The 134,915-nt window shown below is 42.9% G+C and overlaps 1 protein-coding gene across 8 annotated transcripts; it reads left to right on the plus strand.

The window, feature by feature from the left end:
- The first annotated feature begins 1,736 nt into the window (after positions 1-1,736).
- Positions 1,737-109,284, plus strand: LOC111601805 (homeobox protein homothorax). Of its 8 annotated transcripts, none has more exons than XM_023318592.2 (14): positions 1,739-2,334; positions 10,777-11,054; positions 13,311-13,452; positions 23,079-23,129; positions 25,233-25,283; positions 31,202-31,387; positions 57,842-57,965; positions 71,225-71,272; positions 86,200-86,295; positions 90,416-90,439; positions 99,299-99,447; positions 105,602-105,678; positions 108,355-108,413; positions 108,598-109,284. In XM_023318592.2, exons 1-14 carry the CDS (start codon positions 2,320-2,322, stop codon positions 108,756-108,758), a joined length of 1,461 nt encoding a protein of 486 aa, XP_023174360.1. In that variant the 5' UTR covers positions 1,739-2,319; the 3' UTR covers positions 108,759-109,284. The 8 variants fall into 8 exon arrangements, with proteins under 8 accessions (XP_023174366.1, XP_023174360.1, XP_023174361.1 ...); XM_023318593.2 differs by having other exon boundaries at positions 108,616-109,284; XM_023318595.2 differs by lacking the exon at positions 71,225-71,272 and adding an exon at positions 69,349-69,351 and having other exon boundaries at positions 1,740-2,334.
- Positions 109,285-134,915: the final 25,631 nt, after the last annotated feature.

Genomic DNA, 134,915 nt, shown 5'->3' on the forward strand with positions numbered 1-134,915 from the left:
GCGGCCAAAACCTATAAGCCGTCTCCTTTTGGCCAAAGCCAAATAAATTTCAAACGAATGAACGAACGATGAGCGAGCGCCAACGACGACGTCGTCGTTGCGCAAAAAGAGTCGAAAAACAAATGGCAAAACAAAAACAAAAGCAAAAAAAATATATATATATATAGCAAAACTGAGCGCAGTAGAGTAGCGCAGCCCAGGCAAAGCATAGCCAGATTGTGACAAGTGTGTGTATGACAGAAAAGGCGTACTAACAAATCAGTCATCATCCTTTGCGCTCTGCCTTTGGGCCCCATTTTGTAGTGCGCTCACAAGAGCGCGCCTGCGCTCTCGCTGAGCAATTCGCCGCAATTACAGCAACAAAGCAGTCAGCAAGCGCACACATAAATACACACACACGCACGCACCACAATTCGCCGGAGTCAAATGTGTTTGTATAGCCATCGCACTCGCACTGCTGGTAAATTTATGAGTCTCCGCGTTGTACAACCTTTTTTAATGGCACAATTGTTGCGTCGCCTCCGTCTTTGCAACTGTGTGTGTGCGTGTGTGTGAGTGTACGATCGGGCAGACAGTGGCGTGCAAGCGTGCATGAGCATGATTGACAGTGTGTATTTGCCTTCGAACCGCGTACGACGTGCTTGTGCTTGTGCTGTCTGTGTTGTGTGCGAAGCGAGAAGCGAAGCCGAAAACGCCGAAGCCGTCGCCAACGTCGCAGCCGTTGAGAAAAATTATTATTATTACTATTATTATTGCTATTACATAGCATTATTATTGTTATTGCCGCACAACAACAGCAACCAACAACAACAACAACTGAATCAAGAATAATAATAATAATCATAACTGAACATATTTTGGACGCCGCCAAAAATTTTTCTCGTCGCGATCTCCACAGTTAGCCAAAAAACTTAATAACAAATTTCAAATAAGCAAAAAGCGCGCGCGTCTCGTTGCGCGACGTTTCGATCGGTCGTTACGTTACGTTACGCGTTACGCAGCAACGTTAACGGACTTTCGTCGTGTTGCCGCTGCTGTCGCCGTCTCCGTCGACGCCGTCGCGTTACCGTCGCTAAAACCACATTTTGCAACATTTGTCCACTGCACGTTCCGTTAGGAGCAGATTGAAAAGTAAAGTGCACTAAATGCAACTGCAAACTACAAACTGTAAACAGTTAGTTGACCTTTGATTGGCTGCCGATTTGACAAGCTTTTGGTTTTTCATAGTATATTATAGTATGTAGAAGCAGCTGTGATAAATAGTGCGCATATTATACGAAGCAAGAAGTATACGACATACAAACAAAATCAAATACAAAATAACAGCAACAAGAGCAACAACAACTTCAAGGCAATCCAAGAGGAACAGTTAGAAGTAAACGTTGAACGCAAAGACGAAGAACTAGAAGAAGAAGAAGCAGCTGCAAAAGGCCCGAGCAATGGATTTATGACAACAACAATAACCCACGAGCAGAGCTAAAAGGCAACAGCAACTGCAAACTATGTTGCCTGGCCCACACAAGCAGCAACTACAACTACAACAACAACGCAGCAGTATACTAAAAAGAAGAAGAACAACAATAATAATAACAACAACAACTACTACTACAACGGCAAACCCAATATGAAAACAAATTGTATACGATTTTTATAAACCGCAAAACAAAAAGCTAAAAAGAAAAAATTATATATAACTACAAAAAATTATATGTAAATATTATATAAACATTTATATATATATAAATATATGTATACAAAATACAAAACAAAAAAGATCTCCCGCTAATAACATAAACGCGCGCGTAACTACAACAACAACAACAACAAAGTATACCAGAAACAACAACAAATTAAATACATAAATCTAAGCAAAGAATGTAAAAAATCTAAAGCAAAGATTTTAACAAATGTGCCTGTGTTAAAACCGAAAATATAAAAAAAAATAAAAGTAAAAAGAAGAAGAAGCAGAAGAAGCGAGTAGTAGAAGCATAAAGTGCAAAGCAGCTAAGAACAACGTAGAAGAGGAAAAGAGAGAGGGAGAGATAGAAATTCTAATAATATTTTTGTGAGTGTCAAGCATAAAGTAAAAAAAACACAACTCGAGCGCAGCAAGCGTAGCAGGAGGCCCCAACACGTATAGCCAGAGTCACACAGATCCAGAGATCAGCCGAGATCTACGTCTGTGAGGACGACGAGGCCGAGGACGAGGACGAGGACGCAAGGGACGCGGACCCCTCGTTTTGTGTTGAGCCGCCAACTGTCGTCTGTACACCACTAAAAGTGGCACAAATCGGGTTAGACGTCGCTCCCAGAGCATTAATGGCTCAGCCTAGGGTAAGTACTATCACTAACTTGTCTATAAACCAAGTGTTATGTCTCAGCGTCGAGCAATTAGTGAGAAATTCGATATTAGAAAATGTTCGACTTGGCGACGGCATTTCGTAGGCGACGGCTTTTCAGCTAGGAAAAACATTTTTCCTTTCTCACAGATTTTCCACTCAGCTCTATCTAGATTTCATCAGTCTAAACCTGAGTTGCTCGTACTATAGTTTCTCCAAATTAATGTCAATTATTTGACAATTCACTAACAGCTATTCGTATAATTAGTTCTGAATGTTCCCGACTTCCAGACAAGTGAAGATTTGCCTAATTATAGTGTTGAAAAGTTCGGTTTTATTTCGCCGTCGGGATTCGGCTTCGGCATTTGACTCTATATATATTTTTATTAAGCAGTTGATTGTGGCGTGACAAGATTTTTATAGATACAGCAAGCTATAAAAATTATAATTGCAACAATTTTATCAACTTGATAATCTCAGGACGTGTACAGTTTATAAGTATACGAGTTATTATCAAATCAAGTCTGCAAATTGTTTCATTTTTTAGAGTATTTTAGAAACTGGAAACAAAGTGAACAAAATTATTCTTAGATAAAAACATTTGTTAGAAGAAATATTTATAGTAGAAGCAAAGATTTTTTAGTTACTATTAGCAGTTTTTAAGATGTAATATATATGTGAATTAAATATTATATAAATATTTAAAATATAAATAAAAGCGAAGATTTGTTAGCTAATAATATTGATACAATTTTTTATTTCAACTTAAAATTATAATTTAAATTTAAATAAATATTAAGATTTGAAGTTTTTAATGTCTCGAATATATAGAATATAGAAGTCCGGTAGATTATAGAAATATATCAGAAATATTATTTAGATTTCAATTAAAATTGAGACAAACATGTTGAAGCTTAACTAAATAAAAGTGAGATTTATGTTTGCTAAAAAAATTCTCAACTTTTTTTATATATATTATTTTTATTATCATAATTTGCCGCGTAGAGATCAATAAATTATTTATCAGCTGACTGACCAACATACTTAACGCTCTTTTCCTCGTTTTTGTTTTGTATTTTATTTATTTTTTATTTACCTACTTTAACTTTATGAACTGATTAACATATGTGTGTGAAACGAACTTGATATTTCTATGGATCGTTAAATCGTTAGGAAATGTATAACAAAACGAGAGCAAATCAAACTCAGCTGGGTGTGTGTGTGTGTGTATAGTTCATAATTAGTATGTTACATATGTGTGCGTGTGTGTGACACTGTCGTACATGGCTAAGGCCCAGCCAGCTCTACTTCTCCTTCTCCTCCAGCTCAGAAGACTTGAAAAATGGCTAGATTTAAATATTTAAATGCGCTGAATGCGGTTCGGTTTGGATCGGTTCGGTTCAATGTGATGCGGTTCGCTGGCAGAAGCTGTGAGCTGCTGCTCTGGCAGTCACATAAATTTACACTTGTGGTTTAATACGCCAAATTCTCTGGCTCTCACTCTGCGAGTCTCTGATTGCAATTCCAGCCAAAAGGCCATTGGTTGTGCGGCATGTGTGTGCGAGTGTGAGTGTGTGTGTGTGTTTGATGTGATGCATATAATTTTATTGCACAGCATAGGCAGCGCCGGGCAGGGCAGCACGGCTGGTTGTCCGGCATTCGGCGAGGGCAACTCGCTGTGGTTTTATTATTTACAATTGCAATTTCATTGCATTTCTTTTCGTTACGAATTTGTTATTGCTTTTTATGCCTTTTTTATTTTTAAAAATGTTCACTTAAAGCACAAAAGGTTGCTAGCAATTGTTGTACATATTTAATTTGATTATTTTATGCCTCGCAGTTAATGAAAAGTCGAAAAGAAAAAAGATTACAATTTGCAATTTGTGCAGCTGCCACACACACACACAAGCAGGCCTCTGCGGCGCTGCAACATTCAACATTCAACACAAAAATTGTTTTGGTGTTATTTTAATTTAAAGGTTAACCGCAGCGTAATTTGTGGCATAAAATATAATTCGTCTAGTGTGCGCTGCTCGCGCGCTACAAAATGAAAAATCAAGTAAAAATAAAAACACAAATGAAAATGAAAATGAAAATAAAAATAAAAATAATAAAAATCAAATAAAAGTGCACTGAAAGCAAATGGCATTCGCGTTCGGCATTCGCCTCTCGCAGTTGCAGTTTGCCGTTCGCCGTTCGCCATTTGTTTGGCTCTGCGGCTGCGTTTTCGATTTGGCCTTAAATTGTTTTACGTTTTACGTTTTTTCTGTCTTTTCGGTTTTGTGGGTTTTATAGTGCACAATTTTCACATTTCTCATGAGTTTTCCCTTTTGGCAGCTCAACAGTTTGTAGGCATTGAAGGAAATTCAATAAAAAAAATATATAAAAAATATTAAAAGCAAATCCAAATTATTTGTTTATGTAAGAGGCTTTTAGTTGTGAAACAGATAGATATTTTCGAAATTTATAAATAAAACTCCAGAAAATATAAAACATAATAGAGTAAAATTTTTAAATATAAAAAACTTTATTTAACAGCAAATAAATTCGATATTCGATATTTAGAGAACTTGAATTTCTCAACAAATTTGTTGTATCTCACTATATAAATAGGTAAATGTAATTCAAGTACAACAAATCTTATAAATAAATAAAATAGATTTAATTGAATTTATAGAGATAATGTTAAGCTCACACTTAACTTGCAAAAGTATCTACAGTTATAAGACGCAAAGGCAGCTGAGAGTTCTTTGATGTTGATTCTCGTTAGATTCAACTCGAGTGATTCATAGAATCTGGAAGAGAAAGACAAGTAACTGGGCAGACCAAGAAGCACGCAGTCTTTAGTGAGTCATGAGTTGGAACTTGGAAGTTGAGTGGAAGCTGAGCAAGGCTTACCCTCTGCCAGTGCAAACTTGTTCCTCGGGACCTGTACGGCCGCAAATTTAGTATAAACAAATTATACAATTTATGTATGTGTCGTTATATATGCATATTTTTACCATATTCATAACAGAACAGCGGCTGCATAGGAATTGCTGCGCTGCAGGCCGCACGGTGCCCACAACGGAACCTCCGACAGTCTCCCGGTGTTGTTGGGCTGCTCTCGGCTCTGGGGCTCCTCCACTCGATAACTTCTCCTGTGGCAGTGTTTGGGGTTTTTCGTGTGCTAAAGAGCTTCATGTTTAATGATCAAATTGCGTGCCTCGTTTGGTGCCTGGTGCGTTGTTGCTGTTAGTTGTTGTTGTTGCCAAGAGGCCATTGGAAGTGTTTTCATTAGTTTCATTTCTTTTTACATTTGCGCTCAAATCGTCTTAAATTTTCGTTCGCTTACAAATATTTCGCACAATGTAATTTCCCCCAACATTAGCGCTAAGCGAGCGTTAATTTTCGGCAAGTTAAGTGAATTCCATTACATCTCTTTGACTTACGCTCTAGCCAAAAGAAAGATACGTACTATAAACCAACTGATACAAGCTGTTGGCGCTGAGGTTGCCGTTGGGGGCACAACAACGAAAAGACGTGGAAAATCATTTAGACAAGTTGCACGCCGCTCATTAAATTAAATGAGCCATCAGCACGCAATTTATTTTAGTATTTTTTGTTGTTTTTTTTTGAGTAACTTTTGCCATGCCAGACGCAGACGCAGCCGCAGCCGCAGCTACTTCACAGTTTGCCATAGCTTCACTACACGTCGCTGCTCCGCTCTGTTCTGCTCCTCATTTGTTTCTTTAGTTCTTTCAAGCCAATTTAATTAAATAGACGCCGCGTGCTGCTTAAAAAATTTGATAGAAAATGTGAGATAGTATTAAAAGTTGTTTTTAAATTTCTATATGTGTATATATATAGAAATTAATACAATGTATAGATACCCAGAGATACTAAAGTGCCTTGAAAACGTGTCTGAAAGCGGCAAATGTTTAATGATATTCCAAATATTCAAATTCGTATGAGATTCGTCGGCTTGTATTTGGTTCATTTCATATGTATTTATGCATAAATTAGTTAAAGGCAAAATGACTAATCTAATTTGTAAATTTTTCGTATATTTAACATTTATTTCTATCAACAATTTTTATGATATTAAATATTTTTGCTATTACCTATGAATTAAGGCAAACTATCAACGGAATTCGCTTCCCAGGATTACTGCGATATTCGAAACTTTCATTCTTAGAATTTCAATTAACTTTGATTTTGTGACAGGTTCGAAAATTGTGCTAGCTATTATATTATAATTCTTGAAAGTATTTTTGGCATTGCTTTTAATTTAATAAATGCTTGCACTGACGTCATTTGATGTTCTTTCTTTCTTTCTTTTTTAATTTTATTTTTTATTTTTTTTTTATTTCGGACAAATATTAAAACAAGCTAAATGTTTGCTTGCTGTCGCCTTGTTATTTGCGTAGTCGTTGCTTTAAATTTAGCTGCCGATCGTGTGATATATAGTATAACTATTATATACACTCGAAGCAGTTCTTTTCCAACATTAAATTAAGCCTTAAAAATAAATTAGCGATTGGCAGAAAATCAAATAAATTTTTCCATAAGACTAGAGTCTTGTCGCAACGCATATTGTTATTTGTTATTTTTATTCTTATTATTTTTAATGTTTATTTTTTTATTATTATAATTATTTTCTAAAATTAAGAATTTGTTATTATTTTTATTTTTATTGTTATAATTATTTTTTTTATTTTATTTTTCAAAATAATTTTTTTATTATTATTTTTATTATTATTATTAGTAGTAATAAAAGCGAGCGTGTTCGATTTGACTGTGGCTGCAACTGTAAATTAAAACAACGCCGAAACACGCAACAAAAATTAATTGTCTAACACCAAATAAACTATACAAAACATCGACGACGACTCAAAAACAAAAACAAAACGGCAAAAAAAGGGAAAGAGAAAGAAATAATAAAACTGGGCGTGTGCCCAGCTTAATGAAATGCTCTTGCCTTAGAGGGGGTGGGGAGGTGTGCGGGTGCTTGGGACTCTATGGCTTACTCCTAACTTTTGGGCGACTCTCTGACACACCTACAACACCAATCGACAGCCAATTCGAATTCTAGAGGCAATGGCACTAGCATATCTCAGGGTCACTCGGTTCTGCGGTTCGTCTGCTAATTAAGCAAGCAAGCTAAAAAAAAGAACAAAAAAATTAAATTAGAAAAGAAAACGAAACAAATTCAAATACAACATGATAAACAATTAATTTTGATTAGGCGGCCAACGTCGCACAATTAAGAATGTGAAAGAATGAAAAGCAAAAGTGTTGTCCGAATAAGAAATCAATAACACTGTCCAACACATTTGTGCACCAGCTCCAATCGAGCACATTTATGTATATGGAGCACACACCCACACACGTGCCGTAGCTTTAAGGGCTTGCTAAAATGGCGGCCATTGTCACCGCACACACACACACACACACACACAGGCAGACAGTCGCACCTATAATTCTTGCAGTCTGGCGCTGGTCAGTTTTAGGCGCCGTTAGATAAACTCCCCAACAGCAACAAAAACATTGCCATTGCCGCCTAAACTGGACACCTAACGCTCCACTATTTCTCTATCTATCGCACTCGCACTGCATCTGTGTGGCGCTGCATTTGGCTACAGTTTTTGGTTTCAAGTTCAGGCCAAAAATGTTTGCGCAAATGTTTTGGTCAGTTTTTGCCTGCCGCCCACTTTTTTGGCTGCCCGTTGGGTTGACACATGCGTGTGTGCGTGTGTGTTTACAACTATAACAACAAGCACAGCAACTGCCTAATGCAAGCTTAAAGTGCTGCACAAACTCTTGTAGGCCTTAAAGCCAACAATTGAGTCGAGTGAGTTGTTGCTGTCGTTGTAGTTGCTGTTGGCTCGATGACTTAATGTCGCGCAATCACGACAAAAGCACACACACACACACTCACACACACACACATGTATATGTATAGATAACACACACAACAAGGACAACAACAGCAACTCAGCAACGTGGTTGAAACTCAGCTAGCTGTGCGTCGTCTCGTTGTCCCGTTGTCCCGTTGTCCCGCTGGCCATGTGACTGCTGCGCCTGTCACTGACAGCTAGCGACCCGCCTCTCACCTCCCGCCTGCCTTCTCCCACTGTCATTGTATGTGTGGGCCGCAAATACATAAATTTTTGAAGGATTTCGGCGCTGAACTTGTCAAAATCAGACGACAACACCAACAGAGTCATGTTTATACGGAGTTCCCGTTCGCGTCCACTGATTGTTGGCTGTGGGTTATTGATTCACCAGCTGAAAAAGAGAGGAGTGTAGTGTCCATATGTACGTACATATATGCAGGCACACACATACACACAGTGCGAGAGTAGAGCTTGCGACGCGTTCAACAAGGTCATTGGCTCGGGTTCGCTGGAGCCCGCAGATGATCATCAATCAAATGGGGAAAGCCTTAAGTCTTCGGTGCCAGGTCTTAAGTGTGTTTGCCTGTTCGATTTTTGGCGCGTTCGGTTACAAAAGTAACAAAAGTCCGCTCATTTGGGCACTGCCAATGGGATTGGGAATGGGAATGGCAATGGCAATGGAGATGGAGATGGGGAACGGAGGAATACGCCGCTCAATTCCCACATTACTTATGTACAAGTACAAATTGTGGTAATTTTCAGAGATCTCTTTGTTGGCGATTTTATTTGTGCTTTGCTTTGTTTTCTTAGCTGCTTGGCTGTGGCTGTGGCTGTGGCTACGGCTGTGGCTGTTTGCTGCTCCACAATTTCCTCATTTCTAAAAGCAACGTTGCCTGCGAGCTGCTTTGTATATTCGCTCATTCGCTGGCTCTGCCACCAACACTAAAATTAGCATAACAACTTTATAGTTTAACTGCTCGACTGCCTGGGTCTGGCCCCGACCCGGCCTGCTCTGGGCTCGCTCGCTGGTCTGCAACTGATCCGGTCTGGCTGTATCTATAAGTTTGTATCTTGCATGCACTGCATACACAGGGACGCCAACACTAAGAATGAGTGACAAAAAGGCAAAAAAACAAAACTCGATTTGTGCTTGCGGCTCAAAAGCTGCACAGTAACTAATCTGTTGTGTGTATCTAAAGGATTGCAGAAAGCCAAAATGACAAAAGGTCTTGGTACTTTCTGCAGGTGGTAGTCGCACACACAAGCTGCCAACAGCAGCTGCTGCGCATAACAAACTACAGCAATGGGTGGGGCGAGAGGCTAGGCTAACACAGTCAGCCATTGATAGACCCATTTCCAAACAAACACACGCACACACAGAGAGAGAGAGAGACGCTGTCAGGTGCAAATCCTGGCTGAATGCTGAATGCCCCAAGTCAAGAGCCACTTGCCTCAAAGCGAACCCAATGCCAATCCCAAGCCGCCAAGCGTCACTCAGTCAATTGCTCATTTAGTGTCAAAGATTTTTCCAAGACGATAACAATACACACACACACACACACAGACACACAGACACATGAACTGCGAGGGAAAACTTTGCCAGCAAAAAGTGCCATCATTTCTTGTCGCTGCACAAAAATCTTGTCAACTGGCTGCGCCTCGGCCTCAGCTCCTCTCAGCTCCAAAATTATGCAGTGTGAAGCGGTGACGACGACGCCACTTGAGTATAAAAATGATAAAAATCTTACACAAAAACAACAACAACAACAACAACAACAAGCAATCACAATCACAAAAGGCCGTAATCACAGAAGGCGGAGAGCAGAGCCGCGTTGAACTTTAAAAAAATATATATTTTCTTGCTGTTGTTGCTGTTGCCATTGCCGTTGCTGCTGCGGCTGCTTGTAGTTGTTGCCGTTGTTGCATACGTGAAACCAGTTTGCAATTGCGAGCGAGACGCAGCTAGCTGCGCGAAGATACTCGCGCTCGCTCACACAGACTGAAACAGATTAACTGATAACATTAAAAATTACTTTTTTTTGTTTTACTTTTTTGGTTTTTTGCTTTTTTGCTCTCTGTTAACTGTTTTGCTGCTGCTGATTTTGGCGCTTAATTAATATGCAAAAAACGTCGAAAGAAAAGAAGCGACAACAACAACAACAACAGCAGCAACAGCAGCAATCAGCTAAATATACTTATATCTGAATATATATACACATAGATATCTATATATAATGCCGCAGCCAAAGTAATCACAAGGTCAAACACAATGCGAACCGTTTTGTTATTTCTTTTCCCCCTCTGCTGTTATTTTTTGGGGGCTTCAATTTTTGTTGACGTGCTTGGAAATAATATATATGAATGTTGGCAGACCTATTCACAGATATAGATAAATAGATATAGTGTAGATACATAGCGCGATTTGAGCAGGTAGAATCTCCAGCTGACGCTGAGCAACATTTCTGATTCCGATTGATTCAAATAAACATATAGCCAATAAGTCGAAAGTATAAACTCTCATATTCATTCTCTCTCTTTCTCTCTTGTTATGTTTACAGTATGACGATGGCCTGCATGGCTACGGCATGGACTCTGGCGCCGCAGCCGCGGCGATGTATGATCCACATGTCGGCCATCGGCCGCCGGGACTGCAAGGCCTCCCCTCGCACCACTCACCGCACATGACGCACGCCGCGGCAGCGGCCACAGTTGGGATGCACGGCTACCATTCGGGGGCCGGAGCGCATGGTACACCTAGTCATGTATCACCGGTTGCTAATCACCTAATGGGCGCAATACCCGAGGTACACAAACGTGATAAGGATGCGATTTATGAGTAAGTAAAACCCAAATTGTTCTTACCAAACCCTTTTCAATTGCCACTGAGAGTGAATGAACCAGTTCCCTGATAAGCGCAGATCATAAACTGTTTAACTGCTCGCTCATTCATGAATTGAATAAGAGTCGATCGAGCAGTGCAAAGTGATTAGCGATCACGTGATCGACTTGATGGGATTCGATCTATATAAAGATCTAATCGTGATCATAAAATCAGGCCACATTCCAGCTCATATCATGATCTGCATGTTTCGGAATATTGATCTATCATTCCGATCCGCACCTGGCCTTGATCATTGTGCACTTCTCAGTCGACGAATGACAAATTCCACTTTCGGCCAATTAATTTATTTAATTTACCTCCTGCCAAGATGCTCATCAATTTTTGGACCTTTGATCAGCGAAACTCACATATTGAATACCAATTTGTTGCGATCGAACCCTGGGCAGCGCCGCCACCTGTTGCCGCCTGTTCGCACCTCTGCGATATGCGGCTTCGAGGCGAGGGAGTAACACAATTTAACACACACGCGACCTAATGCCCACGATCCTGCTGCAAAGCAAACAAGAATTGAAAGAGGATCACCATCTTTTTCTCTTGGCTGGCAGAGCTGGGCGTGACCTTCTGTGTTTTGCACAAAATACAAAATTATGGGTTTCCTTTTGGCAACAAAATTTCTTTTTTAATTTGTGAGCTCCGGCTGCGGTTGCTGCTGCAGATCGTGGGGTGTGGCTCGTGTTTAGTGACGGACACGGCACAGGATCGTGCTTAGGCATTAGGGAGCAGCAGCAGGTTGTTGTGCCTGGTGTTAAGTTGCCAAAATGCGGTTTCGACTTTTTTCTAACTTGATCAGGAGCGGAGGACACGCTGCTCGTGTCATTCCCAGCTCTGCAGATGCGTGTCCTGCCAACTGGCAATTTTCATGTGCTGCAACTGGCGATGCCAGACACTGGGACAGCTGCTTGAACCTTGTTTGTCTTTGGCTCTCTCTGCGTTTCAGTTTTTGTATTCGCATTTAAATAAGCAAATATTTGGTTTTTTGTTTGCTTTGTGCGGCAATTTTATGAATGAGTTAACTTTGAGCTGCCATCAATCAGCTGTTGGTCGCTGGCTGTTTGATGAGTCTCCGCTTCGTCCTCGTCCGCTGCTGAGTCTCAAGTGGGTGAGCAAACATGGCGCATGACTTCATTAGCACACTTTTTGGCTTGGACTTTGGCTGTGCCACCTGCAACAGCCACTGCCATGGCCACTGCCACTGCCACTGCCCCTACCAATGGTAAATAAAAACTCGAAAATGCGCTTCTTATTTGTACAATTGACACCTTGAAAGCGGCAGCCGGACACAAAAATAATAATAACAATAAGAAATGGACGCAATGAAAAAGCAGCCGCTACAATAAAATGAACATGCGCAGAACTCTCTTAACACCTTCTCGAGTGGAGTGCAACAACAACAACAGCAGCAACAGCAACAACTTCAGCTGCCTGTCACAAATGCCAAGTCATGGCAAATGAGTGCACAGTTTTTTGTTGCCTGGGTCGATCCTGGCCAGAGGCAATGGGCATGGAAATGGAATTGAAAGTTGGAATGGGAAATGGGAATGGAAACTCTACTGCTGCTGCTGCTGCTGCTGCTGCTGCGCACTCGACTGTAAAAAGCGCACGGGCAGTTGCTGCAGAGTTCAGGGGTTTCGGGCCATGGTCCGCTTATTAATAGTTGTTAAGCGCACGGCTACACCCTCACCTCGCCAATGGCCAATGGTCAGTTGTGCCATCTAATGACCAAATGAAGTGCCTGGACCGGGCCAAGGAACAGCCCCGTCGTTCGAGGAGAGGGTTCGCTCGCTCTCCGCCTAATTTTGTTCAGGTGCAATTTGTGCTTGGAGCGTGAAGAGCAGTTAACAACAACAGTAAAAAAAGAGACGGAAGAAGCCGAAAATAGAAAACAAAAAATGGTCAAATCATGCATAGTTGCTGAACTAATCCGTCAAAATGTAGGGCCAGGTCACAATCGGAGGGATTATATGTAGATGTGGACGTATTTCGTTTTTCTCTGTTGTTTTCTGTTCTCTTCGTCTTCATGCTGATACTGAACAGCTGCTGTTCATTTGCATGGCAGGAAATAGTTAAAAACAGCTGGCAATGCGCTGGGCGGGCGGGCGATAATGTTTCCAACTCATGAATATCTGGCATACATATATCTCTCGGTATCGACATTAACTTAAACCTAACTCCATTCTCTTTCTATTGCAGACATCCGCTATTCCCGCTCTTAGCGCTCATATTCGAGAAATGCGAATTGGCCACATGTACGCCGCGAGAGCCTGGCGTGCAAGGTGGCGATGTTTGTTCGTCGGAATCGTTTAACGAGGATATTGCAATGTTCAGTAAACAGGTAAGCAATGGGAAAGATGTGGAAGAGGCCAACAGGCTTCTATAGCCAGCTCTGTCCGTTCTTTTTGGGGGTAATTGGAGCTTTGCCACATGTGCCACATGCGGCACACGAGTCTAACAAAGCAAGCCGTTAAATGATCGGATTTCGAGGCACTCTGTCGATCTGTTGCTCTGTCGTTCTCTCAAGTGGCTGCAGCTAATTGCATCTGCCTGTGACTTGCCATATGTTGCAAATATGTGTTGTTGCCACAATTGAGAGTTCCCAAAAAAAGAAGCTTAAAGCAGTGACATTTCAATAATTTACGATGTTTTAACACACAAATTATAATGTTGCAAGTTGTAAGCACATCCTGGCCCAGCCTCTCTCTCTGCCTCCCTCTCTCACTTTGCTGGCTTCTATTTATATAAACGAGATCACATTAAAGACGCTCACTCAGAGGGCGAGCACAACTTATGGCTCCATCTGAAGAGATTTTCATGTCGAGATGCGACATTTTTGGCGCGTCAGGAAAAAAAACATTTGAAAATAAAAATGAAATGAGAATTGAAACAAGAAGAGGCTCGCTTTTGTTGCTGTTGGCCAGCTGAGTTTGATTCGCAACAGCACAAAAAAATGATGTTTTTATTTATGGTCCATTTGGAATTTTGACAGGCCTGCCAAGGGTAATAAAAGCAACAACAACAGCCACATTTATCAAGATACATTTTTGGTCCTTTGGTGGCGAGATTTTGATGAACTTTTGTCAAATTGACAATGAAATGCCAAATGAAGTTAACAAATTTCACAATGCCTGCCACTCGAAGGCACACTTGAGACTTTCATTTAATTACTCATTTAGTTTTTAATTTTAATTGGATTTTTGTCCTCGCTGGCTGCTGCTTAGCTCATAATTCATCATTTCTAAGGCAGCATTTCGGCTGTCAGTCGCAACGGCCTCAACATTACTTCACACTTTGCTCTGTGCATGATGCACAAATGTCATAAGATGCACAGCTAAAGATATAGACAGCATCAACAACTAAGTTGTCGCTTGCATTTCAGTTGATTCGATTTGAATTCATTTGGGTCTTTTTTTTAGTTGGCCACTAAATTGATGCTGCTTCGGGGTCGTTGTTGTCTGCTGCCGTCTTCGGCTGACAAAAATAACTCAAAAATGTCATTCGCCCATCGAATTTTAACAAACGAGCAGAGCTGAGCAGAGTCACCCAGTCGACTCGACTGCCAACATGGGCGCTAAAAATATGTGGCGATGCTTTTTTAGCTGCCCCACTGTCGATGCTTTTTTTATAGATAGTTTGCATCTGCATGCATATAAGATATATATATATACATATGTACATATATATATATATATAGATATATATATGTCACTTCGTTTTGAGTAAGCAACTGCGTAAAATGCGCCAACGCCAACGCCACAGATCGACAACGTGAACGAGAGCAGCAGATCGAGATCTCAACAATCTGAAAAGTCGGCGCACTCGGCGTATCGTTTGGCATATACTTAGTTAGGCGACTTTTGGTGTTGGCGCTGCTAATGATGCAGCTAAGGAAACGCTTTATAATTTCTCTTTAAAAGCAGCTGAGGAAAAAACAACATTGTACATATAAATATATAAATATGTATATATATATATATATATATATATATATATATATATATATTTATTTATTTATATATGCATATGTGTACTTTATAAATAAGCAACAAAAGCTGAAGATGTTGTTGCTCCCAAAGCGACGCGTCGCCCATGTCTGTCTCTCTGTCTGCTGTTTTTGTTGCTGTTGCTGTTGTTATTGTTGTTGATGATTTCTCCCCTTACGAAAATTTGCTTAATGTGCTGCACAGCCTTTGTCTCCAAAGACAAAGAACCCCTTGAGTGAGCCCCATGCTGATTGCCCAAATAATTTTTATGATTTCATTTTAAGTAATTTTTAATGAAAATCAGTCGTCAGAGTAACTTTTGCCTGGCTGCCTGACAGTCGGCTTGTTGTAGTGACAACCTTTTGGCGTTTTGGCTAATAGTTTCTACATGCGACGAGTTGATATTTTGGCGTTGACAACGCAACTCCATTGTCTGATCCTCGCGATGTTGCTGCCGTTGTTATTGCAGATTGCAGCCATGCGTGCAGCAGCAGCAGCAGCAGCCTGCCTTTGCTTCTAAGTAGTCGTCTCACACACATACTATGTTGGGGGCTGTCTGTTTTGGCATGATGATTAATGAAGTGCGGGTAAAATGATGATGATGCTGCTGCTGCTGCCGCCGCTGATGTTGATGATATTTTGAATTTGTATGGCAAGCCTGTGCGTCTTTGTTGCTGCTTTCCATATGAGCAACACGAAGTTGTTGCGACTGTCCTTGACATTATAGTTGTGGCAAAGTCTGTAGCTACATCTGTCACAACATTGACACTGCCCACCCGAACTGAGCAACTTTCTAGACACTAACTGAAATTCGAAAAAGAAGCTGGAGAAGAAACGCCTTTGGGCATGGTTCAGCCTGTGGATTAGCTGCAGCGCAGGTAGCTCGCTGCTTGCAAAAGATATACGAAGAGAAACCCGAACAGGTTAAGCGTTAATACCAATCAATGGCTTGGCCTATGGCCGGGCAACGTTTGTACAAAAGCAATTTAATGTGTGCCCCGTACCCGGAGACTCGCTTTTCCCAGCATTCTGTTTTTGTTTTCGTAAATTGCATTTTCTGATTTCGAATGAAACGAAACGAAACGAAACGAAAAGAAAGACACAGATTTCTATAGTGAGCCCATAATCAGGTATGAAAGGTTACGCTTGCGCAGTTGTGTATTGTCAGAGAGCGAGCAGGCAGGACGGCAGGCAAGAAGGCAGCCAGCCAGCTAGCAGCAGGCAGCAGGCAGCAGGCAGCTTGGAATGCTCACTTGGAACTGTGTGTGCCTGCATCTCTACGCATTTGCGTGTGTCTCGTTTGCTGAAAGGAACTTAATCTCCTTTGTGCAATATTCTTCCCTTCAGCCTCGCTACCAATCGAAGTCGCAGTCGCAGTCGGAGTCGACGTTGGCTCTGCTTGTTTTTTCTCTTTTAATGATAAAAAATACAGCAACCTTTGCCTTTTTATTTGGAATTTGGTATTGGTACCTTTTTAATCTCAGCAGCTGGGCGAGTGAGCGAGAGAGGCCGAGTGCGCGCTCTCCCTCTTTGTCTCTGAGCTATGCGCAGTTATATTATTAAAGCATTGTTCTTTTATTTGCTCGCTCAACCCTTAGAGCCAGCGGGTTCTTGGTTTTGAATTTCTCGGCGAACAAAGGCGCAACTACACACAATCAGGCCCAACTTGTTAGCCAAAAAAAAAAGAGAAGAAAAATACTGCGAAAAGAGCAGCTACGTTGTCCCGCCTGGAATAGGGATTGCGCAGCCGCAACTGTTGCTAGTTTGCGGCAACGCTGAACCACCAAACGAAGAGTACGTCGCATTCGCACCACCCACCCGCGGGCAGCGTCTTATTTACTTTGACTTACTTCACTTTACAGCTGCAAACGCTTTTCTTTTGATTACATTTGAATTCTTTTCAATTTGCGTTGGCAGCTTTTCAGTTTTTCGTTTTTCCAATTGCTAGAATTTCGAATTTTCTACGTTCTATTCAAATATTTGTTTATGAAACCACTTGGCGCCTTTTAAATGTTATTATTTAGTTTGCTGCTGCGAGTGCGTGGCTGTGTGTGTGTCTATGTGTGTGTGTTTAGATTGAGCGCGCATTTGGTCGGGGTCGTTAGACGCATCGTCTGCATAGCTGATGACTTTCAATATTTGTACAGTAGTTTGACCCTTCCTAACAGCTCTATATACACGATATGAAATGGTGCATGCTGCATTTCGTAGATACATTATCGCTGTGTGAGTGCCGCATTACTTAGTCCCTAATACGTTCATCAAATAGAGGCCATAGCCCATTAGATTGGCCCTCTTAGCTGGCACTGGAATGCAGGCGAACAGCAGAGTTATTTATGTAGATATATATATATATGTATATATATATATGTAGTTATATATATATATATATATTATAGTCGACTATTTGAGCAGTCGCAGGAAAGTTCTATTTATTTCGTATGTCAGAAGCCAGCGGCAACATTTTATTAGTCAGGTGGCCATTATCATTTAGTTGTGTAAGCATCTCAAGTATTTCATTCTGATCCAAAGTCTTTCGCTGCGCCTTTATTTATGTGCCGTTACTTATGAGGCCCATGATTTATGTACCGCTCTCGCGGCCTAGACGTGTGCTAAACGCTTTCAATTAAAAGCGAAAGAAGCGTCGAGCTGCCTGCCTTGACAAATTGGGCAATGAGTGTTGACAATCGATGGCAGCCATACCCTGTAAGCTGATGCTGAATGGGGTATGCATTCACATAGTAAAAGAGCAGATTATTTTGTTAGCATTTGGAACAATTGAAGACTCTGTGTATATACCCGTCTAGCCATCTGTGAGTCGGCATTCGACATTCGACATTCGGTTGTCTCTGTCAGACGCATCTACAGCATATTTACTTTGCATTTTCGTGCTGTTATCAGTCAACGAACGCCGGATGTTTGTCCGGGCCGCGGAGCAGACGCCTTTGGCACGATGAGAGCGATCTATGAGGCACAGGTACCATTGATATGCGCCACAAGTAGTCAACGAAAGCGGCACACAAATTGCTGCTGCTGCTGCTGCTGCTGTAACATTCCAATGCAAATATTGACATTCAGAATGTTGCTAATGTTTACGCGCTTCTATGCCAGATTGTTAAAAGGTATCCGAGCCGGGAGTGGCAGCTACCTCAGTCTTGGGTCGTAAAAGATGGCCAAGTGTGTGCGGCCCATAGACACACTTATAGATACAGCTACAGCAACGGCTAGAGCTACAGATACATATACAAGTGCGTTCATGAGGGTATCATAAAAAGTAAATCAGTCGAGACGCGCCGCATGTGGAACTGTCCCATTATGGAACTACGCGTATGTAGCTTTTGCTCTGGCAGTCGCACTCGAATTGTCACCTCAATTGTCGCATTTTGTTGTAGTTTTTTCTCTGCTTGTTGCTTTTTACTACTGATATTGTGTGCCCATTATAAAGATAAAAACGATGGCTCTGCCAGATCGGGCGCGTTACACATTTCTCGCTTGGGTTCGGGCTAGGGTTTATGTTTATGTTTGTGTTTTGTTTTGTTTTGTTTTGGTTTGGTTTGGCTTGGTTTCTTGCTGGTAATGACGGTTAAAGGTAATCAGCGACATTAAACAAGCACTACAACAGCATTATCATTATAATCGTCATTATCATTGACGCGATTATCAACATCAGCAGCAATGCCAACACGTAGCGTCATCAGCTAAGCAAATATCATTTTTTGGTATTGCATTACAACAAAATTATTGTTCAACATTTTGTTCCCCCGCCTTTTTGCTTGTTGTGGGCGAACGCGTTGGGATGGGAACTGCAACTCGAACTGGAGCTGGGAATATCCAAAGGGATGGATGGCGGCATTGTGCAAGCTTTTAGGTACTTAACTGTGGCTATTTGTTGTTGCTGCTGCTGCTGCTTGTAACGGCTGTTGTAGGTGTGAGAAATTTGATAGGCTTTCTTGAGTCTTCGGTTACCTCTGCTTGAGGTAACTGCAATTTTCAAGTGAATGATTTTGGAAGCAGACGTTATGGACTTCTGCCAAACAGACAAACTTTGACAGCTCTATAAACTCGTTCGAAAGCCGCTAGCTGCGAGAACACTTCAGCATTGATTGTTTATAATAATTAGTAATTATTTGTAGATGCTCTGAAAACCAGTTTAATGAAAACTTGCACTAAATTACATAGTTATCCACAGCACGGGCGTTTCAAATTGTTACCTGTTGAGAAGTTAAATTTACTTTTTTTTGTTTTGTGTTCTATGCCCAGAGCTAGAGATAAAAAACTCGATAACATTTCGACAGCCTCTCTCAGCGCAGGCAGTGCAAACGTTGTATAGTTGCTGTTTGTTGTTACAGTTGTTGCTGCTGCTGCTGCTGCGGCTGCTGCTGGGCTAATTCGTTTTTCTTGCGTTTGTTTATGATATAGGCAAAGCCCGCATGCGGCTGTGCGGGGCAGAGAGCTAGGGCCAAGTCCGGCGCCGTGGCACGCAGCGAAATACAAAAGTAATAATGAAAATTAGTGTAGCTACGTGCAGCAATTTAGGCGCCACACAGCCGAACTGCACACACACAGACACAGGCTCATAGAGAGCGAGCAGCCATTAGCTTAGATAAACTAATAAGAGAAACGTGCGCTGAGCTGTCAGTGCATATGAACCAGCTCCAGTTCCAGTTTCAGTTCATGAGCGATGACGTTGCGTCTGCAACTGTGTTATCACTGCAGTTTCTCAAGTGCTTTGGGGTTTGGGGGGCTTTGCGCTTGCGATCGCCCGTTGTCCGGCTCTTTGGCTACTGTGCGCGCTGATTCCAAAAGTCGACATGGCAGGGTGCATAAATTGCTTTATGGCCGTTTGCTGGGCGCGCTTTATGGCCATTACTCAAGTGCTCAAGACTTCACTACACCACTACACCACTACACCACTGCACCACTACACCACTACGCCAGCTCACCGACGTGCGCTGCCCCTTGCGCCTCTGCGCGCACAGGTTTATGGCCAACACAATGCCAGGGCTATAAACGCGGGCGGACCCGGACGAACGGCTCCTAGCTATTGGCATAATAAAAACGTAGCAAAAACAAACGCTGTCCCTCCTCACCCGCAAGCAAGCACACAACAGCATTTGAGGCGTTTTATAGACTTGAGCTCTTTTGTGGATTGCGTTTCGATTTTTATTTCGGTTTTTAGTGGCTCAAATTTCTATAAATTTATCATGTGAGAAATTAAAAGCAGTTCTGATTGAATCATAATTCTATATATATAGATATGTATATATGTGTGTTGGGTTTTACTTTGGCTTTTATGGCCCGATTGTTGCTGCTTGTGGCTGATAGCACGTGGCCAGGTTGATGAAACGAATTTGATTTGAAAATTCCATTGAATTTATGGCAGCCAAACGTCAGCAGTGCGCCGATCTTGCAACTGAGTTTGTAGTATCTTTTGCGAGACAATCTATAACAACGGCACCGGAACACAAAGCCCAAAACCCAAACCCAAACCCGAACCCGAACCCAGCCCCGAGAACGAACCTTCGATTGTGGCACTGGCCGTTGTCGCTGGCGGTTGTATAATTGCATATATTGGGGGCCATCATAAAAACGCTTGAAGAGCAGTATCTAAACAGTAGTGATTTTATTTTGTCGCCGTGCTGCTTGCGAAATTTATGAGCTGCCCATGTGAAACTGATTAGAATGTGCGCTGGGGCACAAGTCAAGAAGGAACTCGGACGGCCCATGGGCGACATGACACGCAATTTTCTATTTGATTTTTATTTTTAAAGTGCGTGTGTGTTGGGGCGTTCGGGGCGCTTGGGGCTCTGGTGGGGTTTCCGCATTGGACACTACTTGGAAATTGAAAATGTGCCTCTCTTCGTTTGGCTATAAATATGAAATTGTCAGCTGCAGACGCCCACGCGGCTATGTTGACAAAATGTTCGTTTGACTGGGCGCAGTGTATAGAATTTTCCTTATGCTTTTCATTTTCATTTTCTTTTTCATTTCCATTTTCATTTTGATTTTCATTTCATGATGTTGATGTTATTTTCACGCCCGCCGCTGACTCGACGTTCCGGCATGTCCCGGCTTATTTATAGACTTGTCTCATGCTGTGTATTCGCTTGTTGGCAATGATTTATACATTTTTAAAAACCGCATCGCAGACAACAGCATTTCATTTGCCCATTGGGCTAGCGCTTATCAGTGGCCCTCGGCTTGTAATTACCGCCGAGAGCAGCCTGAGAGAGCCTCTCCGAGCAGAGCTGGCAGCCATTTTGATTTGGAGAATGAAAAGTGCGTGTGTGCAATATGCCCAGTTCCCCCATGTCTTTCTCTCTCTCTCCCACTACTCTGCCTCTCTCTCTCTCTCCCTCTGCATAAAGAAACCGCGACCCTCGTGCTTTTCATATCAGCTAAAGCAAAAGCGCGACCTGGTCGCCAGTCAGCCATCCAAACGGAGAGTTATCATGCAAACCAGTTTGACAACTTTGACTCTATGTGTGTGTTTAAGTGTGTATGTGTGTGTGTGCAACGCCAGCGACCAACCAGCATTTGAAAATGCAACATTAAAGCCAACTGGCAACAACTTTGGCACAAAACTCTCCACACGCAACTTCAGCCTCTGCTCAATGGCTGTGCCTTGTATCAGTTATTCTTCTTGTTGTTGTTGTTGTTGTTGTTGTTGTTGTTGTTGTTGCTGTTGTAGTTGTAATTGTTGCTCTGCTTGCCGCACAATGGGGCGTTTTTCTCATGCTTCAATGTGGCCCGGTGCCCACATATTTGCAGATGTCCGACTTGGGACTTAAACTCCTTACCGATCCGAACTGCTGCTCGCAATATAATTATTAGTCGTCTATGGCTCAGTGGATTCTAATTGCCGTTGCGATACTCAAGTGTCCCATATGGAGTGAGAGATGTGCCCCAGCCCAAGGCAAGCAAGTGTGAATCATTAGACGCTTGTTAAAACGCTAGAAATGGATAGATCGACTTCAGTCTGTAGACTTCATAGTTTATAGGCCATGAGACTTATCTTCTGCAGATCATTGCATCTACTATGCATCCAGACCGCCTGCAGTGCAGCCTGCCGCATATTTGCATTGGGTGGTCGGTCTATGGCCAAGGTAAATAGAAAAGACACAAATGAACGCAAGCACAAGGTCGAGTCGAGATCTGCGTTGGTATAAAATTTCGCAGCGGGTGTAGCTCTTTTTTTTAATGTGTTTTTGCCGTTTATCTACATATATCTAGCTATCTATTGAAGAACGACCCAAGCTGGTCTCACAGAGCTCGCCGATGAGTTCCGTGAGAGCCAGCAGAGCAGCAATCTTCGCTAATGGCAACAGCAACAATAATAAAATCAACAAATAATTCGCAGCATTTATTTGACCTTCTGTCGCATTTCGGTCGGTCGCGGTCTGTGTGGCCATTTTTTTATCTAGCCACATATTGCTTTTGTGATTTTTATCTAAGTGTGGGGTTTATTTCTGTTGCCTTTTGCAATAAAAATAAAATAACAAAACACAGAAAGACAAAAAAAAAACCAAAAATAAAAACGAGAATCGCTTTTATGGTCACAGCGAGTCACCTCTGGTCTGATGAGCAACAACAGCAAAAGCAAATTTTACGCAAATGTTGCGTTTCCCATGCTGTGTTTTGGTAACCATCTCCTGTTGTCGTTGTTGCTGTTGCTGTTGCCTGGTTTATATGTAGTATTTTGCTTATCGCTTGGACTGTGAGCTGGCATCATAAAACTACGGCGACACAGACAGGCAGACGGACAGCGGGAAAACATTGGCGACCTAGTCACGGAGTTGCTCCGAGCTGCAGTTACCACCTGCCTGCGTTCGTCAAGAATCAGCACAGCAGCACCAGCAGCACCAGCGACAACAGCTGCCACTGCTTATGCATATTTGCAACGATTTGAAACTAGTATACATAATGTTTTTCTTTTATACTGATGCCATCTCTCTCTCTCGCGCTCTGTCTCTCATTTCAGATAAGATCACAGAAACCCTACTATACCGCAGATCCCGAAGTCGATTCACTGGTAAGTAAACAAAGCGCGCGGCGCCCGGCAACAATGTTGCTGCAACATGTTGTATGTGTGTCTGTGTGTGTGTGTGTGTGTGTGCGCATGTGTCTCCGCGATCACCTTGACCCAAAACAATGACAACAATTGAATAATTTTCTTTTATTTAGAATAAATCACGGCAAATTTAGCTGCAGCCCAAGCAATTTATGAGCATTTGTTTGCTCACTTGCAGCTACGTCCAAGTCCAAGTCCAAGTCTGTCCGCATCCACAGTCACAGCGACATCCAAGTCGACATCCACTGGCCAGAGCGGACTAAGTTGTTTAGTCATTTTATTGGACAGCGTTGCCATACTTTTCTCTCACACGCATTTTGATTTTGCATGTTGCTGCTGCAGAATGGGCACGGGCATCGAAATGGGGGCACAGGCAAAGTGGGGCAGGGGATCTGACAACCAAACGACCAACGAGCAACGACCGATGCTCAACGCGACTACAATATGAAGCAGAACGATTTAATGATGCATATGACATTTTTGCACTCTCTAAATGGGCAGCCTTTGGGTGTGCAAAAGACGACGGCAACAACAGCAACAGCAACAGCAACAGCAACAACAACAATAAAGCCATCGTCGTGCTCGTGGGTTAGTTAAATGCATTCAGATCTGGGCAGTCAGAGTCATAGCCCCAAGGCAAAGGCAAATGCCATCAAGACAACCTTGACGGCGATCATGGCATGATCAGCGTCATCATCAGCATCAGCAGCTTGTTGGGCTGGGGCAACAAGTGCATAAAGACTTCGAGCTATGCCAATCTCTAGATCAAGTAAATGTAGAAAAGCATATAGCTTTTCCAAAGATCGTCCCATGGCAACACATGAGTCAGAGTGTACGTAGCTGCTGTCTGTCCGTCTGTCGCTCAGCTTGAGTTCAGCGAATTCCAAGAGATTTTTTGGAGAACGTGTAAATCAAGACGGAAATGCTGCGTGCAAAAAGTGCAAAACGATCCATGCAATTGGGCTGTGCAAATCGCGTCAACAGTTGCTGCTGCTGCTGCTGCTGCTGCTACATATAAAGAGATTAAGGGGCAAAACTAATTTTAATTGCGGCTGCCTTCGTACCACACGACAGAGGCCTCTGCTCAGTCGTAAATGTGTCACTCACTCACGCAGTGCAGCAGAGCTGCTGCATTTAATGTCGCTGGTTTTATGGCGTATTAGCCGCCAGCAAGAGCAGCAACTGCATAGAAATCTCTGGCGGTGGCCCTAATTTTATGCACTTGCAGATTAGTTTATTAGTTGTAGTACAAACTCACTGAATGCCAGCTCCTCGACTGCGGCATAGAGGCAAATGGGGCACCCGGACCTGGGTTGGCTGTTGGACAACTCTGATCGGCTTTGGCTCTGGCTCTGGCCATGGCCGTGTGCGCCTGCGTACTTTGGCCATAAATCATTTTGGCATGCCACCACTCAGTGGTGCTGGTGGTGCTGCTGCCGCTGCACTGCGTTTCTCCCCCTGCCAGCTGTGGAGAGTTCATGTTTGAACATTTAAAAGTGCATTTAGTAACACTTACTTAAACAAAAATACTCTTGGCTTTGGATACATCAGACACTCATATACATATAGACAAAGCACACTCTTCTGCTGTGGCTGTGCTATAAAAATGTTTATAGCATGTTTTCTCTATGTTATTATTTTACTATGCGGTTCAGTTGGCCGCGGCGTGGCATTAAATGAAATTCTTTAAAGTTTTTGCCGGCCGCAGCAGCTGCTGTTGGCGCAGCCAGAGCAACATGATCGGCAACAGCAGCAAGCAGCAAGCAACAAGCAACAGTCAACAGTGGCGGCTACAGCAGCAGCCACACCAGTTAGCAGCATCGTAAAAATGTCAAATGTCAAACTGACGTTTTAATTAGCATCTGGTCACCCTAACAGTTGGCGCTCTTGCGATTCATATATGTGTGTGTGTGTGTTTGTGTGTGTAGTGTGTAGTGTGTGGTTCCGGGGCGTCAAACGATTTGTTTGAAAGCCCTCTTTTATGGCAATGAATTTTATTATCTCTTGTGATATGCATAACTCATATTGAATCTCTTCCGTCTCTTTCTTACGCTCTCTTTGCAGATGGTGCAGGCAATACAAGTGCTTCGGTTTCACCTTTTAGAGTTAGAAAAAGTAAGTAAACCTTAATGCTCTCTATTCTATATCAACTTTTCCTACTGCCTAAGTTACTATTTAGAGGCAAAAGCAATACGTTTTCAAAGAATTTATTTCAAAACCCATAATTGACTTATTTAAAAGCGCTTGAGCATTAGTTGGTAATTAAATTGTACCCGGCAAATGTTGACTTGCCTCGTGGTCAGTTAACTTAAACACTTTTATGGCTCACTACTGGGCTGCAGATCATCAGCTCAGCAGCAGCAGCAGCACCGGCAGTCATGCAATTAACTGCTGGCCAGCATTGCTGCTGCCAACATTTATCACCGACCCCAACGACCACCCATAAAACCCATAAATCAATTGCAAAAAATTAAGTCCCAAAGCTCTTGCTAATACTGGGAGATACCCTGCAGTAAAATATAGGAAATTAACTCAATGTATTTACGATTGCATGCGAGCAGGAGTCTTGGCATTTTACAATTATTAATATGAATAGCAAAATGAAGCTAGGTTGGACGATTGAGTTGATCTTCAATGAATGAGTTTCTATAGGGTATAGCTAGACTTAGTTACCCACGGGCGCACATTTCGTATTGCCAACATTTGTGTTGACATTTTATTGAGCTTGTAGGCAGGCTCCAGTTATACACACACACGGAGAGAGAGAGATGGAGACACCTGGGCTCAGCATGCGGTCATATCTCTTTGCAAATGTCTAAATTAAAGCACAACGACAACGGCAGCAGTGACAACGACAGCAACAACTGGCTAGCTGCAGTTGGCCATGCAGCTGGCCGTGGCCGAAACTGCATTAATTGCCAATCAAAATTGTAACATGAAAACCGCTTGCATAGCTTTAGATAGAGATAAGTACAGCAATGCGGACCGACAGGATGTGACATAGCGTTTACAAAGCAAGATATGAGCCAGCGGAGGACAAATATTTGTTGCGCTCTGCGCTGTGGACAGGTGTGTTTGCCCAAGATACTGTCAGCCACACAAATTTTGGCTGTGTCGGAATCTACGATATTTGCATTAAGCGCCGCACAACACAATGAATGCATTCATACGCGGCTCTGCTTTGTTGTTAATTCATGAGGTGTGGACTTAGACCCGCCGCCCTTCCTCCCCTCGATGGCTAGCCAAGCCTAGACACACATAAATAATTTTGGGAATGCAGCAACAAGCAACACCTACTTTATTATTGGACACTTTATAGTCTAAATGAAAAAATTACAGGTTGCCTAATTTGTTTTAATTTCAAATAATATGCAAGAGCTTGACTAGACTGGGTGCGTGTGCGTGCGACTGTGTCAGTGTGTGTGTGTGTGGCGGCTGTCTTAATGGAAGTTGTTCCTCAACGTGGTCGTAATTAATGCCTGCACCCTACCTCTCCCCTACTCACTGTCCACTGGTGCTGCTGCTGCTGCTGTGCCAAGAAAATTAATTAGGCAAATGCGCAGCGAACCGTGGAGCGTCGAGAGTCGAGCGTTGGGTCGGGAACCGAAACTGAAGCCAGTCGAAGTTGGGGCTGAGCCGGGCTTTGAGCTAAGCCCGTCATCAGAGTCTCGTTTTTTTCTTCTTTCGTTTTTCAATTAACTCTTAAGTAAGAAATTATGCAAAACATTATATAAAAGACGAAAAACAACAATAAGAACGCATGGCAGACGTTATAGGAATACGAAGCTGGGCCATTTGGGCAGAGAAACGTCTGTGTAGGCCCCACGGTAGTCATTTACAGTTATTGGGACCCTCTGGCACATAGCTAATGACACAATGACAAATACGAACAACGAAAGTCAATCAATGTGCAATTAGTGTTGGCCAATCTTAATTACCAACTGCAGCCAGCGCGCTTTCTATTGAAAGTAGTGCAGTAAGCCAAGTCAGTCAGCCAGCGAGACAGCCGGACAGAGGGACAGTCAGATCAGTCTGCCATTCAGCCAGCTGCAATTTGTTGCAAGCGGCACCCTGTATAACAAACAGAGGAGTAGTGAAGCGAACGAGGTCTTTATCATCATCACACAGCACAGAGCACCGAGCACAGAGCACAGAGCACAGAGCACAGCGAGCACAGCCCACGACAGGTTTTTGTTTTGTCATTTGTCACTCACACAGCTTGCGACACACACGAACCACGACACAGCCAACCAACAAGCAACAGCCAACAATCGGCACAAAGAACTGTAGCAACTTGTACAACAACAACAAAAATACAATTCATTTATATGCAGCCAACAAAATGCAGCGGGCGATTTTGGTGTATAAAATAAATAAAAACACAAAAAATAAAAAATAAAATAAGAAAAAATATAAAATACTTAAATAAAATGTGCGGGCTGACTGGCAAAAAGCTTCAATATATGCCTGTGTCTGTCTGTGTGTATTGTATCTGTATCTGTGCATATTTGTTGCTGCTGCTAAAAACAACACACAGAATCAGTTAAAAAGACGCTTCAAGACTTGTGTCTGTCAAAACTGGTTTGCCAGCCCCATTTGCCCAGTCCTCAGTTCCCATCCAGCACGGACAATTCTCGTCACAGAGTCACATGCAAAAAATACGAAAAAAAAAACACTCAACGACGACGGCGCATTGCAATTGACAAACAGACAGTGGGACAGTGGGACCGAGAGCCGGACGGACAGACAACACACGTTGGGTCAGTTGCACACACCCCGGCAGGGGGTAAGCAGTCGCAGCTTGGCGGCTGTACCGGTACTGGCACCGGCATGGGGGCTCTACTACGACTGCCACCAATACCTCTACGTACACGCCGAATTGGGGGCCTTGTTTTGATGGCTCGGCCAGTTTGGTGCTACAACACCAAACGACAAGCAACAGCTGTATTTTATTTTATTTTGTTTTTATTTTGGTGTGTTTTGTTTTTGTTTTTGGCTAAGCGAGACTTGAGATGCAAGCTGGACTTGAGATTTGATGGGGCAACACAAAAAAGAAAAAAATAAAATTAAATGTGTGGGTTCCATTTATTGGCATTTACACTAACTTAGCAAGACTAAAAGAATTTCGAATTTAACAGATGATATAATAACAAAAGGCCAAAGTGGCAAACATTGTTTATATATTGAAATGTTAGTTTGCATTCCTCTTTGAAGCACATTCGTAAACCTAACGTTTCTTCTTAGTTTTTGTATTGCTCTTTCAAGCACATTCGTAAGCGTTGCTTAGCTGAGTTTTCTGCGCTTAACGTAGCGTGCCTCTTGCATTCCTCTTTCAATCACATTCGTAAACGTTGCTGTCAGCTTATGCTAAAAGTAAAGTCTAGTAAGTCAATCTCCTGCAAAGCCTCAGCTCTCTGGCAGTTTTTATTTACTCTTTACGTGCTGTTCCTTAAGCGTGATTCACAGATAGATTTTCTAAACCTTCTATTGTTGACTTTTGCATTTATAAAACAGTTGATATTAATTCATGTTGGCAGAGCATTCGCAGTTCGCTGCATTTTTTTTTCAAAGTCAAATAACATTTCTATCTATTTACTTATTATTTTTTTTTCTGAATTAAAATATTTATTTTTGCCAGCCGCTTAGATTCAGTCTGTACTGTTTTGTTGCCAGTCGCCGCTATTGTTGTTGTTGCTGTTGCTTTTTTAATTACATTTCATTTAAATGTCAGCAGTGTTGTACATTTTTTGCCGCACGCTTGTTAAACAAAATGCAAAAAATAAAGACAGAGAGAGAGAAGAAAAAAAAACAAAATTAAACTTGTTGCTTGACTGGGACTGGGACTGGGGCAGAGACTGCCGGCTGGCATCGAGACTGGAGGCTGTGTCAGTTGGTCGGTTTCGTGTGAATCTCAGTCGGAGCTGGTCTAGTCGTCATCTCCGTATAGAACATTTAACGCTATCTATGAGCGGAAATCGAAAATTACCACTGCGCAGATTGGAGCGATTTACATTAGATTAGAGCGAAGCGAATGCAGGCAAAGTGCAATAGTTGTATGAGAGGGACAGAGGGGGTGGGGGCATGGTATGGAATGGTAAACAAAACTATACGCCCGGACGCATTGCGATCGTATCTCTGATAGAGGAAGCTGTAAAATGTAGCGAGGACGGGACTGTGAAAAGTTTTGCTTAACAGGATGTACAAATGACTGCAGCATTTACAATGCTTGCAACAAGCAACGCCCCCAGTGTGCTGCTGCTGTTGCTGCTGTTGCTGTGGGTCCCAGTTGTGAGTTGCTGCTGCTGTGCCCACCCAATGTGCAACAGCAGCAGCCAGTCAGAGCAACAGCAGCCGTCATAAATATCGCAATGAGCTGTTTAAATGTCACACACAACGCTGACAAATTAATCAAAAATTATCAGCGTCCAAGCATCGGCTGCAGCAGCAACAACATGCCACAAAGGGCTACGTCCCGGCCCAGGCCAGAGACAGGCAACTGAGCAACTGAGCAACTGAGCATAAAGCCGCATAAACATATCAATTTAGTAAGTATTTATGCCTTGTTGTTGCTGCTGCTGCTGCTGTTGCGCGCTGGCAACATGTTGCTGGCGTGCTAATTGCGCGCTTTATGTGCATTGTTATGGCAACTTTGACAGCTATACACATATGCAGCAACAAGATGTTGCTGCTGCAGTTGCTGTTACTGTTATCAGCAAGCAGTAACGACAAATTTGAGTCCTGTCATAAACCAGTTGCTGCTGCCAGTTTTTATCAGCGTCATATTTTTGGTGACAATAACATTGAACACAGCCGGCAGCAGCAGCATCTACAGCAGCCTGGAAACAAGTTTGGCAAGTTTTGGCAATGGGCAACAAGTTAATAGCCAGCCAGCCAGCCAGCCAGCCAGCTCGCCCGCCCGCCAGCAACTGTTAAAAAGAAAAAACAAAACGAGAGCCGCAGCAACAGCAGCGTTGCAAGAACACAGCAACAAGCAATTTGCATAAGCAACGCGCACTTTTTCGTAAATTAAATGCCTGCCCGTTTAAATGGAGCACCCTGTTGGTTGTTGCTGCTGCTGCTGCTGCTGCTACTCTGTCTGCTCGAGCCCAGCGCAATTAATTTCTTTTTAGCCGTGTCGGCGGCTGCATTCCTCTTTGGTGCACAGCCTTTTTGCATATTTGCATATGTGCTCCGCCTGACTCACACTCACTTTGGCCTTATCGCATTTGTTTTATCATACACACACACACATACACACAGTTTTTGGATGCAGCCAACAAATACAACAACAGCCGGGTTTTAAAAACGCATTTTGTTGGCCGTTTGCTGCTGCTGTTGCTGTTGCTGTTGCTGTTGCTGCTGACGCCAGCCAATGGTCTGTGTGTGTTGCACGTGCTGCTTGCTTAAAAGTGTGCCCTGCGGCTAAACCTGGCTGGCCAGCACTTCCTTTCTGACTCCAATGCTTTTGGCCAGCCAGCGCTCTATGCATATTTATGTGGCCGGGCTCGCATTTTTATCGCCTGCAAGCGCGTACACCTTCTAAGCTTAGCGGTGGCTGTTGCTGACGTTGTCTACGCCATTTTTGAGTGCCATCATCAACCATTTGCGTGGCCCGGCCCGAGTCCAGACCAGAGCCGGGCCTTGGATAACGCATAAAAAGCAATTTGCATGCCATTTGCAGCGGGAGAAAAGCAGGTTTTTGCCATATTGTTGTTGTTGGATGTTGCTGTTGGCATAAAGAATGCAATGGCGCTAAGTGTTTGCAGCTGTCTCTGTCGCTCAAGTCGAATGCTTTATAAACTAACTGAATGCCTAATGAAGTCCCGATTGTGGAATATGAAAACGTATTGCTAAGTCCGATTAGATTAAGTATTATATTTATGCATATTATCTTTATATAACTGTCAACTATACTATAACTATATATATGTATATGTATATGTATTTGTATTCACATTCGTCTTGGCATCGCACTTCTCACACAACAATCTCTTTCTCTCTCTCACTCACTTTTTGCGGGTTTCTCTTTGCAGGTGCATGAACTATGCGATAATTTCTGTCATCGATATATCTCATGCTTAAAGGGTAAAATGCCAATAGATTTAGTGATTGACGAACGGGACACCACCAAACCACCAGAATTAGGTTCAGCAAATGGTGAAGGAAGAAGTAATGCCGATTCAACATCGCACACCGATGGAGCTAGTACACCAGACGTTGTGAGTACCCCCTTCGCGGGAGCACATGGTCCTATATTGGCGAGCTACAATGCGGTGGTGCACCCATGTTCGTAGTACGATAACGACCTTCTTGCAAAAACGAAGCGGGTGCTCACAATGCCCTGGGATTAAATGAATCAATAATAATAACCAAAAATAAGAATGTTGCGAAACTGCATAAGAAATTAAGTAAAATTAATTAACTTTGCAAAACTACAACAAAAGTCCACAATAATCTCAATTGATTATTTGATGATCATAATAACAATAATATAAATATTGATGAATAAATCCAATCAAAAAACGCAGAAGAAGTTGTACGTAATTATGAACAAGAACAAGAACACACACACATTGTAAATTAGTCAAGTGAATTAAACAACAACAACTACTACAACAAAAAAAACAGTACAAGAGAGCAAATAATAAAATGAGAAAAGAACTAAGCAAATTTCTAACGAGAGCAATTGCAGCAATATCAGCAACGACAACGACAACGTCAAAGTCAACAACAACAACGACAACTTTAGCAATAGCAACAACGGCAATGGCCACGCAACAGCAACAACAACAACAATTGCAAGGAAATAACGTTAGCGGCCAAAACAACGACGATGACAACAATGACGACAACAATACCGACCACAACAACAACAACAACACGTTGACAACATACCACACCACGACTCAATGAACAACAATAACTACAAACGAGCTTCCAAGCGGCCGCTAAGCGAGGATCTTCGCCCATCCCTATACAATGACAGCTGATGCTGCTGCTGCTGCTGCTGTTGTTGCTGCTGTTGCTGCTGTGCATTGCTGTTGGCCGTTGACTGTTGGCAACTGTCGCCGCTGCTGCTGCTACTGCTGCTGCTGCTGATGCTTTGGCCGTTAGAGTTTGTCTGTTTTTGTACAGTAAAATGAGAGCCATAAATTTAAGTTTAAAAACAAAAACAAAAACAAAACAAGCAAAAAGTAAAAACAAAGAGTAATGCAAAACATAAGTCATGTTATTTATTTTTGTGCTCTCCTCGCAGAGGCAAAAATAGAATACATTCAACTTGTAAATTACTTAAAACGAAAAAGAAGAAGAAGAAGATACAGCAACTGAGCAACAATAATTAGCGCAAAAAACCATTTGCTTAATTTGTAAAAAGTACCAACAACTAAAGAAAAACTATGCAAAAGAGAGAAAAAAGAAAAGAGAAAAATAAGTAAAAGTTCCAGTCCTTCGTTTTTGCAAGAGGCCCATATAGCTCGCCAATATATTATTAATTATTATTAAAAACATTTAACAACTTTTTATTATTTTCACTACTTAACAACACAAAAAATTAAACTACAAAACAAAAAAAAAAAAACTAAAAATTATTATATTACAAGAAAGTTTACTAACCCAAAACTAACCAATTTTAACAATTTACATATGCACATAACTCTATATATAGACATATATATAGAAACTATATACGTATAAATGCATATATATGTATGTATATATATATATATGTATATATTATATATAAATATGATATAAAAGCTAGCCTAATATGCATAGCCCTGACTATGCGGGGCAGCGTTTGCCCGGGTTCAGTCAGTCGGCAGCCGCGGCTGCGTCGATAACTTCCGATAGACGTGTTATCGTTTTGAGTTCGTAAACTTGTAAATATCGCCTTCGAACCCCTCCACAAACCAAACACAGACAGACATACATACTTAGTTACAGTAACAGATGCACACAATATCAACTATATTTGATCTACTATTATATCTAAAGCCCATTTCTCTATATTACAACTCTGGTGCCAAATTTCTATTTTGGAACCTTAACACAGCCCCACACCCAAGACTTTGCGCCGCTGGAAGAAACCTATGCCAGTTATCGCATCAAGCACGAAGCGGACTTTTAATTCGCTAAGCGTGTCTCTGTGTGTGCGTGTGTGTGTGCGTGTGCGTGTGCGAGTGCGTGTGTGTGCGTGCAGGCGTGCGCGCGTGTATAAGAGTGTGCGTGTGTGTCTGGGTGGGTGTCGCAACAGAGAGCCCAAGGAATACCTTACGTTATTTGGTCAACTCAGAAAGCATAACCCTAGCTACGAGCAAACTTAAGAAACTAAACTATAATAAATTATAACTTAAGCATGTAGTTGTACGAAAGCCTAGGCTGCTTACAAGTCAAAAACAAAAACAAACACAGAAAAAAAAAACAAAATATTCATAATGAAAGAAAAGTTTATTCCCCTTTTGTTTGGCTTTTCACTATTATTTACTTCAGCAACGAGTATACGATTTTTCAATACGTCCTTTTTCGAGGTGTTTTACAACACTGGAAGAACTTGCCAAAAAAAAAAAAAAAAAAAACAGACAAAATGAAAAGAAAAGAAATTTATAATCTTTATTTTTGTTAGATTTGTTTTTAATTTCTGTTTCATTTATAAGTCTTATTTCAATGCGTTCTTAATGAGAATGGAGAACCAAGTGCAACTCATATACGTAAACAAAAAGATGAAGAAACAACATGAAATCAACCTGAGTTCAAATGCAAAGTATACGAATAAAACATAAAGTAAAACATATGTTTTCCTATTGTTTAAAAAGTTTAACAAAACAAATACCAGATTAATGTTAATTTAATTAATTGAGAATTGAAACGCGCATATACGATGACATTATAAATGAGCTAGAAACCGTGCGAACTAAATATACGTAATGAACGGGATACTGTTTAGGTTATAATTCAAGATCAGTAAAAAGAGAAGAGAAAAGAAAACAAAAATGAAGAACTTTAAGCATTTACTAAGCGAAATTTTTAACTATACAAGTAAATACGTAAATGCTAAACGCGATACTATTATATAAAAGTAAATGTAATTATTAATTAATATGGAAAATATGGCATACGTCAGTCGGGACGTAGCCACGTATATAGCGACAGTGCAGCTTCTGGTGCTCAAAATCACAGCAGTTAAGAGATGGAATAAGATAATCCCATTGTACTACTATCCCAATCATACTTGCAACTATGTTAGACTATGCCTAATCCCCATAGGCGTTCAGCAACTGCATTGGCGTCCTATCTACCCCTACCCCTCTCTACCCTTCCCCCATCAACTCTATGTATACTATAGCGGTTTAACTTAATGTACGTTATATAGTTCTTAGTGTCCGTAACGGAAGGCTACGTATTATTAGGTATGCTAAGCTAAACTAAAACTAAAGCTAAACTCTACGTTTACCCTAAAACTAATTTCCAAATGAACTCTTCCCAGCTCTAGGCACTTTCTCTATCGCTATATTCTCCTACCTTTTGAGTTAATGCATACTAAAAATAAATCTACCAAACATTGTACTTAATGGAACTGCACCCGGTTGCAGTCCAGCTATATGGGCAGTCATTTGTATACTTACACTTTACGAGTAGACTATAAACCAACTGGTTTATTAGCGAAAGAAACAAACCAACAAATAAAACAAAAAAAAAACTGAGAATATGTCAAAGCTTTTGTACTATTTTTTCAACTTAAGAATAAACAAAAAAAATAAAATCTTGCAATAATAAATTTGCAAGTCAAAAAAGAAAAAAAAAATACAAAAAAAATCCAACACAATATAATAATTAATAAATAAAAATAGTTGTTGTACTTTGTCTCTTAAAACTTAAAGAAAAAATAACAAAAACAAATAAAAACAAAAACCATACGAAGTGAATACAAGCTGTAATTATAATATAATTTTAGCATAAATCTGTGGCCAAGCGATCTTAGTTGCTTTTTAGTTGAAAGAAAACAAAAAATAATAATTAATATACAAACAAAAATATATACTATATATATTTATAAATATATATAAACTGTTGCAAGAGTGGCTGCAACAAATTGTTTCCTATGATTTTTGCGGGCTTTTGCATTTTGTTGAACACTTTGTTTAATGCTTTTGTTCTTACAATTAGTTTTTTGAGTATTGAACGTTTTGCAAACAAAGCGAACATTTTTTATTGTTGTCATGTAAAAAATAAAAACAAAAAAAAAAAAACAAACAAAATACAAAACTGAAACTGAAATACGTAATTGCTTTAGGTGATATTTTATAAAAATATAACACAAGTAAATATAAAATATGAATGATAAAAACAAATTAACGCAAACAAACATATACGTAAATATATATATTTTAAAAATAATTGAGATGCTTTTTGCTTTTATTTTTGAAATATATGTATATAAATATACATAACATTAGTTTTTTTTTTGTGTGTGTCTAATTGCATAAATTCTTATTATTGTTTTACGAAACAAATTTTATTTAGTTTTTAGCAAAATTGTAAAATGAGAAACACGATACGAAAACTTATGGTAATGATCTAGCAGAGAAGAAAACGCAATCAAAAACTAAACGAAAACAAAAACTTATATATGAAAAAAAAACAAACAAGCAGCAACTTCTATACGATATACGAATACATTTTAATGTAATATTTTTAATTATTTATATGTATACTAATAATATAATTAAAAGAAAAACAAAAATTAAAACTGAAAAATGAAAAAGAATTAAGAAACAACAACTACAGAGTAACGTTTAAAGAGTTAGCCAATAAATATATGAAAAAAGTATATTTGAAAAGTAAACACAATGTTTTTTTTCACTTACGAAGCGAGGCTAGTTTGTAAGACAACGACATTTAGCTGGCCCATGAACTGGATATCGCAGAGCCCACAGATACGATCAACTGGAGCAGCCGGCACTACCTCCACTTATGGCAATGGACAGACACTTGAGAGATGCTTTAACAGTTGATATTTTTTACTTTCAGCAACAGCGCTCTCTCGTTTCGTTCTCTATATGCATAATCTTTGGGTCAACAGCTCAATCATAGCTTTAAGCGTAACTCTTAAGTGCGTCAAGTGTGTAAAACGTTCGCGAATTTTGTGACTTTCAACGCAGGACTCGCAGGAAACTTATCCTGCTATCAGTGCATGTAAATCGAGAAGCCCTCTCGTATTTTTATTAATAAGCATTTGTCCCCCCTCCAAACACATAAAGTTTATTGAGCCAATGGCCGCTGGCACGTGTAAGCCGCTTAGGGCAGACGTCGCTTTAGCGTCGACGCCCCCGCCTCAGCTCAAGTGTCAACTGCAGTGCACAGCAGTTGCAGTTAAAGATCTGCGAACTGCCCCTGGCTCGGGTGCCTGTGCCCTGCATGTGTCGCCTGATCTGCGGCGGTTGGGCTTTGTGCGTGTGCTGCGCCTGAAACTTGAGCGTCGACCTGGCCCCGATCGAATTGCCTGGCAGCTGTGCGAGCCTGAAACTGAGCAACGACAACGGCAACGTCAACGGCCACAGCAACGGCAACGGGACTGGGTCTGAGCTCGGGCTCGGGCTCGGGCTCGTGTACGACTTGTGGAAAACACCTTAAATGACTTTTTTTTGTTGCTGTGCTGCAGCCCCGGCCAGCTTGGAGGCTCTGCGTGTTAGATGATTTCGTTCTGTTAATGGTAGCTACATGTAATTTGGCATTTTGCGTGATTGCCAGGGGCGTGTTGGCTGTTAGACATCGTTTCTTTTTTTCTTCTCTTTTTATTTTTTTGAATACTTATTTGTTGGGCATTTTCCACTTAAGCGAGAGGCAAGGCAAAAGAAAATGCTTTGTGCTGGCTGCATTTGTATTAATTTCTACAGCAACGCCCCATACAATTTTCCAGTTGGTTTCGAAAGACCTATAATTTTATAGGCATTAAGTCAAAAAGTCGAACTGGTTTTGGGTGTCTGTTTGTCTGGCCTGGTTGGATGGTCGAATGGTCGGATGGCCGTCGAGGCAAACAAAGAAAAAAAGGATGCTTGCCAGGCTCATTAGCCGCGCTCTCACCTGAGTAATACGAATACGAGTTAGCTGCTTGGATCTCCACTTTTTTGTGGCTTTGTGCTGCTTGGCCAAGCGTCATACTGTCTGTGACTCTAACCGCAGGCGACTGTCCGAAATTTGTGCATTCATTTGTGAATAAAACGCAGCCGATGTTCGACTCCAAGTCCAAGTCCAAGCCAAGTCCACGTCCAAGGCTAAGGCTACAATTAATAAGCCAACAAAGCCCTACAAATGCCGCCGTGATGGCTCAACAAAGACGTTGCCCAAAACTCAAAACTCACAGCTGAAAACCCAAACTCAAACCCCAGCCCAAAGCAGCGTTTGCATCAATGCTTAAGCCTCGGCTCGGCTCAATGTGCAGCGGATCGAGTGTGTGACAAGGCGACTTGTGACGAGCGGCGATCCACTTTTATTATGTATGAAGTGTCGCGTCTTCAGGAATTTCTGCCAACCAGCAAAAAGCCCAAAAACCCAACCAGCCAAAAAGCTAAGGCTTAAAAGCCAACGGCCCAAAACAAAGCGGCATCACATGAATCGCTGACCCAGACGCAGGCGCAGACCGAGCAGACAGGGCGTGGGGAGTGTGCAGAGCAACCGCAAAAATGTCATCACTGTTAATGTTTCAATGCAGTTGCCAATGTGCTCGACAAGTTTTTAGCTTCGGCTCATCTTGTTTTGTTTCATTTTCTTTCATTTCATATATATATATATATGTTTTTTGTTGGCTTGCTCTGCTTCTGCTGTTGGGTTTCAGGTCGCGTTCAATACAAAACTTTCAGCAATTTTTGTCGCACTGACGATTTTCGATTGCCCAGGGAATTGTCCAAAGTCCAAAAGCGTTGAATGCGATACCTTCAGCCACTGGCGTGAACAGACATGCCAAAGTGACGATGACGACGGTTCCATTCATTGATCAGTGGGCAAGGAAATTCGGATTAGATGACTCCCTCACTCTCTCACTCTAGACTAGCAGGCATTCATACTAAAAAGCCCTTCTTTAAGTCAAAATGTACCTAACATGTGATTTTCCCTTTAGTTTTAGCTTAATCTCTGCAAAATGTTTCATTCATAGATGCTTCGTACACGTACTTAATAACCCAGACCCGCATGCTTTCGCTTTCCTGGAATTCTATCCATAAAATTCAATCAGTAACAGCAAAACGAAAAAGGCACAAAAAATGCTTGGCAAATAATGAAATCTTAATGAATTTTTTGTTGCTGCCATTTCGTGTATACATGAATGTTTTTCCTGTTTTATTTTTGTTTTCTGATCTGTCTATGGCTCAGTCAAGTGTTGCTTCAAACGGCAGCCGCCGCTTCGAAAGCTCGCAATCTCAACGCTAAGTTTTTGTTGTTATATTGAGTGCCCGTCTATATATATAAATAAGTGTGTGTGTGTGTGTATTTATCGATACATCTACCTGATTGTGTCAACCTTTTGGCTTAGCCACAAAAGTATCATTGCGCATCGTCTTTAGTTTTTTTAAAAGTATTTTTAATATATAGAAACATTTTTTTCCAATTTGCCAGCGCAAATTCAATGGAAATTTATGCCGTAAAACTGCCGCAAAAAGCGCGAAGATACCCAAAATAGCTGAGCCGGTCTCAGAGTCTGAATTGGCTCTCGTGTCTTTGTGTTGGGCTTGAAAACATTTTTTCCACTGAAAGACCCAGTTTTTGGTTTTATTTTGCGAAATATTTTTTCTGCTGTGCTCGGCAAAGCTGCAAATCGGTTTAAAAGCTTACAAATTATACAAAGTCCGATGCGTCGCTTACGCTTGGGTCATTAGGCAAATGCAGGCGGGCGCTTAGCGCACATTAGCCGATGAGGCTTTGCCCTGCACAATGTGCTCCACGCTGTTGCCCGATGGGAAGCCGTACTGCGGGGCGTTGGCCAAGCCGAGTGAATGCGCCTGGGCTGTGCCTGTGCCTGCACAATTACCGTTAATTACCTGAGCTGTAGCTGCACTTTGCACCGCAAAAGCAATTGAAGTCAACTCAAATATCAAAAGGACGATTTACGCTTGTTTCAAACTCGATTAGCCAGCCAAGCGACCCGCGCACCACACAGCGCCTTTGACCATTTGAAGTGCCTTTCAATTATCATCGATGCACGGGCACGCAAGTGGATTTGTGTGGCACGAGAGTTGGGTCCGTGCTGGGTCGCGACCACAAGGGAAGGGTTTGGTCATCGGCAACGGCTACAGCTTAAGGTTCAGCACTTAAGCCCGCTTAGCTTGTATTGGCCACTTGTAAATTGTAATTTAATCCGCCTAAACGGGAACTTAACTATCCCGCACAGGCGAAACTAAAAGCGTTTCCTCAATAGGGTTAAATATCAAAGGGCCCTAACCCTTCGCTGACCGTTGGTAATTGAATTTCTCATGTATCTTCTGCATTTTCAATATTTAATGCGGCGCTCATTCGGCATTCGACAATTGACATTCCGACTTTTGATTGATTTTGCTTGTGGCCAGAGTCCGTTGCCAGTTGCCAGTTGCCAGTTGCCATTTGCCATTTGCGATTTGCGATTTGGCGCATACTTTGCTTGCTCGCATTTATGTCTACATCAGCTAATTTTCTGACACACACAGCCATATATGTATATATATATATACTTAGTCACACAATCCCCCCATCATAGAGCACATAAATCACTTGCACTTAAATCCGCTGCTGGCGACGTCTCAGTGTCTGTCTGCTGGCCATTAGGGCTGCCAAAGAGATCTTGTGCCCCCACCTAGCCCAGTTGAATCCTTGTATGCGGGGTTGCTTTGTTTGTTGTGCTGGCATTTCTATTGGCCCGGAAGCAGTGCGGCCAACATCTACAAAATAGTCAGCCAAAAGTTTGCCCACTCTGCTGCCCGCATTCCGCTTAAGACTCGGCCTCTTAGTCAGCCTCGACAGCCTGCTGCCTGGCAATTTTTATTGCCTTTTTGTGCTTTATTTCCTGCGCACTATTTGCCGCTTATGGGCCTCGGATTGCAGATTGGGTTTTAGTGGCGTGTGGGAGAATGGGGAGTGGGGGCGGCGCTTGCTCATTGGGGGCTTTATGCCTCAATGGCGCGCCGAGCATTAGATAATGGTGTTCCTGCTTATTGCTTACACTGACTTTTCTCCCTCTAACGCATTGTGTGTCCCTCGCTGGGATTTTCTATAATTTGCAGGCAGCTTAGCAAAAATGCCAACGAAAAAACTGGCTAAAATAATTTATTGCATATTTAATAGCGCACGTGCCGGTGTCCGAGCCAAACATGGAGCAAAGGACACGGCTTTCAAAGCCAAACAACATGTCGACCTAGTTACGAAATTATATGATCGATAATAAGAGGAAATATTCAATTTAATCTAATTGATTCCAAATTGAAATGAACCTTCAAAACTTTTTTATTCAATATTGAAAACTTTCAGTACGTTTGACAATTCGTATTAGATTTTGAAATTAATTAAGACAATATTCCCCCAATTTGTGAGTAACTTTCTGTCAGCTGTTGTTTCTGTTGAGCTAGCACGAAAGAGTTTTGTATCTAGAGAGCCGCAAGACTCGTTATGAGTGCTGCCATTAGACCTGCCCATATTGACACATTTTGGCAATTCCCCCGGCCAAAAGGCAGAAATTCTATTAGGCAAACGCCCGCCAAATGCCGCATAAATCTCTAAGCTACTTTTCTTTGACGCACTTTACTCTTAGCTCCGGCTTCCAGCACAGGCAATTCCCATTTGGGCGTCTTCATATGCCCTGCATATGCCCTGCATTATGGGCATAAATAAAAATGCTTGTCGAACTGCCGCCACCGCCACCGCCGACGCCGTCTGCTAATAAATGAAATATGACGCTGAGGCATGGGCATGGGTATGGGCATGGGGATGGTGATGGGCTACCCTCGTTTACCTTCAACTTGGCTCTGGTTCTCGCATTGTCGTAGCTCCTGTTTATTGCGCTTGGCCTCCTTCCGACTGCCAGCCATTACAATTTGAAGTATTCCATAGGATCGTATTGTCGCAGCCGATGCTACTTCCGTCGGGGCGACACAATTTTCTATTTTTGGCAAATTATTTTTCTGTGTCGTATTGGATTTCCGAGCTGAGCTCAGTTCGGCTCAGCCTTGGGTGGGCTTGGGGTTCCGGTTTTGGTATGCGCGGTGCGAAAACAAAATTGACGTCAATTACGCAATGCACACAGGGCGGGCGCGCGAGCAGCAAAGTTACCCGCAGACACCCAAGCCGGAGCTCAGAGCCCAGCCCAACCCACGGAGCCAACCAGTTGCCACCAGGCCAGAGACCGCACCCCAGTACGTACTTGCATGCCAATGCTTCACTAATCCGCTTCGGGGATTTTGGGAATACGCGTAGCATACTTTTTGGGGTTTTAAGCGCGACGCGTCAGATGCTCTCAAGTTCGGCTGTTGTTGTAAGCTTGCTGCTGCCGTTGTTGTTGTTGTTGTTAAAGTTGTTGTTGTTATTATTTCTGTATTCGCACCCCAACCAACTCTCAGCTGCTGCTGCTGCTGCTGCGTGGTGCTAATTAACGCATTAAATCATATTAATGTCGCCAAATGTTTCAAAGTCAGTCGCCATAGCAACATTTCCCTTTTCCTCCCCCTCTCTCTCTCTCCCTCTCTCTCTCTTTCTCTCTCTCCGTCTGCTGCTTTGCATACTTATTGGCTGCTCAGATGCTGAGGCCTGTCAATAAGCCGGCATAAATTGCGACTAATGCTGATGCAGCTGTTGATGCCGCTGCTGCTGATGCAGAAAAATCACAAATTAATTAAAGAGCTGCTGGCTACGTTTGACTGGTTAATAAAACTTATATAATAATTGTTAATAAACTGAACAATTTTATGGGTTTTCAAATTAGTTTGTCATGCCTTCTGCAAGTCGCAGTCGTAGAGGCAGTCGCTGTCTGGCTCTCATATGTTGTTGTTGCATGTTGCTTGTTGCATGCAACATGAACGCAGCAGCAGCAGCAGCAGCGCATCACTGACTGGCTGCCATGCCATGCCGTGTTGTCAACTATTTCTTCGGTTCATAAAAATTGTTATTAATTGGCACTTAAATGCTCAAACGCAAAAGTTGAGAGACGTCGTCCGAGACGGCGTCGCACTTTTTTGCCGTTGATGCTGTGCCTCTTGTTGCTGCATGTTGCTGTTGTTGCTGGTGCAGTGGTTCTTGTTGTTGCTGTTGTTGTCGAGCGTGTTGTGAAATTTAAGCTTTTTAGCAGTTGTTGCTGTTGCCGTTCGTTGCATGTTAACCTTTGCCTCGCTTGTAATGAATGCAACTGCAGACGTCGACTGGAGGAGAGCCGAAAGCAGGGTGTTTGACAGGAAACGGCAACGGCAACAACAACAGCAGCAGATGGAGACTTACTTTAAGCTTTCATATAAATTTCTTTACTTCATGGCACTTGTTTAAAGTCCATTTGGGCACTGCGTGAGTGTTTATTGAATGTATCTTTCGGTGTTGGCGTGAAAGTTGCAAGCACAAGCAGGAGGCGAGAGCTGTAAAAGAAAAGATCGCATACACAACTTGAAGCATTCTGACAGAGACAAAGATCTAGCACTGCACTAACTGCCGCACTGATTGCTGCCTACATAGCGAGTCTGTCTTAATAGGATATTACAATCAACTGAAATAACTTGTATTAATACTCCGATAACGTAAGCTAAAGACTGAAGCATAACTGAGTAAAATGGGAAAATAACAGGGGAACTTAAAGCAATAACAATTCAAAGTTAATATTAAACCCATTGCAAGTGGCCCATCAGGGCTTAATGGGTTTGTGAAGATGTATTTAACAGGCAGAAGCAGCCGTGGCAGAGTCCATAAAGTATATTTATTCTCGATCAAGATGACGAGCTGAGGGTATCTAACCAGAAAACTGATGAGGTTAGTGAAGTTTGAAATGTATAATCGAACCTCGTTATCATGCTCTGAAAATTTGATTAATAGAGTCCATCTCGTAGAAAAGTTACTCAACAATAAAATTCCCATACGCAGTAAGGCGGAGGGCGTGCTAATGCGTGAGTGTGTATGTGGGTGTGCATGTGGCCTCTGCGCAGGTTTCAGGGTAACTGCTAGTCGAACAGTCTCGACTAGAATAATTGAACTTGTTATTTTATACTATTTAACTGCGAGCTATTGACTGAATCACACAACTGTGCTTCTACTCAACCTTTAATAAATAATTGTTAATAATTTTAAGCTATATTCCATTCTCTCTTAAAATAATAAATATATAAATATAATATATATTAAAATATTATATATGTATTATAAGAACAAATCTCATCTGCTTTACATCTAACGAATCATTATTCTTACATTTAAAGATGAAGTTTATTTTGAGTTGATATTCTCTGGTACGATTATAATATATAGTAAATCTTTTCATATTAAATACAAAATTATTATTGTTATTCAATATATTATATATTATATATTATATATTATATATTATATATTATATATTATATATTATATATTATATATTATATATTATATATTATATATTATATATTATATATTATATATATCTTAATATATGTTTACTAATCTTAAGACTTAAACGGTTTTAAATTAATGTATCGATATACTATAGAAATATTTCAGTTGACGTGTTTCAGGCTTCATCTTAAATTTACCTTAACATATGAGAACCCAGGTTATTTCTCTGAGTGTATTGAGATTCTTTTGTACATTGTAGTTAAGCTCGTAGCCTGGTCAATTTATGACTGCTAAAGTTGCGGCTCAGAGTTAAGAAGCATTTAGTTCGCTTTGCGGCAATCAGTCGACACGAGCTAAAGTGCCTTATCATTGCCACACACATGTATTCCGTTTTATTTTAAATTCGACTCGCCAGGCACTCGCTCCCCCGCACAGCCTTAGGCTAACTGGTTAACTGGCTGTCGTTGCTGCTGCTGCTGCTGCTGCTGCTGCAGCCATTAAAGAAATTAATAAAACGCCATAAAACGACAATAAAATACAGCTTCATACATATGAAATCAAGCAAAGCGAAAAGCTTATTAACTTTTGTTAAACATTTATTATGATTTTTTCTTACTTTTTTTTATCATTCAGCTGTGCTGCGAATGCGAATTGCAATTTTAAGCAGCAGCAATAATAACAGCAGCAACGGCAAAAGCAACGGCAACGACGTTAATTAAAATTAAAAAAAATGTGCAAAAGAACACCTTGAAAATATAATTTTGTTATTTGCGCGCCACACAGCGGCAGCCGCCGCCCCCAAAGGCCCCGCCACAGCCGCCCCACAAGCATTCGTATTCATAAATACAACAAAGAGCCAAAGAGCCAAAGAGCTGGACGCTGGAAGCTGAACGCTGAACGCTGGACACAGTTGCTGGTCCGTTGCCATTTTTGGATGACCGACCGCTGTGCACGGGCTGAGAGTCCGCGCCCCAGTCAGAGTGTAAATGATATATGTGGGCAGGCGGGCGATCAGCGCGGCGGGGCGGGGCGGGGCTGTATTGAAGTTGCACTCGCAATCGCCGTCGCAGTCGCAGTCGCAGTTGTTGTCTTGTCTGTCATTTGGAGGCATACAAGCCACACCACATGCACGGCCAGCAGAGCCAGGCCCAGGCTGAGCCCAGCTCGGACTCAGGCCAAGTGCAAATGACTTATAAGAATTTAATATTTAACAACACAAATCAATTCAAAAATCATCAGAGACCGGGGCACAAAAACTCATTTGGTGCAGTCGCTGTTTGGGATTCCGGGGTTTTGGGACCGATGCGAGCACCTGGAACCCATGCCGGTGCCCCGACCAGACAAAGTCTCATTTCATTTCGATGTTATTCGCTTTTCGGTATCACTGCGCAAAGGTAACGAAAATGAAACTTTTACGTTAAGGAAACGATGCCGAGCAGACAATGTAGAGATGACGATGACCGGGACCAGAGGCTGTGGCTCTGGCTGTGGCAGCGACCAGGCCCAAAGTCGTTAACATGAAGCGTTTCGTGGTGGTCGGTGTTGCTGCTGCTGCTGCAGCTGCTGTTGTTGTTGTTGTTGCAGCCTTTTTGTGGTCAGAGCAAAAATTATGAAAATCAAAAAGTTTTTGGCCCTGGGTCTTTGTATGATTTCTCAGAGCCTCTTTCACTCATTCACTCAAAGCTTTACTTGTATTTCGCCTCTTCTTCCTTTCCTTTTTTTTATATTTTTTGATTACTTTTATTTATATTTATTTTTAGTGCGCCCAAAAACTTCGGCTCCTTGTCGTTGCTGTTGCTGTTGCTGTTGCTGTTGCGCACAAGGTTATATGAAACATACAACAGACATAAAATTAAATCTGAAAAACCCAGAGACAGCTAGAGAGCGGGAGGGCGAGGGGGAGAGTGAGTGAGCGAGAGAAGTAACAAAAGATGCATTCTGCATTCAGCATCTCCCGCTGTGCCGTAAAGCCATTTCGATGTCGAGCCTATAGCAGAGACAATGCAATTCGGTCAAAAAATCACGAGAAATAAATGTGTATATAAATATATATACATTTAATGTATATATAGAGATAAATGTATGTGGCGCACGAAAATTATTGAGCATTTAACACCGACAGTCGACAGATCGAGAGCTCAAGATCTTTCAAATTCAAGATATTGCTGGCAACGCTATGTTGCATGCACACTGCCATAGGGGCGAGGGGGCTTGGCTTGTTTTTGTGGCAAAAGGGGGCTCGGGCAGGCAATACAAACACTTTGCACTCAACACCCATTTAGCTAGCTAGCTCGCTGGCTGCTGCTGATCATCATCAGTTACTGATGGTGATGATGATGATGATGATGATGATGTTGATGTTGATGATGTGGCCGCCAGCCGCCAGCCAAATTGTTTACAATCAAGAAAAAAAATTTGCGATCGATTGCAGCGACGGTGGCAAGGAAAAGTGTGAGCAACCGCAAAGGCAATGCCACAGCAGCAACTGCAGCAACAACACAACTGTAAACTATTTACAGCGTGGCAGGCTCGTTGATTGTTTTTGCTGCAGTTTTGTTGTTGTTGTTGTTGCTGCTGCTGTTGCTATTGCTGCGCTTTATACAATAAAATTTATTTGATTTTTTTACGCTGCTTTCATGCCTCAGTATTTTTCTTCAATTTTCCTGCACTTTTAAACTTGATCGTTGTTCTTGTTGCCCGCGTGAAAAGCGGGAAAATGAAAATGCGGCGTCGATGCTGGCGGCGGCCGCTTCGCTTCGCTTTTATAAAAATAAATTGTTCGCAGACGTAATGATGCGAAAGCAATTGAGAATTCTATATATGCATTTGTCTATATGCCTACGTGTATGTGTGTGCGTGTGTGTGCGTATGTGTGTGTATTTGTTTGTTGTTTGTCGGAATGCGTAAAATTTCAATTGACTGTGGCAAAGCATACAGAGATCCGTCGATCTCTATCTCAGACTCAGTCTCAGTCGCTATGCCTGTCTCTATCGTTAACTTTGTCTCTGGCTAGTTACGTAATGGAGGGCAAATAGAGAGATGATTGGCAGGGCCTCAAGACTCAATGGAACTGATGCAGCAATCCTTAGTCGCAATCTTGGCTGATCCTCAGCTTGGCCTCGCGTTATCAGTGCGATAATCGATGGCTGTTTGGACGTGCCACTGACAGTTGCAACTATTGCGCAACAGCGCGTGATCACGCAGTGTTGGTAAACGTTTGGCCATGGAGCGGGCAAGCGAACGATCACTAACCCAACGGGCGGTGCTCGTCGATTGCTCGTTTCGGGTTTGCCTTTTTGTCCATGCCACTGCCACGGCCACGGCCACGCCCACTGCTAGATTGCAAACGAAAAGAGAGTGGCAGAAAAGGCAAAACAAAAAAATAAGCAAACGAACGAACAAAAGTTAATTGTTAGCGCTTACCCCCCTGGACCCAGACCAAGGACCAAGAGCCTTTGTGCGCCTGCGTGAATCTCGACTCCGGGTGGTACAGTCTGCGAGTTAATCCGATTTGTTGCGCCCCTGCGCCCAGCCAGAGTGCACAACGCGACGACTACAGCAGCTCAGCAGTCTCCGTATACAGGGGTGGGTTATGCGACGCTGTGATTGATTGCCTGAATATTTGGACCAGGGTTGTTTCTCTGCCCTGCTCGAGTCGAGTTCCTGTTTCTGTCCGCATGTGCTGCTGACTGCCGACTTCTGTCTCCCTCCCTCTCGCTCTAAGTCTTTCGCTGCTAAATGTTGAACGTGACTCAGTTGCTTTCTGAGGTGAAAATTTGATTAAGCAGCTCAAAGTACAGAGCAATGCAACAAAAAACGAACAGAAACCGAAATGAAAAGTGAACAACTGCGGGCAACATTTTAATTATTGCAATTACAAATTGCATTGCAGAAATTGCAAAAATCACGCATTTTATTGATTTTTAATTGCAGCTCGTTGCATACCAAAGCTGCTGCTCGGCCCGGCTCAATCAAGCCGGGAACAGAGCCTGGCCAAGAGCCAGACATGCGCATTTGTGCCTTTAATTATGTTGTTGATTGTGGCTGTCCGTCCGTTGTCCATCTGTCGCCGCCTGTCAGCCGGCCAGCTGTCTGTCCGTCTGTCCGTCTGTCTGTCAGCCCATTTAGGTGCGAACAACTGCGAACTGTTGGCTGACTTGTAGGGAACAGCCAGCTCGAGAGTGCCCCACACCAGTTAGTCAAGTTGAGTTGTCATAATTTTCTGTCGTTCGACAAAGGCAACAACAGCAACAACACCTGCCCAAGTGCCGCTGCTTGCGGCCTGGCCAAGTCACAGCGCGCCAAATGCCGCAAATAACTCAGTTAATATAATTAAGTTTTGCACGAAATGTGCAGCAGAAATATGCGAAAAATGCCACGCAATCAGCGCCAAGCAGCAAAAAAAACTAAACACAAAAAAAGTAACGCAAACACCTCAAACTCGCAATCAAAGCAGCAAAGCCAACGGCTCCAAAAACTTAAACTTTAGTTTATGAACTTGTCCTGGCGTCAACACGTGTAAATAGCTTCGGCCGACAGGCACACATGTGGTGCCACAACGCATGTAAATTACGTAATGGCCAAGTGGCAAGCCGACTGAATTTATGAACTCGCTCGATTCTCTGTCGTAGCCTCTAACAGTTTGCAATTAACTGACATTCCGCTGCGAATATCTTAAGCGTTAACTTTGTTACGTCACAACGTTACGTTATTGTCAATCTGTTGATCATCTCTACTGCAATACGTAAGCAATTTCGTAATATTTCTGATTAGACGAATTGCTGACCTTAAGCATTCAGAACTTTGCTGAAGATCTCTATAAATGATAACCCTTTGTGTTCGAGGTATGCTGATTCTAGTCAGAGACCCTTTGTTTAAATTTAATTAAATTTAATTAAATTAATATTTTGATTCACCTTTTAACGCCAGAATTTTATGTAAGCTCTCAATACTTGTTGACGTCAGAGAATATAGTAATTCCATAAGCATTTCGTACCTCATTTATCTAGTTTGTTATGAGAATCTAATCATTGTCGAATTTTATTTAAATAGAGCTTACCATAAACATTATTTATAACTATAAAAAATAATTATTTATAACAGTAAAATATATATATTAAATATAGATGAGCAACGCTTGTAGTATGTAGAAAATTTAGTTGCACGTAGCGCCATAGAAAAGTCTTTATGAGCGCTTCAAGCATTGATCTAACTTTCCGTATATAAAATACATTGTTTATTGCATATTTCCTTATAATACCTTATAAGTGTCTGACTGACATTTTTATAGTAAAATATTCATATTCTGCACGCTGGTTTATTAAATTTCTACAGCATAATTTGATTAAGTTATTTAATTGGCTTATGGCGCTGCTTTTAGCTCTTGGTCAAATAAACAACTCCTTCCAGTGTTTGAAAAATCAAATTTCATACATTTTCCGTTCAGCCCCCGCCCAGTCGCGCCCACTGCGGCATTTGCATACAAATCACGCCGACGCGACGATGCTGCCACCATTTGCAACCCTTCAAATGCGCCACAGACAACAAAAACAAAAGCAATTTTCAAAAAGAATAAAAAGACAACTGCAAAAGCAAAAGCAAAAAAATACCGAAAAGCGCTTCTAATGTTATTTTGATGTTGTCTCGATGGGTCTTCAATGGGCGCTACCGATTCACATGAACATTTACATTTTCATTCCCGTTCACATCCACATTCACAGCTCTGGCTCTGGCTCTGGCTCGGGCTCGGGCACTGGCTGTAGCCGTTGGAAACCCGCAAAATGCGTGTTTTAAATCCAATTTAGACATTATCTAATTTAGGGCATCTCTGCACCACTCACCGGTGACAGACTCGAGCCGAGCCGAGTCGAGTTGAGTTTCGATGCCTTTTTATGCAAATCTATGGAAATTTCATTACGAATCCGCTGCACACCCCTTTAGCAGAGCCAAAGCCAGTGCCCAGACCCTGGAAGTATTTTTTGGCTAAATGCTGTAAACTGCGAAACGCCAAAAGACGTAATAAACTCATTTAAACGCCGCTACCGATGCCCTTTGGTTTGGGTAATGAAATTTTTGTAAAGCATCTTGCCACGGCCGCACGATAATATGCAAATGGCCCTGGTCCGGGTGTTGGGCTTGGGCACGGGGGCCCAGTGGGACGTCCCGAATGGACGAGTGAATCTCTGCGCATCGTCGTGTGGCAATAATCAAATTTTCTAATTTTTATGGCTCTCTCTGGGCCAAAAGCCGGAGCCTCACGACCAGGTCTAATTGATTTTGCACTGGCCAACGTGATTTTTCGACTGATTTACGAGTGCGCCAGTAAGAGAGTTGCCTTTTAAATGGAAACACTCTTCGAGAACGCGATTTCTGTTTCTTTTTCTTTCTCTGCTTCTTTAACATTTTTTTACCAATTTTTTCTGCCAGTCATCGCAATGACGATGGCGACGTCGTCTTCTAGTCTACTGCGCCCGGGCCGCAATGATGCGACAGTTTCGGCATTCAGCTTTCAGTTTCTGGTGCGGCGCGGGCCAGGGCTTTTAGAGACAAGCCGCCCCTTTTTAGAGGCCTTTTAAGACAATACGCGGCGTGCTGAACTTCGCAGCAAGCGTGACATGGCAAAATGCTATAGCATGGGCGATCCAAGCTGGAATCGGGGCGTTGTTTAACTGAAGTGTATTTTCGGCTTTTACTCAGCTTGCAGCTAGACCTGGGGTCGCAGTGGAGCTGGAGGTGAGGCGGCCGTAACAATAAGAAAAGTCTATATGGCTGCGAATCTGTTTGATCTACTTTGGAGCTGCTGCTGCCAGAGCTATTTATCAGTGAATTATATCAATAATACGAGTAGTATATGAATCTCACATTATGTGACTCGACAATTCCGGGCTGCAGCGGGCAGCGACAAATCCTTGTAATGCCTTGTCTATGGCCATGTATCCGCTGGCTGGCTAATTTCAAATGTCGGCTTATCTGGCTAACAAGATGTGTGCCGGTCGATAGCCGGAGTGTCCGACACCTTTTGGCCGTGCTTATCGCATGCAAAGATTGAGATTTTGGCACGTCAGCGCTGACATTGCATATGTCATGCAGGCCCGAATACTCGTTCGAGGAATGCAAATCTATAAAATCTCACTGGCTAAACGAAATGAAAATGTCTGCTTAAGCAGTTGTCGCAGTCGCGGGCGCTGACAACGGGCCGTCCACGTAATTTGCAAATGAGCGTTCGAGTCAGGCAATGGGCGAACGGGCAACGGGCGAACAGGCAACTGGCATGTCGGCCTGATCCCTGACCACGATGTGGCTAATCTCCACGCCAGGCGCTGTCGTCTCTATCTACCTGCGGAATCTATTTGACACTGTCTCTCTGTCGGCCAGCCTGTTTGCTTGTCTCCTGTTTGTATGTAGTTTGATTTTAGTCTTTGGCACGCCATGTTACAAGAATTGAGAAACTCCTTGGTCTTGGCTGGGTCCCATGTGGCGGGATCCCGGTCCCAGTTCCGTATTTCGGTCCCGGGGCGGGTGTGACACTTTACATGAAATTACTTTGCATACACATGCATCAAATTAATTACACGATTAATGTTCTCACATGCAACGAACAGCTCTGAGACTGAACCTCGCTCTCTCTCTTCCTCTCTCTCTCGCTCTGTCAGCTTATGCAAATCTATTTCGCGCGATCATTGCAGCATTTGCATGTCGCTATCTTGATATCTTTGCCGGCAAGAAAATGATTCCATTGCCTTTCGTGATACGTCTCCTCAGCCCCATCGCCAGCCCCTCCGGGCAGCTTTCTTCGTTTGAACTGGTCTGGGTCTGGACTTGGAAGAATGTGTGTTGGAATTGTGTGAAACATGCCATTTGAATAATTATCTTATTTGCATTGCAGCCGCAACAAACAACTGCAGTCAGTTGCAAATTAAAAAGTGCAAAGTCCATTCGGCTCCGACTCGTCTCTAGCTCAGGCTCGCGCTCTCGCTCACATGTTAATCTCTTTTGGCTGGGCTTTGCGAAAAGTTCAAATTGATAGCCAAGATTTGCGTCGCAGATAAACCCCTGACACACTGTGTGAACAATGCCCATGGCGAATCGCGTGCAGCTCCAGCAACGGCTCGAGCCGTGCTCCATTTCCGTCTGCAGCCACAGCCCAATTCCAATCCCAATCCGAATCCAAATCCGAATCCCAATTCCAATTCCAAAACCAATCTAGTTTTGCTTCGTGCTGCCTTCTGGCCAGTCTGCCAGTGCCAGTGCCAGTGGCAGTGGCAGTGGCAGTCTCTGGCTCTGCCTCAGTTACTTTTCCACTGTTTGTGTAACATAATAACAAAGTCAAACAAATGATAAGTGATAGAGCCACAATTGCGCGCCACTCTGCTTATCTATTTAATATTTTTTCTTCATTCCTTTCTTCTATTTTGTTGTGTATTTCAGGTAGCTTCTGAATTTTTATTATCAAAATACTAATTTCTTTGTTTGCACAAGATTTCCGAAAAAACGCAGTACTTGGACGGCAGCACCTACGGTACCTGCTTCAATTTGTTATCAGCTTATAAATATTTAATCACAGACTTGTACTTGGGCGTGCTTTTTTCGATTGCGATAGCAGTCCAAGATTGCCTGTGCCCCAGAGCGAGACAAACGCCGTAGCTGAGCGGGACAGGTCACGCTGTGCCACGCTGCGTATGAGTAACGACGCCCATCTGATCAACATTATATCTGAAGCATAGATACGCACAGTACTCGCACAATTATGTCAAGTGCTTCTACACGAAATTAACATGTAGCTACTCGAGTGCTTCCGTTGGTCAGTCCAACTAGCTGCACACAAATCTCTTCTGCTATAGATAAAGAAAAAAGCAAAACTATCAAAATTTTACCAACTGATTAGTGAGACACAAAACTTTATTTCGTTGCTCAATGAGTTAGTTCATGAGTTCTAATCACAGTATTAGAGCGAGGGAGAGAGCTGAAAGAGTTACAAAGGTTAGGTTTATATATAATATAAAACATAATTATAATAATATTAATTCTTATGCAAAGCCAAGACAAGTTCTTAGAAATATATGCTTGGGCTGTATTAACTTTACTTGCGATCACATTTTCCAAATCATGTTCTGTTTTAAGTGAAAATTAAACTAAACTTTAAACGGAATTTAAATTGAAGCATATAACTTAGACAAAACAAGCTGCCACTCATGTATGTAGCTGTCTCTGTCTAGAGCCACCTGTGCATGTGCTTGTGTGTGTGTGTGTGTGGTATAATTGTGTGTAATTAACTTGCAATTTGATTGAAATTATAGCCTGTACTCACTGGCACTTGCTGGCATACACACACTCATGTGTGTGTGTGTGGAAAATCTGCTTGGAGTGTAGCAATTTGCGTGTCGACTGTTAGCGTCGAGGGCAACCCCAAAAGGCAGCCATATTGTGAATTGGCAGACCCGACCCCTGGCTGTCTGATTGGTCTTGCAAGGAGCAATGCTCCTACGATGCCAGCCACTTTAATTAAAAATTCAACCCTTAAACAAAATGGCACAGCTCGGTACAGCGCACACATGAAGAGACTCACACGAAAACGCATTTCATTTCATTCAGCGAACATTTTACAACTCGAACAAATTTGAAAAACAATTAAATGCCATGCGCGCAATTAAGTACAGAGAAGGTGGCAACAACAACAGCGGCAAGTCGAACGTGTGGAGTAACTGCTGAAGTGGCACACTGGCTGGTGGTGCGGGCATATACCGTTAATTAAGCAGAAGCAGCTGAAAGACTGCCTGACAATGGGGCTGCGGCATGGGAGCCTTAGAATTGAGTTTGGGCTGCGGCTAAGCGCTGCTCCGGGGCGCTAAAACCACAAGAACAGAAACAACCAACACGACACAAACAGACAAACACAAGCTTTTGTGTGCCCCGGCAATGCCAATGCCAAACAACAAATCCATCAAAACAAACAGCCGTCGGGGTTTATACGGATTGCTATTTGGGGTTCTCTGCTGTTCGCCCCGAACCGCATCAGAAACATAAACCAAGCGAAAAACTTTCAGCCTGTGCGGCCATGTAAAAAGGATTTAATTATTTGTTCTAAGGATATGGATGCGAATGTCTGCGTGTGCGTGTGTGTGTACGTGTGTGTGTGTGGTTCTTAGTCAATCTGCTGCTGTCGCTTTGTGAGTGTTTGTACACAAACAGAAAAATATGTTTCACGTCCACTTTCGAGGCTGAACAAATAGTGCTTCAAGGCCCACAGGCAAAGGGGCAACTGAGGCAGGACAATGATTATTGGGTCTGGTCCAAATGCTAAGCTGCAGTTTTTAATTGTGAAAACGAGCATAGCCTAATCCTCGTTGCCCTTAGGCAGCAACAGCGGCAGATATCTCAGCTGTAAATACCAGTCCAATTTAAATAGCATTCCTCTTACGATTTCCCATTTCCCTTTCCCAGGGCCGAAATGTCAAATGCACGCGGCAAATGCTGCAGGGCAATTACTGTTCAGAGTCCTGAGCTCTGGTGCCGTGTCGCATCAGCAAATGAGTAACAATCATAACAACAGCAACGAGATGGCACACGCGCTGCCACGCCCACTCTCGCAAGTCGAAAGGAAAATGCGACTTCCCACGCGCTCAAAAAGTTCTGCTCCCATTCACCATAATTTGATTGTTTTGTTTGTAGTGTGTGGCGAGTCGGGGTGAGCGCCGAGCACTGAGGGCTCGGGCTCTACTAACTGTTGATTGTAGTGATTAACGGCCGCATGGAAGCACTGTGATTGCCAGCTAGTAAATTATATAGCCGAATCTCTAGCGAAAATTGCATGTTTTGACTCCTGAATTTCCTTGCGCGGCTTTCCTCCTTTTTTTCGGCTGGGCGGATACGGCACGCGGCGCTGACTTGGGCGAGGAGCAATTATGCGGCAGCTGAGCCGACTTAGCCAAGTCACTTGGAAAGCTGACCAGAGTCGTAGAAAGCAGCGCGAGAGAGGGAGGTGGCCAGAAGAGCGGAAGATACGCCACATAATGAAGTGTTTGGGCAATCAAACAAAACAAAAGTTTGGCAACAGCAATTGACCAAGTGGTTGTTGTTGTTGTTGTTGCTTAGCTGTTTGTTGTTCATTTTGGGGCGATTACATTTTATGCGAGAGCACAACTTTGCGGTTGTTTAATGTGCGGCACGTTTAAATTTTTAAACAACACGATTGTCATGTCTGGCAGCAGTCGAGCGGTGTGGCATCATCAAAAATTTAAAGAGCTGGCAACGCCATTTTGCTTATTGACGCTGCGTTTTAGCTGATAAATAAATAATTTGGCTGGCAGGCGGCTGTCAGGTCCCCAAACCCCCAAGTAGATGGCGAACGTCCCCAAACCCCTCAGCGCCAAAAAGGTAAACGAAAATTGTTTCTTGATCATTTTAATGCACCCAAAGGGACGCAAAGTGAAAAAGTTTTGTTTTTTGGGAAAGGGGGGGCAACAGCAACATTACGTGATGCGAAGTGACATGGCATGCTGGCGAGTGTCGTGCCCGAGTGTGGCCAGGAGGGAGCGAGCTGCCTCAGCTCAATTTCATTAATAGTGAAAGCGTCAGTTCGGCCCTCATCATTTAAATAAAAACCAATATTTGATAATAATTGTCGCAGGACATGCAATGCGATAAGCAGCAGCAAAACAGCAAAACAGCGACAGCCATTCGAGTCGTGCCAATGGCAATTCGATAGCTTAATTTCCATGCCGCTTGTTAATTGAAAATGTAATTAATGCACGCATCGATAAGCTCTGTTACCCAGCACCGGGTCCAGTGCGTCCGCTGCTGTCCTGTGCCTATCCTTTCAAGGAGCGCGACTGGCATTTAGCACGACGCATGCCGCCTGCCGCAGGCCGCATGCGGCTATCTGCAACACTCGCCGTGTTCAGGTAACTCGATACAATTTCAATAGCTCGAAGACCGACCAGAAGAACCTTCAACTCTAAAGTGTGTGCGGCAAGTGTGAAAGATTCGAAAAGCTGACCGACTCGACTCGACTCGACTCGAACTCTCTGAAAGGCCGACAGCCCTATCAAATTTCGGCCAACATGCCACTCATAAAAGGAAAGTTTTGGTTGGGAAAATGCAGCCCTTTGTTTCACTTTGATTCTGATTTCTGCTCTCCGTTTTTTATCTTTTAATGCAGCTAATTAAATAGTTTCATTTGCTCGCTTTAATGAGCCACAAATTAGGCTGCGGTTGCCCCGCTTTTTATAGCCCATAAAGCTAGCAACGAGAATGGAGAAGAAAAGCAAAACGACAATTGCTGTGAAGCTTCGGGCCTATCGACTAGCCAGTCGTATCCGTTTAGGTTGCAAATTGTTTATGCGTCTATCAAGAGACACCTCATAGCTCAAACGGACAGAGAGAGCGAGAGAGAGAGAGAGAGACAACTTGCATTCGAAATGAAAGAAAAAGAAAAGTGCCACAATTCAATGCTTTCAAATGCAGACAGCGTAGCCAATAATTAATACATTGATTGCCAAATTAGCAATTTTTCGAACCAGGAATTAAACGACAACTCAGACAAATTGGCAACAAGCCAACGCGCCTTCATAGCCATAAAAATAATAATTTGAATAAATTGTATAAATTATGTGACTGAAGAGAACGGACAATTGTTAGCTCTGAGACGATAAGTCTGATAGGAAACTTCTCTATATGCGAGGCTATAAATTCTCTAATATTTATATATATTAAAAACTTTTATTTTATATTTCTCCCCCACTTTAGTTGGTCCTCGAAAATCAAACCAATTTTGTATTTGCTTTTGTATGCAACAATCATAAAAACTGCAATATGATTATAACTTTGTTCAATCGCCCTCCAGCTGCGCGCTTAGAGAGACATACAGACCCACACCCACACCCAGACCCACGCCCACGCCCACTCGCACAGTCATAATATTTGGATTGTCTATAGCGGGGCGCTATTAATATGCGATTTAACAAATATTTAGCGAAAACACATGCGATGCGCTCTGCATGCCAAATGAATCAAAAATTGCCGTACGCACACTCAAAATTCAATGTATTCGAAAGTCAAGAATTTTTACGAGCTTGGGAAAATAATAATTTAATGGTTAAAAATTGTGAGCGATGGACTTTTGTGAGCTGGCTGAGGTAGGGTCAGTACATGCACACACATACATTACTGCTACAGTTGTGTGTATTTGTGTACACGTGCATGAAATTAATGTTTGTTGACTTCTTCGAGCGACAACAAATTTCGTCGTTATTAGCAGAATTTAAATTGCTGTTACCGATCGATTTCGAGCAGGGCTTTCAGAGGCAACGACGTGCTGGCTAAAAATATGGCTATAGCTCTGGCTATATGGCTACATGGCTATGTGGCTATGAGTGCTCTGGCCAGCCTGGACATTGACATTTTTGGTATCTGCAGTCCGCGCTTAATATGCCGCCATCGTTCACGACGCGACGTCGCAAAGCTAAAGATGACGAGGCTGTTGTGCCTCTACTCCTAGTTAGAAGACGCACAGGCAAAGTCAAAGGCAGAGCCAAAGCAGAGCCAGTTGCTGCATATTAATTTGATAACTTATAAATACATATGTATATATATACTATATATATATATATATATATATATATTTGCACACGATGTTGTTGTTGGTCTAGGCCTAGGCCACGATCGTTGTTTGGGCATTTGTTAGGCCATAATATGGCCAAGCCATGGCAGTTTTGACAACTTGACAGTCGTGCAGACGAAGACTCAGACTCAGACTGAGACTCAGACTCAAGCTTAGACTCAGGCTGTAAAACTCAGAGTCGGACTGGAACAGACCTGACGGAGTCAGCGACACGAACAGCAACAGACAACAGACATTGACTCGCTGCTATCTTGGTTGTCTGCGACTTTATATTGATTGTATGTCCAGTTTTATGTGGCCCATTTTATGGTTGGTGTGTCAATTTAAAGCGACATTTATAAGCAATTTGTAACTAATTCTAACAAACACCTAACGCATGCCTTGCCAACTTGATCAATGTGTAGCTTGTGTATATAAATATGTATGTGCCTCGAGTTGTATATATCTATTAGTATACTACAGTCGCGTCTTGATCGATCCAATAATATAAACTCACTCTCTCTCTTTCTTTCTCTCTCTTTCTATGTTACAGCGGCCGCCCAGCTCATCGCTGTCCTATGGGGGCGCAATGAACGATGATGCTCGCTCGCCGGGCGCTGGTAGTACACCTGGTCCATTATCACAGCAGCCACCTGTCTTAGATACATCAGACCCTGGTAAGTGTTCAACCTTTGATTATTTTACACATATTTAGGCATTCCAGCTGCAAATTGTAGTTAGACTTCACATGAATATAAAACAGTTGAGTTCTGGTAAATAATTCAGTGAAATGTATCGTTCACGTCTAACTGAGCAATATTGTTCACTGGCCATTGAGTAAGCTGAGTAGTTGATTTTGACATTTGGAGTCAAATAAATATATAATGTATATGCAGGTATTCTTTGAGCTATGCGCAGAGTGTATGCTCTTTACACCTTTGGCATGATTTGTCGCTTTGCCGGCTGTTTGATTATGTTGTTTGCTTCAGCTTGAAGTGTTGCTGCGGCAGTTTGTAGCTAAAGTTATGGGCGAACAACTACTTCAGTAAACAGTAACGCGGCTCAAAGCTTAAGCACACACACACACACAGACATACACACACACGTATAAGTACAAGCAGCAAGTGCGACTGAGAGATACTTAGGGACATCCCTAAGCCGCGACTCGTAGACTGCCTGTCTTTTGCATGTTGCAGAGTCTTCACTTCAAAAGTTGTGGCAACCGAGAGATTTTTCAATATTTTGAGTGCGTGCAGCAGCAACAACAACAACAACAACAGCAGCAGCAGCAGCAATAATAACAACCACAACAACAACTTCGCACTTGGCGCTTCTTTTTGAAGATTTTTATGTTCGTAGCTCGTAGACTGGTCTACGGTGCTCGATGCTCGGCATCGTCACTTGGACTTGGACTCCACGTTGAATTATTTATGGTGATAGGCAAAATATTTTTATGTGTTTTTCTGTTGCCGGCAAGAAAACAAAAGCGCGTTCGGCGCAAACACCACTCGAAAGAGACACTCTCCGGGCCACTCGTCGTCTTGGCTGGTGTTGCCTCGAGTGGTCCATGGTGATAATGCACTTTTCAGTTTTTCAGTTTTCAGTTTTCAGTTTTAAGTTTTAAGTTTTTAGTTTTCGAAGACGGTAATACTTTTCGGCCATAGACCAAATGACGCGCTCTCAAGCCCAGCGATGATTTTTACTGGCAGAAGGAGGCGCTCACTGCTGCTCACACAGCCAAACAGCCCAACAGCCGATTCGCTGGACTTGACGCCAAAAGCAAAAAGCAAAAACAAAAACTTTAAAGTGAGCCGACTACTACAATAACAACAAAATATTTGCCACAAAAATATTCTAGCCGACTTTTGTGGCGCGTTTTACGAGATGTCTTCTTTTTTTGTTTCCTTTTGTTTTTGAAGCATTTTGATTGATTTATCTACATGTCGAGTTACTTTGTAGACAAATGAAATTTTGGCACAGTCGAGGCAGTTGAAGCTGCACTTCAATGGGCGTCTGAGAGAGGCTGCATCTGTGCGAATGAAAATTATCTACAGTTGAATAAGTTTTGCGGGCAGCGAGCAAATTTTAATGTTCATTTGAGTTTTTGCCATGGTGATAAGAAATTTTCGCGTTGCTCGTCGAGTTCACATCATTTCCCTTAGCCGAGCAATTGTGCTGCGCGTATTTCGGGCGTAGCAAATAGATATTTTCTACATTTTAAGTAGACACGCAGACAAGCGGACAGACCAGAGGCAGTCAGGCAGGCAGCAGTCCAGGAATGTGGTTACCAAAGAAATTCACTGCTGCTGCACAAATTCCAGTGCACACGCAAGAGCTGGCAGAGGAATCTGGTTGGGGTAGCAACCGCCGTCGAGGGTTGCCGTAATTTTATGCACGAATTCGTAAAATGTTATTCAAATGGAAAATGTGATTTTTATCAATTTTGACAGGAATTTTTCGCAGAAAGCATAAAGAAAACGTAGCACAAGGATGTGTCCTCTGGCTGACGCAAGTTTAACTTGTGTGCAAATGTTCAAGTTGCTCTAATTTATGAGGTCAGGCAATTGCCTAAAGATGAAGAAAATGACAAAACAAATCAAGTATTTAAGGTCCCTAAATTATGAGCGACAAAATACTTTGCTTTAATAAATGACTTAAAGTTCGCTCGGGAAAACAGCAGAAAGGAAATTGATGCTCAGAAAGCAGGAGCTGAAGTCAGTACAAAGACAATTAGAGTTCCTAATTGATGCACCATGTTGAGTAGAAGAGTGTCATTCTATGCTTAGGACCGTATTGAGTGGAGGTTGGCTAGCGTGAAACGGCTGGTCTCTGGCTCTGTCTTTTTCTTTGCTCCGCTTAATTGCTGGAATCGTCGTAATCGAAATTGTTAGGGGCGTCAACGCGACGACTTTTGCCTAGATAGATTTCCATAAATAAATAATCCCAGCAATTAGTTGCTGGAAAGGCACAAGTCAGTATCAGTCGAGCCGGGCAGACAGTTTCGTGTCAGTCTCGATTCAGTTTTGAGAGTTAGTCTTTGGGTCTATATAATTATAGGGCACCCTCATCAACGTCCAACGTTCACGTCGCGCGTACCAGCGTTGCATTCAATTAAAAAATATTTGTATATCTCTTTGTGTTCGTGTGCTCTGTGACCTGCCCAAAATGCTGATGGCGATGATGACGGATCTCAACGTCTGTATTTTTCATTTCATTTTCCGTTTTTGTTTTTTTTTTTTTTTTTGCTTTTGGCGCAACAGTTAATGCGCAATTAAAGAGCCAAACCAGGCGATAAATGTCAGCGTTGTCAGCTATGAAAATATGTTTAAGGTCTGTGTGCATATTTACATTCGAAACGCGGCCATGTCGCTCGTCAAGTGTCGCTTAAATGCAAATCAAAACGAGATCAATTTGATTGCCTTAGCTGCGAAAATGAAAATAAACAAGAACAGCGGGCGACCAGCCCTTAGAGTTTAGCCATCAGGCATCAGCCCTGAGACCTCAGCCCTTAGTCCACAACCCTTCGGCGGCAGCTAACCCCCGACTGACATTGATTGAAAATGCTGCGTGACGTAAATTAACTTTCATGGCGTGGGGCAGCCTCAGAAGTGCGTGTTATCCTTTCCGCTCCGTGCTCAGCGTTCGGTGCTCTGTGCTTAGCGTTTGTCAAGCCGCAAGACCCACACAATTGCCAATTGTTACAGTTTTAAAGTAACGAGGGGTTGCATATTCTGCCCCTCCCTCTCTCTGTCTGTGTGTGTGTGTGGCAGCTTGTTGTTGTCATTGCGGCCTTAATGCCACATTCACATCCATGACCTGGAGTGCACTTTTCGCTCTGGCTACTAAGGCGATTATCTTTGTAGCTGCTGTCGCCCAATTTTTGCTTATTTACATTGATGAAATGTGTTACGACTGCAGCAGCAAGAACAACAACATCATTCAGGCTGAGTAGGAACAATAGCAATAACAATAACAGGAAGCTCTGGCCCTCTAGCCGTTGGCTGTTTGTTATCTTACCACGCACAATTAGACAATTTTCATTTGCCTGGCCGACAGTTTCTCGTTCACATGGCCGCAGAGCCTGAGAGTTTCTCGTTGCCCATCTCTTTCTGTTTGCTTTGTAATGTGAAAGCATTTTTTTGAGCATTTTTGCTGGCTGGCTTTTAATAGTATTACATTTGCTTCGTTTGACAGCAGCTGGGGCGGGGACGCTCTATCAGAAAGTATCTGGTAAAAGGCTCTTGCAGTGATTTAACACGGGCGGAAGTCAGCTTGGAGCAGGCGCAGATTAAAAGCTTTTCGTTATCAAATAATCTTGTAGCGTAACTAGTCTAGATCTAGTCTAGATATAGAACTGGAACTCATATCGCTTTTAAACACATACTTTTATTTATTCATAGTCCTCTACTCTAGTCGCTTTGCACCCAGACTCAAATATCCATTCACACCTCAGCATCAGTCAATCTTGTGATGCCAGCATCTGCCTTTCCCACAACTTTTTAACTCTTTTGTCAAATGCTGACACAATTTCCGCCACCAACGTGGCACAACAATAACAACAACAACAACATCCAACAATAACAACTCAAACGACGATAAAAAAATTAAAATTTTACGCATTAAACAACTTTTGAATAGAAACGCTCGCACGGCTGCCAAAAATTACCCATATCTGTTGTTGCGTATCTGCACACCCTGAACCCGAGCTCGATAGCAATGCAAGAGCAAAAAACCAATCCCAAAAGGGGCACCAGCTGCCGCACGTACCCTGGCCAAGTTCACAATCATAAAAATTGAAACAGAAATTCGATGTTGCCTGCGCCTTTCATAATGAGTCCGCCACCCCAGCTCAGCCCATAGATACAGATAGAGCCAGAGAAGGAGAGGGAGCGCGAGAGAGAGCTTATGTAACATTACGTCAAATTGCACAAAAGGCAATACATCTTCATCCCCTAGCACACGCACACACACAGTCTCAGCTCTTATTTTACAATGAAAATTTACGAACTGACTGTTGCATATTTGGTTGCTGCTCCTCTTGCTGCTGGCACATTATCATATTTCTAGGACCGACACGCCAATGAATAGAATGCGCATCGAATTTCCCAGACCTGGGATTGGGCTCGCTTTTATATACTTTTTGCCATGGCGAGCGACGGTCGTCGGGCTCGGGCTCGGGCTCGGGTTTTAGCGCTCTTGCCACATCAAACTCAACGAGCACATCAACAAAATCATCAACACCAGCAGGGAAAACTCCGTTTTCGACTTGGACTCTGTCACTGGCAGAGGTCGCAGCATAGTTGACAAACAAGCAACACCAACAAAGACAACAACTTGGGTGCTTTTGTTGCTTGTTGCGAGGGTTGCCGCCGCGTGCAGACAAAATACAAACTTCCTTTGCTTATGTTTTGAGGCATGAAATTTTCATATTCCACTTTTTTTCTATCTTTTGTTAAAAAGCGACTCGTTTTACATGGGCTGCTCCCGTGACTTTGACTTGAATTTGTCTAGCTGCAAGACTTATCGCCGTAATATAGTTATGATCTGTGCTACACTGGCCTCCCCATAAATTAGTCACAGCTGAACTGTATCAGTTGGCCACTGGGCTTTCACACAGTAACCGTATGCTGATAACGCGTGTGTGTCTGTCTGTGTGTTTGTGTCTTGTCAAGTCAGACAAGGCCTTTTGCACTTGGTTTTTTTTCGCACTCATTCAACAGACGCGTCAGTCATAAAAAATCATGTTCTTCTTGACTTTTATTATTCATTATTTTCACATTTATTTCGCTCGCAACAAATTTGCAACTTCAATAATATATCGCCATTTTGTATAAATGAAGGAGCCCCGAACACCAGCCACAGCAACAAAACAGTCGTTTGCCTTTAATAGAGCTATCAAAAAGTGCAGCCTGCTGATGACAGTGGCTTATCAAGTCGCCAGTTGCTGCTGGCTGCTGCTGCTGCTGCTGCTGACTGTTGGTGCCCCCCGTTTAAAATTGCATTTCTCAACACACAAATCACAAATCACTGCAAGGCATGCAATCTCTCACACAAATCATTCCATTTTTGCCCGCTGCCAGCGTCGACGTCGACGTCGACGCCAAGTGTCATTAGCGTCACACGCCGGCGACGTCGTCATCGTTAGCTCCATGTCGGACGGGAGGTTCGTTCGCTTTAAGTGTTTATTAGTATGAAACATTTATCAGCAATTATAATTATATGGCTATATGTGTGTGCATTAAATGGTAGCGAACTTTGCGACCCGAGATAGCAAGTGGACACGTTTTTATGGTAGCCACTGTACCGCACTCTGCCCCAGCGCTTGCCCGTCCACTAAATGCTTTTTAAACGTAAGCCGCAAATTAAGCAACAAATGGTATAGGCTGGACAAAATATCTCGAGTAGCTATACACACACACACACACACGCACACACGCCCATTAGTTGAGACGCTAGAGCAGCTCCGTCCCCGTTAAGTGGGGGTAGCAATACCGTTTTTTACGCAAACAGGCAACACCTAAGACATTAGCTGCTGTTCTGGCCAACAAGCGACGCAGGCTAGAGGCAGTCCAAAACCAAACATTCAATGACAAATTATGCGCTTTGGCTGGGCGTAGCCACCTGCCAGACCCAGACCCAGACCCAAACCCAACAGCCAGCAGTCAGCCCAACCGCCTAACCACCGATCCACCTACATAACTACCTGCCTGGCCGTTTTCCACCATTAACATTACCATGTTGTTATGCCACCTACGAGCATTCCAATTCTCTATTAAGTGGCAACGGGAGCGTGTCGTGGGCGTTTTGCTCGGCTCGTTTCAGGGGCGTGTCGTGTTTGGGAAATTTTTGACATTTTGTAATGGGAGCGCGGAGCAAACAGGCAAACAGACAAGCCAGCCAAATTATCTTGCGTCAACAGGAAGACAACGTGTAGAAAACATTGTGGTAAATATGCTTCTAGGCACTCTGCAGTAAGTAAGTGGTAGACTAGCCTAATGATGAACGACATTAGTAAAACATACAGTTCTAGCTGCTATTATTGAGGGGTAGGAAACCCGAAGGGCATAATGAGCACTGAGGCACCCAAAAACGGAAATGAAGTTGTCGAACTCGAAACTAACGAGCAGAAAATAGCTGAGGCAGGACTTCAAGTATCAAAAGGAGGATCCTGGCAGAAAGGTGTATAGCAAATGGCTTGCTTATCACTATATCTACAGTCTATAAGCTATATATAGACATCTGAGACATATATAAGATATATAGAGTGATCAATGCCATATATTCTGTGCCCCCAACCGCCTCGCTTTACAATGTAGATCGTTGAACTTGTCTTTGTGTCATTTGGCAGCTCTTGTAGCGCCTCTATAATATCAGCGCCAATTGTCCCATGTCCGAAAAAGACGACAACGACAACGACAAAGACAACAACCTAAAGAACACAAATGGTGGCACATTGGTGTTTTATATTTTGTGTTGTTGCCCCGTCTGCTGACACCCCCAACCCCCAAGCCTCAACCCCACATTGCGATCCCCACCCACTGCAGACACATGTGTTGGTTGGCTAAATTTAAACAACTTTTGCCTGCAATGCTTTCAATGGAAAAATATCTTTTGTAGCGCCAAATGGCGCCGTGGCAAAAGTTTCATTTTGTTTGGTTTTTTTTTTCGCCTGCTTTCTGACTGCTAGCTGCTGGCTGTAGGCTGCTGGTTGCTGCCTCTTCAAATATTCATTGAGTTTGAGTAAAAGGCCGAGGCCGAGGCCGGGGCACAGGCGCAGGCACGCAGCCATTTCATTAGTAGAGAGGACAAGCCCGAGCCAACATATGGAACTCGAACTGACTAACCGACTAAGGCTGCAGCTCCTCTTCACATTTAAATGCGCACATAATTTCTAATTTGTGCCTCTAATTTATGTGCTCCAGCAGCGAGGCCCAAACTAAGCACAACAAACTTGCCAATTTAACGGCGCCCGGGCAAAACGAAAAAAAGGAGCCCAAAAGGAAGACAAGTAAAAGCAAAGGAGATGGCAGGGAAAAACTTTTGCCGCCACTTACATATAAGAAATAAATAAAGCCATTCCTTCTAATATACAAAAAGCCTCGAACTGAACAAGAAATGAGAAAATTACTTTTTTATAAGTACGACAGCAACAGCAACAGCAACAGCAACGGCAGGGCAAAAAGAAAAACCAACCACCCAAATGGATCCATCCGCCAATCTTACTCCGCCCAGCACACCTTGATGATGTGCGCAGCAGCAGCCATTGAGTACTTGGCCCACATAAAAGGGCCAAACATTGCCTAATTTGGAATTGCCTACAAAATGTGCATTAAAATAACTAGAATCTACTACCCAAACCGCCCGCCACGCCCTCGCCGCCCCTCCCAAAAAAGGTGTGTAATAAAAACAAATGTAAGTCGTTTGTTTATATCAGCAAGCGACAAGTTTTTTTTTTTTTTTTTTTGGCAGTTTCTCGTCCTTATTTGCTGGGGCTTTGCTCTGTGCCGCGTGGTCTGTGCGAAATGCGAACCCTTTGTGGCACCTGGTGTGGTCGGCTGCTGCTGTTGTTGTTGTTTCTTCTTCTTTTTAGTGCGCTGCAATGACAAGCAATGAAATCAAAAGGCATGCAGCAAAAACAGCCACAAAAATCGAACTAAATTTTACGACATAAACATAAATTTTATGACAGGCGAAAGAGTAAACGCCCGGGTTCTCGACTGCCAAAAGGAAATCAATTTTATGTGCTGGCCCAAAACAACAACAACAACAAGAAGAGAGAGAGAGTCAGTCTACGGAAAGACCACAAGAAAGCGGGCGTAGAAAAATCTATAAAAAATATGTGAGAACTATTAAAAAGTCGTAAACTGAGACCAACTGAACGGGCACAGTGGGGCCGAGAGGGAGCAGATAAAGTGTTTAGCTTTGGCTTTGCATGTCGTAAAGTCGCCGTCAGTCAGATAGATGCATAGAAACTGCTAGATATATACAGCTATCTATCTATATGTATGTGTCTATATCTATAAACCGTGTGCTTGGCCCGGAAATTGTGTAACTCGCTGAAACGTTTCTTGGGAGTTGTGAATGTGAACGTTTGCATTAATAATGCCATTAATGGTCACATTACAAGTGTAATAATAATTGTCCTTGATAGATACACACACACACGCACACACACCCATAGGCACATACATACATGGGTATGGCATGCTGCAATTAGGCCAAGCGACTGTCCAACTTGGCTCGGCCTGCATTTTGGCTTAATGTAAACGCATTTAAACGCAATTACTTTTCACTCGATGTGTGTGCGAGTGTGTGTGTGTGTCTGTGGTGTGGTGTGGTTTGTATGTTTTCTTACCAACTGACACGTACCAAAGCAATGGCTGTTGTTGTTGTTGCTACTGATGATGATTGCTGCCGTCGCTTGGAGTGTCGTCATAAAGATCCTTTATCAAAACGTTAATGGATTGAGTTATATGTACAACAAACATAGCTATATATGTATAGATTAATGTGTGTGTGAGTGTGTGTGTGTAACAGTTAACTTCTTTTTGTTGCTAGTTCTTGTAGTTGTTGCTCTACACGTGTCTCAGCTCCCTCCACTTTGACACTGTTTTGGCTTTGTGCAATTGCACTGAGTTGGCTCACACACACACACACACACGCACACACATAAGCATTTAATGTAAAGTTAATGAAATGCTTTGCTGACCCATGTGCGTAATTGTCGAGCATTGGGTATTATTAATTATGACGCACCCTAATTTTAGTTAAGAGCGAAGACACTGTAGTTGGCAGCCCAGGGCAGAAATGTGCTGAAAACCTATATTAATTGCATTTTAATGAAACTAGGAAATTCGTGTCATACACGTTGTGAAATGGAACCCTTTTCCGAGGAAACTTCATCTGCAAAATAGATAAGTTGCGTTTGCCTTTCGAAAGCAGATCAAAAGCTGTCTGATAAGAGTTCATTGGAACTGAGAGACAGATAGAGAAGGGGGGAGAGAGGTTGGCGCATATTAATCACGTGACTTGAGTAGGTTTTTAGAATTTATAAATAATATTTAAAGAGTGCTTTCAGCTGGCATATGGCATCAATTACATAACTTTGATGCTGCGATTCGTTAGTTCAGTTTCAGCTCGCTCGCTTTTGCCGTCTCTTTTCGCAGTGTAGTACGTATAGCTATCCCTGTCGCAGAGGCAACCACAAATGAAATTAAATATAGGCAGTATTGAAAAAAGTAAATCCAATAATAAAAACAAAAAAATCAACAAAAATCGCTGCGGTTGGCGCGTGTTGTTTTTTGTTTTATTCTATTATCAGTTGCCATGAAAAAATAATATATGAAATAAAATAAAATGAAATGCAATAAATGATGTTTGCATATTTGAGTCGTCGATGGAGGCGGTGCATGTGTGTGCGCTGATAAAAAATTCATTAATTCATATGCGAAATGCAATTAAGCGCAGTGGCTGCCACAAAAAAATGCAAAAATGCAAAAACAAAAAAAAAAAAAAACAAAAAATAAAACGACAAAGATGACAATTAAAAAAAGCTCGTGGCATAAATAAATGTGAAACAGCAAACGCAGCGGCAGTTAAATTAACAAATTGCATGCATATTTTAAATAAATATAAATATTTTAATAAGATTAAACTATAATGCAGCCAAATGTCAAAGCCGCGCATTCCCATTGGGATAACACACACGAATCCGCGGCGAGCATAAAAAGTGCATTTTGCTTAATTTATGCGGTTTTCAATTACCCTTTTGATATGAATTAATGACCGCTCCCGGACGCATTGCAGCTCTCAGCTCTCAGCTCTCAGCTCTCGGCTTTTTACTTTTCTATCCTCACAATTTAATTAACATTGCTGTTTTAAGGCCAAAGCATGATATTATAGCAGAGATCATAAGGCCACCCAGCTAGCGAGCTTTCTCTGCGATTCGCTCAAGCATGCAGCGCTATCGTGCGCCGCTCTCTGCGCTTCTCAGGTGCTGACTTGCTTTCTTTGGCTGCCGTCGTCGTCGTCGTTGTTGTTGTTGTTGTTATTGCATGCTGCACTCAATCATTTAATCCAAATGTTTTGTTTGCAACTACTTTGAGCTATGTGCATTCCTGTAACCGCAACAACATCAACAGCAACAACATTCTTGGGCCCAATGTCTGGCCAGCACAATTTCATGCCCGTGTAAACTATTTGTCGACAATTTTGTCTGCAACAAAAGTCCGCGTGCCACAGCCGCAGCCGCAGCCAAAGCCAGAGCCAGCCAACCAAGCCCACTGCCGCAGCTCCAGCCCAACTCCAAATGCAGTCTTAGTCCTCGCCTCATATCCAGCAAAGCGTAAAAGCGCGCGCTGGCACGAAACTCGGCTGGCCCGGTCTTTTGGGGTTCTTCTGGTCAATAGCCGGTCTAATGACGCTTGTATCAAGCTCAATCCACAGTTCGCGGCGCACATCCTTGCCATAAAAATGCACAAAATATGCAAAGTACATCGATTTAAATCAATTCTAAGCGCTATCAACTTGACTTTCGGCTCAGGCCTAGGCCTCAGCCATTGTTATTGCCCTCTTTCACTCTTTCTGTTTCGCTCCCTCTATCTCTCCATCTCTCTCTGTCCCTGTTTCGAGTCATCGCTTATCAAAAGTTGGCGCGTGTAAAGTAAGTTTACGTGTTGCGCGGCAAAGTGCATTGATAAGCCATAAACCTGAGCTTGAGTATGGGTCTCGGCTCTCGACTTTCTTTCCTGCAGCCTGCTTGCTGATTAGTCGATCAGCAAATGAATTCAGGCTTTTAAATATGCAAAAAAAAAAGAGAAAAAGAAGCAACGACGTATGAAAAGTAAAGGGCTAAAAAGAAAATCAAGCAAAACGACATTAAGAGCCTCTTAAGAGGCAACTGCGTTCACGAGATTCGCGACTTAGGTCTACACAGGTCTTGGCCAACTCCATTATAGCTCATTATCGCCCCGAGCAGCGTCTTACATTATGTTGATTAGTTTTTTTCTTCTTGTTCTCTGGCCATTCTAATAGAAAAGTTCTGGCTGCACAGAGAGCGAGATGGTGAGATAGTGAGAGAGAGAGAGAAAGCGATAGAGTGAGCGAGGTAGAAGCGAGTAGCGAACAGCCGCTGCGCTGTTCATTAAAAGGCTGCCACGCCCACAATGGCTTTCATTAATTGTTGACAATGATTACCTGGGGCGATGGCCCCAATGGCAAAGAAAAGACCAACAAAAACAAAAACAGAAACAAAACAGAAACAAAAACAGAGCACAGTGAAGCGAAACAGCTCGAAGACGTTTCGTTGCGTTGCGCTGGCCAAGCGAAATGCAATTTCAATTTCCAACGACAGGTGATAAATAAATCGAAACGCAACGAATTGAAATGAATCGGCATCGGTGGCATTGGCAATCGATTCGATGCGCTGCGTCCCGAATGAAATTGCGCCATATTTGGGCGTTATTTGTGGCCAATGCCACTGAGCCGAGCCAGCGGCCAAGAGGCTGAGGCATTTAATTGCCACCACGGCGTTTTTGACGTCTACGCATCAGAAATCGAGGCCCCATTGCAGGCAGCCAGTCGCCTGTGCTGTGCGCATTTTGAAAAGGTGTTTTGTCGCGCAGACCTCCAATCCAAACACCCCAACCAGCCACATGCCCAGTCCCAGTCCCATCCAGGCCAGGCCAGTCCAGTCCGGTCCGGTCCTCTTCATCCGTCGTCTTGCTGTGGCTGTGGCCCCTTCTGCGAGTGCGAATTGGCATTTTATTTTGCGCATTTGGCATTTTCGGGGCGCGTTGTTCATTTAACCGTGTTTAGTGTCTGTCGCTGTTGCGCTTTTTAATTTCATTTCGATTTGTTTTTATTTTTTGTCTGTGTTGTCGGTGTCAGTGTCAGCTCCGAGACCCGAGTCACTCTCCGCGTCTCTGCGTCGCTCCTTTACAATGCCAGCCAAAATGATTTAAGATGTTCGACTGTCAGTGCTGACAACATTGACAGTAAAATTATATCTACGCGCGCTGCAGAAGGTTAATTATCATTGATTTATTTACAACTAAAAACACAAATAAAAAACAGCAGCCACGAAATAAGGACATGTCGAGGCTGTAGAAATAAACTTCATATACTGCTGGATCCTTAGAAGCTTCTGCCATGGTTGGCTTAAATAAAGGTGTTTTAGACTCTCTAACTCCAACTATTATGCATAACAAATGGCTTATGAAGTCCATGTGATTGGCTTAAAATGCCATAAAACGCGAAAAACAACGGCGAAAAAGCGTAAGAAAAAACGTAATAAAAATTAAATAATTTATTGAAATGAAATGCGTGCAAAGCAAACAAAAAAGCGAGTGAAATAAAAAATTAACCATGACAGCCATAAATATTTTCAAATAGACAAACAAACAACAACAACAACAACAACAAATGTAAATCTGTGCGTTAATTTGCATTTGTGTTGCATGATAACAAAGGCAACAACAAAAGCGTAAACCGCAAGCAAAATTAAAACACGAGACATTGTTAAAATATTAAATTAAAATTAACATTGCCAAATGGCAAAAGCAACAGCAGCAGCAGGTGCGGAGGGGCGGGGCGGGGCGGGGCGTTCCATAAAATGGCTTGTCAAAGTGAATTTAAAATAATTATTGTGCATAATGCGGTATGGCGCGTATTAAATTAAATGCAGCACAATAATCGAATTAATAACAATAATGTATTATAACAAACACACACACACACACACGTGAGTCAGAAGTGGAGTTGGGCACATTTTGAAAATGTTTTATTTATAAATATATTTTAATGCCTGTCCGCATTATGTGGACTCTAGCGTAAATCCATTTTTATTTGCCACATTTTTTATCGCTAATTAATACTAAATGGCGCATTGAACTGTAATTGGGATTAATGTATTATGGTCTATTGTTTCTATTTGCAGATGGTAAGTTCTTATCATCACTCAATCCTTCAGAACTAACATACGATGGTAAGTCACATTCCACATTAAGTCATTTAACACATAAAACATTATACTATATATTATTGGTGGCAGTGGCAGCGCTCTCTCTCCCCCTCTCCACATCTCCCTCGCTCAGCTGCCCCACACGTGTCGCTAAGATCTGGTTCACACATTAATCACTGCAGCAACTTTGATGTCTGTCTGTCGCTAATCCTCACTGGTCTGCTCGCTCCAGCTTCTGCTGCTGCTGGTCGATCACGTTCGCCGCTGGCCCACGCCCAGTTAGCGCGCCGAGGCCGTCGCTTCCTGTTTGCCGTTTCGGCCAGAAATGAGAAATTTCTTTTTAATTTAGACCTAAACAGACGTGGCGGCAGCAGCAGCAGCGGCAGCTGATAAAAAATCATTATAAAGTTAAATTTTAATTAAAAACTGCAATCGATTATAAAAATAAAAGGGTTGTCTGTCTGCGGCTCATAAATTGAACGCACTGGCGGTCTCAAAGCTTTCAACGTGCATGCCACGCCCGCCCCAGCCCACAACTGGAACTATCTGACGATGTCGATGCCGATGTCGCTGTCGATGCTGATGTCGATGATGATGATGATGAACTTGTGCCAATTTTTGATGTGAGCAGCGGCTTTCGCGCTGTGCGCAGTGGCAGTTGCCAGTTGCCAGTTGCCAGTTTGATTGTGTCCAGCCGATAGCTGGTCGCGATCCAGACCCTTGACGTGATTATATAAGCAGCGCTTTTCGCTTTCATTAACGAGCAGCAGCAGCAGCAGTAAGCGTTTGCCTGGCACGTGATTTTTTTGCTGCAAATTTGATTTATAGCCTGGTTGCTGTCCTGGCTAAGCTGCTGGCCGGTCAGCGGTCTGCTGTCTGCTGTCTGCTGTCTGCTGCAGTTTATGAAAAAGCAATAACCCATTGCAGCTGTCCGGTGCGTCTTTTATGACGGCACGCAGCGTTAACTTGAGGAATGGTGTGTAAAAAAATCACGTTAAAATTAGCAATAGTTGTAAAAATTGTGCAGCAGTAGCTGTCTGAGTGGCCGTGTCGCCCGCTCTAGCAGCCCTCAATACGGAGCAACGACCAGACGGCGTTGTCCATACCACGCATACCGCATACGCCCCGTTTGCCGTTAGACGCTATTAATTTGTTTTTGTGCTGGACCAGGACCTAGTAACCCAGTAACGCTGCCAGACAGACAAATACACACACACACACAAACACACTCACGCACACAGCCAAGCTTTTAGGCCCAGCCAGCCGAAGAGCGAGAAACAAAAAAAATATCCGAAAATGAAAATGAAATATGCCAAAAAGTGTAATTTGTATTATAAGCTATATAGAGCGGCGCAAGGACCGAACTGGAACACGGCTTTGTGTTACTTCTGTGTGCCCACAACAACAGCAGCAAATAAGAACAACAACAACTGCAACGGCCATGGCCAGGGCCAGACACAGACACAGACACAGCCATACAAAGCGAAAGCCAGTGAGAGCGAGCGAGAGAGCGCGCATTTAAGCACAACTTTAAATAATCGTCTGTCAGAACTGTCAAACAAGCCGGCGAGCGCTAGAATTAATGGCACAGTGCAAGACAAAGAGAGCGACGGAGAGAGAGAGAGAGAGGCCGAGTAACAGTTGTATGGCTCTGTGTGTGTGTGTGTGTCGTTTGCAATTTGTTTGCCCTGCGCAGGCGCAAAGCGTGCATTGAACCTGTGCCTGTGGCAGTAGCCCGTATGTGGAGCAGACACACACACACAGTGACACGGCCACAAGTTGAATTATTGTTTTTGCGCGTATCGAACAAGGGAGTGAGTGAGAGCGAGAGAGAGAGAGAGAGCACGCGACAACAAGAGACGGCGACGCAGTCGCAGCGAGTTAAAAACAATGTCTGCCCAGGCGTCGACGTTGCTGCCAATGTCGCTGCGGTGCTTTATCACTCTTGCCGCACTCCTCCCACCTACCCTCTGTGCAACTGTATGTGTGTGTGTGTATAAACTTTACACAAAATTAATGCGCTGTGCCGCAGCGGGCGAACTTTCAACTGTTGCTGCTGCTGCTGCTGCTGATGTTGTTGTTATTCCTCTGGCTGCTTCAAGATGAAAAATTATTGCTTTTAATTTATTGCATAAACAAAGCCAATGTGTGTGTGTGTGTGTGTGTGTGTGTTGGTGTGTAATAGCGCTCAAGGTCATGGTTAAAGTGTGCACGCATACACTGACGTCGGCTGTGCTGCTTGGGGCTTTCCCCGGCGTCGCAGTCGCAGTCGCAGCGCCGCCAACTGTCAAAAATGATTTAGTAGTTCAAAGCCGCGTTTTGTTGCTGTTCTTGTTGTTGTTGCCGCACATCATTTTTCGCACTTTTGCCGACTGCCGACTGCCGACTGCCGACCGTTGCCTGTCAAAGGCAAATCTAACAATAACAACAACAACAATCGAATCGGTAGCATTTGACACTTGCAGCGGCCATTTTGACAGCTGGCAAAGGTCAAAGTGAAAGGAAAAGTGAGGCACAGTATTTGACAGATTGCTGTGTTACACTTCTCTCAGTGTACGTGTACGCGCGTGTATGTGTGTGTGTGTGTGTGTGCGTCACTCATTCATTCAATTGTTCGCTTAGAGCTGTCCGTCCATCAGTAAGTTGTCAAGTGCAGCGCAGTTTTTGAAGCATTCTCGCGCGTTTTTATAGTTCATTGCGCTCAATAAAAGCCAGCCAGCAAATGACAGCAGCAACAATAAAATGCCAAATCAAAATCAAAAACAGGCTAAATTAACTAGTCATAAAAGCGAAGAGACGACTAGAAAGCAATTAAAAAAAATATATACAAAATATCAAAATTTATAGACAAAAGCAGAAACATCAACGCCAAACGGCAACTGTTGATAGATCATTTGAAATATATATATATATATATATTTATGTGTATATATATGCATATATCATTGTTGCTGTTGTAGCTTTGCACACAGCTGACAAACTCAAAACTGAAACTGAAAACTGAAAAGCGAGCGCCACGGTTAAAAACTTTGATTTATGATGTTGATAAATGAGAATTTAATAAATTTGCTTATTTGCTCGTCGTGCTGCTTGCCGAGTGTCGGATTTGGTTTCGGTTTCGATTTCGATTTCAGTATTGAGTTTAACTGCAAAAAAAACCAAGAGTGAGGGGGGTGAAAAAACTTATTCGAAATACAAAACTCAAATGACCAAACATCAATTAAAACGCTGGAATGCCTGGGGTACAAAAAGTTGGGCTCCGCTCGACTTGATAGACAAATGATGGCGCTTATTTCAATAGATTAACATGCTCTTAGTGTTGTTTGAATGTCTCGGCTTTGATTTGTTTTCGCTTTGCATATCAGTTTCTTTGTTTGCATTGGGGCATCCATTGGCGAAGCAATTGGCAATTAATGATGGACCTCAACGCAGAGGCTTAAAGAGCGAAGATTTTTAATATCTAATAAAACTTGTGGAAGCGCTCTCATTGGTTATTCTCTTCAAATAGGCCAGTCGATTCCAAATTGAATCCAACTCTTGATGCATGGCACTTGAAACGTATAAATAATATGATTTACTCTGCTCATCATAATTCCTGGGCATATGCGGGGAAGCTTAAGCTGCCAAGAAAAAGCAAAAAGCCAGGCAGAGATGCGTCTGGAGTTGGGTGCCGCCACGTCCAACCCGGCTCGAATACATAAATCCACCACAATATGCGCTTGATATTCACTTGATGCGCCCGAATCCTGGCGATTGTCCTGCTGAATTATGCATGCAACAAATTGTATAAAAATGTGTGCAACTTTACGTAGTTACGTGCCGAAATTTGAAAATCAAGCGACCCCCGCGCCACACACGATACAGAAATTTGAGGCATACTTGTCAGAGCAGCTACCAGCTACAGCCAGACAGCACTCTCATCCTTAGTCTTCTGTGCATGGGATAAGCCAACCCTCAGAGGAGTAGGCAAGTTGCTGGGGACGATTGGGTCTCTGGTCCGTGTAGCGTTTACAAAGTGATTACTCGTGTTTAAAAATTGATGGCTGCTGTTGGACACGTTTTCAATTTGAAAACCCAGCAAGCCTCAGCCGCCCCTCGTCGACAGGTGTCTGCGGCAACGACTGTACATTTAACGAAATTGAAACTTGTTAATGCCAAAACTTCGCCTCCAACTTCGACTGCGACTTGGACTCGTAACGTTAAAAATTTGTCACATAAAATCATTTGGTCGACCTTTGGCATCTCGTTAAACGCCAACGATACAAGCTCAACAATTTGTTTGTTTTTTTTTATGGGCAAGCGATAGAGAGAGAGAGGGTGGCAGAGAGACTTGTTGTCATCTGTCGAACAGCAATTAAATGCTTTGCCTATCGTTAAATCAACAGCGATGATTGACTCGTGGCTGCTGTCCGTCCTTGAAGATTTACGGCCAGTTAAATGCTATACGGCGCGCTCAATATTCGAGTTCTGTTTTGTCACATCGTCCGATAATCGATTTCCGAGAGACGCCACACATTCCGGCCTTTTATTATTAGCCATAAAAGTAACGGCGCGGCTATAGTGGACTAACAACCGGTCGCTGTGACTGTAACCAAATATTTTAATGGCCCTCAGCGAAATACTCAAAATTTGTCTAATGAATTGAGCTGAATATTTTATTGTTTATTGTGGTTTGCTTTTGGGCTTAAAGACAACTTTAAATGGCTTTCAGCTCCCACTCTGGGTGTGGTCAAGGGCGCAGTTAGACCGCCGCGGAATGCCATCAGCACGGGCAAAAAACTGCAGCGCAAAAAACAGGACAGGATGTCTGAATGTCAGAATAGGCAGTCCGCGCCCTGAGGTATGCAACGCTTCGGCCGCATAACTTGAAGGCGTACAGCGGGCATATTTGCATGTGTGTGTGGGGGCGAGTATGCAGTTAAGCACATTTGAGCCAACTTTTGTGGCAGTTGCATGTAAAGTTTAGACAGGTTTTTATTAGCCAGCAGCTGCTTCGTTTTGGCTTAAAGTTTGATTAAACTTCAGCATTGATAGCCAGCTAGCTGCAACTCATGCGAACAGTTTATAGACATTGCCCGCACATAAGTGCATGTATATAAAGACCACGATATATATCTACGTATATACTCAAATATGGCCAACTTTGATATAGCTGTGCAGCTCTCTGACTACCTACCCAGGCGCCCACAGAGCTAACAATGTGATTGCGCTGTGGGCGTGGGTGTGGCTGGTCGTGGAGGTAGAGTTGGAGCTGGTGTTGTATGTTGGGGCATATCCATTTGCCAAAATAGCAAAACTTGCATAAAAACTTTGCGCAACAACTTGGACTTTTTCATCAAACAAAACAACAAACTAAAGCAAAATGAAACAAACTTTTAATGCAGCCAGGGAGAGCAGAGCCAACCAGAGGCAAGCAGCAGCGAATCTCCACAAAGACAGACAGACACACACCCACACAGACACACAAACACACACACACACACACACACACACACACACACACACACACACACTGGCACAGCTGTCAGTCAGTCCAAAATATTTTCACACACACTCTCACAGAGATAGAAACACCAATACAGAGACGGCTAGCAAAATAGCAGCCAACATGGCGAACAAAAGTTTCCACGCTGCGGCAAAAAGCGGAAATGCATTCAAAATCTAATATGGCAGCCATGGTCATGAGCAGCAGCAACAGCAGCAGCAGCGGCAGCGGCAGCAACAGCAGCAGCAGCAGCAACTGCGACTCTTTGCTGGAAAAGTAGCAGCTAAACAAAAAGTCTAAAGAGTGCCAAAGAAGAAAATGCAATTTTCTGAAAAACCCATTAAATGTTAGCCAGAAAAAAGGAAAAAAAATAAACGACGTCGACTACAACGATGAGAACTGCAAATAAAGCAAAAGCAAAGGCAAAGGCAGAGGCAAGAGCAAGAGCAAAAGCTGAAGCCATAGCAGAAGTTTGGCAGGGTGGGCGACAGCCGGTGGGAGGCGGGGCCAGTGATAGACTAGCTATGTATAAAAGTATGTGAGCTGCTATATAAAATGCCATCCGACGCCTCATTCCGAGCATGACTTGTGTGTTTTAAAAGGCAGCGCCTTTTGCATGAAGCCATTAAAAGCACTTTAAGCCAGCGAAGAGCTCAAACAATGAGTGCCTTAAAGTTGAGTCGCTGTGCAGCTGCACATGTCCGTGCACAGCCACATCCACAGCCACATCCACATCCATATCCACATGTCATATACAAGGCTCCCAAAAGGCGGCGCCTGGCGCAGGCAGAATGCGCTGATAGAGCCATTTACGCCGTCAGCACATAATGATGACAATGCAGGCGAATGGTGGGCGAGTGTGTGTGTGTGAGTGTCTGTGTGTGTGTGCAGCAGCTGCAACGTCTACTGACGGATTTCCATGGCACATAACAAACATTGCCTTGGGCCACGCGCGTCTGCTATTGAAAGGCGCAGGCGATGCTGCAGATGCAGACTTGGCCAGGACGAATGGAAGCCTGTAAGCAGCAGGAGCAGGAGCAGGAGCAGTAGCAGGAGCAGGAGCTGTAACAGCAGCTGTTGTTATTTCTATGCCATGTCCTCTGTCTGTACATTTATCTCGCAGCCACTGTCTGCGTGTATGTGTATGTGTGAATGTATTTGTGGCAAGGATATATGCCTGACGATGAAATTTAATGGGGTGCTTTGATGCGATTGGTTTTCATATAACGCAGGCGCTTAAAATCATCGAATCATTCAAAAGAAAAGTGAGCTGACTGCTCCACACATTCACACACACACACACACACATACTGAGACGTAGCTGGAGCAGGCGCCAAGAGAGCGCCGAGCACCAAACGTTGCCTGGAAGAAGAAGGAAAAAAATTACACAAACACGCAGCTCGTGTATAAGAATTTTTCTGCTGACTGGAAATAAAAGAAATGTAGAAAAAATACGATAGGAAAAAAGAACGAGGAGCATAGAAAAGCTGGAGCTGCTGCACTGTGTGTGTGTGTGTGTGTGTGGGGCATTTTGCTTGGCTGAAGTCCCCGACTCGCTGTCGGTTTTTATATAAAAGGCAGCCACGACGATGGCGATGGCGATGGCGATGATGACGACAACTGAACTCAACTCAACTCAACTTTGAGCCAGAGCTGAGCTCAGCACGAGTAGAGCCGCAAGCGCCGAGCAGCGTTGTCCGAGGCGAAGGAGTCGCTATTGCTTGTCGTGGCTGAAGTTCTCGCCAATACGCACACAGCCAGCTGCCACACACACACACACACACGTGCATGCTTTGTTTGGTCTGCGCATGGAAAAAAAAACGTTTCTTCATTTTATATTGTTAGCGTTTATTCGGGTGTTTTCCTCGCTTTGCCTGGCTGTTGCATATTCTTCAGTTTTATATTATATTCAAAGTATGCCCAGATCTAGCTTGATTTGAATTGAATGACATATTTATATCAAGACTTTAGCTTCTCTTAATCAACAAGTCTGGGCGCAGGAATAGGCTGTTCTTGCAACAAGGCACATTAACACTCTAAGCAAACTGCCCCTGGGTGGCCATTAGTCACAGGCCTGGCAAAGGCTTGCCACAAAACAAAAGGAGCTGAACGGCCTCGGAGCCGCGAGCTGCCATGACAAATCACTCGACCGAATTCAAGTCTGTCTGTGTGTGCAGTCAGGCAGTAAGCAACAAACACACACACTCACACACACACACACACACACATGTGCAGCGCGCACTTTATCGATTATTGTAGCATACTTACTGGCGTCATTTTGTGTTTGCCTTCAGCGGATTACTCTTTCCCTATGCTTGCCCTTTATGTGGAAGGCCCCATGTAGATTTGGGGCGGATTGCCCCCAAAAATTACTCAGCTTAGTCGAGTTTCAAGCTGAATCATGCTCAAGTGCAAGTAATGGCAATTTGCTGGACAGAGTGAGCGGCCCAGCTACAGAAAAAATGAATATTTTGGCCGTAGGCTGCTTTAAAAGTTCTGTTTCATGAGCTCAAGTCTAGTCGAAAAACTCAACATGACATACACACACACAAAGGCAGATTTGGCCAAGTTGCAGACGCAATGACAGCGACTATTTAACACGCATCATAGCATGACTTTTATGTGCACACATACACACGCAGACAATGAGTGTGCGTGTGTGTGTGTGTGACTGTAAAAAAGGAAAACCAGTGTCAAGGTTAACGACCAATGAATTTATTTTGCTTGAATAAATTTTACGATAATGAGGAAATTGTCGTTGTCGTTTTGGGTATTTTTAATGGCCGTAATGTTGGCGCTTGCTACACGTTATTCTGATTGTTGTTGTGGTTGTTAATGCGCCTGCGTCTTAATGCGCGAGCGAGATGCCAAACATACACTTGCATGTGTGTGCGAGTCTGCATGAGTGTGTGTCTGCCTTTGTTATTAAAAAATGTCAGACAATTAAGCAGCAGCCATAAAAAGAAAACTGAGCCACACAGCTTTACATGCATACAAACGTATGCATACATGTATTTATATATATATATATGAAGTGTGAGTGTGTGTGTGTGCTACATTAATATAGTTTCCCGATTTGTTTGTCTGGGCCGCCGCTTATCAGAAATGCCGCAAACGTTTTTCAATTTCCGGCTGGCACAGTTTCCGCTACGCTCTCCAGCAACAGCAACAGCAACAGCAACGGCAACGGCAGCAGTTGAACTGTAACTGGAACTTGGTTCGGGACTCCGCTCTGTTTGACTTTGGCATCCTGGCAGGCTGGCTATCCGTGGTGAAGGACTTGCATTGGACGCCGTGCGCAACTCCATTTTACGTAACATTAATTCTGTGATTTATTAGGGTCACGTGACCAGCGCAACGGACGAGTGAGCCGCCCAAGTCACGAGGCTGCCAGACGCTTCGACAGCCGCTGACCGCAAGCACTTGCAGGGCGGCTGGGCGAACGGGGTGTGGCAAGCAGCTAGCAAAGCTCATCAACTGTAGCTAATTTAAGCCAAATCAGTGCGAGCAAAAAATTGCTTTATAATATATATATATATATATAATGTAAGGAATTTCTTAGTCAGACACAGACTAAAGAAACAAGTTCTGTGTGTGTGAGTGTGTGTGTGTGTAGGTGTCATAAAGTGCATTCACATGAATGCGATAAAGTTTATTGTCAGCTCGCTGCGACCTGGCTGGCAACAAGAAAAATTAATACCAAAGCATTTGCCTTGTACACGTTGTTGTTGCTGTTGCTGTTGCTGTTGCTGTTGCCAGAGATCGCACACGCCTACGCAAACATGTCGCAACTGTCATTTCAGCTTAAGTTGGTCCATTGTACGTTTATATTAGTCGCGCGGGCCTGAGTTCAGATAAAGAACGAGTGAGAGAGAGAGAGAGAGGGAGAGACCTGGGCACCAGCTCCTACAGCAACTCCAAGTGCTGATGATGTTCTGCTTGTTATTGTTGTTGTTGTTGCTATTCGCCGTGTGTGTCTTGTGTGAGAGCAAAGAGTTACGAGCTGTGCGTCTGACTTTCAAATTCATTTCAAGTGTAAAGCGATATGTGGCCAGGCAGGCAGACGGACAGACAGACAATGACTGAGAATGAGACTGGAGACTGAGCTGGAGGCGCGTGCAGAGCGGCGGGTTGGGGCCATAGCGGAGCCTTGTCGCGCTGGGTGACAAACTTAGCCTTGCTTAAGTTACAAGTCATGTTCAGCATTTTTCCCGATTTCTTGCTTTTTTGCGAAATTTTTATTGAATTTGCAAACAGCATCAAACATCGACAGCGGATTGCCTGAAAGCCTTGCCATATGCCAGTTAAGCTGCCACGCCCACTGCGCACACATGCCACAAATAAAATAAAGAAATTTATTAATTTATTTATATATATATATATATATATATATATATATTTGTATATATATATACATTTTTAAACTAAGCTTTTGGAATCCATTTTTGGGCTTATGTCTTTTTTAATGCATTAGACACGAACACAACAACAACAACAGCAGCAGCAGCATTTGTCTCGCTTCCACAGCCACGCTTCACTTCTCTTTTGCTGTCCCTTTCGCACTGTGTGCACATTTAAGTCTGGCATTATTTTTATAACTATGCGTGAAAAGCTTTTTTCATTTAAATTTAACAAAAAATGGGAAATGTTGTAAAAATTGCCAACGGAAAATGCCAACAATAATAACAACAACAACAACAGCAGCAGCAGCAATGACAGCAGACCCAGTTGTTGTTGCTGCCGCTTTTGCACAGTCGTAAAGCAGCTGCAGCAGCGCCACCTTCCGGCCAAACTGAAAACATAGGTGAAATCTACAAAGCTGAGCCTACTCACTATAGAAATACCCTTTACACTGCAACTGAAATAGAAAAAATGAATGTTCCATTGTTTTTTAATGAATGAATAATCCAATTTTTTGAAAATTTAATAATTCACAACAAACTTGCAAACTGAAAAATGAAAAGAAATATTTTATAACGATTTTTAAATATTAAAAAAAAAAATAAAACAAAATTTCTATTCATAATATTTATTTAATAACAATGTGTAAATAATATAATATGTAAGATACATTTTCAAAAAATTTAATTTCGTTTCAAAATAACTTTTCATACACTTAAAGTACAGAGTGTGCAAGGTAACAGTCAACCCCTTCTACAGTTTGTTGCTTAAAAAATTGAGAACAAAAAAAAAATGCATATAAAATTTGTTTGTGTATGCAAAAAATTACACAAAAGCGTTTGTAAAATGTTGCAGTAAATAACAAGAAAAATAAAATGGAGAACTGGCAGAGTGAGAGAAATACTGAGAGAGAGAGAGAGACACAAGAGTCGAAAATGTGATAGAATGAGAAATAAGCTTAAATGGACTTAAACGCAATTTAAAATGTTTAAATATACAAATATATCATTTAAATATATATTTTTATGCATAAATATATACAATTAAATGATCACATGTATTGTTTCAAATATTTACATAAAAATTTCCAATTTTAAAATCAGATAGATTTTAATGTTAAATAATATTTTAATAAATAATCTCATTTTTTCTATTATATTCAATCTTAATGTTATATTATAAAAATTTTTTTACAATTTTACGATATCTTCAGCTATATTGATATTTAAAATATCATTAATATGCAATAGTTCAGATTCAAATTTATCTTTCAGTTATTTTAAGAAGTTCCCTTCTTTAGATGAGGTCCAATTGGTTTTTATACATTCAGTAAATAATTTTTTGAATAATGAATATGTAAAGTGTATCGTATTACCTTGAAACAAGCTTAGTCAGATTTAGAATATGAACAAGTATTTATATTTGATAAAATTTACTAAGTTAATTTGTTTGTCTCACGGTAAAAATAGCTAAATATTGGCAATAATTTACATAGGCTAGAGTTTGACGTCTAGTTACAGGGTATCTGAGCACCTGGCTACTCTTTTCACAATTCTTTTTGGACTTTGGTTTTGGGTATCGGTTTCGGTTAGGGTTTTGTTGTCTGGCGCTATTCATTGGCTGCCCGTCTGGGAATATGGTCAAAGTACTTACAGCCAGCCGACGGCAAATGGAGCTTGCTACCAAAAGATAGCGGTAGTTCAGTTGCTCACCTGCCCTGCAAGTTTTTTGGGCACCTGTGGCGGCTGATTTTGCTCTGGCATTAAGTGCATTCATTAAAGCTTCGATTGACCACGCCCACTAGCCAAAAGGGAGCCACATGCGCCCGCCCCCGACCAGCTCTGGCCACTTGGCTCGCATTTCACACGCTCAACCAATTGGAAAATTTACACGTGCAAAATGATGAAAAATTGCTGCGGTTTTCTTTTTGTTTTTTTTTTTCATTGTCGTCATTCGAAATTGTTTGGCATAAAATTGGGAAAAGCCAACAAAAAAAAAAAGAATGAGAAGAAAAACGAAAACATTTTGCCTGCAACATTTTCGTTTAAAGTTTAAAGCAAAAAAACACACGCACACACATGCATATAAAGATATAATATATATATATATAGATATGGATATGTATAGATATAGATATATGCATTTACTTGTTGTTGTTTTTAAATATTTTTATGTTTTGCTCGTTTTGTGTGTTATTTAAATGTGAACATTGTTGTCGTTTTGTCATTTGGTTGTTGTTGTTGTTGTTGTTGTTGCTTTGTAATATTTTTAATTTTGCGCAGGCAGCGACATAAATCATTTTGTCGCGCATTGCAAAAATTCCAAAAGAGCAAGGCGAAAAAATTACAAAAATTTTTAAATTAGCTCGCAACACACACAGCGTAGACACAGATAGAGAGAGCGAAATGAAAATGGGGGCGACTGGGTGGCCCGACTTGGGGGCTGGAATTAAATTTTCATATGAAAAACTCAGCGGCAACAATGTGTGAGTGGGTGGAGGCCGGGTTGTTGGGGAAACAAAGCCAAATAGTAGAAAATTGGAAAGATGAAGTTGATTGTGATAGCAACAATGTTTTTTGGAGGGGGCGCGGGGGCGTGGCCAGCAATAGGGGTACTCTCAGGCGCGCTCAGTGCACCAAGCGGGAGAAAAAAAAGCAATTTTCAATTTTTCTACACAAAAATGCGAGCGACGAAGCAAACGCTGCTAAAAACTTTGACGACAGACAGCACAAGGCAGTGGGTGGGGCGGGGCAGCAGGGAGAGGGCAGAGGGTAGAGGGGCGACGAGGCTGTTAGCTGCTGCTGGATGGGGTAGACGTTTGCGCCTTGCAGTAGTCGCTGGCAAGTGATAAATCATTTCAACTGTCACTTTCGAAACACAATTTTATCTAAACACACACACACATACACACACATATGCATATACATTTATATATATATAGAGACAGTCAGAGCTACAGATACAGAACAGACGTTGGTATTTGGGGTTCAATTGTTGTTGTTGTTGTTGTTGTTGTCTGGGGTGGCTTCTATTTCTAAATGTCGAAATGTCTGCAGTATGGAAAATTCATTTCGTGTGTATGTGTGTGTGTATGCGTATGTGTGTCACTCGTTGTTTGAGCTGCATTTGAACTTTGTGCCTTTTTGATAAGAATGCATTGCATTTGGGACTTTTTTTTTGGTTTTCTTTGGGACATTTTCTCATCGGCTTTGTAATCTAATGACAGGCCAAAAGAGTCTAGCGCCATTTATCAGCACTTAAGAGCGTCAGCGGTGGGGGTGTGAGTGGCAGGGGTGGGGGAGTGGCGTGACACTCAAAAATAGTTGGGCTATAAATAGCGACGGAAAACTGGGAAAATGGGGCTGACGCTGAGGGCGAAACAACAAATATTTCGTTTTGTTTTTCATCTTGAAATTGTGACAAAAACACGCCGGCTATTTAAAATGTCATAAAATCGTGTCGTCTTCAACAACAGCGGACTTGGAAAACTATTTGGAAAATATTTCTTTATCGTTTTTCTTTCTGTTGTTTTTTTCGGCGATTGTTTAAGTTGTGGTGCGCACATTTTTGTCAATTTATTGATTTAACATTGCATAATAAGCAGCCAAAAAAAAAAACAAAAACAATACACAAAATCATTAACTTGGCTTTGGCGTCTACAAACAAAAAAAGCGCCAACAGCAACAGCTACAACAACAAGAACAACAACAACCTTTATATTGACTGGTCGTTGCGTCTCGCCACTCAATTCGCCTTCAATTCGCCTCGCACACGCACACAGCCAGCAGTTGACTAGCGCCGTCTCGCTTGCACAAGCGCGACAGCTGCAGGCAGCTAAGCAATGGCGCTGCCTTCTTACGATATAAGCAGGCAGCCAGAGTGCTCAACTTACGATACGCTTACGATACGGCGACGGGGAAATATCATGAGTGTGTGCATGAGACTATCTGTGTGTGTGTGCCTCTCTCAGAGAGCGCTTCAGCGCAGACTGTTTGGCTCGGGCTGCTGTTTGAGTAGTTTTTTTTACGTTTTTGTTTTTATTTTATTTTTTAACTATAAAAACGACAATAAAATTTTTAGTACAAAGATTTATGTGCGAACAATTTGGTCTTTGTCTCTGCTCAGCTCAACTCAATTAATTTGTTTTGCTTTTATTTGTTTTCCGTCATTTGTTTTGCTGATTGTTTGAGCGCATTTTTTGATTAAACAGGTGCGACAGCTGCGACATCTAATATGCCATTAATATTTTTATTAAAATATATATATTGCTTTAAACTAAGCATGGCCACATTGTCAACCCTCGACTGCATTTTGTGTGCACGATAAACACCCCACAAAAGCGCCCATAAAACGTGCCCATTACTACCAAGAAAATTGGCCATTAAGAAAACGAGGCAGACGCCTCAACGCTGTTGCTGTTGTTGTTGTGCTGGCCAAGTTAGAATTTTAAATAAAGGTGCGACGCCCTCAGCTGAGAAGTAGAAGCGAAAAAAAAATAATAGAAATTGGGGCGAGAGTTAGCCACCCTCTGCGCTGGCAACGCCCAGGCACTTGGCCAGAGTCTCGACTTCATTCTGTGGCCTTAGAGCCAATAAACCAAATTATTATTAACGCCATTTTCATCTTATTTTGTACACTTTTTCATTTAAAGTTTTATGCGCTTTAAGTGCCCATAAAGCTGAGAGCAGTTGCCTCCAGCAGCTCGAGGCAGCGGAGGTTATAAGCTTTAGATAGTTGTGGGCGTAAGCTCAAAGCGTTCCACCTGTCAGTCAATGTATCTGTGTGTGTGTGTGTGTGTGTGTAGCTTAACATATTTAACATACTGTCAATATTGTGCAAATCTTGAAAGTTTGACAAGTGTTACAAATCGCGTGCGACAGTTCGTTGAGTTGAGTTGAATCGAGTTCAGGTTTTCGGGGGCTTTGAGCGGCCAGCGACATAGCTTAAGAACTTAAGAGCCTCAGATATGATAGCTTACGCATAGATAGCTAGCAACCTTATCATAAATTTGATGTTATTTTTATTCTGATAACTAATGAGCGGCTTTTCCAATTTCCCTTTGCAGGACGATGGTGTCGAAGAGAATGGTCCTCACCTGCCGATGCTCGCAACGCAGACGCCTCCCGGCGATTGTATTCCTCAGTCTTCCTTGGCAGTCCTGGTAAGTACTACGCCTGCACTTGACTTACCCCCAGCACCGCTCACCCCAGCCGCGCCGCGTCTCTTGGAACCTTTATCAGTCTTACGAACCAGCGAGCAACTGACGTCAATGTTTCCATTAGATTTCATTGATTTACAATATCGTATTTAGTTTGGCTTATTTTTTTGGTGGGTTGTTAAACGGAAACCTGCCGCATGACAGTGGTGTGGCATTGTTTTTCTTTTTTCTCTGTCTTTTTTATACTTTTTTGCGATTGTTTTGTTGCGCTATCGCCGGCACCAGCAGCGAGATCTGTTGGCCAGATTGTGCCAAAGAGTTAACGTTAATGGCAGCGACTACTAACAATGGCTGCTGCTGCTGCTGCTGCTGCTGCCTCACGGCCAGGCGCAGTAGGTAATTTCTATAATGATATACGAACTTGCCACAGGCCACAAAAATGCCAAACAAAGGCACTGCGACTAGGCTCCCCAACTGGCCAACTGGCCAACTAGCCACGTCCATGATGCTGATAATGGCGTTTGTAGCCAATGCATCAGCCAATGCCAAATGTTTCCATTCAATCTAGATATATCTTTTACGTTTCAAATCAAGAATATCTCAACAGGATGTCAAATTCCATTTCGAGTAAGTCTTCATAGCTCATTTCCCTTATTTTGTTGCCTAGTGTAGCCGCATTGCATAGGTTCTGCCAATTACACGAAACTTTCTTCTAATGCTCACTACACACACACAGTCATAGAATGTGTGTGTGAGTCTATGCTGTAATCAAAATTCCAAATGCCAGCAGGTTGCTCACTCGAGCAATTCGTTAAAGTCAATTTGCAAATCATTTTTCCATTGAAACTCAATCTACGTCCACGTGAAAATACCCAAAAGGAATGAACTTGCGGCTTAGCCAGTCAGCCAGCCGTCCAACCGAGCGTCCGTCCGTCTGTCCATCGTCTCTAGTCTGTTCTTTGGTCCGTCGTCTCTACAGATTTAGCTACAGCTACACAGCTCCTCACACTCCTTTGCCGCATCGATAATAATGATTTTCTTTGAAATGCATACTTGAGCTCCAGCTCCAGCTGCAGCTCCAGCTTCAGCCTCGACTTTGGCCTCGTGGCTATGGCTTAAAAAAGAAAAGAAAAAACACAAAACAAAAAACTGACAGACAACTTTGTGTGCGCTGCAGCTTTGCTCCTCTTAGACTGCGATGGCTTCGAACGTGGTGTAATAATACTAAATTGTTGCTGATTATCCTTTTGGCGGTTCGCCTTTGGACATGTTCTTCGGCCTGGCCTGGGCTCTGTCTGCGTTTTTGGCTCTGTTTCTGGCTCTTTTGCATACGCTGGCTGTGGTTCTGTACCTGAAAATGGCGTCACAGTTGCTGAGCAGCAGCAGAGCGTTCGCTCCTCTGTGCATCTGCATCTCTATTTCGACTGGAACTCCGCCTCGTTCGACGTTCGACGTTCGACGTTCGACGTTCTTTTGGGCCCTCTGAGCATGTGTGTGCTGTGCTGGCTTGATTTTGAAAGAAATCAAGCAAAAATCAAAGCCCAAGCCGCCAAAAAAACACAACCACTTCAGTGGAGTGGAGTGGAGTGGAGTGGAGTGCGGTTGTGGTGTGGCTTGAAGTGTAGCCAAGAGACGAGGCCCACTTCAATAGCCACATAAATAGACTTGGAGTCGCGCTTGACTCTGTTACTCTTTGGCGGGCATTTGGAAAATCGTGTGGTCCGTTGGCTTTTCTACAACGTTTTTTTTTCTCGACTTTTTTTTGGGTGCTTCATTTTTATGCTTCACTTGGCCGCTTTGTCGGCACTTGAGCCGGGCGCTTTTCCACTCCACACGTTTTTCGCAGAAACTTTTCTGTCGCGCTTTGGTAATTACCGTTAAATGACCCAAGTCGCCAGCCTCCCCCCGCTGGCTCTCCCACCTCATTCCCTCCTACTGTCAAACTGTGAGTCGCCAAGCTGAGTTGACGCAGTCCTTGACAATTGTCAACTGCTGGCCGCTGCCTCAAGGCTGAGCTACAGCTTCGCTGTCTGCAAATTAATTGCGTCCCAGGCAGCCCCGCCAGAGCCAGAGCCAGAGCCAGAGCCAGAGCCAGAGCCCGAGCCCGAGCCAGAACTGCCGCGCTGCCTAAGCCCAGACCCACAAGTTGTCCAACTCGGACGGGCCAAACAAATTTTGCATACCAAATGCTATTTGAGTACACTTTGCTGTTGCCTTTCTGTTTGTTTTACTTTTTTTTTGCGCTCGGCAAAGTTTGTTCGAAGTTGCACTTTGCATTTTAACAGACGGCGACAACTTCCAGCAAAATCAATTAACAAACAATAAACGTTTGTTGGCCAAGCCAGACACGTATTTTATTTAAGTATCTAGAATATTAAAATGGGATCAGACACGACTTGTTCTTGTCGTGAGAGCAACAGAGAGAGAGAGAGAGAGAGAGAGAGAGAGAGAGTGAGAGAGGCAGCTGAAGAGTGACAAAAATTGAGGCACTGCGTCGGCGACATTCATTGAAACGTTTTTGGAATATTTGAACGGCTTGCGTTGGCTTTCTTTAATGCGTTTTGCTGCGGCTGCAACAACAACAACAAAGCAACTTTTTTGTGCAATGTGTGTGTGTGTGTAACTGATGGCCGTTGGCCGGGCTTAATCTGTCGCAATGCCTTGGAGGCCTTGGTGAGAACCACGAACCACCCAGCGACCGCCGACAGTCACCGCATCAACTTAAGACGATTATTTATGAACTGCGGGCCAGGGCCAGCGACTCTGGCCATTGGCAATGGCAATGGCAATGGCAATGGATTGCTAAAGCCAACTGCAATGGCCGCTGCAGGACACTGACATCGACACCGTCCACCGACACCACAAAACATTCTACATGTGTACAATGTAGCAATGCGTGTTCGATGACTTAAATGACAAGAGAACGCGCAGACGCAGACGCAGACGCAGACGCAGACGAAGTCGATCTTCTGAGGAGCTGCGAATGCCTGGCGCAGCTGTAACAAAAGTCCAATGCGCAGTTCACAAAATACTCTTAGCCATGTTATTACAAGCTGGCTAAATGACTGCTGAAGCAAAAAGACCAGCACAAGTTGATCGGCTCAATCAACTGCCGAGCTGAATATTATATATATATGGATATCGTGATATATCTTGCGTCTGCTTTTGCCATGCTTAAGCCTCTTATCCCAGCCTCGAGTGACGAAAAATATATCAGAAACAACCCGAAAAGCAGATGAGTTAGAAGATTGACTGCGGATCTAGCTAAGCTCGCCTTCAATTTGCATAATGCCCCAGGCTGAAGGTGATTAAAAACAAAAGAAAACTTTATGCAAAGCCGACCAAACCCATAAAAAGCCAACAAAGGGCAACTACATTTGATTTGCGTGTGAGCACAGAGCAGCAGCCGAAATCAAAAGTTGAATGAAGAAAAAAAACATAAAATTAAATATATATTCCTAACATATTTCTACATTTATATGTATGTGGTTTAAATGGGCAGCCTGTATATTTCGTTTTGGACTTTTTGCGTACTCCGATTTGCTGCATTTGATTTGCTCCAAATATTTTTGGTTCACACTTCGAGCTGATGCCGTAGGTTCCATAGTTTTTTGATTGATTGCCCTGCTGCCCCTCTGCTCGGCTGCACAATGCGTGCGAGAGTGTGTGAATATATATCATATTTTTATGGCAACAACAACAGGCTGCGGTCAAAGTCTGCACGAAAATTTAAAACAATTTTGTTTTCTACTCAGTTTTTTTTGTTGTTGTTTTTTTTTGCTGTTTGGTTAGCCAGCAGGCGAACTGTGATTCGAGCCTGGGTCACACAGAAAAAAATATGGGAAAAGATTTATTGTGGTTGGAGCTTTGAGGTCTGAGAAATTTTCGTATGCCAGCGAATTGAACTTGTTGAGGAAGATAATTCATCGGTTTGTTTGTTTGCCGAGATCGGGTTGTAGCGTTTGTTGCTGCTGGCGTTAATTAAATTAGAGTGAAAGACGGGCGTCAAAATCGCAGCGAAATCTCCCTGCCTCTCTCCCTCTGTTTATATATAATTATCTTTATCGTTTAATATGCATTCTTTCACTAAACTCTCAACTTTCATCTCTTGTTTTCATTGCAGACAATTTCGGAACGAGTGCAAGCGGTAAGCTTTCTCTTTAAGTCATATTTATATAACTAGTCAGAGTCTCGACCAATGAAAATTCACTGTCCAGACTCACGCCCAGCAGGCTGCAAAATGGCCAAGAGTGCGATCTGCAGCCAGCCAACCAGGCAGCCAAGCAGTCATGCCAACCAACTGGCCAACAAGAGCAATCTGCAACATAGCGTAACGCTCTAAACTGAAAATTGTATGGCTTGTGACTTGCTGGCTGCCTTTTGATGCGCCCTTCATTTAGCATTTGACAGGACCCATAATTATAAACGGGCATAACCCATCATCAGCATCAGCGTCAGCGTCAGCGTCAGAGTCAGAGACAGAGACAGAGCAAAAGGCTGCAGCAACAACTAAATGCTGGGCCCATATAAATTTTCTGATTAAGAGCCATCTTATCATTATTATAGACTGTGCGCACGCTCGGGCTCTGCTGACTCTGCTGGCTGGGGAAGGGGGACTTGCTGCAGAGGCAGAGTAGGGGCACAAAAAAAATACCGAAACACAAATGTAGCCGTGCGTGCGAGTGTGTGAGTGTGTGCGTGCGGCAGTCTCTGTGCCCCCCTTAAAGGCATTATAGGGATTTAGTTTTTGGGATTTCGATTTCTCACACAGCGCAGCAAACGGAGCAAGCAGCCCGAAATGGAAAAAAGAAAGAAATACGAAATGTGTAGAACATATTGTTGCTTGGGTTTCGTTTCCGAAGATTTCCTGTGAAATACTTTAAGCCCCGGCCCTGGGCATGCCAGGGAGACCAAGAAGAACAAGAACAAGACCGAGACCGGGACCGGGACCGAGACTGAGACCCAGAATAACAGAATCGATTCGGTTCTCAGTTTTGTGTTGTGTTGTGTTTTGGGTTAAACATACTTGAAATTCTTGTTTCAACTCTGCGGCTAGGGCGGGGGCGGCAGCGCTGCCGGAGGCGGGGTCGCTGGCACAGCTACAGAACCGTTGAGGAGCGTGCATCGCCTCTTTCTCTCCCTCTCTTCTTTTGTGTGTGTGTGTGTGTGTGTAATTTAATACGCTTTCGAAATTAAGAAAAATACACTCAAATATATATAAATATATATATATATATATAAATTTATTTATGTATGTATGTCTCTACACATGTTTGTGCGTACATCTACATATATCTCGATATGGTTGGTAGGCATGAAAGGTCACAGCGTAAGATTTAAATTTGAAATTAGTATGGCCGCATCGAGCAACATAAATAACAACAACAACAACAACAAGGCAACACATTGACAACCATGTCTTACAAAGCCTTTGTGGCCGATAGCTGGGCGCATCTATTTGGTTTTGTTTTCTTTTAGGAAATATTTCATTATTATTAGACAGTTGCTGAGCAGTCGCCGAGTGCTCGACTCTTCTAACAAGGCAGCTCATTGATTTGGTCTATTATTTCAAAGGGCAAAATCTATTTTTGGTTCTTAATTTATGCAGCGGCCGGACCATGTTATTAACTCTAATTTGCATATTATAGAGCCGAAGTATCAGAAATTTTCAAAGATTTATCTTCTACTGTTTCTATTTGGCTTTGTTTTGCTTTGCCTTTTCTTTCGCCTCTTCCTAATAAGCCATTTTGTTGTTATACACAGCTTTTCCAGTTACCTAAAAGAGTTTGGCACAAATGCCTTGCAAATGTCCGTCAAAAGAAAGCAATTCCCGTTGTTTTCTTTTTTCGTGTCGTGACTGATGCGTTATAATTTTCATGCATTTTCAGCATTTTGTGGAAAAGCAACAACTACAGCTGCAATGTCTGCAGGCCACGCCTTGGCTTTTGTTTGCGGCAATTTGGATGACAAGACATTTATTTTCACATTGTGCTAAACGAAATTACACGCTTATGGATTGCTTAATACTATGCTGATAATGATTGCTTTCAAAATTATATAATAGTCGAAGTCCCGAGTGAGTGAATGAAGGAGTAGCAGAAGTTAATACTCAGTTCATAGCTCCTAGCAGAGCTCTGCAGCCGAGGCAACGTGTCAATGGGAGTGAGTTACACTTACCCAGCGACTTGAGCTGCATAAGACTGTCTTCGACTGTCCTTTGTGGTGCTTAGGTTTCCGTTTGAGTGGCTCACGCTCGTCGGCAGAACACCCAAAAACAAATTAAACGCGTTGCCATTAATCTTGCAGCTGGCGAGACGCACATCATCATATGTGACTGAGCTGCACGTCTTTGGTGGCTCCACAGACCGGCTCCACAATCAAGGTGAGATGCATTTCAACATGTCTCATAAATTCGTGCGGATTGAGCGCAAAGCGCACAAAAATCTTGTCCAGACGTTGTGTTCGGATTTGCATAAACTCCAGGAGTAGAGGCTGCACTCTGTGTGTGTGTGTGTGAGTCGACTAACCAGTCGACTATATATATATATATAAATATATATATATATATATATATATATATATATATATATATATATATATTTATTTGTGATTCCTTAACTGCGTTCATAAATTTGGCAAATTTGACAATTATGCGCATTAATAATAAATAAAATTGACAATAATTGAATTTGAATAATTCGATTTTGCATATGTAATAACGGACGCCAGCAGCGAGAGCGGGACAGCTGCTGCGAGAGCAAGCGAGAGAGAGACAGCCACATATGGCTAATCTGCATATAAGGCGGCTGCTCTGACAGCTTTTAACTGTTTTTTTTTTGTACTTTTTTCTGCTTTGGGTAGGCGTGAAAACATGTGTTGGCTTTGCTTACTTTTGCTGTTGTTTAGCCTTTCATTGGCGTTGCCATTTACGCTTGGAATTTTAATAAACTTTTGAGCACTTTTGGGCGACTTTTTGCGCTTTTTGTTGCAGTCGGTTTTTTGTGCTGGGTTTTGAGGCGCAAAAAGTTTACAACAGCCTGAGAACCGATGGCAAAAGTCCAAGGCGAAGCGAGCAATCTCAACGGACCGCAAAAATCCGTATAAAAATAATGAGGCATGAACATGTTGCAGCATCCCGCAGCAGCAGCGACGGCAACGGCAGCAACAAGCATTATTATTATTATTATTATTTTTATTATTATATTTTCTGCCGGCAAAACAATGCTGCAGCCGACGCAGCCGAGGCTCAAAAATATTGCAGCGGATCACACAAATCCGCCATAAAAAGTACACATACACGTATGTATCTCTATGTGTATGTGTGCAGGTATGTCTATACATTCATGGCTATAGCATATGCAGGCATTGGCAAACTGGTCAAGCTAAAAGCCAAAGCCGCTTTTGTGTTAATACCTCAAAACGATTCGTTCTTTTTCTTTTCTTTTCTTTTTTTATAAATATTTTTTATTTTGTTTTTGTAGCAGCCTCCTTGTTGGGCCTGGGAAGCTCACAACAAAAAATGGCTACAAATATTGCTATTGACTTCGAGGTGTGAGTGTGTGTGTGTGTGTGTGTGTGTGCCTGCCATATGCCAGAGCTGGATAAGCCTTTGCGGCTGTTGTTCTTATTGACTTGTTGCCGTTTTATGGCGTTGCCCGATTGGTGATCCATCATAATTTTGAAGCCTCGCATAATTTGCAGTTTTTCGCACATGAAAATCGTCAGGGAAATTGGGCACATTAAGTGCATATGAAAATTAATCGAGTTTTCCAGGCAGTCAAAGAATTTCAAATCACAGTTGCTTGAGAGTAATAGCAATAATTATGAATGCAATTGATTCTACTTCACGTTTTTCACAAGAACTCAGCTCCATAGACAGCACTCGCTATAGGCCAGCAGCAAATAGTAGAAACTTGGCCCATCAATTATATGAAGGCGCCTCTTGCAATTTTTCAACATTTAATTAAGTCATATGGCAAGCACTTTAAGCTTTATTAATTTGCCGATCGTATAAAAGTAATAGCTTTTCATAATTGTCAGCCCAGTGGCGCTTGCCGCACTTGACTCTTGAGCCGCTGAGATGTGCGACAAATCCTCAACCGATCGAGCGGGCGACCGAGCGAGGGAATGAAGTGCTGGCAAATTAATTGCCGATGTTTATCACTCACGGCATATTCAATAAAGTTTTCATAAGCAATAAATGCGCTTGGCTTAAAGCAGCGCAGGCATATAAATCATTACAGAGTCACAAAATGTGTCTCTGTGTGTTGGTGTGTGTGTGTGTTGGCTAATGAGTGAGATCGGACCAACAGCAGCAACACCTTGGAGGTCTCACTTGGATGGCTGACACAAGTGTTTGTTGTTGTTTAGCCACCCACTTGAAAGGCAACAACAACAGAAACAACAATGACTACGACTATGACAAAGAGGAAGACGCCCCTTTTTAAAGCTTTTGTCATGCGTGAGCTGCGCAGAGCTCGCTGGCTCAAGTGGGCCAAGCTCGAGCACAGCTTCTTGAGTCGCCGCTGAAGTGTTTGCATTTCTTTGAGCTGGCTGCAGCTCATCTAGCCGTGTGACAAAGCAGTCGACTTACTGGACTCGAGTCAGGATGCCACCCAGGGCGTTGCTGATTTCTCTTGACATGTTTTGAATTCAATTAAGTAAATGCCTCAAGTTGCGAGGCTCAACTCACAACGTGGCACGGCTCTCGAGAAAGCCGCAAGTCAATTGCGCCACGAGTAGCTGCTGCTGCTGCTGCTGCTAGCTGGTGTTTATTATTATTAAAAGCGAAACTCAATTAGTTGGCCAACCCCATAGGTTCCCGCTCGCACTCGAGACGCTCCAAGTTTTTTGTGCCTAGCTGTGAGCTTAAGCAGACTTCCGCCATGTTTAGTGTTCACCGTACGGTGTGCGGTGGTTGGCACTCAGGGGCTGGGCACCCATTGGAAAATGATTGACAGACGATTGGCATGATTTTGTATAAACAAAAGCCCCAAGTCGAGGCGAAGGCGCAAAAATTGCTTAAATGAAAACTCACACACACACGCACACACACACACACACACACGCCCACACATTACATGAAAATGGAAAGTTGGGCGTTTGGTTTTCATTTTGTGTGAAGCAGCTAGGAAAAAGTTTATTTAAAAACTAATTGAAAACTGCTTGCTTGCTGGCTACAACTTGCTACGGTTCGCTTCAGCTGCCTCTCCTGCTGCCAGCCAGCCGTGGTCCCCCTCCCTCTGGCTTGCCAGTTGCAAGTCAAGTGCTCGTTGTTTCGTATATTTGGCTACGCGCTTTTGGCCCGAAGAATGAGAAGGAAGAGAAGAAAAACAATGCTTGTTCTTTTCCGCTGTCTGTTTGAAAAGCAATTTGTTTGTTTTCCTCTGGCCATGCAGACAGCATGTAAAAGTGCATTTTTGCTATGGAAATCCATAAATGCATTTATAACATATTATTTCTATTTATTATTCCAATCTCTGCTCTGCTTTGGGCCTTTATCTTTCCTGTTTCACTTCTGTAAACCAAAAGTTTTCTCAACTGTCAAACAATATTTTTTCGATGCGATTGATATTATTTATATAATATATATAATGTAAATATATGATTTATAGCAGCGCCAGTTACTCTATGGAAACTATCTGCAGGTGTTTAGAGAGCTCTCAGTTTATGGTGTCAGGCAAATCGGATCGAGTGAGGTCTTTTAACAAATGGTCAAGAGACCTACCATTAAAACCATTTACAACATTTATAAGTAGTCAACATGCAGCTCTGAACTCGAGCAGCTGCTGGGCGGGGTCTGGCTCCGACCTCGTTGATGGTTTAGGGGCGACATCAGAGCGTGGGTGGTTTACTGGTGGGTTGGCTTGGTCTTGGATGGCTCGTGCCTTGTCTCTCCTTCCCTGCTCTGGTTGGGTAAGGAAAGCCAGCAGGAAACTAAAAATGTTTTGTATGTCCGTATAAAGGAAAAATCGCAAAATTTACTGCAAATTGGAATTTTGCGCAATTGTAGAAAAAAATGTGGCAAGCAGGGCAAACCAACTAACCAGCCAGCCAATGGCAACTGTAGCTGAGGTGGCCGGGAGTGGGTGGGGGAGGGGGTGTAGGAGCTTTGCCTTGCAATAATAACAACATACGTCTGTCTGTCTGTCAGTTAGTCTGCGGCAAAGACGCAGTGGCTCCTGCATCCTTTGTGCTTCGTCCTGCCGCAGACCGTCGCTGGCGCTTTAAGCCAATAATAAATAAAAATGCTTGTTAGGACGCCCCCTCAGAGATGCCCTCGCTCCAGTTGCCACCCGCAGCGGGCGAAGGCAACAAAAATTGCGACGGCATCGAATTTATTTGCCCAACACAAACTTATTTAGGGAATGCCAGAGAGCAGAGGCTGGGGGTAGAAGCTGCTTCCATAAAGTCGCCAAAGTTATAGTGAAAATTAATTAAGTTTTGCGCTGCGCTTAACAATTCAATTAAAAAATACGCGCCGCTTTATCGTCCCGCATAGCAAGTACTACAACAAAAAGCACTTTGGTCGAGCGGCTCCCCAATCCAGATGCAGCTCCAACACCAACTGCCGAACTGGCCCAATCTTTGTTACACGAGTGTGCCGCCGCTCAAGTGCCACAAGTGCTTTTGCACATCGTTATTATAACAATAATAAGCAGCCGGCGGAGCAGCGACGTCTCTGGGCAAAGATTAATTGTGTGTTTTGGTTTGCCAGATCCCTGCCACGAATTGAATGTAAAATTGGAGCACACAGCCAAAGAAATGACTTCGATTCGAGCGTCGAGCGTTGAGCGTCGAGAGTCGAGAGTCGAGAGTCTTTGGCGCAAAGTGCAATCCACTTGAAGGAATTTACATATCAGCAGCAGATACCGACGGCACCAGCGTTCCGCCTCGACATTGGCATCGGCAGCAGCTCCCCACCTCTGTATCTCGCTGGATGTGCCTCAATGTTGCAGCCAAATGCATTAATCAATTTCATGTTTTCTTAAGCGCGCGCCCGGCGCGATTTGAGTGCTTCGCGAACGATGCCGCAGCCTCTGCCACAGCCTCTGTGTCTGCGTCTGCGTCTGCGTCTGCGTCTGGGGACGCTTTACGTATGAGTGGAATAATCAATTTCGAGGATCATAAACAACTTTTAATGAAGTTGTTAAGTGCCAGCAGCTAGTTGCTCAATGCGCCCTGCCTAAAGTGCAGCGCGCCCGATAAGCACAAGAGCAACTGCATCCATAATGGGCTCCAATTCCAGCTTCGCTGACTGCTCGCGTCAGCTCGAGTCAGCAGCGTCTCCGACTGGCCACAGCGAAATACCATCGCAATCACGCATTTCCATAATTGCTAAATTATGCAGAGCGCTCCACGCAGCTTAGTAGAAAGGCGAGGCCCCATCAAAATGACCAACAAGTGTGCCTTTTGGGGTATTCTTTTGTTTTGGACTTTTTTGTTTGTTTGTTTGTTTCTGGTAAATTAATTTTACAACTTTTGATGCATACACTTGTGAGCTCTTTGCCACGGTTAGGGTATATGCACTTTCTTGAACAGCTCAAACAAAATTTCTTCACCTAAAAGTAAACTAGAAATTGAACCACATCAAATTTAGCTGGCTCTTCTCATTAGATATGTAGGGTATTCGCTGTGCTGCTTGACTCTGCTTTGTGTTGCTGAACATCAGCTTTTGTTTTATGGTCGTGTTTAGAAAATCAACCACACGGCTGGCCATGCAGTCGAGCACTCAGCAAACGTCTCCATCGGCGACTAAATTAATCAAAACGAACTTCCGGTTTACGCAAAATGGCGTGAAGTCTGCCGCCCTGAATGTGTGTGTGTGTGTGTTTTAGGCATGCGCTACTGTGAAAATTTTTCAGAGTGCTGTTGAAAATTAATGAATGAGTTAACTGAGAAATTAATGAAAAGCCAGCGGGCAAAACAGCTGAAGCAGGTGCGCGGCAGCAAAGAGGCAAAGGTGTTGTGCGAAAGATAAAGCATGGAAAATTTATGAAGCAACCAGGGAGAGGAACTCGCTGTCATAGCTTCCAAGTTAGACATTCATAGACGCACCATGTTTGGTGTTGGGAAATATTTGTTTTGGCACACTCAGCTGCGAGGCGGGGTCGGAGCGTGAAATTATGCAATACTATCGGAGCAGGCATAGTTCGTACGGACGATACGGGCCTTGGATGGGCCGTGGATAGGGTATTGTGGACCTGGTTTATTTTGTTTGCATGTGCGCAGCCATTTGGGGCTTCCTGTTTGAGGCGAAGCAGGCATTTGAGTTACTTAAGTGTAACTAAAACTTAAAGTAAACACACAAATAACATACTTAATATTAAACAAAAATATACAAAATCATATGATGTTGCTGCCGGTTATGATGGCGATGATGATGATGCCGAAAACAGGGAAAACAAATGCCATAGCGGAAATACTGAGAGTGCCAGTTGATGGGGGATGTTGGATTGTTCCCATGCAAACAAAAGATAAAAGCCCCAGAAAATTTAAATTAACCAAAAATTATGCATGAACATTACCAAAAAGCACAGAGCCAAAGCCAAAGCCAAAGCCATAGCCAAAGCCAAAGCCAAAGCCAAAGACTGCGTATGACAAATATTAATTTTGTTTATAAACCACAACGAGCAAGACGCAGGGACAGACGAGCAGACGGAGGGAGCAGCACTGATTTGACTTGTCTTAAACGGCAGCCACAAACAATGTCATCCATATGATTATCATTATGTTTAAGCAGCAGGCTGGCTAGCTAGCTGCCTGCCTGCCTGCCTGGCTGGCTGGCTGGCTGGTTGGCTGGCTGGCTGGCCAGAGTCGAGTAATGTTATTTTATGCCCACTTGACAAACATTATGAACTGAACAGAGCAACAAACAACTTGCAAGCAAACACAATTGTGAGCTGTGGAGGAGGCTAGTGCTCTGGCAATATTGACATTAGTTGTAGCTCACATCTAGAACCGGCTAAACTCTAGACTCTGCATCTTTCTCTTTTCATTCACACAGGTGATGCCAGCAACGCCAGCATAGGCAGCGGCGAGGGCACCGGCGAGGAGGACGACGATGCGAGCGGCAAAAAGAACCAAAAGAAGCGTGGCATTTTCCCAAAAGTAGCAACAAACATATTGAGAGCGTGGCTGTTTCAGCACTTAACGGTAAGTCCAATCAAGAACAAAAAAAAAGAAATACATACTTATGCATATGTGTGTGTGTGTGTGTGGTATAAATGCACCAATCAGAGCAGCAACACAGCTCGCCCCCAACATCTTATCGCAATCTGCAGTTACATTCGCTTACCCAACCCAACTCTTGTTGTTTTAGTCTGTGATAAGGTCTTAGCAGAGCCATATTTGGTTTTGGCCACTTTGATAAGATTAGTTTGCCCAATAGCTGCTTTGGCAGTGGGCGTGGCTACGCGAGCTGATGTAAACGTTAATTGAAGGCGGTTCAATGCAAATGTGTTGACGAAACCCAGCAAGTCCCAACCAGATTAGATAATGAGATGTGCCAAGTAGAAATTGATGATCTGCCCGGCAACGCCCTCGACGTGCACTAACGGCACTCAACTGCGCAGTAAAAGCAAAATTTATAAAGTCATTCAGCTGCTTATCAAAGGCATTGAAAATGGACTAAACAAATCCCACGACCGTAACAACCATTTAGGCCAGGTTTCCAGTTGGGTTATGCAGTCCATAGAATGGCTTATGGCTTGCTCAACGCGTCCAATTAGATTTCCATTTGAGCCATCAAAGGGCTCAGCAAATGGTAAATGGTATTCGGACTGTCCCAAACGATGCGATACTAAAAGCAAATTGCCACGGCCAAAACTATTCAGCAGAAACCTGACCAGCCAAATCAAAGTTCAGAGCGGAAAGTCCAGCCAGCCGGATGTGTAATACAAATAAACAGATTTGTTATGCGCCACTTTATGTTAAGCAGCAGCAGTATCAGGATTCAGGATACGCAAAAGAATTTCAGCTGCGTGTAAGGGTTGCACGGGAGCCAAAAAAAAAAACACAGCCAGAGAAAAAAGAACAAACAGAACTATAAGATTTTATGCGCTACGGTCAAGCGGCTGTTAAGGAAGTTCAAACTGCTGCGCTACAGTTTTGGCCATTAGCCACATTCGCCCTTCGCTTTGCGGTTGCTGCGTATGTAAAATGATAAAAATCTTAATGGAATTTTGTAAAAGTGTGCATGCGTGTGTGTGTGTGTGTGTGTGTGTGTTTGTGTGGGGCCAAAGCTAACGACTGACCATAGCCCGAAGGCCAGACAGAGGCGATAAGCAAACAAATCGGAAATTAAAGTTGAAGTTTGACGCTGGAATGTTTATCTCTGCTCTGGTCCAGCATCCAGTCTTGAGTTTTAAAATAGCTTAGCCGATTCGCCACCCCCGCTGGAACTGGCATTAGGCTAGCCCCCGTCCCCGCCGTCCCACTCTAGGCGCGCCCACCCTCTGACATTGATGGATTGCCGTTTAAATCAGCGCATCACTCATGTTTACTCGGCTAAGGCGATGCCGTCTGCGCCGTCTGCGCTGTCTGACTGCGGCTCGACTTTCCCAGCCTCCGGCGGATGTCTGCATATCCTTGACTGATTTTTTTTCGCCCGCTTTTAGTTTAATGCTATTAACAGTTTGGGCACATTAGGGAAATTGTTTCTGCTCGAACTTGAATTTCTTTGTATTCAAAGTCGCATTTAGATAATGCAAATGCAATGTTTGCCAATTTGATTTATCGCCCGATTTCCATTGGCATAATTAACAGTTTTCCAGACATCGGCTGCCAAGTGAAACTCGATGCCAGCTCGTCAAGCCGAGTGCATGACGGGCGCACAGCCATTGCCAACATGCGCGACATGGATGGCGTCGTCGTTGACTATGGCGACGATGGCGTTGCTAAAGTCGTTAAAAACCAGACCCCAAATAAGACGACGACGACGATGACGTTGGTGCTAATGAAGTGCACTGCAGTCTGCTGGGGAAACGGGACTGGCAAAGGGGAATCCGACTGCGACCGCGGCTGGGGTTGGGTTAAGCGCACTGGCTGGCCAACCAAAAACAAAAGGCAGGCAGACATCGGCCGAGGAACGAGGGCAATGCAATGCATGGCTGCTTTGTTGTTGCATGCATGTTGTAGTTGTTGTTGTTGCTGCTGTTGCCATAATTATGGCAGGCGCGCGAATATTTTGTTTACATTTGGCGCGCATTGCAGGCAACGGCAACAACGGCTAAAGCAACCAGCAAAAAGTTTCATTTCGCGTGCTCCGCCTACTCGCTGCCACATGTGCCCAGTCCCAGGTCCCGGCACCAAGTACCGTTCCCATTCCCGTTCCCTTTCCCTTTCCCTTTCCCTTTCCCGCTGCCAGTCACATATGGCAGCTCCCATGCCTCTTTCCATGTGTGCGGCGCGCAATTTTCTTCCGGCCGACGTCTGGCTCGCTTGACGCTTGTCGGCTTCGGCTCTTCGATTCAGTTTGTTGCAGTTGCAGTTGTTGTCGGCCCACAGCAAAAGTAACCCCAAAAAAAGCGCAAAATGGCCAAAACGTTGCGCTGCAAGCGTTGCATTGTTGTCAGCGCTCATGTTACATGTTGCAGCCCACAGCGCGACGGCGCTTAGTGTGTGGCATGTTTATTGTTCTGGGCCAAGACGAACTCAAGATGCGCTACAACAGCAAATGACGACGTCTGACGATGCTAGCTAACCCAACTATTTAAAGATCAAACTTAACGAAGAGCCACTGCACTTGAGTTAAAAACAAGAAGGGTTCAAAAAAGCAGCAAGTGTGGCACTTTAACCCTTGCCCGCGGCCTCTTGTAGGCATACTTAGTTCTCCTACCTTTGTCAGTTTCTTGACCCTTCTGACACACAGGCTTATGCTGGCCGTAGGGCATCTCTAGAGCTATGTGCCTCTTGCCCGACTCGCGATTGTTGCAAATTATTTTTCTCTTTCTTTTTTTGTTATTTTCTTTTTTTGTTGCTCCAACATGATGACGCCGACGACTTTGAGTATGAGGACAAAGTTGCGATTAGTGCAGTCCCTCTTCCTCTCTCCCTCTCCCTCCCTCTCTGTATACCATGCTATCTCGCTTTCCAGTGGAGTGGAAACACTCATTTGGCTCTGTTTAGACATGTAGTGCAACTGGAAAAAATCTTCATAATGGCTGCCACAGGCCGACGTCGACGCCGTTGCAATTTTCACCGACGTCGCAGCAATTTGCAGTGGCGGCTGTTGTAGCTGTTGCTGTTGCTGTTGCTGTTGTTGCAGCTTGTTTCACAAATGGCGTCGCATTTGGCGTTGTTAATGGCGGCGGCGTCTCTGGCCGGTTGTACGTGTGCATTACCGAGCCATAGCCGCAGCCAGAGCCAGAGCCGGAGTCGACGTCTTGGGCTTGTTGTGCCATGTGTCACGGCATTGCAGTCATGTTGACATCATGTGGCCAGGGAGACCAGAGAGCACAGTCACTGCGTGTGAGCGAGACAGAGATAGATAGAGAAGAGAGAGAGAGAAAGCTACAGGCCACAATCGAGACATAGGCCTATGCCTGAGGTTTCTGGCACTTGTCGACATCACTTGAGGGGGAGCTGAAGGGATTTATACAGCCAAGCGTGTGTGAGTGTGGTGATTGTTTTAAATTCATTTGGCAAGTTTAAATAAACACAACACGAGCGAAAATATGTGGAAAAAGTGGAGCGAGTTAAGCGACCAGACAATGGCAAAAACAGTGGCCCCTAGGCGAAGACAACAGCCAGGGAAAGGAGGCAAGCGAAGACATAACCAGAGCAGGCGGGCAGCGGGCAGAGGGCAGAGGGAATGGCAGGCGGCGACATGGCAAAAGCAACTTAAAGGCGTGACAGTAATTAATTATTTTGTCGTATGGTAAATTAATAAACCAAATGGACTTTGTTTCACTTGACATGTTTGCACTCGCCTGCTTGGTTAGCTGCTGAGTCTCTCTGTCTGTCTGTCTGTCTGTCTGTCGATAGTTGTGTGTGAGTGTGAGTGTGCGGGGGATTTGTGGTGTGCGAAATGCATAATTACTTACATTAGCGTAATTGGTGCGCCACAGCGTAGCTGCTGATGGAGCCACCTTCAGCAGATGCAGTAGGCGTCCAAATGAATGCAGCGCGACAGGCATTAATGCGCCTTTGATAAGCCACAGACAGGATGATAATGAACTAGTAGCTGCTATAATAACTGGCGAGTTGAGCGTATGGCACCTTCACTATATATAACAGCTAGCTGCCAGGGCAATAATGTCAACCTCAGCCGGCGTCGGTCGGTTGGAATGCATATGCACAAATTCGAATGGGTAAAAGCATTTCTCTAAATAGATGAACGCCACAAAGTATGCTATAAATTCCATTTTAATTTACCTGCATGCAATTTATGCCTTTTGACTTCTTGAGCATTTTATAGCTTCTAGAAACGAGGTGCAGCAGCGGACTGGGCTCGGCGGGGGCCGGGGATGGGGCTGAGAACATTGCCATTGGCATGTCCATTGCATTTACATGGACATCTACGTTTATTTGTCAATACACAAATTTCATATACTAGTTTTCGTATTGGCTATTGTCAAGAGTTGAACTCTGAGTGGGAGGGTTGGCGGTGGGCGTGCTGCTTGGCCTGTGCAGGACAGCAAACAAATATTGCTGCCGGGCAGCCGACACGTAATCGTACACACACACTCACACGCACGTCCAAAGATGCATACACAATATCTACAACAAGACAACACGCAAAATTTATTAAACACAAACAATAAGGCAAATGTATTCAAGGAGCAGGAGACGGGCGAAGGGTGGAGGGTGGAGGGCGAAGGGCAGAGCGACAGACGACAGCCCAGAATGGGTGTGCACGGATGTGCAAGGACAACAAGGCAACTAAATTGCATTACAGACATTACGCAGGACATGCAGGCCAAGTGGACGGACGGACAGTGGATAGCAAGACAAGCGACAAGGATGTGCTGCGTTGCACATTTCGAATGGAATTCGAAATTCCTGCCACTTGAGCACTTGCATATTGAATACTGAATGCACAAACTACAACAATATATACAATATAGTATATAACTATATATAAATACATATATATTTATGTACATACTGGCATCTGTATATAAGTGACAGTCCATATATTCTAGTGGCGGGTGTGTGGCCAAGAAAACGGTAAATTTCAGCAGCAGTGGCACAACAATTGCTTCCTGTGTGTAAGGCAAATTGCATTTGCAGACAACTGCGAGCTGCGAGCACATCGCTCAAAAGTTCAATTGCCGGCAACCGCAAAATCACAATACACAAACGAACAGGCCAAAGGACAAGCAGACGCAACAAGGAGGGGTCGATGGAAATTGAGGCAGTGTCCTTTGGCTGACGAGTGCCAAAATTGAAACGCCCACAGCTGCCGGAAATGTTGCTCGCAGCCAAAAAGGGTTAAACAAAGCCAATGCGACGCATGCGCCAAAGGATCGAGTCAGACAAAAGGCCGCAGCGAAGCCAGAGCCAAAGCCAAAGCCAAAGCCAAAGCCAATCCCAACTCCAGTTGCAAAGCCAAAAGATTGACAGCCATTTCCGTCAGCTCCAGGTGAAACCTCAAGCTGTCTGCGCCACATTTCTCATTGAGTCAACATTAGAAATCAAGCGACGACAACAGCAAATAGAAATAGAAATTTGTAATAAGCGCCAGCCGATTAGATTAGCTGCGTGAGCGTGAGTTGCCACAGCGAGTGCCGTTTGCCCCTGCCACATGTTCCTGCAAGCATTGCCAGCAGGGGCCGGGGGAGGGTGGTGCTATTTGCTCACTGACGCCACTGTGGCGGCGCGCCGGCTGCAAGATTTATGAGAAGTTTCAGCCAGTGGCAGTACCCAAGCACCCAAGCACCCAACCCCAAGCCCAACTGCATTTGTTTGCCTATTTGGCGCTACCGAAAAACGCGCTGCATCTAAATTGAGGACATTTTGAGTGGCAGCGCTGATAAGCGAGCCACTCGCTGGTCAGAGACTCAGATAAGTCAGCATAGAGAGCAAAACAAAAACGAAACACAATTAAATAAATAAACCTCTTTTGAAGTGCGGCAGCGCCGTTCGTTGACAGGTTAAACTTCTCCATATATTATTTCCCCATATCCATATATATATATGTCTATATAGCAGCCATAGCTAGACTGGCAATGATTGATCGCACCTCCACCTGCCGCATCCATGCCATGTTGACAGATTGTAAATCTTCTATGCTCTGCTCTGGCCCTGTTAATTGAATTGTGAGCGCTGCACCTACATTAATTGACCTTTCTCTTTCTCTTTGCAGCATCCCTACCCATCCGAGGACCAAAAAAAACAGTTGGCGCAGGATACTGGCCTGACGATACTGCAAGTTAACAATTGGTAAGTGCGAAGAATTTGTTGTGTCTGATAGTAGATAAGATACACAGATTGGAGTAGCTTTCAGTTGTATAGATTATCTATGAGATATATAGCCAGAAATCTGAGTTACTTCACCTCGATTCGTGTTGGCTGTGCCACACTTTGCAGCTCAGGCAAATACAAGAACATTAGTTGCACGCTTTATGGCACTCGCCAGTGAACTAGTACCAAAACTCTATCCAGGAACAGAGCACACATACAGCAAAGGTATCAGTTTACAGAAAGCAGGCCGAACAAATTTATAAGGCAGCCAAAGAGCTGCAGAGCTGAAGAGCTGCAGAGCTGAAACATGCCTGGCCCATGAAATGTGGTAAATAAAGTTATGTAGCATGTTGCACGAATATTGCTGGCAACGGCACAATGACAGGCGCACAAATCCTAACCAATGTAGCAAGCTCTCAAGCTGAGACTTCATCAAATTTTGCACATTATGCGACATGGTGCAGAACTTGACACCTGGCAGCCAATGCAAAAGACAAGACAACCTTCTAAGCTATGGATGCACAAGTTGCAGCCAGATTTGAGAACGGGCATAGATGTCCAAAGGGGGAAGCACTTGCCACAAAAGCTTGAGCGCCAGTTAAAAGCGTTGCTGAATCTTTTATGCAGTTGCTGCCCCATGTCTGTGCCATGGAATGCTTTTAAGCGGGGACAGGCCATAATAAAATCTAGCGAAAAATGTGTGAGCCGCACTTGGAGCCTGTAGTGGGAGAGCGGGTTGGCCGAATGTCATTGGGGCTATTGGGTGGTGGAGTATTGGAGTGCTGGAGTGCTGGCTGCTCTAACGCAGGCACTCAGCTCAATTAAATTGAATTTCGCGCTTACTGAAGCACACTGCAAATTAACAAATGCGAGCAGCGGCGGCGATGGCGGTGGCAAGGACTGGCAAGGATCCCTTGCCCATTTCGCTTAAGCACGCAACGCTGCGTAGACAACAGCGATAAGACAGAGACGGAGCAAAGGAGACCGAAGGGCATAGAGAAAAAGAAGTAGTAGAAGAAGAAAAAAGGCAACAACCTTAGCAGAAAATAGCAAAATAAAATGTTGACACTTTTGGTTATTTATGGGCTGGTAGACGACACCTTCGCCAAAGCACTAATCCGTGGGGAATGGCCACTGGCATTGGGCGTCGGGTGGTGCCACCACCGGCAGCTAAATGTGTATTTATTTTGCGCAATTTGAGGGACAAACAGAAAGAAACTGCGTAAGCAGCAATTCAAATGACCAGCAGCAGCAGCAGCAGCAGCAGCAGGAGTTGGAGCAGGAGATGAGAGAGAGAGTAAAAGTCCATTAACACCCAATAAGAATAAGAAAGAAATGCTGGAGAGGCGCAGGCATAGGACTTGATATTCAGTTTTTGCTGCTGCTGCTGCTGCTGCTGCTGCTTACTGCGGTAATCGAAAAAGTTTCTGTTGTAGCCAAGTTTTAAATATTAACGCTTACTTACAGCTGCAGAGCTGGAAAAAGTTATAATTATGGCGTAAGTACATAAATAACTCGGCAAATGTGCTGCCTTCGTATATCGTTGTTATGCCCTGGACGTTAATGTGGGACATGGGATATGGGATGTGGGTCCTCATGGTAGCAGATTTAGCTATACGATCCGAAGCCATCAACCGACTGCCTGCCACACGCCACAAGTTTGCACTGCTCATTCAGCTTGCCAAGGAGCGCAGCCAATCAAGTGAGCAGCCAGCGGCCAAATCGATTTGCAGCTTACATCCTCTCACATTGGCTCTGTCGCTATCTCTCTCACTCTCCCAGCTGCCTGTCTCTCGAAACGTTCCAAAAACGCAACGGAACTCAATTCCATTTTGTCGTTTTGATAAACGATTTCAGGGCGTTGCAACAATTTCCGCCTCAAAATGAGCAAAGCCAGCACTGAAATGAACTGCAAATTGAAAAAAAAACGCCAATCCCTATACATATAGTATAGCTATATATATATATATATATATATATATATATATATATATGTGAACGACATGAGGAAAGGATTTCAGAGGAAGCTTTCAGTGCATTAACCTCGACTAACTTTCAATGAGGTTAGCTCATTGTTGTTTTTGGCTAATGTCTGACGGGCTTGTTATTATTTTAGGTTTTTTCATACTATTTCTGTGTGTGTGTCAACCCATGTGGGTAACATCGGCCACAGCTCCGACTGTCACTCCGCAGAACTGGCTGTGGCGATGGCGGCTTTTTGCTTTAATCATTTCATTTCTTTGGTCTTTTCGTCGCTGATCCTTCACGCAGCGGATCAGCAACTGCAGCAACTGCCTGCTTATTATTTCTTATTGCATTTATTAAACGACAATCATAACCAAAGTCGGCATTGGGCTTTGTAAAGCCGGCCATTCCATTTCCCTGACTCCAGTCTTCCATCTGCCCGCCGCTCGGTCCTCCACACGCCATTGATGTGGCCCGACTGGCCGAGCAAAAAGTGTGACTCTGGCCAAGATTTGGTTTAGTTTATGGCTAAGTTGCGCACATAAAGCAGGGTGCTGCAAATCCCTGCAGTCGCAGAAACAGCCGTCGCTGAAATAGTTTATAAATAATTCATAAATCCTGTCGCTGTCTTGCGCTTAATTAAAAACTAAAACAAAAATCTCAACGCATTTCTCTTCGACTCTTTCACAGGTTTATCAATGCGCGACGAAGAATTGTGCAGCCAATGATCGATCAATCGAATCGAGCAGGTAAATATCCAATCTCCTACTAGCAATATAAAGCAAAAAAAAAAAACAGCAAAAAAAATATCCATAACTATGAAATGGCGCAAAGCAACGAAATACCAATTAGAAGCTTTGTCTAATTTCGAACGCAATTTCTAATTATGTGCATTTTTTTCTCTCTTACTTTGCCCAATGCAACTTTGAACAGTTTATACACCGCATCCAGGTCCCTCCGGTTATGGTCACGATGCCATGGGCTACATGATGGACAGCCAGGCGCACATGATGCATCGTCCGCCCGGTGATCCGGGCTTCCATCAAGGCTATCCGCACTACCCGCCCGCCGAATACTATGGACAGCACTTGTAATCCAGCGCCGGCAACGGACACGGCGCGACTGCGGAAGCCTTAGCTGGACCCCAAGCCCCGCCAGGAACGGAAGCGGAAGTGGAGGGCAACGGCTGAGCGTTCCCGCAAGCGGATGTTGAGAAGCACGCTGATAGCGACAAAGCCAAAATCATAGCTTAAACCTACAACTACATACTAAAGCAGAGCAAACGCAGAGACGAGAGTGGCCAGGACCCTTGAACCGTGTAACTTACAAAACCGAGTGGCAATATCAGTCAAGTAATAGATGAAGTAAAAACCGTAGTAAAATCTAACAAAAGAAAACAAAAAACACACACACACAGAAGATATTAGCTAATCGAAAGGCAGGCGCAACAACAGTATCACTAGCATCCACAGCAGCAGCAGCAGCAGCAGCAACAGCAACAACAATTTTAAAAGAAACTATTTGTGTATACCTTAAACATACATAACAACTACACATGCAACAAATAAATAATAAAAGAAAAATAAAGAAGAGCAAGATATTTATGCATAAACAAAAATGAAACGCTTAGATATAAGTTAAATAAACAAAACAGAAGCCAGACACCCACACAAACATACACACACACACACTCACAGAGAGGAAGAGAGAGAGAGAGCAGCAAAAGGTTGCTAATTACTTTTTATTTATGCAAATTTTTACTTTCGAAAAGCTACAAAAGGCAAATGCAAAAATATATTTCAAAGCATGAATTTAGGCGCAATCCAAAACGAAATAGAATTTACAAATTAGGCTAAAGCAATTTGATTTGCTTTGCGAACTAGGTATTTTTGTTTTAACATGAATTTAGTAAATGCGCCGCCCGGACAGCAGACCAGAAAGAAAACCAGAAGACGTAGAAGAAGAAGAGGAAAATTGAATGAAAAACTGAAAAATCATAAAACATACAAAAATAAACAGAAAATTCTTTGCTAGAGTTTAATTTCTTTTTAATTACACTTATAACAAGTCAGTTGTAGTAAACGCTTTTGTTCATTTATTAGTTAGTTCTTAGCATTGTTTTACGTATGCATACACGTGTATATACATATATAGTAAACAGGACGGCAACTAATTAACATAATTAATACATTAATTACCAACTATTTACTTATGTATATGCCTATATCTTATCTTAGGTTAAACGCTCTAATTTAAATAAATTGAATTGTTTTCTAATTTTACGCGTTGCTAAACTTAACAGAAGAAAATTTAAAAGAAATTGAATTTAATTTTGAAAACAAAAAAAAAATTGAAAAAAGAAAAAGAAAAATTAAAAATAATTTGAAGTTGATTTAAAAGTTTTGGTTCTTCTTGTGTGTATTTGTAGTATTATTTCCAAGAAAATTAAAATCACATGTTTGACTATGAATAAACCGATCGATCACACACACACACATATATATATAAAGAAAAACTACACACACACATACACACACTACATAAGCATACGAGTAAATATAATATACACATACACATATACATACAGATACAGATACAGATATAAATAATAATAAATTATGAATAACTTTTAATTGTATTTTTATTTATGTATTTTAATTTGTATGCGTTATATTTAGTTACTATTATTATTATTATTACATTTACTTAATTAATGATTTAATTATAAAAACGTGAAAGATGATTAAATGATGAAAATAAGAGTAAAATGCATATATGAAAAGCAATTGCAAAAATACGATTTCTTGTGTTTTTATTTTATGATTTCCACTTTTCAGCAGCTCGATTTGCTCTCAATACAAATTTGTTAATGGATATTTGTTCACACACACACACACGCACTTACACACACACGCTCATAGAATTTATTCAGAATAAGTTGCAAAATATTGTTTAAATTTATAAAAATTGAACTGAATTCAAGCACAAGTGCGTTTAAATTGAATTTACACAGTTTTTAGAGTATTTAAAATCTAAAATCGTAACGAATATACGTAAATGAGGAAGAGAAACAAACTGAACATTTAAGTGTTGTATTTCATTTTGGATTACTGAAACAAGTGTGAACAATGTGAGTACCTTTTTTTTCTCGAGCTCAACATGAAATGCAGAAATCATTGTTTAACTTAAGGATTAAGATCGAGAGCTTCTTTCGCATGGAAACTCCTCAGTTCTTTAGCAGACACTACCTACTGACTACTATCGAAACAATCACTCAAAACGTATACGAAACTTCTTAAAGAATACACCATTAAAAACCTATAAATTATGTCATTGTTTCGCACAGACAAAAACTTATTTACAAATTGCTAGAGGCGAATGTTTTTGGCTTGCAAAAGCCCTGTAAAGAAAAGAATAAAGCGAAATGCAAGTTTTCTCTAAAAATACAAAATTATACGATTTATGCATTGATAGTAATATATTAGACTTAACGCTAGTTAAATAATCAACACTATTGACTTGACAAACGATTAAACGCAAATTGTACAGAACGCCTTAAAAAAAACTAAAAAACCAAAGCATGGAATAAGCGAATGAAGTATACGAGTCTATATATATATATATAGAATATAAACTATAAATTACTAGATATATTATTATTAATTTTTAAAAGCGAAAACGAAAACAAAAACAAAAACACAAAGCATACATAATTAATTTAGTAATCTACGTCTTAAGCAAAGGAACCAAAGGGCAATCTGATGGAATTAGCGAAAGTCCAGACGTGTTGACATGTTGAGAGAGTGAAAACTTTAGCGTAGTTCGTTTTCTGATCAGGAAATCTTGAAAGCTTCTTTTACTTTTTGTACATTTTATACAAAAAGCATTTTCCCGAGAACTCTCCGTATTCGCTCCCCGTGAGCGGAGCCAACATGTTAGCAGAACAGCCTCTGAAGGGATTCGCAGCTCCACTGAAAGCTTGTAAATTGAAGCCGCTGTAAACGATGTTAAAAGTGAATCTAGATGAAAGTAATTTAGAAACTCAATTATTTTGTATCTTGGTGACCGCTTGCTTGGCATTTTGAAAGTGCCCGTTATGTGTCAGTGTTGATAAGCGTTATATATGCTAAACAAGAAAAAAAAACTAATATAATAAAAAAAGAAGAAATTATAAATAAATGCTATCAACAATTACAAAATAATACATATTGTATATGCAATAATTTGTAATGCTTTTTATGTTTCAACTTCTTTCGTATCAGAATTTAAATTAAAATGTGATTTTTCTCGAAACTTTAATGTATACGCCGTAAATATTTAATATGATTATTAAGGACAACAGCAACATTTATTACGATGATTATATTTACATACATACATACATATATTTAATAAATATTGTACATTTTTGATAGCTTCTCATTGAAAATATTTTGTAAATAGCGCATGAACTTGCATACATTATAAACAGAAAGGAAACCAGAAATAGAAACAGAAACAGAAACACCCAAAATAAGAAATATTATTAACGAAAAAACTGTATTTAATGCTAGTTGGTAATCACCGAAGCGAATGCAAACCCTGAGCATAGACTAAAAGTGCACAAACAATTTATACAACTTTCAACTTACCCACGCGACAGCATCAAAACATACAGCAGAGCAAATGAGACGGCCACACGAGAAAGAGCGAATGAGCGAAAGAGAGAGAGCGAGCGAGCGAGTGAGCGAGCGAGATAGACATTGTGTGTGTGCGTCAGATAAGAGTTAGTAAAAGAGAGAGAACTAACTCTAGAGCTGCAGTAAAAATGCAAAAATAAATATTTAAAAACAAATAATAATAATATATTTATATGAAATAAATTAAATAAATGTTTGTGCGTGTAAAAATTAACTTTAACTAAATTCCTAGGATTAAACGAAAAAGAAAACATGAAAACAATGGATTATAAAAAGTAAACTTAATTATATTAAAACCCAAAAGTATCATTAACTTAATAAACTAATTGAAGCTTCTATGTAAAGAAATAAAAAACAGAAACCCTAAGATTATGAGCATATTGGAGAGGTAAATAGAACAACAACTTGGAGAAAGAAGAAAAGAAAAACAAAAGAAAATATGAGAAAATATTGAACATAATTTTCAATTGTAATAAATTATGAAATAAAAGATTATGAAAACCTATACCAACTGATATTTTTATTAGCTTTCTAGTAAAAGGAAGTTTCTGGGATATATGAAAAATCTTTCTTTGTTCTACGGACAACTGCAAGAGCCTGGAGTTCCTCTCCACTGTATTCCTCTTCTCACTGTGGGAAATCCAGACACTCGAAACGCTTGGCAACTGACAATTGATGTGGGTGCAACTGTCAGCTGGACAACTGGGTGACCAGGCCTCGATCCCGATCACAACAGGCCGCAGTCCGGCGAAGGGCGAGTTCTTGCTTTGCAAGCCGTCGTCCGCCAAAATGTCTCGCTCACCTTTGCCGGCCAATCCATATATATAATTGTACTATAATTGTCTGGAACTTGGCTGTGATGCGGGGCACACGCTTCCACCTTAGCCTTTCGTGACCTGCAGACGGTGTTGGAGTAGGCATTAGTCGGTCATCAGTTGGTGTGAACTATATATGCAGTTTGGTTCTTCTTTTCCTGCTTGGCAGCCGCTGCTAATTCCATTTCCAATTCCACTTCAATGGCACAACAGCTGTGCGGATTGCCACGCACACACACGCATACAGGCGGAGGCACACGCTTGACCAACAAATTCAATTAATATTAATTAGCCAAGGTGCTGAGCTGGTTGCTTAGGCTGCGCTGTTGCGTCTCACACACTCGAGCACAAATGGAGTTTTAATCATTTTCCAAGTGTGAAAATTAGTTGCGTTTAAGTTGCCTATAATTAGTGGCTCGCCACACACACACAGCGGCACACCCGCACACACACACATTAGACAGTCGGAGGCCTGCTCATTTGTGACACCAACACCCCCGCCTCTGAGGCTCGCCCTCGGTCCGCGGCAGCTGTAATTACTTTTACGAGCTGTTTACAGCTGCTCCAAGTAGCCATTATGCGGCGGCTAACAAAATTTTCGCTGTCAATTTTATGCAAATTTCTTACGTATTTAACAAAGTTCCAAAGTTTTTCCTTGTCGCGTTGTCCACCTATATAAAGCTCTTCATATTGTACACTTGTGGCAATTGCACTTGCTCTTCCTTCCCTTCCACCTCCAGCTCCTCCTCCTCTTGCTTTTCATCCCTGCCCTGCGTTGTAATCTGGCGCTGCTTTTAGTTTGTTGTTGTTTCGAAACTTTAATTTATTTTCATTGCGCATTTTGATGCTCGTAATTCCCTCGTTATTGTTGCCTCCTGTCGCCTGCTGATGCTGCCTCCTGTTCCTTTGTTCTTGTTGTTGTTGTTGTTGTTGCTGTTGTTGGTTTTGTCACGCTTGGTGTTGGCATCATTACATTTTGCCATTGTGTTGTTGTTGCTGTTGCTACTGTTGCTCTTGTTTTGCATATGAATATGATTTGAGAGCGAGTGTGAGCATTGTAAACTGCGCTTACAAAAGCCACAGCCTCGTTCAGTGTTTCCCTCATCTCAGTTGCCAGTTGCCAGTCGCAGTTGCAGGCAAAGTCTTCAGCCCCTGGCTGGGTCTCTTCTCGTGGTGGTTGTTATTTTAATTTCATTATATTTTTTATTCCAGCCAAGCTGCGTACACTCCACTCTTATAATTTCAAAACAGATTAATGTTGCGCATATGTGACACCATTTTATGCGACGGGTTTATCTCTTTTATGGCATCATCATCATCATCACATAGAGACCAGAGAGTCGTGTGCCGACTAGGCAAGTGTTTGTGCATGCATAGGTCTTGTTTACAGCAAGGGGATCAGTGGCAACTTAACTAGGATCAGAGTTCGCCTTAATGTAGCCCAGATCAAAGCGGATGCAAAGGCGTTCAGCTGAAGGTATTAATGTTTAAGCGAAGTCTTGATGAGATGGAAATATCTTTTTACCTCTCTCTGCCAAGCTCTGAAACTGGAGTTTGGCCTTAAAGCACAATCCATTCAGGATTTGTATTCGCAATTGCATTATGCCGCCCACAATGGAACTCTTTTGTGCAGCGAATGAAATTCATACCAAATCAGCTTGGCTAATTTGGTTAGCTCAGTTTCTGTCAGCGGTGCCAAAATCTTGCTTGAGCCGCGTCCATTGTCTTTTGTAATGTGATACGGAGCCCATTCATGGCAATGCTGTCAAGCTATCCATCCACTCATTGGGAATGCCTCCGGCAGTGGCGATGGCTATGGCTATGGCTATGGCTATGGCCATAGATGCGAGCTCAGTCCGAGGCTCATTAATGCACTTTACATAATCGCAAAATCATTCAGACAACGTAGACGATGATAACAATAAGAGGCAACGCGACCATTCACTGACTACAATGGCAAACTGAAGCGAAGTCGTAGTCGTAGTTGGAGTCGGAGTCAGAGTCAGAGTCGAATTGTATTTGAATTTGGGAGTGGGTGCGCCAGTGGCTGTGGCAGTGACAGTGGCTGTGACTGTGGCAGTGGGTGCAAGTAACAGAAATGAATTGAAATGTTTTCGGATAATTTAAATGACTTAAATTATGTAAATTGTCGCTCCAGACAAAGACTGTGCAGCTCAATGCGATGCGATGCGTGGTGCGATATTCGCGCTTGTCCCAGTCCCAATCTAAGATCCAGTTCCTCATTGTCAACTCTTGTGTCTGTCGTCTCTTGAAATGCAGTGCCCCAGTGAAGAGGGGAAAGTGAGCGGCAATCGTAGCCGTTGCCATTGCCGCTGCCATTGCCGTTGCCGTCGTCGTCGTCGTCGTCGTCGCCATCAGCCCGCACTAGATTCACTTACAAATTTAATTAAGTTCAATTGAAAGTAACACCATGGACGTTGTCGCTATCGTCAGCGTCAGCGTCTGCGATGGAGGAAGGAGGTAGCTCCATGTGGAATCGCCGACTTGGGCCATGCAGCGAGAATCCAAAACTTTGTTTTGACAATTGATACAATGAAAAATTTAGAGCGATTAACGTGGCATGGCCCGGCGTGGCATAGCGTCCACTCGCTGCGTGGGCCAACGGCGGCTGTAATAGCCTCTACAGATGTCATGCGGCACGGCCGTTGGGGCAGCTTTGACTTTTGCCTCGTTTCGCTTTACACTTTCATTGGATCTGTGCACTTGCCCCATATATGCGGCTGCTACGGCATTCCTGGCATAATTCGTATGTAAACGCAGCCTCTCTATATTCCCATCTAGATGACAGCAAATGTGTGTATCCGTATCTTTATCAGTGTCTGTGTCTGTGTCTGTATCTGTGTCTGTGTATCTGTTGATGTCTAAATTTACATAATTGAATTTGTTTGCTTGATTGTCGAGCTGTCGATGCGCGTTGCCGTGCGGGAGGGCACTCACAAAAATGACAATTGCTAGTTCCGGTCGTTTGCAGTTTGAAGTGCCATTGACGCAGCCCATCGACTACCTACGGGCAGCGGCACTCGGGGAACGGCCCTCATGGATGCCGCCAGCAAAAATCAACGCAATTTGTCAATAAAAATGTAACTCTAACAGATTGTGAAGTGTGCGAATGTGCTCAAAACAATCGGCGGGCATAAATTATAGTCAATATATTCGACTAACCCACTACACTATGCATGTCTGTGTGTGGAGCAACTTCTGTGGCTGCGGGTAGCCATACTCCTGTTATGTGGTATGCCCTGACTGCTTGACTTTAATGGGTATAATGATTTCCAATGCAGATTAAACGATCTGATTATGTGAGCTCTTCAGATTCTCAAGTGTTCCCGCTCTCGCTCTCTCTCTCTCTTCGGAGCACCCGTAGACCTGAGTTGATTGTGTGAATTCAAATTGCAGATAAATGAGTTACTATTAGGCAGATAGAAGAAGAAGCAGCTGACTAGACGTTTATGCCATGAAAAGCTTAAACGAATTGCTGTCGAATTTGTATACAAATTTCAAGTACTTTCAATGCAAAGCAATTTCTTAAATATTCTCGTGTATATCTAATAAGAATTAATCATATATTTATGCAGATATATGTATATGTATATATATATATTTATTTATACATCCTACGCTCATTTGTTAGTCAATAAATTGCACAAGACTCAAATTCGCAATCAATTTTAATGCATTCGACTGCAATCAAAAATGTTTGTTGTCTGCCAGTTGACTTTTGGCCAGGATTTTCATACATAACTTACAAGACACTGGCCACGCCCCTTGAACGCCCCCAATTCCGGTTTGTCAGCCAGCAAAAATACAAACGAAGTAAATTCAATTGAGAACTAAAACATGACGCAAACGGACAGTTTTGTAAGAATGCATCTACATTTATTTAGATATTGCAGATAAACCCAACACCGATTCAGACATGCACACATGCATATATATATGTGTATGCATATGTATGTGTATATGTTTTGTATATAAATGTGAATTTAAGGGTCTGTGGAACGCTGTGCAGCACAACAAATCGTGCATCGATTGCACTTTGTGGCAAATACTTTGCGCATGTCAACAAATTTGTATTTGTGTTGGCAAAATTATAAAAGTCGCAATAATTTCTTAAAATCTTTGCATATTTTTGCTCATGCAAACAGAGAGAGAGATACAGAGAGAGAGAGAGAGAGAGAGAGAGTGCTGTAGTAAGAGATGGAAAAAGCAATGCTGCATTGTTGTCAATAATGATGATGATGATGATGATGATGATGTTGCTGTTGCTGTTGCTGCATTTTATTTTATGCTTCCTTCCGCTTTTAAGACGAACTTTGCTCACAGCATCTGCTCCCTCCGCTCGACCGGCTCCATCTGCAGTCCACGCATTCAGTTTTCGGTAGGGTTGTTTATATATCCGCACTTAATGCTTAATTCAGTTACATCTGCTCTGGTTCGCTTTGCTTTGCCAGCGTCGTTGTCGCCGCAGCATTGCCAATGTTGTTGCTGCTGCTGCTGCTTCCATTGACAATGACATCATCATTATTGCGTGCTCAGCTTCAGCTTCAGCCAGGATGGTCCTCTTCTTCTTCGTCGTCTTCTGCGCTCTTGGCTGTCACATCTTTGTTATATTTTTGCGCAAAATAAATGAAGTAAAGTAATATTATTGCACTTAGACCGCATTAAGTTGTACGTGGCAATCTGTGCTGGTGTTGCCGCACTATCTGCGGAGGGGACGGCTGGCATGGGATTTACTTAGTTTTGAAATTTAAGTGCCCAGGATTTTCTACGAAATTAGCCAAAGAAATGCCAAAGGCAGCGACAGCCAGAGCCACATCCACAGCCATAGCCACGACTATAGCGACAGCCAAGACAACCCTGTGCTAATAAAACCATAATCAAGTATACGCACTTACAGTTGTGCCTCCACTCTCCTATTAGGGTTTCCCCGGAACGAGCTGCCCGGAAAGCAGTCTTCTCTCGCCCTCACACTGTCCGTGTTTGTTCTTCTGGCTGCTGGCATTTCGGCGCAGCTAACAATGGAAAATTGCTGTTGACATGATTTTGCACTCTGCATCGACTGCATTCGGCAATTAGATTTGTCTCTGTGCTCTGCTCTGCCCCCATGCCGGCTGCTTGCTCCTGGGGTCTGGTATCTGGTATCGGCTTAGCTGTGGCAACACATTTTGGTGGCTGGCATTGCAAAAGTGCAGCGCTGCAGTTTCCATTGCGTAATGTGCGGCTGTCAATTTGCTTGAATTATTCGACGACCTCCCACTCCAGCCCTCGGACGTCAGTAAAACGGAAAGCGCTTTTAATAAACGCTCGAAACAACTCGGGAATCGCCCCGCTGGCTCCCCAGCTCGCCGACTCACCGACTGGGCAACGTCTAGGTGTCATTTATGCAACAGTTTGTGTTTTATGGCACACGGCCGGAGCTTCAGGCCTGGACACTTGACCATTTTCGGTGGGCCGGTCACTTTTGCAGGCCATAAAACTAAAATATAATTATTACCAAGGTTTTTTTATTTTTTAATACCTGCGGTCTTTCAAATGCGAGCAAAGGGGAAGAGGTGGAGCAACGGTCAGCTGAGTTTTTTCTTCAATTCTGAATATATATGTGAGCCGTTGCAACCGACGTTCAGTCGTTAAAAGCCAATGCTCTGTAGGGTATACCACTGCTTGGGTATCTTAGGCTATCAGTCCACCCTCATACAATTTAACAAAATGTATTTTATTTTAATCTTAGGTATACAAAACAAATATTCAATTTAATTTTATATTTATTTATTTAATATTTGATGTTAAAAAAAAATATTTAAATATACAAATATAAACAAAATAGATTTGTTAAATTAATGCTTAGAGATTTCATAATATCAAATAATTTGAATTATTTTTTATCCATTTCATACATATATATATTATTTATATTAATATAATATAAAAAAAAGTTTTCAAAAATAATTCTTAAATATATATTTTTTTAAATTAACTATAAACAGCTTAGCTAACTGGAAATAATTTAATTGCATGGGATTATTCATTCGTTAAGCTAATGCAAATAAATTATCACAAATATATCAAGGCTAAGCTGAGCTGCAAATACAAATATTATCTTTTATTATTATTAAATTTTTTAATTACATTCGACATTTTTGTTTCTATTTTAGTTTTTAGTAATAGATTTTTGTAACATTATTTAAATGTATTTTATATTTATATAGCATGAAAGCATCCATTGACTTGCTAAAGCCTCAATATCTCACACAAATGTATAGCTTTGCGATGATTCGTAGATATCCAGCTATTTGCATAGATCCATGCTTAACAGGCAAAGGCGGCTGCAGCAGATGCTTGTGTTCAGGAAGGCCACAAAAATCCCATAAAATGTGCAAATTGAAAGAGCAGCAACAAAAGCGCCGCTTCAAGGAGACGGACATTCAGTTGACCAAGTTGTTCGGTTGCGACTGGAATTCGCTCTGTCTTGGCCGGTGGGTGGACACCACTTTAATTAGCCTGCGTTCGCGTTCGCGTTCCCGTTCGCGTTTGGCATTGAAAACGCCGAGCAAACAGCAGATGGATAGACGATTTCACGGACTGCACGAACGGTTGGATGGATGGATGGATGGATGGTTGCTTGGTCGATAGATGATGCGTATGAATGAATGACTGAATGACTGAAGAAGACTCGGGTGCTTTGGCTTTTTGGCGGGCGTTTGAAGTGCGCCAATGATGATTTTCTTCTTCGTCTTCTTCATCTTCTTCTTCTGCTTAGCAAAACGTTGTCTGCAGTTGTTGTTGCTGTAATTGCTGGCTTTTGGTTTCTGGTTGTTGGCTGTTGTTGGCGCGTAATTAATTTCTACAACGATTTTTCATTCTGGGGCGCTGAATGAAACAACAAGCGAGAAGCAAACCAAAAGAAATGTTTGCTCAATGAAAAGTGCCAAAAGTAATTAATTTCATGCGAATGCAACGATGCGCGCTAAGATCTCTCTCCTGCTTCATTTCTAGTTCGTTGTGTTGCCACCGTGCTGCGTGTTTTTGTCATTGCTGTGCCCCATGTGGCACGAAAATTACTCATGCAACAACAGCAACAAGAGCCACAAAATACAACAGCAGCAGCTCCTCAGTCGATTTCCTTGCCATATTTTTTGTCGTTTGCACTGATAATTGCTTTAATTTTCTATTAATAAGCATCGGAGGATCGCGGAGGAAGCTGCTAACAATTAGCCGCTATGTTGCATGCGACTTATAACATGGCAGCCACAGACTTACCGACCGCCACAACGACAGACCGACACACAGACAGACAGACAGACCGCCAGATTTCAGTTGAAAATACGAAGCGACGACAGCGTCAGGTTCGTGCTGCTTGCTGCTGACCCCCTGCCCCGCCCTGTTGAACGATGGGGGCAACAAACATGGCGACAGTTGCCAGTTGTGGCAATTAATAATTTTGCTGCGCGCACATACGCGATTAATTATGGGGCCCAACAGGGACAGGGGCAGGGACGGGGGCCAGGCGGGCATTTTTCGGGCTGCAGCAACTGTCACGCGTTGCATTTTCATTGAGCCTGAGCTGGCCGAAAATAGACAATGAACTGGCCTGGGGATGCCTAGAGGATGTTTGGCGAGGGGACGGGGAAATTTCATTTATTTTCCAATTAATTGAAGCACGCGCGTTTACTTTCACTTCCACTTGCAGCTAAACGTAGGCAGCCTCGACTTTCATCGTTTCGCTCTCACTTTCCGGCACATGCGGGCGGCTGGGCGGCTGGGCGACTGGGCGTGCCGAGCTTAATGGCACTTGAAAATCAAATTGGTAAAAGCAATTAAATGACGCCCCAAGGACACATTACAACAGAGCCCGCGACAACAACAAAAGCCAGACGCCCACAATGACACACACACGCGCACACACACACACACACGCACACACGCATACACATATGCGCGTGATTGGCTATAAAAAAGAAATTCTAATTATAATTTAACGCAAATTCGCAGTCTGCGTATTGACTGTATGGCTGACTGGCTTATTTTTGCTTTAAAGGTTTGCTCGAACCTTGGACAATCCACCCCAAATACTGGATGATCTCTGGGTCTATGTCTCTGGCGCAGCAGCAGCAGGCCCCTGTTGTGCGACGCTCGCTTTGTTGGAGAGTCCTAAAAACAGTTGCCGCACAATGCGCCTGTCAATTGCAGGCCATCTCGCATAGCTCTGCAGATGACAGCTACTGCTGCTGCGACTGCTGCTGCTGCTGCTGCTACTGGTACTGGTTCAGGCTGCCAAGTCATAGACTCATCCAAGTCCACAGCTATTCAGCCGGGCAGAGCTTCATTCACTCGCAAAGTTATTCATTTCGCGCTAGATTTGAAGTTCATCTTAGAGCCAGCTCCAGCCAGCATCAAGCATTTGCCTCCTCTTCGGTTAGCAAATTGGTTTCGCATCCACTGGCCCAGCCGCCATTGTCGTCTACTCCAGTTATTGGCGGCGCCTCAGTCGCATAAATCTGCTAGACGCCATTTTGTCTTATTTATTAAAATTAAAATGCATATTTTCTGTTTCGCATCACGGAGGCAGGATGACTGTATTAATGCCACTTCGCAGCTTCTCTCTCTGCTGGAAAAAGTAATTTATTTTTTTCCTTTTTAATTTCCACATGTAATTCCATAAAGCTCCATTAAAATGTTGCTTACTTACGCTGAGGTGGAATCTATTTGACAAATGCCGAGCATATTGGCTCGGGCATGTCCCAAATTTATCCCAAATAGCGAGTAGCGAGTGAAGAGTGTTATTTAAGCAACGAGCTGAGCTGGTAGCGTGGAATAGGATATTATAGTAGACTCCACTCGCTTCTCGCTACTCGTTGCTCCAGAGTTTATTACGAGCTGGGCTCTCCTATCTATCCCGCTCACACTCGTGATCGCAGCCGACAAGCAGCAAAGCAAATAACTTGCGATGCTGGTCGTAGTGTATTAAATTATAGCACATACCGAAGGTCATGAATTCTTATTTTCTTATTTTCTCATTTTACGTATTGCTTTTCCGAGCCGCACGAAAGGCAACTCCAGCAAATAAATGAAAATTGTCTAAAAGCACAAAAATAAACTAAACTCGCATATTCGCATTTTTGTCGAGAGGAACGTAGCAGCAGCAGCCCCGAAATAGTCTCCATTCCCCCACCAGCCATTGGCATGACAGAAAACCCAACCCAGCCCAGACCAACCCAACTCAGCCTCAACACCACCGAAGCCAACAACAACAACAGCATGGGCAATGGCACTGAAAAAAGCAACAAACAGCATGGAGAGCATACAGAAAAACGCAAAAAGTAGCGGAAAAAATAAGAGAAATTGTATAAATTGAAGTCCTTTCGGACCATATATCACTTTACTTGACAGAGCAATTCCCTTATCTTTGAGAAATCCTGTCGACTGGAAAGTGCGCAAGGACGCGGCGTGCAGGCAAGCATCCTGGGCATGGGCGATGGCAACGGCAAGGACCTGACTGAGAAGAGCGACAAATGCGGGCCATGCCAGGCGGAGCCGGGCGGTGCGGCTGTCCTGACGACGGCAAAGCTGCTAAGCTCAAGTTTAGCAAAACCCACAATGGGGAAAAGCTGCGCCAGCTGAACCTAAAGGTGGGGGCGTGAGCGTGGGCGTGGGCGTGGGCGTGCGTTAGCAGAAGGCGTGGCATAGCTTAAGATGACAGCGCGCGGTTTATTTGAATTTCTTATTATAGTGGAAGCTGTTGTTGCGAGGGCGGCTGCCTTTTTATTTTTTTTTTAATTTCCCAGCATATCCTGTGGGGCAAATCCTTTCAGCGCTGCATGCCCCATGCCCCATTCCCCAAGCCCCATGCCCTATACCCAAGCAGACGAGGCGTATTCAATTAGAGCACCTTTTTATGCAAATACTTTCGCTGTAAAGTTCAATAATTGGCGATGTTCTACAAGTCAAATCAATGCGTCAGGTAAACCCGCCCAAGTCGCGCCGCACAGCGCAGCTCCTTCCAGAACCTTTCGGCCTGCTCCTGTGGCCGGCCGCATAATTTCAAATGAAAGAACAGTCCTGACAACTTAGGGTTGCTTCGGAATTAGTTTTCTAACCTGCGGGCGCGTAGCTGATAATTAAAAATGCAATTTTTTATACGCTTCCTTCAGCTCCTCTCCCCTTAGACCGAGTGGGCCGATAGAGCTGACTGAGAACTGAGGCAGCTCAAGACAATGACGGCGGCATCTTTTGCGTCTGACGCATAAACCAAAACGCAAAATGTTGCCCCAGGGAATGCGGCGAATCGTGGGTTGTGGGTAGCGCAACCCTTTGAGAGTGCCACACGGAACATAGGCATATAAATAGATATATATATATATATATATATATATATATATATATATATATACATATATATGTATTGTTAGAACATGCCACACACCAATTGTGGCAAGCAAGACAATCTCATTTTGGGTGGAACTTCTGCATTATCCTCACAGTGCAACTGGCCTTATCTACCTTTGCCATTGGCCCGAAAGTCGTAATGGCAATTTGAGCTGATTTTCAATGTTCCAACTGGGATTTGGCTTCTAGTTGGGCTGCCATCCAGCTCTTTATCAAGCCATTATGCGAGCAGGTCCCAGTCAGCCGGCCTGATTAAGCCATCGATAAGTTGCCGAGCCGTTATGTGACCAAGGCCTGTCTCTTGCCGTGCCCTACATCCGACCCACTCCCAGACTCTCGTGCATCTACATCTGCATATGGCTTTCTGTTCTACCTGCCCCAGCGAACTCGTTCGCCTGGCCTTTTCTCACAGTTGTCGAGAAAAGTTTTCATCCACATGCTCGACGCGTATCCAAGTCGACAGCGGCTTCATTTTAATGAGGCGTTAATTAATTGCCCGCTTGCGCGTTTTGACACTGCCCAACCAGCTCAGTGGCCGAGCCAAGAGATTTATTGTCTTTCGCACTCTTAGCGCTGTCTTTGCGAAAGTGTTTATTAAAATATTACATTTGACATAATTGGAATTTATGTGACACTGGCCCGAAAAAAGCCATCTCGAAATAAATGTTGTGCGACAAAGAAAGCAAAACAAACAATAGGCCATATAATGTTGGCTAGATTACAAACTACATACAAAATAAAAGAATAAAAAAAAAAAACAAATTAAGACGGCAATATTAAGCAACTTTAGTTGGAAAAGAGATTCAAGTTAAACTCTATTCATAAATTAAAGTTCTATATGAACTTATTTTGATGTTGTTCTATAAAATGACAGCATTTGGAAAACTGAAAGCCAAATTATTATATAGCTGAAAAGCAGATGCTCAGCAGATACTTGTTCGACTTCTTGGCTCTAGCTTTTGTGAACAAAGCTTTCATATCACTGCGAGAAATAAAATCATAGATACTTTTAATATACTATGAATACAAATATATACATGTGCACTCATATATATCTTTATATATAAAAGACATCAATTTTAACTCCCATTCACTCACTTTATATATTGAATTGAATTTGTTGCCTCCATTGACTCCATTGAATATGCGTAAACTCAACTTCTTTACACTTTTAAAACCTCATAAATTTTCATAACTCTAGTTTGAATGATGTGCGAAATATGTTAAAATATTTTAAGTATAATGTTTTTATTGATTTTATAAAAATTATAGCACTTTGAGAATTTATTTAGAATAAACTTAATCTGATCGCGCCATAGTACAATAATGTCGTCTTCATACATACGGACAGACTTTCCTCAGTTAACTACATTATTTTTACTCCATGGGTTCGGCCTCGCATCTTTCTACCTGCTGCATACAATTTAATAATAACATTATAAAGAGGATCAAGGTATTACTATCTCATCTCTGGCGTTGATGATTAAGGTAGAAATAATTGAAGAGGAATATTAGCTATCAAGTTGGATATATTTCTATGGGAATAATATCTCTCAAGTTCCTAGCTCATCAGTTTATGTACTGCTGCCGCTAGGATAAACTGTATATTCAAATAATTTGTACTTCAAGTTAATTACTTTGGCATAAGTTATTAAAATGATTTCTATGCAATGAGCTTATTAGATAGCAAGTAATTTATTTTATTGCGTAAATAGCCGATTGCAGGTAAAGTTATACAGACGCTGAGCACTCTTTGTGGACTGTTTGGCCAATTAGAAATCATTTTAAGCGCCTTAAGCCAATTGACATGGACACCACACAATGGGCATGCAAACAACAAACAAAACAAAAACAACAGGCAAAGCCACCGACAACGAGCAACCCCATGGCCATCTTAAGCGCCTGATCTCTTGTCTAAACGCACATAAAAGTCATCAAATTCACTGAAAACAACATTTGGCTTTACGTTTACGTTTTGTTGTCATTGTCACCGGGACAGGCAAAGGGGCAGGGAACGGGGAATCAAGGACCGGGAGGGGAGACGCGCTTGGGCTTTTAACTTTTTTGCTGCCATCTAGCGACGCACACCCCGCAGTAATCAACAAGAGTGGCAATGGCGACGATGTGCACTGCGTCCTGGCGCGTCCCGGCGGCAGTACTAGCGACGTTGCCTGCCCTCAGGGAAACGTCAAACAAATGACAGTTGATTAGACAAACATCTCGACGGCGGCAGCACAAAACGAGCATCAAATGGAAAATTGTGAAATTATGCAATACGCTTTCGCACTCACCTCTCCCTCGCCTCACGCCTCACGCCGCCTCGCCGCGCTTCGTATCGTGTCGAGCGAGTCAAATGAAGTAGTTTTGGACCCGGGCGATCTTAGCTGGCTGATAAGATTAAACTCCGGCGTACGCACCACGGCAGTTCCGACACCCATTCAACCTAACTGTGCTCCAAAAACCCACCCGCCTGGCCCTCGGGTAGTCCAACCTACAGACGCACAGGCAGACAGACAGACATACAGATACATGAAGGAAAACACAATGCCGAAATAATTGAATGCGATGAGGCTCATAGCCATCGTTGGCGTCGTTTTTTGCCATCAAGCCGTTAAACAACAGGCGTAAAGAACAACAACAACAACAACAACAATGCCCTCGGAAGTGGGAATGGCAAAACGGCACCAACGGGCACAGAATGGGCCTCATAATAATTTGTGAAATAGGCAATATCAGTCAGGCCAAGTAGTTACAATTACTTAAGTGCCTGCGAGCAAGTTCTACTTGAGAGCAGAGAGAGCCCGAAAACAGTTACACCTGATCCTAAAGCGGATTCAGCTGAGTTAAATCGAAGGACTATCTGGAGTTTTCCAAAAGGCAGCGAGCACAAGAATTTTGAATAATTTAAAAATATTATTTTATATAAGTTTATAAGTGAGGCAAATAAGTTTATATATTGAGTGTAGGAAAATATGAACTATTTGCTTAGTAAAAATATGAAAGTTTAAGATGTCAGATGTACTTTGTGCCATGCAGGAAATAAGCTCTGACAACGTATGTGTGTCAAGTACAAACAACAATTTATCACAGGCCAGGCACATTTAGCGTATGTTTTCAAACAAATTCAAATTCAGCTAAAAAAGGACAAGGTACGCAATTGCTGACCATATTCTCAAAAACAAAAATGCAAAAAGAAATGCAGAAAGTCAGCTGGAAAACCACCCGAAGCCACACCCGAGCCCAGACCAAAGAGCTGAACCACAAATGAAAACAATGCGAAGCGCAGCAGTTTTCATTTCTCTACCTTTGTGCAAGACTCGCTCAAATGAATGAAATGCAGGAAGAGAGCACAAAGGTAGCGAGTAGTGAGCTAGAGGTAGCTGGCAGGGCACACAGGACAGGAGCCGGAGCGGAGACCTCAGCTGCGTTGAGTGGAACGTCTGTTTCTAGAGCGTTTGTTGTTTTTATTGTGGTTTTAGTAGATGCGAGGGGACGACTCATCGTCGACTGCAACAAAAGCCAAGCGCAAAAAAAAGTGTCCTTCTGTTGTGGTTGTTGTTGTTGTCGTTGTTGCGTGGGCGATGCTTAACAAACAACAGAAGCTGCTGCTTCCCGTTTTGTTGATGAAATAAAATCCGCCTTTTGTGCATTTAATTTTTAGAATGGCAAACAAAGCGCAGGCAACAACAAAGGGCGTACCAAATATAACGCAAGCGGCAACAACATCGCCCACAACAATGGCTCCTCACAATGGGCAGCAGGACACTAAAGCTGTGCACACTGCACACAAAAACCTGAAAGGTTGTCGTCGTTCTTCTCAACGTCGTCCTCAAGCCCATGCCCATGCCCATGCCCATGCCCATGCTCATGCTCATTCTCATTCTCGATTCCCATCCTCGTGCCTGGCCGGCTAACAAAGAAGCACCAACTGCAGCCTTGCAATTTGATGCCCCTGTCTAAAAGGGTTGTGCAGCCATCGCCCTCACTCACTCTTTCTATCTCTCTCTCTCTCTCTCATTCACTCGCTCCCAGGCACAGCCGTTCGTTAGGGCAACTTAATTATTGGCACGCGTTGCAATTTTTCGCATTGACTTTGCATGCCTGTTCACAGGGTGAATGGAGTCTATGCGCTCTCTCATATAATGTCTATTTGCTTGACTTTCCGACCATCCATATGCCATGGACTTAACGTTTTCGATCTATACTTTTCTCCAAGTCAACAGCACATAAGTTGCCAGGCAGTATTGCTCTACAGTTTCCGCTGTGGCTGAGGGAGAGTATTGCGTAGTCTGTTGCATTGGACTGCAACAGTCTAAGTTGCTTAATATACCCGTATTTTTCTGTTGGCATCTCCGTTGGGCGAATTTGAGACGCGCCACGTGTCGTATGCGCAACCTTTGACCGCAACGATGGCACAATAACAACAATAATAACAACAGCAGCAGGCGGGATGGCAACTATTAAATAATAAGAAAAGCTCCCTTCATAACAGCAGCAGCACCAGCAGCAACAATAACAACAGCAAACAACTCCCCGCGCGCTCGTTTCGGGGCCATGAAATTGCAGAGCTTGAAACGGCGCCAGAGAATCTCAAGACGAAACATTGTAAAAATTACATCAATGGATTTGGTACTGGTTCTCTCTCTTTCTCTCTCCCAATCTCTGTCTCTGTCTATCTGTTATCATGGCAGCTAGCTCGTGTATTCAATGTGAAAATAATTTCTTTATCCTTTTTATGTGCCCATTTGGCTTGTGCCGTAATGCCAAAGCCAAGCATCAGCGCCTGCCGCTGAGAGCGACAAGGAGAGGGAGCGATATAGAGAGGTAGCTTGGGCCTGGGGTGTAGAAGTCGACGGGTTGGCCCCGTTGCCCGTTGTTGTAGTAGTAATAACATCCCCCAAATGGGTCATTTGCGTATCCTCAAACAGCGAATAAAAATCAGTGAATAAGAAAAACAGGAAGTGTCAGAGGACATCCGCATGTTTGTAGCTGCTGTTTGTTGTTGCTCTCGCATTGTTCTCACTACATATCTCTCTGCCTGTGTGTGTGTGAGTGGTGTGTGGGTGTGTGTCGCCATGAGTGTGGCCCATAAAAGGACCACACTTTTTGGGTCTCAATACTTTTGATTAAGAGTTCGACATCGGAGCGCGCTGCTAATTGCAAACGACGCTCGACCTCACGATTTATGTCGTGCCCGAACTGCTGCCTCCTTCCGGCTGGGTCCAGCTGCCTGTAAATGGACAACCTCTAAATGGGCATGTCTACTAATTATCAGAGGGCGTGTGTCTGGAGTGCCAAATGAGTGTTCACTACGAGCCAACTTTCGAGTATGCACTAAATTGTGTTTGGTTTGAAGGGAAGACGTACGCAATGCCAATTGGCTGGCTTTGATTTGCTTCAGCCTAATGAAACAAGCTTTTTCGATTGTTGCTTGATGGGAAAACACTTTCTCAAAAGCAAAATAACTTAACACCAAATGATGAAAAACAATATTTAATTGGCTTTGAGGTGAAGTGTTTCAATGAGAACTTAGCCAAATTTGTTATCAAGTTTGACATTTGTGTCTTGTGGGGAGTTGTATCAATTATATTTGGCACTTAATATGAGAATTGTAACTCATATACCTACTTCACTCAAACATTTTATTAAGGAAGCAAAACACCTTTCGTAACGTAGCGGTAAATCAAGGCAAAGTTACAAAGAACTTAGGCAATTTCATTTGTTCAGTTTCCTTTTTACATTTCAAATGTTTCATGCGAAATCATCTTGATGCCTGGCTTTTGCTAGCAACACCTGAAGCCTTCTAGATATTTTGCAGTGCTAGTCAATATATGCTAATCTTAAGACCTATTTATGCAGTTCAACTTTCTAAACGCTGCTCGTGTAATCTTCAACGAGCAAGCAGCGACGCGTCGTCGCACCGTCTGCCCGTAATCCTTTTTTCGCAATTAACAACACATACGCATGTCAACACAACAGCGGGCAGCAGCCACAACAACAACAACAGCAACAACAACAATAACAAGCTAATGGCCACAAGGCAGAGTTGCAGTCACCGGCAACCGCCAAACCGAGGACCGACAACCGCCATAGCCATCGGAGCTCCGTGTCTGGCGAAGATTAATGTGCGAGTCGCGTTCTGCTGTGGCTGTTGCTGTTGCTGTGGATGTGGATGTGGTTGCGGCGCGTCTTGGCGACTTATGGAAATTCATCATTATCAGCGACTCTGGCCGCTAGCCGGCTGCAGAGTGCGTTTAATGAGTTCTCAAGCGATGTTCAATTCAACTCATTAGCTGCGTTTTCCTGCTAGCCAAAAAGTGCAAATCTCTCTGTCCTCCACATGGTTTCTTTTGCATATATTAGCTGCGAGTTGGCTGTGGCTACGGCTGCGACTGCGACTACGACTGGGGCTCGTGTGCGTATTTGTCATTGTCAACATTGGTGTAGAACATGGCGATGGCTATAGCGATGACTCCTTCTAGTTGCAGCTGCCCAGGCTTTCACGCAGGTGATTAACATAAACGCCAAGTGTCATGTTTTGCACTTTTGGTCGCCAAATGGCAAACGGCTCGACAACTAGCTCGGGGCTAAGCTGGCCACAGCGCAGCTAAAGCCCTTACAAATTGTCTGAATATATATATGAATTGAATTGACCAACTGCCACCCCACTGGTATACCCCGGCCCAATACGATCCCTAATCCAAGTCTTGGCACGCGTTGAGTTCCATAACAAACGCCAAAAACTTTCGAGGCCATAAATCACGGCGTTTGCCAAACAAAACAAACCAAAAACCCGCCCGGAATCCTCGAACCGCAGCTAGGCAAACAAACAAGTCAGGGGCGGGCCAAGCCAAGCCAAGCCAAAGCGGACAGCGCCAGCACCTTGATAAATTCAAAAGCACGCACTTTTGATTTAGGCAAATCCCCACTAGGATATGAGAACACGGATACTTGCAAGTCTCACGAATATATATATATATATATGTGTGTGTGTGTGGGGAGCCGGAGCTACTATATCATGCATTGGCAGGCAGCGCTCCAGCCGGAAAGAAAGAAAAATCTCCATAATATATGCCGGAACATATTCCGCACACAAATTGCACACAGCAAGCGCCCTGACCAGTCCAACGCAGCTGAAGCTGAAGCTGGAAATGGAGCTGGAGCTGGAGCTGGAGCTGGAGCTGGAGCTGGAGCTGTCGTCCCGCCTTCCCTGTTGCTGTCAGCTCTGCAGCATCTACTGAGCATTGCAATATTATAATTCAAATTTATGCAGCCAAAAACCCTTTTCACACGCACTTTCTTATCGACACCATATGATTAGGAGCAGGACGTCAGCAGCTCAGCAGTTCGTATTTTTTTGTCCATTGCCTTGCCCGTTCCCATTAAAAGTGGCTGAGCGGGGGCGAGGCAACGGAAATGAAGCCAAACGGAACAAGCAAAACAAATTTACAAAATGAAAATGCCACACACACACACACACACACACACATGTATGCATTACATATACACATAGAGAGTTGGGAGTGGTTCGTAGATGACAAAAAACACGCCGAGAAGACAGCCAAGCAGCATCCCCACGGTATACGTTTGGCGATTTGCCTGTTACAGGGTTGCAGCAGCCCCTTCTCCTTACCCCTTCCACCCCGTTGGATCTCCGCCTCACCCTGGCTGTCCCAGCAAATAGCTTCGCTGTCGCCGTCGATGCTTGTTTTATTTATTGCTTTTTTAACCCTTTTTTGGTTGATTTGCTTTCGTTGTAGTTCCGTGTTTTCTGGGTTTCCTTTTGCCCAGCTCCGCTTCTCCTCCTGCTCAGCCGACTGCCCGTTGATTTTGAACTAACAGCAATGATAGCACCACGCCCACCGCTGCCGCCCACAGATGCCAGCGATTGGCGATTGGCGATTGGCAAGTTTCACTTTTGCGTGCTGCAATTCAACGGCCGCTTAATGAACTCAACTCCATTCGAAATGCATCGATTTGCAGCTGTCCCTGAAGCTTTTCACAACCTCCTGGCTTTTCGCCTACCTTAAAACTTTTTGGGAAACTCCATTTTTGGATAGATATATATATTTTAAAGTGCACTAAGGGCGAAAGGTCAACCTTATGCCTGTTTAAGTTAACAAGCCGTAAACAGAATTTTTGCAACTTTTTGAGTTTCTAAAATAGTTTTTGAATACGTGCAAGTTATTTATTCTAATTTAAAAGCTAGTTAGGAAATCGTATTTATACAGTATTAATAAATAAATCAGCAGCAATTTCACGACTTGGCCAAAAAGCTGTGCTGGAACTTGATCCTAGTTAATTGGACACTCTAAGGACACCAGATGCTCAAACAGACTAAAACCCATAAAAAGGGCGATGTTCAGAATCATTAGCTTAATTAAAGATAATTCAGCATTTTACTGATATTATGGAACTGACATTATGGAAATATATGCATATATCTAATGAGTTGAGTTCGCTTTTCTTATGCATGCAATCCCTGAATTAAATTTTCTTTTTAACTAATTAGTGGGAATTGTTTTTCTGCATAACATTCGATAAATCAATGCAGCCATTACTTCTAAATCATACTAAAAAATATAATTCATATACATTTGAGTAATTGTCAAATAGTTTATTATATGTAGTGTATATTTAGTGTTTATGAGAAAAAGATCATTTTCGCTGATAATAAAATTATAATCGAGTTCTTATCAGTTTCTTAGTAAAACTTGGCTCGCTTCAAACAGCTTTCTCAAACGTTTCCTTTAAGTCAGATGCGCATATAAATGGATGCCTGATTATTTACCACTATATTCCAATCGGAAAATCGTTAATATCGTTAATCAAAACCTGATCAGAGTTGCATGCAGCCACCGTCTGCGAAGCAACGGCTCGTAGCGAGGATTTTCTGATAAGCTTAATTACTCGCAGATCTCAGTGATTTCGCTGGCTCTTAATTAAGATGGCACGGTTGCCAAAGCTAACATATTTTCCATTAGTTATTATTTATTAAATGGCGAAGCTGTTAAATTTGCCACCTTGCAGCGCCCCAACTGGAGGCAAAGCTAGTTTTATTTGGATATTTTTTAATGTTTCTTTTTTTGTTTTGGCACTTTATTACAGATGATGTATGCTGCTGCTGCTGTTGCAGATAATAATGAAGCTGATAATCACGATGATGACCTCATTGCCAGTGAAGCACACACACACACAAGTTGAAACTCAAGCTCTATACGAGATTATGTTGTTGTCCATGCAAAAACCAACATGTGGCGCTGGCCAACAACTCGCCTCCATCGCCATCAGCCTCATCTTGGCTAATAATTTCAGTTGTTGTTTGTTATTTTTTTAGCACTCGCTGCATAATGACAAAAGTTTCTGTTTCTGTTTCGGTTTCTGTTTGCTGTTGCTGTTGCTGTTGCTGATGCTGGCGCTCATCTGCTTTGCTCGGCGGTGGTGGTCAGCGCTCAGCGTTGTCCACTGGCCGGCCAGGCGCGCACAACAGATGACAATCATTTAATTAGAAACTTTCCCATAGGCTCGAGCCAGCTCTCAGTGTACGTTGTTTCACTTTTTGTTTTAATAATAATTTTCCTTTTTTTTTTGGATTTTTTTACTATTCACTTATACATATATATTTTTGCGAGCTGCTAATTAACTTGTTTTAACAGGTGTGAAAAAGTTGTCACTGTGGCTGGGGCCGGTAATTACAGTTGGCCAACTTTTCATATGCTTTTCAGATGCTGCCCCAACGCAGCTTCGGCCTTTGTCTCATATTTGCATACAGCAGCAGCAACAGCAGCAGCAGCAGCAGTAGAAGCGGCAGCAGCAGCAGCAGCTGTGGTCTTTATGCATTCTGCAGTGACATTCATCAGACAAGGAGCCACTGCTGTTGGCGGAGGCCTTGCAGAAATTACAAATTCCGATTGGAATTCCCCGATAAGTTGCCGCCGCAGAAACAATTAAATATCGCTGGCGTCGTCCACGACACGATTGGCATTTGTTATAGGCGCCTCGGTGCTCGCAAATGCGTAGCAATTGGCGCTACATTTGGCCACAAATGCAGCGGGCGCTACGTGACCGATCGCTGTTCAAGATATGGGCGCAGGAAAGCGACAAGCTGCCAACCCAAGTCCCAACCCAAGCCCAAGCCCAAGCTCAAGCCAAAGCCAAAGCCCAGGCCAAGACGCCAGACGGCCTAAGACAAGACAACTACAATTGTCAGGGCGCCGCTCGAGCGGCGGATTTGCAATTTGACTGATGATCGTGATTAGGCTTCGCTTGGGCTACTATGGGTACAACGGGGGTTAGACCTGGCGCACTGTGCTCTGAATTCCATTTGAGGGCTTTCCATGAGATTGAAGCGATATCTATTCGAGTTTCATTTATATATTTCGACAATTAGAGAACTTAAACAATGCATTGATATTATAATATGAAGCTCGGCCTCAACTTAAGTCGGCTCTGGTCTGTTCGTGAGAGCTTGTGACATGGGATCCAGGGCGCAGCCAATGGCCCGCGGGTCCAGCCATGCGATCGTTCATTAAGCGAACGCTTTGTATAAATTATGCTAATGATGCTTCAATTGATTTGTAATAAAAATCCAAAACGCTGCAGCAATAAGATAAATATGCTCAAAGCACGCACTTTGCATCGCGAGGAGTCAGATCGGGTCTGCGACGGCTACGGCTGCAACGGCGACTCCTGCATGTTGTGTCTGCCGGCTGTCGTCGTCGCTGTTGTCGGTGTCTTGGCCATGGCCGTAGACATAGCCGCAGGGGCAGCTGGCTGTTGTTGCTGCAGCTGAGTGCTTGCCAGAGTTACCAACAATAGCAGCAACCACTACAACAACAACAGCAACAACAACAACGGCATTTACATAATTAGAAAGCTGGCACATATGCTGCACACACCGCCCACACCAACAGCAGAAGCAACATCTTTCTCATCTGCAGCAGCGTTGGGAACTGTTACTTCATTGCAACCACCGCAGCCGCCAGACAAGTTCAAGTTGCCATTTTGAACCCTTTCAACCAATTTGAAACGGGGACCGCGCCAAACACATTCCCGTTGCCCAGCTGCTGCAATTAATGCCACAGCCGTGCTCCATGTGCCGAGAGCTCACATGAGTGCGTGTGTGTGTGTCTGTATGTGTGTTAAATTGAGAAAACATGCCTAATTTCGTGTAATTGCTATTTGATTTATTACAATCTACAAAATTTGACTTTTGGCGCAGTCTGCGACGCCGACAAAGTCCCCAGTCGCTGTTGCTGCTGCGGTTGTCGCTGCTTTTCGGATTTATATTGGGTCTACGATTGGGATTGGAATTGCGATTGGCTAGCCCAACAGTCTGAGTAGTTTCACACAG

This window comes from Drosophila hydei, unplaced genomic scaffold (genome assembly GCF_003285905.1).
Source record: "Drosophila hydei strain 15085-1641.00,03,60 unplaced genomic scaffold, DhydRS2 tig00008137-arrow-arrow-pilon, whole genome shotgun sequence".
Classification (NCBI taxonomy): domain Eukaryota; kingdom Metazoa; phylum Arthropoda; class Insecta; order Diptera; family Drosophilidae; genus Drosophila; species Drosophila hydei.

Bases quoted from the DNA above. Each gene is read 5' to 3' on its own strand.
- LOC111601805 (XM_023318592.2), top strand. The intron at 23,130-25,232 runs GTAAGTAAACAA...CTCTCTTTGCAG, and splicing joins ATCCCGAAGTCGATTCACTG to ATGGTGCAGGCAATACAAGT. The intron at 99,448-105,601 runs GTAAGTCCAATC...TTCTCTTTGCAG, and splicing joins GGCTGTTTCAGCACTTAACG to CATCCCTACCCATCCGAGGA.